This window comes from Myodes glareolus, chromosome 13 (assembly GCF_982192425.1).
Source record: "Myodes glareolus chromosome 13, mMyoGla1.1, whole genome shotgun sequence".
In the NCBI taxonomy this organism is placed as follows: Eukaryota; Metazoa; Chordata; class Mammalia; order Rodentia; family Cricetidae; genus Myodes; species Myodes glareolus.
This window is the reverse complement of record NC_142038.1, coordinates 10617071-10760609: the sequence shown is the minus strand read 5'-3', so window position 1 is coordinate 10760609 and position 143539 is coordinate 10617071. Positions and strand designations below refer to the sequence as shown.

Genomic DNA, 143539 nt, shown 5'->3' with positions numbered 1-143539 from the left:
CTCTTCTCCTCTCCTTCTCTTCCCTTCCTTCTCCTCTCCTCCCCTCCCTGCCCCTCTCGTCTCTTCCCCTTCATCCACAGAGACTGACTGACATCAGTCTTGTACTTCTTCTGCCTCTGCCTCCAGGATGCTGGGACTGCAGGTGTATATCACCACGTTTACCTTTGGGGGTTCTTATTAGGAAAGCTAAAACTTTCCCAGAACTCTCTTACCAATTTGCCAAATTGTGTCTTATTGTCCAGTATGGAATCATGGCCCCTGGAAGATGCAGGGACATTGGACTAGCGAACGACACCTTGTTTCAACTTCACAGTAGAGAACCTGAAAGAGAAAAGAGGCTGAAGATGGGTGCCATGTTGGCCAAGCAGCAGGTCTGACCTCGTGCCCTCCACATTCCCACCATCCCTGTTCAGCAGGGTCTCCAGCACCTACAGCTGTGGAAGGCAGGCAGCCGGCAAACCAGCTCCACCGGCTTCCTCAGTGTGGCCTGCCTTCTGAACTTCCCCATGACCCCAGCATGGCTTGGGGTGGCCCCTGGGGCAGGGACAGTGGGTCACTGCTCTAGGGGTGGGGGCGAATGTATCGATGGTCAGGTTCCCCTTTCCTCTTGGCAGACACTGCAGGTGGAATGGGAGGCTGCTCAACAAGGAAGCAATTAAAGGAAGCAGACAGTGCTGCCTGCCTTCTGAAATGCCACGGGTTTAACTAGGATTAGAAGTACTTGTGTGGTGTGGCATTACAAGCATGGCTCACCAGCAGGCAGAACTTGGCATTTATGGTGACTTTTGTCCAAGGGGCATTTGTTGGTCTGAAGGGGAGGCTGAGAAATGGGTTATTTCTGAAAATTACCAGTGGCTGGTATTCAGTGGTTGGAATCTATCGTTTACTTCTTTTGTGGTGTCGGGGTCTCTGAAAAACATCTTGGCACTGAGAATCAAGACCCTGCCAGGCTGTCCTGTAGATGTGACATAAACTCAGAGTAAACTGCGGTCAAAGGAAGCCTTAGTCCCTCAGCTTCCACTTAGCTGTCGAGGTGGACGGTAAGTCTGCAGCCTTGGACTTGGAGCAAGGGTATTGTAGATTGCAGTGCCCCTAGATGCCCTACCAGAGCAAATAAAGATCCTACCTTCTCAAGAAGATGCTATAAAAGTCTCAAATAGTTTCTATAGATACATTTTCAAATCTGATGAATCATACTAAAAGTAAACAAATGAGGCGAAGGGAGACACAGATAAACAAGAACCAGCATGGACAAGGGGCATGAGGGCGCTCCAGCTCTTCTTCCTCTTCTTCTTTTTCAAGTTTCTCTTTGAATTCATTGTTACATTTTTGAGTCATCTTTGTAACCCACTTTGTAGACCGGGCTGGCCTCGAATTCACAGAGATCTGCCTCTTCTGCTTCCGAGTGCTGGGATTAAAGGCTGCGCCACCACCACCTATCCCATTGTTAAATTTTCACACTGCGTATATTGCACATGGATTGTATTTCCTCCCTAAATCCATCCCCCCTCCCCCCCATTCCTATTAGCCCCTCACTCATCCTTCTAGTCAGCCTCACCTCTACGTAGCTATATAAACATCTAGGGACCAGAAATGATGGAACAAATATCATACGTGTCTCTCTGAGACTGGATTAATTCACTTGATGATCATCACCAGTTAACATCTATTTTCTAGTGAGACATTATTTCATTCTTTATGGCTGAAAATATGCATTGCGGTGGCTTGAGAGATACTCAGTGAGCAAAAGGGCTGGGCGCGCAAGCACGAGGACCTGGGTTCAGATCCCTGGCACCCATGTAAAAAGCCAAGAGTGGCCATATTCAACTGTTTAATGAAAGACGTTGTCCCAAGGGAATATGGTGGAGAGAAATAGAGGACGCCCAACGTCCTTTTCATTTCATTTTCATTCATTTCATACTCGCGCAAATGGGTGCTTGCATCCTCACACACCTGGACACACACATCTACATGTTTTTAAATAGCAAAAAAAGCAAAAAAAAAATATCCATTTTACACATGCCACATTTACCTTATTCATTCCTTTACTTTTGTGCACCAAGGGGTGGTACAGCTGCTTCATATAGTTGTTTTAATTTTAGTTTCTTCAGAAATCTCCATACTGATATCTGCAGTGACTGGACCAGTTTGCACTCCCATTAGTAGCAGATGAGTTGCGAGCTTCTTGGTCTGGGAGCACAGAGCCAAACTTAGGTCCAGTGCTAAAGTGTGCTCAGGCTATGCTTGCTATGCCATACTTGAAAGCAACTCTGCTTATCACATGTTTGAGGACATGAGAGGCCAAACAGAGTTCAGTAGTGACTATAAGTTACAAAAATAGTTGTTTAGCTTGAATAAACTCCAAAGGCTCTCTAATTAAAAGAAAAAGGATAATAACAGATATGAAGATCCCTGTGAATGTGCTTACCAGTAGACAATAGAACAGGTAGGTCAAGAAGTAACTATACAGACAGAGTCCAGAAAGAGGGCAAAGGATAAGACTGAGGTCAAAAGCTCCCGTAATGTGTATTATATGCGAATAGAGTCCCAAATGGAAGGAACAGAGGGGGGTGGGAGTTGGGTGGGTCATTTGAGGAAGGAAAATGGTTAAGAATTTCCCCCAAACTGATAAAAGTCCTATGAATCTCAAGCAGGATAAATTTAAGACACTCAAATCTAGACACACCATGGTTAAGTTTCAGAAGATCAAAAGCAAAGTGAGAAACCTTGAAAGCAGACTGGGGTGCAGAAGAAGAAAACAGAAAGAGGGCTGACCATTAAACACAAGAAGTGGAAATGGAAAGGCAGTAGACTGTTTTCGTTTGTTGAAAGAAATCCGTGGCCAGTGTAGAACTCTGCCCCTGTAGAAAGATCTCTCAGAAACAGTGGTAAATAAAGTCGTTCACATGCAAACAGGGAGAAGGGCTGCAGGAAAACCTGCATTAAAGAAAACTCTGCAAGATATTCTTTGGGTAGAGAGAAAGTGATCCCAGATGGAAGCTTGGAGCTGGAGGAAAATGAAGAGGGATGAAAATAGAAGCTGTCAAATGGCTACAGTGACGAAAACAGAAACAGTAATGTCCAGCACTGTTTTTTTATTTACCTTGGCCCCTTAAATGCTAGGCTGACAATTATGAGCCTTGCTTTCCAGTTAGGCTTAAAATGTAGACTCAGGCCAGAGCTGGTGGCTCATGCCTACCATGCCAGCATTGTGCAGGTTGAGGCAGGAAGGTCACAGGGTTGAGGACAGCCTGGGCTACATAGTGAAACATTGTCTCAGGAAAGAAAAAAATCTGATAACGTTAGTTTGTAAATCATGAGAGGGTAGGAGAGGGAAAAGTGCTCTAAAGACTTCACATTTGCTTGGAGAAAGGAAAAATTGACTTTAGTGTTTGGTAAATCATAGCCAGCTGGGTGTGGCGGTACAGGCTGTAACCAGCACCTAGGAGACCTAAGCAGGAGTGTGAGAACCCTGGGGCATAGTCAGAAGCTGTCTCTAATAATATCCCACTAACATGAATGTTTGATATACCAAGTAAATGTTGTGATATCAAGATAGTTCACTAAAGTATGCGGACTTGTGACATCCTCCCAAGGTCACTTTTAGTGGTAAATGTGGATCCCACCAAGACCCCAGCTACAGCTATGACGTCTTCCTCTCTCTGGTCGCTGTAAACTTCCTTGCTGTTCCTGGGAGATAATTCTCCCATGTCTATTTCAACGTGATTCTGAGCAGTTATGAAGCCTGCCTCTGCCACACTCACGCTCTCCTATCCTGCCCCCTGTGTCGACTTTCTTCGTGGATCTTCCAGAGCCTTAAGGGATTGACCTGCTCTGAATGGGAACGCTTGTTTTAACTTGGAATTGTACCACAAGTTCCTTTTCTGCCTTCCGTATGCTTATCCCACAGCCTCGCAGGATGAGACACTACACACTCTCTACAGAAGTTAGTAACTGTACAACACAAGGTAGTATCTGTGAGTTATTTCTCAGCTGGGAAATTGATTAACATGGTATCTACTCTAACGTAGCTCGTAGGACTGCAGAGAGGATCAGGTGGGCTAATGGGGATGAGAGAACGTGCATTATGCAATGCCCTATAAACAATTACTGGAAGCAATAAGCAGTGATGGATGAAGTAGTCAATGGGGACTTGTAATACGGAGAATATTAAGCCAATGATTTAGATTAAATAAAATTAAAGATTTCGAAAGTTACATTGGTTAACAAGAATGGTCAGTTACAGGGGCACCGGGTTACTGGGATTCCAGGGTGAACACTCTAATAAATGTCTACTCTTTCTTATGGATGCCTCAGGATTTTTTAGCCCAGTAGTTTGTAAACTTAAGCACAAATCAGAATCACCCGGAAGGCTGGTGTAACGACAGACTGCTCATCCAGCTATGGTGCCTATGAACCACATCAATGACCAGCAAAACAATAGCCCTGTGGGGTGCAGTAGTGGCACGCAGCTTGGTGGTAACCAAAGATCTCTAGTTTGACTTAAGACCTACTCAACAAGAGTGAAACCACGTCTGTTCCTGGAAACCTAGCTAAGTACTCAGTACTAGCAAAATCATGGTTATTGGAGAAAATCTAACAACCTCTAATTTACCAAACCAGCACGATCCCTAACAACAATCAATAAGCATTAGTTCTTTTTCCCATTGATAAGTGTAGTCTTCACCTCTCATCAAGGAAAGTTCTCTTTGCAACAAATGGAGACCATTACAGAAAACCACAACCAATCAAAATTCAGAGTCCTGGAGCCCAAGCCCGATGGATACACCTACAAAACACTCCCACACTTAAGACTCAGGAATCATTGCAGAAGACAGAACAGAAAGATTGTAACCCAATAGAATACTTCTGCAAGAGTAAAGTTTTCATTTTTTTTTGATTACTATTTTATGAGTTGGGGTGTATATCTGTACACTTCTTGGGTGCCTACTGTCCATGTAAGTCAGGAGAGGGTGTCAGATCTTCTGACCCCGGAGTTACAGATGGTTGTGAGCTACCATGCGTGTGCTGGGAATCTAACTCAGGTCTAGTGGAAGAGTAGTCAGTACTCTTAACCTGTGAGCCATCTGTTCAGCTCCTGTAAGAGTGACTTTTTAAAATTATCCTTCATCCTAAAAGAGTGAAGAATAAAAGTATTCTTTGATATATTCATAAATGTATACATAACCATCTCTCTTCTTCCCCTCATGCCCCTTCCCAGTTTGGGAACTAGGAAGAGCTGCTGTGTTTCCCCAGTGCACTGGCCTGCAGCCCCACCAACTGGGCGAGAGTCCTGGCTGGAAACAGCCACTCTGCCTGTGAGGCTTCCCGACACCCTCCCTAACCCGGCTGCTGTTCTGCAGCACCAACTTTGGGCCCCATCCCTGCCCCTGTGTCACTTGAGTCATTGCCTCAAAGGGGACTTTCCTGAGGGGGTAGGGTAGACAGAGGTGATGGCCCTATCACTAGGCATTTCGCTTCCGCTTCCGGTATCTCAGTGCCTCACCCCGCCTCTTCCCTACTTCACGCAAAGCCTTCTGGTTCGGCAGCTCCTGGCTCTACCTACTTGGAGGTTCTCAGGGAAGCTCAGGTCTGCCCAACTCACAAACAAGTATAATACTGATGAGGCGTGCTTTCTTAGGCTTATTGAGTTCTTTGAGGTTTTTGGCTTATGGGGTATCACCGTATCTCTCTAAAGCAAGCTTAATAATAGTGCGCTGGATAGTTTTATGTCAACTTGACAAGCCAAAGTTACCTCAGAGGAGGAGACTTCAATTGAGAAAACGCTCCCATAAGATTGGGCTGTAATCAAGCCTGTAGGGCATTTTCTTAATTAGTGATTGATAGGGGAGGGCCCAGCCCATTGTGGGTGGTGCCATGCCTGGGCTGGTGGTCCTGCGTTCTATAAGAAAGCAGACTGAGTAAGCCATGGGGAACAAGCCAGTAAGCAGCACCCCTCCATGGCCTCTGCTTCAGCTCTTACCTCCAGGTTCCTGCCCTGCTTGAGTTCCTGCCCTCACTGCTTTTGACGATGAACTGTTCTATGAACTGTGAGTGAAATAAACCCTTTCATCTCCAATTCGCTTTTTGGTCACGGTGTTTCATTACAATAGTAACCCAAATAAAAAATAGTAAGTAATATTATTACCATTAGAGATGAGGGAGTGATTGGGTTTCTTTCTCTCTTTGTTCATCAGCTGATAATCAAGAGTTTTCTGTCTACATTGCTCTTTAATAAGCATTGTGGCTCATCCAAACATGGACAGCATAGATTTTCTTCCCTCCGGGAACCTAAAGATGATGTGGGGAAGGCAAACAATGCAACAGAGTGCACAAGCCACTCCATGCCACCGTTTTGGGGGGGCATAGCTAGGAATGATGTAGACCTAATACATGCCGAGCTCTGAAGGTCTGAAGAAAAGTCATTCAAGTGGTCAGTGCTGACTTCAGAAAGGTGGTGTGGTAAGTAGGGAGGGCTGGGTAGCCATTAGCTCAGTGATCGGGGAGATAGGTCTGTCTAGATTGGCGGCAAACCAGAAGTGAGGTAAAGAAAGGTATAATCAAGGTGGTTGGAGAAAAGCTTCCTATGGGTGGGAAATGCGTGCCAACGTGCGACACCTCATCTCCACCAAAGTCCTAATTTTGTATGTTTGCTGACCAGTGACCTCGGTAAGGCCACAAGATAAAACCTTGCTTCCCTGTTGGGTGCCACCTGAAACCTAGAACAAAGACAGAGTATTGAAACCCAAGGACAAGGCTTTTCTACTTCCTCTGGAAACCGTGGGAAATGCCACACATCTGAGCAAGCACCTGAAGGCTTAACCAGGAAACAGGAAGTCATTTGGGATTTTTTTATAAACAGCCTCATAATAGTGGCATTTGTCTTCTTGAGATGGCCTTTTTAAATTATTATTAAGAATCTATTGGTACATGATTAATAGCTTAGTCAAACCCCAACTAGGCAGGGATGAAAAAAATCTTAGTTTTGATGGGTAAATTCTTTGTTAATAAGAATAGCAGGGCTGGGAGGGAGGTATGTATGTCTTGAGACCATCATGAGAAAACATTTCCAGGGGGACTGACGATTATGAGGCATTCTGAATAACACCTTGTTCAAATGTAGCCATTTCATTTATCAAGCAGCTTAGGAGACAAACTTAATACCACAGATGGATACTATGGCTACATCATGGCCAGGGAAAGTACTAGTTTAATAGAGGGTCTTAGTGGGAGGGAGATGTTTTAAACAAATACTTCAAAATTTTATGTGCATGAATGTTTGTCTGTCTAGGCTGCCTGAATCCTGAGGAGGCCAGAGGGGGGCAGTGGATCTCCTGGAATTGGAGTTACACACAGTTGTGAGCCACCAGGCGGGTACTGTGAATGGAATCAGGGCTGTCCTGCAAGAGCAGCAGGTGCTTTCAGTCACAGAGGCACCTCTCCAGCCCACATCCATTAGTCATTTTATTCATTACAATAGACTTTTGTCCCTGAAAGGTAATGAAATATGGAACGTCACGTCAAAGGATACATTTCAGTTATTATTGAATTCAGAAGGAATGGAGTATTAATGAAGGCCTTCTGCTGGGGGAGAGGAATGTGAATGGCTGTCTCACATGTGGTATAAAATCGGTGGTCATCTTTGGGCTTATATGCAAAGATATGAACTGAAGAGGGAGAAGAAATACCGGGGACAGCACTAACATGGCACTCTCTCAAATGTGATAGTCATTTCTCTCCTCATCTTCATCTCAGAGTGTAACAGGAGGAGGAGAGGGCCTGCTTTTTGTCCTGTCTGCCCAGCTAGCATACACCTGAATAACCACACAGAAATTTATTAATTAAAACACTGCTTGGCCATTAGCTCTAGCCTTCTATCAGCTAACTCTCACATCTTGATTTAACCCATTTCTATTAATCTGTATATAACCATGAGGTCGTGGCTTACCGGGAAAGATTTAGCATGTCTGACCTAGCAGCTCCATGGCGGCTCTCTGACTCTGCTTTCTTCCTCCCAGCATTCAGTTCTGTCTTCTCCGCCTACCTAAGTTCTGCCCTATCAGGCCAAGCAGTTTCTTTATTAATTAACCAGTGAAAGCAACAGACAAACAGAAGGACCTCCTACACCATCACAGGTTATCTGAAATTCCAAGTGTACCTTTGGGAAGACACAGATTGTTCCGGGAAGAAGGCAAGAATGACAGGAGAGAGAAAGAGAAAGGCAGATGGAGTCTGAGGTCGGGGGTGTGATGAGGGAGGGAATCTCAGAGGTGGCCCACATGAAGACACTTGACTATGGCAGGGGACTTTGAAGAGCCCTGGTAATTGGGGCGTGGCATCAATAAGGAGTATGCAGACTGTTCTAGAACAAGGGTGGTCTGGCTTTCTGTTGCAGCCTAACAAACCCCCAAACACTCAGTAACTTGAATCAACAACTTTTTTATTATATCTAAAGAGTTTGAGAGTTAGGCAAAACTGGGGGTCATTGGCATGAGTCTACTGTCTGCAGACCTGTGGATGTTATTTCATGATCTCCACCATCATTTTCAGAGGGGGAAGAAAAGACACTGTGTTGGTTGAAAGCACAGGCCCTGGAGTCTGAATGGTGCTGTGTTTTCCTACCTGTGTGACCTTGTAAGAGACACTTAACCTCTAAAGCTAATCCTGGTTGTCAACTTGATTATATCTGGAATCAATAAGTTTAAGCTGCTGGGCATGCGTTTGAGGGATATTTTTGGCTGGCCTATTTGAGGAGGAAGACCCACCCAGAATCAGGGCCCCACGTTCTCGTGGCAGCCCACATTAAAGAGCTTGGAGGAAAGGAACTTCTGATTTTTGCCCTTGCCCTCCCTCTCACTGGTGAGTTCATCTACCCTGCTGCGGAGGCAATTCTTCGCCTGTATGAGAACTCCTTCAGGATTCCAATGTAGACTGAAGATGAGCAGTTTTCCCAAAATCCTCCAGGGCTCCAGGGCCAAATCCAGATGACTGAGACATCCAGTAGAGTGACAATTCATGAATTCTCAGCGTTTCCATCAGGAGACAGACATAGTTGGGCTACCTGACCACAGCCTGTAAGTCTGTCTAACAAATTTCCCTTCCTCCAGAACCTCCAAGTGTATATGTGTATATATATTTATTTCATGCATATTTATTTCATATATTCTCATAGTTCTGCTCCTCTAGAGACCCGACAAATATTCTAGGCAAGCACATCTTTAAATGAGCAGAAGGGAATCCGGACTGTAGGGAGAACAGAGAGAAGAGGAAGATGAAGGGGTGCAGTAAGGTACTGAGTAGTTTCGGGGGGATGGCCATGAGCTGAGCCTGCAAGGTAAGCGGGGCAAATGAGAAGTTCTGAAATTCCACCCTAAGCCCTTTATCCTGTTTGCTCAATTCCTTTTATATTTCTCCACTGAAGCATTCTAAGCCACAGCTGGATGGAAATCTCAGGCTTATTTCCGAAATGTGTGTGTTTCTTGATAATGTCTCCATGTTGACTTTTAATGCAGAAATACCTTTGAGGACTTGCTATTTGGTAAAAGGGCAAGCCCATATGACTTGCATTTCCATGGTGGGACTTCTGAACCTGGCACAAGGTAGGGTGGGTAGGGTGCCATGTGGGACTTGAGGGGACACAAACTGGGCTGAGAGCCACAGCCAAATGTCAGAGGTAGGTATGGAGGGGAGGATCCAGCAGCTTGGAGTGAAGGGGGTCACTGAAAGTGACAGGAAGATGCCTCGGTGTTTGCAGATGCATGCTCAAAGCCAGACTGTGCCACCTTGTTAGCCTCACAGCCCTTCTTCACTGAGAGGATGACTCTATTCCATCACCCGCCTTGGGAGTCCATGGGATTTGGATAAAAGTGATAGAGTACAGAAACCATCTGAAAGCTATGGCACCTAACAGAGCCTGGAGATGCAGGGGTCTACCTTCCTTCTTTATTTCCACAATCCCCCCACCTTAGATCTCTAGCAAGATAGGATGGCCTTAAACATGGAGGAAGAAAATAAGGAAGGGAGGGAGGGAGGGAGGAAGGAAAGAAGGGAGTTTGAGTTCCCTCTTTAAACAACCAATTTCCCCTGTGTTCCAAGTCATTTAGCTTCAATTTAGTTTTTACACCTGTAGACTGGGAATACTTTCTTTATTGGTATTATGAGGGCCACATGTGATCACACATGAGCATGTAACAAGCCCAAGTCTTCTAAATGATCCCAAGGGTCTCTTAGTTCTAAAACAATCACCCTCTTATCCAGCCCTACTACACTTTCATTGCCCATTCGTTAGTCAGTCAGTGGCTATCTACGCCGATTCTACTTCCGACATACTGTGAATGACCACATCCATGGATGTGCAAGCGTCTCTATAGGAAGATGTGAGGACCTTTGGCATGCCCTAGAGTGGCCTAGGTGCGTCATTTGGTAGTTTTGTTTTTAGCTTTCAGAGAAAACTTGACACTAATTTCTGCAGTGGCCGTGACTGCACCAGCTCACACTCCCATCACCAAGGGGTAAGTTTTCCCCTTCCCTCCTCACCTGAACTGGCTGCTCTCTGTGTCCTGATAACAGCATTCTGCCTGGGATGAGGGGACTGGGATGATGTCAAACACTTTAAAAGCTGTTTATTAGCCATTTGGATTTCTGCTTTTGAGACCTTCGTTTTGTTTTATGACCCATATTTTGATGGATTTTTTTGTTATCTTGATGCTTAGCTTGTTGAATTCTCTGCATCGTCTAGAGAACAATCCCCGGTTGGATGTGTAACTGGTGGAGTTTTCACCCTTCTGCAGATTCCTCACTTGATTGACAGTTTCCTTTGCTTCAGCTCACAGTGTGACCTTTAACCTCCACGAGTTTGTGTGTGTTCTAGGGCTTCTCTTGCTGTTGATGTACAGTCTTATTCCACAGGGATCGGGTAGGATATGAGAAATTATTTCTACTTTCTCATATTTGTTGATTCATGTCTGTTTGTTTGTTTGTTTTTCTTTTGTTTTTGAGACAGGGTTTCTCTGTGTAGCTTTGGAGCCCATCCTGGAATGAGCTCTTTGGGCCAGGCACTCACAGAGATCCGCCTGCTTCTGCCTCCTGAGTGTTGGGATTAAAGGTGTGCACCACCACCACCCGGCTTTGATTCACGTCTTAATATATGATCTATCCCAGAGAAAGTTCATGGGCTGTTGAGGACCGTGTGTGTTCTATAGCATGTGGACGGATATCTATTATGTGCATTTGATCTGGGAAGGAAGGTAAAGCCGAAGGTCCCCCTGGCTCTAGCAGGCTCCGCGGTGTTGTGTGAGGGAGGGCTGAGAAGGAGTCTAGATTCTATGTTCTTGCGACTGCGGTGTGGGGGGATGGGAGGCTGTAAGTCCTGGTGGTTCAGGCTGGCCGGTGAGCAGGCAGGCAGGAGAGCGGGAGAGGGCCTCCAGCTGAACTGTGGCTCTCAGCTTTCCTGCCTGCTTCTCTTCAGAGATCTCCCCTGGCTTAATGTACTCATTTACATACAGGTCTTGTTTCTTGAATGAAAAGAGCCTACTGTGTATTATCGCTACTATTTTCTCCCCTTATTTTCAGTTTTAAAATCAGCATACAGACTATTAAATATCATGGCATTTTTGAACAGAGTGAACTTTAGGGCTTATCCTCCCCCTTGATCTCCCACCTCCCTGCTAACTTGACACCCCCACCCCACCTGGTAACCTTTAGTCTCTTTTTTTTCGTCCATACCTTATGTGTCCTTCTGCCCACTCCGTCCTTCATCATCACCTATCTTACCCTCTCTTGATGATCTCTTTTCTAGGTATTTGGGCTCTCCACATTCATATCCTTTTGTATACAAACATGTGTACTATATACATTAAATATTACAGACTAGGGTCTGCACATGTGAGAGAACATGCATTTTTTTTGTCTTTCTGAGTTTGGATCACCTTGCTTGATACTACACTTTCCAGACAAATCCACTGCAATTCTCATGATTTCACTTTTCTTTGCAGCTGACTGCAGTCCCCCTGTGAAATGGACCACGTCTTCATTACTCACTTGTATTTTGATGGACATCTAAATGGGCTCCATTCCCTAGCTTTTGTGCTAAGCAGGTGTGTGCAAGTATCTCTGTGGCAGAATCGAAGACCTTGGATATCCAAGAACAACATAGCTGGGCTCTATGGTAGTTCTGTCCTTCAGAGACCTCCATACTGAGCTCCATGCTAGTTCTGCACTCCCAGCTGCAATGAATTAGGGTCCCTTCCTTCCCCACATCCTCTTCAGCATTTGCTGCCGATCTTTCTGCTGCTAGCTAGTCTGACTGAGGTGAGCTGGGATCTCAAAGTTGTTTGAGTTTGCATCTCTCCAAATGACTAGGGATGTTGAAAATTAAAAACAAACAAACAGATAAACAACAGCAACAACCCCTACACCTATCAGCAAGTTGTGTTTCTTCTCTTGAGAACTCTCTGCTCATTTTACTAATCCATCTTTGAGTTTTGGTGGTTTTGTTGCTTGTCTTTTGCATACTTTTTAAGTTCTCTGTAAGTTCTGGTTCTTATCCTGTCATCTGGAGTGTAGATGGGAATGTCTCCCATTCCGTGGCTGACTGTTTGCTCTGCTGATAACTTCCCTCGCTTACAGAAACTTTAATAGTCATGTAGCATCGTTATTGACTGCTGGTGCTGGTGCCTGTGCTGTGGATGAGCTGTTTGGAGTGTTCTTGCCTGCACCCATCCCTGGAGGAGCACTCTCTATGCTTCCCTCTAGTAGTTTTAGTATTTATGGTTATAAATTAAGGGTTTGGTTCACTTTGAGTTGATTTTTGTATGGGGCAAAACTATGGATTTAGATTATTATTCTGTGTGCATGCACACATGCTTATAACCACAGTAAAAACAAATAAGGCAAAATTAAATTTATTTGGTTGGTATATATGTAAACAGAATGAGGGGGGCTGGAGAGATGACTTAGCAATTAAAAGTGTTGCTCTATTGTGAGGATCAAAGTTCAAATCCCAGCATCGTCACCAGGTGGCTCATAGATGCTGTGAGTCCAGCTCCAAAGATCAGACATGCTGTTCTGGCCTCTCCAGGCTCCCACATGTGCATGCCACCCTCCCCACTCCCCCACCACACTAACAAAAGAGGAAGCTTAGTTGATTGGTTTCAAGGCTCCTGTGTTTCACATTAGAAGTTCAATGTACATTAGCTTACAAGGAAAGGTGAGGCTGCTCAGATAGTCAAAGCAGACCTGCAGGAAGCAGTGACTCTCTGGGGACCCAGTCCACATGATCGCCCTCCACACACCAGGGAACAGAGTCACAGATAGCGCTAGGCTCAGGGTCTGACAGTTGCTCCATCAAGAAAGAAAATCTTTCCCAGCAGCTCCAGGCAGAGCAACAGATGTTACATTCCCATTCTTTTCTTCTCTTCTTCTTCTTCTTCTTCTTCTTCTTCTTCTTCTTCTTCTTCTTCTTCTTCTTCTTCTTCTTCTTCTTCTTCTTCTTCTTCTTCCTCCTCCTCCTCCTCCTCCTCCTCCTCTTCTTCTTCTTCTTCTTCTTCTCAGAAACAGGTTTCTCCATGTAGCTTTGATTGTCCTGGAACTCACTCTGTAGACCAGAATGGCCCAAACTCACAGAGATCCACCTACCTGCCTCTGCCTCCTGAGTACCTGGACTTAAGGTGTGCACATCACTGCCCGGCTACTTTCCCATTCTGAATCTATTGTTGTGGCTAAGACAAAGAGCAATGATTGCTCGACTAGCCCTGTGGGCCCCTCTCTGTAGTTAAGAGTTCAAAGTTTATGATGAGAAGGGTCAGGGTTGACATGAACACAGAGTGGCCAAAGACAATAGTTTCTTCTGCCTCATCCCCACAAACTCAGAGTGTTCCTGTTTATGATAATAACACATTGCTCACACCTCTTTCCCCATGGGAAACAACCCAAGTCTTCTGAATGTGACTTCCCTGTCTCTATCAGGGAAGATTCCCAGGCCCTGACAAAGGAATAGATGTGTCACCACAATGTGGCGGAACAACGGTTGAGACGCTCATCTCTAAAAGGTACAGGAGGTAGCGGAGGAGAATGTACCTGCCGGGAATGCAGAGAACTTGGGCAAATGTGTTTGTCAGCTCATAGCCCATAGCAGGAGTGAGGGGTCAGCCAGTGTGGTTTCCCTGCTCTCTGAAACCTTCCATCCATACTTCAGCAGTTCAGCTTATTCACCTCCGAGGAACACTAGGGAAGATTTTACTCCTGAGAGTGCCCTGCTTTGAGGCTTACTCTGCCCCAGCATGGGCTCTGGGACCCAGATGTCACTTCAGAATTGACAGCCACAAGTTCCTGTTTGCTCAGCCTAGGCTTTCCCAGGCCTCACACTCTCACTGACACCATTAGCGAGTTCAGTTGGTGGCTAAGTGAGCTCCACATAAAGCTCAGTGTGGCTCCATTCCTGCGTGTGGTGCATTTTGACATCTCCCGAGAGTTTAGTTAATACTTCTGTAGCCTTTTCTTTACACCCGGAGCCCAAGGTTGACTGTCCCCCCCCCCCCCCGCTAGGTTCTTCTGTGATGTGTGTGGGGGCGGGAGTCCCTGGCCCATCCTGCTTTGGCTTTCTGCAGATGCTTCCACGTGTGGAGGAGTGACACGAACGTGTGTGGAAAGACCAGCAGTTTCTTTTTCCTCTCCGTCTTCCAGCAGCTGTTGCTTATCAGCACGATGGGCTAAGAAAGCTGTAACGTGGAAGTTCGTGGTTCACTCAGAAGAGCCACGTAGGGAAGTGTCCTCTGGGACCCAGGAAGCCACCTTGGAGACATCTGGACAGGATGCTCTGTGATCTTTGGTGTTTGGGGCAAAGTCTAGGTGGGGGTCCCAGATTCCAGGTAGCTCCCCTTCCCATTGGCCACAGGGCCCCTTGTCCACGGAAAAAGTCAAGAGAAGTGGTCAGAAGCAGGTTGTATTAGGATATCTCTGGGGGTTGGGAAGAGGCCCTCTGCCGAAGAGGTCAGTACTCTGTTGCCAAGCTGCTCCCAGGTGAGTGTCATTTGATAATGATCAGGAATTGCTAAGCCCTGCATATTGCACATGCATATACATACATATACACATGAACACATACACATACACATGCACACATGTACACATTCACACATGTGGATACATGCTCATGCACACACACACACACAAGCACACACACACAAGCACACACACACACACACCACAAGGGGTGAATTTATGACAGAAGATGCTTGGAAGGGTCTCAGAGATCACACTTCCCTATTTTTCTTGGAACTTTAATTTTGGCACATGGACAAAACTCATCTGGGGTCACTGAAGGGGATATGATTACAGGTGATGGAGGAGTCAAACAAGAATGTGAGAACTGCCGCTGACGGTGACAAGCCCCCTCCCCTTGCCACCTCCCATGTACCTGTAGTTCTCCCTACAGCAGAGCTCCAGCCAGAGAGCCACTGACGGTACACAAGAGACTCTGGAGCTGGGATCCGGTAGCTTACCAGCCTGCAGAGGCAGAGATGGCAGCCGTCCGGGCCTTAGCACCTTGGAGCACGTGGAGAAAGAGGCTTCTGTAGGCCCATGGTTCTGCTTCACTGGAAGCAGACAGACAGAGCCCTCCAATACCAGGACGTTGAACTAGCAAGGATCTTCTAAAGCTTCAAGGCTCCTCCTTAGGTGCTGCCTTCAGAACAGCTGTACACCGCGCAGAGAATGTTTCTTCCCTTTGTAGCTGTATTGTGATTATTTTAAAAGATGCACTTCAGGACTGGAGAAATTGCTTAAGAGTGTGTACAGAGGACCCAAGTTTGGTTCCCAGGACCCATATCAGGTGGCCCACAACCACCTGTGACCTAGCAGCTCTCTTCTGGGCGTCATGGGCACCTGAATGCATGCATGTACACACACCCCACATGCACACACAGACACATATACACACATACTTTCTCTCTTTTTTACACCTATACATGTGCACACCCATACACACATATACACACAACATACACATATGCACACACACTCTCAAACACTCTTTAAATTTTTAGGGGCTGGGAAGGTAGCTTAGTTAGTAAGGTGCTTGTTTTACAAGTCTGAGGATCTAAGTTCAGATCCCCAGAACTCATGCTAGGAGAAATGAATAAATGAAAAGCCAGGCGAGCGGCGAGTTCCTGTGATTCCAGCACTGGGGAGGCAGAAGTGAGAGGATTCATAAGGCTTGCTGCTCAGCCAGTTTTGGGGAATTCAGCCAGGCTCCAGGGTCGGTGAGAGTTTCATGCACATCTGCACACATATGTGCCTACAGGCACACATGAACAGTTTGACACGCAAATGTTTCCAACGGTCACATTGAAATGCTCAAATGACAAATAAAGGCATCCTGTGGTGACAGAGTGTGGAGAAGTGGCAGAGAGGAGACTAGCAGGACACAGGTGATGTAAGGGAGGAAACAGAAAAATGGGGGAGGGACAGGGAGTGTGATGATTTGAATAAGAACGGGCCCCCAGAGGCTCACATAGTTGAGTGCTTAGCCATCAGGGAGTGATTCAAGAGAGAGGGATTCGGAGGTGTGTCTTTGTTGGAGTAAATGCGCCTCTGGGGGTTGGCTTTGGTGCTTTAAAAGCCCAAGCCAGGCCCCGTGTGTCTCTCTCTTCCTGCAGTGTACAGATCCAGATGTAGAACTCTCAGCAACTTCTCCAGCACCATGTGTGCCTCTATGCCACCATGCTTCCTCCCATGATGAGACTGGACTAGATCTCTGACACTGTAAGCCATCCACAATGAAATGTTTTTCTTTCATAAGAGTTGCCATGGTCATGGTATCTCTTTGCAGCAATGGAACTCTGAGTAAGACAGGGATGGAGGTCCATACAGAAGGAGAGAAAGAGGAGGGATGTTGTCTGAAAAAGACTGTAGGAATCATATTTTCTACTTACCCCAAATTACATATAAGTGTATGTATGTTTACATGTACATATATGGTTTATTTTTGCTTGTGAGCCTGTGCTTTAAAACTGAACCATCTCTTCAACCCTATATATAGTTTAAATAAAGTTAAACTACTTGAGCTGAAAATGCTTCCCCAAAGAGTCATAGAACATCTGAGAAAAACCAAAGTACCAGTTATGAGAAATCCCATTTCAAGTTGTTGGTCAGGGGAAGTCCAAGAGACTCCTAAAGCAATTATTGTTGCCCTTGGTTACACCCCAGAGGTTGAGGGTAAGCCCCTCTTGCTGAAGATACCATGCACTTCAGAGGCAGGACCCAGGGGATCCAAGCCGGATGTGAAAGCTTCCTCCTCCAGGACAGTCTTTCCTAGAACCAGATGATGCTATGCACGCTATCAAGAGAGGGAAGCAACAAATAGCTCTACCCAGTTGTGAAGCCTCTGAATCACAGCTGGCATGGCAAGACAGCCCCGAAGGTGAAATAGTGGCATTCATATCTTGTTAGTAGCCAGTGCTGTCTGACTGGACTTACCCTCTTCTCAGCAGAACGGAAATCATGCCCCATACTGAAAACCTAACCAACAACCCAGGCCGAGTGATACAATGGATCTTAAGGGAGAACCCTACCACCACTTTGCTAAAGCAGCACCGTTCCTGACTGCTATTCTAAATATTTATCTTTATACCCATAGAGAAGTGTGGCTCCCGAGCCCCACCACAAAGGCTTCTCTTTGCGACGGTCAGAGACTGCTAGAGAAAACCACATCATGCACTGCCTGGCCCTAGTGGATAGGACGACAACACAGCTCCTGTACCCAGAGCTCAGGGGACATTGAGGCAGAGGGGGCGGGAAGACTGCAAGAGCCTGAGGACCGGGAAGTCCACTGTGAGATCGTGTCTCCTAGAAAGCTCCACCCAGGCTGATGAAATAAAATGGCTGCCTGAAGAAGATGTGGATCTGGACAACACCCATAGACGCGCTAATAAGGAGAGGGGGGAGACTCGTGGGACTCCACCCCTCGAGAAAGAGCCCCAGGCAACTAAGGGGTGCTGAGAGTGCGAGAAGGGTCTTCCCTCATGGAAAGGCCCCCTCATTGATTATCTAACGCCAAGTGGTCGCCCTGAAATCGCATACACCCTGTGCTGAAGGACTCAGTAGGCTGCAGCTATGTATTTATATGCATACATTACATATATAAAACAAGGAATTTGGGAGGGAAAGGGGCATGAGAGGAGTTGGGGTAAGGAAAATGGAGGGAAATGATAGAATTCTATTTGAATAAAAACATTAATAAAAATTTGCTACTAGTTCCCCAAAGAGTACAAATGAAGTTAATTTAAATCATTTTATTTTATTTTATTTCAGCGAACCTAAAGTGTTATGTTAAACTTTAACATTTAATCAGCTCAAAACTTGTTGACATTTTAACCCCTCTTTTTCATTAAGTGTTTGAAATCCAATATGTTCTTTACATTTGAAGTAAATTTCTACTGGGACTAATTCCTCTTTCAGCTTATTCATATTGCTTGTTGCTCCCATGTTCTATTAGGTGGAGCACACTGTCACTGAGAGGCCAACACGAGGCGGGGATCTCAGAAGGAGAAAAGCCCCTTTGTTGAGCTGGCCAGGCCTGTGCATTGCGTTCTTATTGCTTCAAGATGCACTCGGCCTTTGGGACACTGACTCACGGCCTAGCTGCCACTATTTCCTCGGAGACTTAATTTTAGCCAGGTTTCCTGGAACGGTTCCAGCGTTCCTCTGTGCCTCATTTCTTCCCTTCCAAGCCCTCACATGTCACCGCCGTGTAATTCAAAGCTTTGTCAGGCTGGAATCCAATGGACCCAGCCCAAACAGGAAATGGGATTTCTCATTGTTTACTTGAGACCATGATCCAGAAAATGTTGGACACTTGTTTTCAGTGCCTCATTGAGCTCGAAATGAAATGCAGCCATCCCCAAAGGTTTCCTGATGTGGAATGATTTAAATGCTTCAACCGTTAGATCAAGATAGAGGGCCTGCTGAGAGACGGCTCCGCGGAGAGACGCTCTTGCCACCAGTCCTGAAGATCTGATCGGAGCCCACACGCTGGAAGGAGAAGACCGGCTACCCAAGAGTTGTCCTCTGACCCTCGCCTGCTCTGTGATGGTCTCCGTCTCTCCCCCGCCCCCAATCTCTTATTCACATAAATAAATGAACGCTATTTCTTAAATACAATGGTTTAGAGCATGGGTTGACTCTATGCTTTCCTTGTCTGAGTATTATCAAACCTCATCCTTTGCTGACATTTTGTTAGAAACAGGATATAGAACCTTTCTATGAGGCTGGAGTATCCCAATGTACTCTGGGAACATTCCAGCAAGTATTCCACAATTAATCTTTGTATAAACAGGTTTGTTGTAGGCCTCTGTCTCATATTTCCCTATAAACCCTGAAATAGACCATCTTGCCAATCGCCACATCGTCATGCCCAACATGGGCACATAGGTATCATATGATATATGGTGGGTGGTACTCTATGCCCTCTGACAGACATGTTGTCTGTTTGTTCAGTAATTTTTTTGTTTTGCTTTTTCTCAGTATGGTAGAGCTCACCCATTGTGTTGAATGCTGACAGTACCATACCCAGGCTTTCCCAAACTCTTGTAGCCAGGAGTAGGCAAAAGATATTCTAAATACACAGAAGTGAGAGCATTTGGGGGGAGGCACAAACCTCATCCTTTTGTTAAGAATTCACTCGTGCGGAAACTCACCCACTCCAGGACATGGATTCATTTGTGAAGGCAGACTCTTCATGACTAATCTCTTAAAGACTCCACTTCTCCACCCTGTTGAGCTGGGGATTAACTTCCCAACACACACAGTTTGGATGAGACACTTAAGCCATAGAAGTGGGTAACATGCAAATGGATACCCGTAGCTTGTAAAGTTTTACAGTGTCTGGAGCCTCAAAGTGTCTCATCTTTTCTCTTTCAGATGAAAGGGACATTGTATGACAATGTAGAAAAATGTGATACAAGTAGATAGAGATTTTGTTGCCGCAGAGGGCATTTTGATGGGGGCCACCCTACAGTGGCTCCTTTAGCTTTCTGATTGGCATTCTTTCAAAGTCGTCCTTGAGTCTTGTTGAGGTGCCTTTCTGTTCTCAACCTGTTTCTCAGATATGATAACCATGGCAACAGGAAGAGGGAGAGAAGTTCTTTCGGGAACAGAGGCAAGGCTGACAGGAACGTCTCCCTTTTCTGAGGAGTGGCTTTTTCAGAGGCCTGACTCTAGGGTTGGCACTGATGGGGGTACCCTGGATCTATGGCTTTCAGGATAGTGCCCTCACAGGGTTAGTTAGGAGGCTTTCCCAAACATTTGTAGCAGTCACTCATTCTCGTACCCGAGGTGGGGAAACAAGTAGTTGAGAAGATGGGATGGACCTGCCAATCTGGAACTGAGCAGAGTTTGATCAGCTACCCATCTGATTTTGTTATTTGCGTTTTAGGGTCAAGACTCAGACTCTGGCGGGCTCATCAAGCTAAGCATGCCCACCTACCCCCAATACGCCCACCAAAGAGACCAGTAAGATGGAGATCTGTTTAAAGTGGCCACACACAGGGAAGAGGAAGGAAGAGGTCCAACGGCCTCCAACTCCACCTCAGGGCATTGGCATGAGGTTTAGTTTAACCAGAAGGTAGAAAGTACATACAACTCAGCAATCTGGGGCAAGGTGTGGCTCTACCCATTGTTGCCTGGGCATCAGCCTGTCCCACAAAGTGGTTCAATAAGTTACTAGAACTGGCGCAGGGCGCGGGGGGCGGGGGGTTTCTCTTCTGCCGGGCACCATGCTTTGCCTTTTCCCTTTCTCCAGCGTCATACTGGGGAGGGGAAATTTTAACCCTTTGGAGCCCATAGTTTGCTAGCCAAAGGGAGGCCACACATGTCTCTCTTTAGAATATTTTCTTTCCCTTGTCTAGCCAGTTATAACTTTGGCTCAGAAATAGAAGTGACACACAATTATGTATGTGAATGCTCGTATCTATATAACAACATTACTAAGTATAAAGACACATGAGAGTGAACTGAGCCGTGAATATAATTTATTCATATGTTTACACAGGAGTCTGTTACACAGACAATAGCAAAAAAGGTACAAAGGAGCCCTAAGAGTTTTCGTATAACTTTAGGATAATACTTAGTAACAAAAATACTTTAAAGACATTAATATTATATAAATAAAATAATAGAGAAGACTTTAAGCTTGTTCCCATTTGAAGGTTTGAGACAGCACGGGCTTAGGTGAGTTAGAACTCTGTTTCTGAGGTGGGCTCAGGGGCATAGGGGAAAGCGCTCCAGTCTGTTCTGCTAGGTTGCAACTTCTTCACTTCTGGGGGGTTCTTTGCTTACCCTTCTCTTCCTGCTGTTCTCAACCCATATTTCACAAATTCCAAATAGGAAAATTTCAGTTCAAACTCTGGAAATTCGGATTTTCCATAGGACATCTCAGGAACCAGTGACAGTTGTAGATTCATGGCTTCAAAGGCTTTGGTCACAGGATGTAAAAATGGTCCCAGTTCTCAGGATTTGTTATCCTGAGGAGAGGGAGGGTGATGGGCTCCCTAAGGCGTTTGTCCAGGCTTTCCTACCACCTGACTTCAGCCCTTCAGCAAACTGTATTGTCTTCTCAGCGCTTACTATGTTTTTGCTTTTGTTTTTCCAGAAAGGGTGTCTTTGTGTAGCTCTGGCTGTCCTGGAACTCACTCTGTAGACCAGGCTGGCCTCAAACTCACAGATTCGCCTGCCTCTAATTAAATGATTGCCCCACCACTGCCTGGATAACACTGACTATTGAAAGGGGGGAAAGTGTTTCTTCTTGTTGTTGTTGTTGTTTGTTTGTTGAGATAGGGCCATTCAGTGTAGCCCACACTGCCTTCAATGTGTGGTCCTTCTGCCTCAGCTGCCTGAGTGCTAGGATTTCAGGCATGAACAACATACTCAACAGGAAAAATAAATCTTTAGGATTTAAGTTTTTACTTTCCCAAGCTTCAAACAATAAATTTCATTGGGCAGACGGCAGGCGGCAAGTGGAACTTTCTGCTGTCCTCTTTGGCGTGATTGGTCATAGAATTTTTACAGAAGCTACAACTTTTAAATTAAAAAAAAAATCTAAAGCGAAAACCTGGAGAATCCCCCTCCCTGTATTTCTTTCAGGTGGTTCCAATACCACTAGTTTCTCAAACAGAGCATAGTGTGCAGAAAAGAATGTCTTTTTTTTTTTTTTTAAGAAATTAAAGAACTCTTGAAGACTATGTGTGACTTGACAGCCAGGGCCTAGATGTCCTCAGATTCATTAAAGATGTGACTATAAAAGGCTCTTGAGGTTAATGAAATTGCCATGTATCTGAAACACTTAAAAAACTAACACATAGTCCCAGTGTTCAGGGAATGGAAGCAGAGGGGTGCTGCCTTCTAGGCTAGCCTGGGCTACATAGCAAGACACCCCCCAACTAAAAACTAATATAACAATTAAAGTAAAAGCAACTATGCTAAGTATTCCATACATACATATTTTATTTAATTTCTAGGAACTGGCTAGCTACAAACATATCAGTGAAAAAAAGGTGTTTTTTTTTTTTCATAAGAAGAATAAATAAACTCTCCCTGAAGTTTTGAAATGCCAAGAGCAGCAATTCAAAACTATTTTGACCAACAAAGTCCTCTCCACAGCTCTGGCAGCTTGAAAAAAAAACCTAATCATCCTCATTTAGTAAATGTCACACTTTACTATAGTGCGGAAGCCACTGCCCTACCGGCAACCTACTCACTGCAATGTTGGTCATGGCTGCTGCGAGTCACTTGGCTTGATTCTGAAAGCAAACTGTTTACCTGAGGACTTTTTGGGTTCGCTTTGTTTCTGTGCCCGTGAATTCTGTAAGGCTTAGATGGCTACAGAACTTAACGCTTAATACTGACATCAAAGGTAGTTTAAATAATAATTATTCTGCTTCCATTTCTTCTTTCTCTTGGACCATGTCGACTTTATAAATACATTACAATCTTCATGCTACCCCACCCCTAGCACACAGATGGGTTTAAATTCCATTCCAGAGAACATCACCTGGACAGGGTTTTCATGTGCTTGACAATATACAGTCAAAAAGAAAAACACAAAGCAAACAAACGAATGGGTCACTGATAGTCTGAAAGTTGTTCCCTGTGGTGAAAAGCAGTTACTGAGAATCTGGAAGCCTTCTGGAGCTGCACTTGGAAATGATTAATGACCACAGCTATCATGTGGAGTTCCTTTTACAGAGGGCTTTCAACCACCCTTTTCTTGTTTTGTAGGTAGAAGATGCGGTTCTCTTCAGAGTAGGTGACTTTGCTGAGAGGTATCCTGTAGATGTCGGGGTTTTTCGTGGTCAGCAAGAGAAACGGTAGCGTGGCCAAACAGAAGGCCCAAGTACCAGCAGGCAAACGTACCTGGAGAAAAAGAGAGGCCACACTTCTTTTGAGATTCCATTTAAAGTGAGTTCACACAATGAACCCCCTGAACTTTCAACCTAGGGTACAAATCAGTGGGGGGGGCTTGCTCTGGAATCTGCTGTGCCCCCTTGTAAAATCTTAATCATGTCTAAGATGTCAGGGAATCTGGATCTAGCAGTCATTGAAATGTTTTCACTTGTCTTTCTGTGGTGATCAGTTTTCTCCTTTCTGTATGTCTCTCCGGTTTTCTTGTTTATCCATACTTCTTCAGCATGGTGTACCAGGGTGACACTGGGCACATAGGATGCCAGCAAACAGCGAATATCCTGACCACTCATTACATCCAAAAGGGCTTCTCTGATTAGTCAATCATAGTGGCCTTTCTGACCCTGCCTTCGTTCCAGCACTGAACTCTTCTTGTTCTTCCTTTTTATTTTCTCTCCTAAACACACTTCCTAAATTTGGCGGGGGGAGGTGCCATGCTTCAACGCCACCACGTCAACTCACACATTTCTGAGTATTCTACATTGGTTAGCTGTCGTCTTTTGTATGAACCTCATAAGTGTGATGGGGAGTAGGGTACCAAAACCTACACTTTATCCTCAAATCAAGGGATGGGGCCTCAGGATCTGAAGTTCCCCTGCTCTCCCTAGCTAGTCCATTCATCCAGTTCTGATCCACAGACTGATGATGCCTATATATATATATATATATATATATATATATATATATATATATATATTATAACAGGTGTTATATATATATATAACAGGTGTTATTTTATATATATATCTGTTTCTCTAGTCAGTTATTCATAACTGATCTTCTCAGAGTTCTTAATAAGTAAACGATATTCTAAAGTCAACTTCTCAGCACCAGAGTTAGACTCTGAACGTGATAATGGGGTATTGAGCTATTGATAAGGTTGCTGTTAAAGTTATCCTTTAAACCAAGCAATCTGACATCCATGATAAGCCTGGCGATTGTAGTTTGGGCTAGAGTTTGCTGTGATGTTGGAGGGCGGGAGTGGCCGAGAGCCAGCACCTGCCAGAGCAATGGCAGCCACGCTCACGGCCCCTGTCACCAGATACTGCTCAGGTGGCATCAGTGGACTTCCACATCATTGACAAGTCATGCAGAGGACAAAATGGGATCAAAGAACTCACCACAGCCATCAGGTGTGTCATGCAGGCTCCGACGTAGGCGGTAAACAGGGCTGCGGAAAGAAGAAAGAACACTATTTGGTAGATGTAGTTTTCACCAGCATCCTAGACTGTTTACGTACACTTCTGGGTTCTACTAGCCAGCCCAGTTATAACCCCATTTATAAATGTGAATTTAGAGTCAGAAGCTATGAGTTCAGATCGTGGCCCATCCCTGCAGAACTCATTGGTCTCGTTTCTGTGCTCTGCCTCCTTGGCTGTACCACAGAAGCAACAGGACCAACTCTTTCACAGGGCTGGGTGAGCATGAAGAAAACAGTACACATTCGGCACACACCAAGTGCTCAACGAAAGTAGTCTTGCAGTGTGGTTTGCTCTTTTCACTGTCGCGGGGAAAGATTTTCTGTGGCAAATAAACTGTCATGTTGTTTTTCTACACACATGACCGAATTTAGACGAGACAGCCTTGGTTCTCTACAGTCTTACTGCACCCAGGATCCCCATATTAATGGTTTGAATTTTACAGCTACAAAAATTATGGAGTCTAAAAATAAGAAGGCAACAGCTTGGAACATGGCAAAAGCAGGACAGACTCCCGAGACTCTCTTCATGCAATGCCTTCTCAAGCACTAACGGTGGGCATACAACTTCATTAATAAGCATCTGATATTTTCATTTACTTTGAGCAAGAAAAGAGAAACAAACTCCTGCAAATGGCATGTTCTGATCACATGTGTAGCTTTTACATGTAAAGCAACAGGAGCAAAGGGCTCAACCAGCTAACCATCAATTTCTCTGTCTTGGCTGAGGAAGAGGCGAGGGGCCTGGGATGTCCTCAGGTTTCCCCAAACTGAAGAATGACTTTCCTATGTTGTTCACAAAGTCATTTAGGCCACTGTTAGACAGCCACCAATCAATCAATGGATCAGTGAATACCTATCACTCACGTGAGCTATCTTGGGAGCATGACAGAGATGATGAGAGATCTCTCTGATCATCATTTCCTTGTCCTTTTATTGATAATTTATCCCCAGCACCATGTTGCTTAAATAGTGCAATGAATCCTCTCATGTCTTAGTTTCTCACGCTAATGAGGCCTAATTCAGATACAGTTCTATTTTTGGATTCCGGCTTTTCCTTATATTTTCTGGATAATGAGTGAACTCAGATTTTTTTTTTGTTTTACCATTCAGAACTTAAAGTTCTGCTTTAGGGAGGCAGACAATGAAATCTCAAATGAAATTTCATATCCATTCAGAGCAACTGTGAACTCTTCCCTCTTGGCAGGGTAATAGGGTACCACTCTGAGAAGAAGGATGCTCATGACTTGGGTGGGGAGGATTCCCCTCTTTGCTTTCATCAATTTCATTCATTTTCAAGATCTAACTCGCTCGTTCGGCATCTATTCCTAGGTACTCTTCTAAGCACAAGCTACATCTGGCCTGCTCTCTTTAGCACCGTCTTTTCCTTTGAACACACCAGACATTATTGTCTCTTATCTCCTTCAAAGGCCCAACACTTCTAAGACATGCTTCTGACACTCTTGAGTCTTGTACTGTTATATGCTTTGGAATAATCTCTAAGTCCATGTTGTTCGTTTCTCTCCAGAGAAAGTCAGAGTAACAAACAACAGGCTGCCTGGCCGTGAAGACTTGCATGTAGTGCAGAGCTGGGACTGGCTGACACCAGGGAAACACATCTGTGATCACATTAGAAAAGCCCCCTAAAGCCCAAAGAGAGCCTGGATTTCATGGGCAAGGCCCCCTCTCAATGCACTGTCATGGGTGAGTGCTCCTATAGTAACCCAACTATTGATAAATGGTACAAAATAGGCTTATAACCTCTATAAAGGGCATAAAAACAAGGCCATTCCTTGGCCACCCAGCTCCTGATCTCCAGGCAAGGAAAGCAGCCCTGCCAGGTACCATTGCAGGTTCCTAAGTTCTCCCTGACAGAGACTTGTGGGATACAGAAAAGAACAGTTCTGTGATCAGTGTCTGCTGTTTATTTACCTTGGCAGATAAGGTGGGCCTTTTGTTTGTCAGTGACAGGGCAACGTGGGCAAGCTGAAACTTGCTGTGGCATTTTACACAAAAGGCTTGCCTTGCAAGAGGGGTTAGAGGTCTGTCCCAAGAGTTTATGTGTGGGTATTAGGAAGTCTGCTGGGGTGCAGTGGGGGTGGGGTTGATACTCTCCTACTGCCAGCCTCAGAAGGAACTGAGCTGGCTCTCTGGGAATGAGCTCCACATTTGTGGATACTGCAATTGCCATTCCCTTTGAACTATCAATTTCAATTGCAGAAACATGCTGCAGAAATATTAATATAATGCATATTTGGGTATTTATACCAAAAAGCTGAAATCACTTGAGCAATATCTTAAATGGCTCCAAACTAGAAGCTATGTAAAAACCCCCAGCAGGACAGTCTTGTCATAAAAGCCATGTAACTAGCCCCTGACATGACAATCTCATCATATCTAAAGCATCTGTATGACCCCAACCAACAGAGGCCCAACATTCTGGGAGGTAGAGCCATGATCTCCTGACTGCTCGTCTGTACTAAGAGAAAGGCCCTGGCTATTACTCCCCATTGAGAGCTGTCGCTCAAACAGCTGGGATCTCTTGGGAAACAAATTCTTAGAGCAAAGAAAGGGGACCTCTAAAGAGACCAAATGCTAAGAAAGACAGACACAATGGAGCAAACTCTTAGTCAAAGCCGGAAACAAAGAAGGCACTAGATGACAGGATGAAGCATGGCGGACAGAGCCGAAAACAGTTCAGTGGACTGACGAAACTGGAGGCTCTTGTGAAGGATGGGGAGGAAATAAAAGAAAAAGTTCATAGCAGTGGGAAAGCTCACATGGAATTAACCCCCGAGGAAAGGAATATTTGGAGAGACTTTTGAGAAACTGAAAGCAGACAAAATCCTAGAATTAAAGAAAGACAGGAGATCTCACACCACGCCGAAAGGATTTGAGTGTCTAATCACAGAGGGTATGAGGAACTCTCTCATCTAGACAGCTCCATCCTTTTCGCTCGCCTGCCAGAACCAAATCCACCTTTCATGTGGTCAAGGAAAATATGCGAAGATAAGGTTCCAAATGCCCAGAGAACAAAAATAAAATTACCTTTAACAAGAATAAGGTTTTTTTTTTTTTTTTTCAGAAGTCTATATGGCAGTTTGGGATGTAGAAAGGCAACAAGATCATCTTTGAGGACAACTTTCAAAAGGTTTGTTAGGAGAGAAAACAAAATCCTCAAATCTGGTGTTGTTTTCAGACGGCTGCCCTAACATGTAAGACAGGGAGAAAGGAAGCAGTTCTCCCCTCAACAAAACCAGCTCTGGAGAAAACATTGGCAGGGCAGTGTGAGCTGCAGGGCAGGGGTGGATACACACCCAAAGGCCGTAGTTACTAAACAAGGAAGCATGAAAATGCTTGTTTATATGGATCTAAAGTGAAAATTCTATATAATATCAGCGTCAGCGTGGTTTCAGTGGCTGTTGGGGGCGGGCCTCCCAGTGGGGGCTGATGCAGGCCAAGGTATTGTTCATATCTGGAGATAAGATAAAAGTATGGATAAAGTTAAGACTTTGATAAGGACTAGCAAACAAGGTTAATTCTTAATAAGTTAATAAATTAATGCAAAGCCACCAGAAAAAAAGTTCTCCATACCTTTAAATAGAACAAACAAGTACAGGATACTACTTATGTTTCATATGATTTATGCACACACTATTTAATCCTAGACAAATTCAATGGGGGCACCACAAACCCTCTTTTAAAGTGGGAAAACCTAGGCCCAACAGTGTTATGGACCCTGCTGTAATTAAGTTCCAGGTAGTCTGGCAACAAGGCCAGGGTTGGTTTTTGTTTTGGGTTTCTCTTTTTAAAAGTTTATTATTATTATTATTATTATTATTATTATTATTATTGCCAGGGTCTTACTGTGTAACTCCTAACTCACCTCACCTTCTAAAATTATATCAAAGGCAAAGTAAGTACGGCAGACAGAAAATACTCCCTAATGGGGTCCACATCCTGATGCCCAGAATCTGTGATTATGAAAAGGAATCTGCAGCCTTGGTTAAGTTAAAGATTGTGAGTGGGAAGATCATCCAGGATGGGGTCAGCAGACCATGGTCATCATGAGGAGCTGCGCAGAGGAGCTTACAAGGTTGCCTGAGGGAGAAGGATGGAGCAGCTTCCCTTTCTACTTTACACCTCTGTGTACTTTGTTCTGACTAAGCAATGAAACTGTTACAATACTATTACAATAAAAAATAATAATGAAAAGATTTCCCTTTGGGGGAAACATTTGCAAAAGTCTTAGGCTCCATCCTTCTCGCTAGCCTGTCAGAACCAAATCCACTTTTCACGTGGTCAGAAGGCTTTCTGCTTGGCTCAGGCTGTCCCCATGCCAACCAGCGCCATCTTCCCTACCGAACGGCCTCCACTCCTGGGCTAGGGCTCACAGAAAAGACACCATCTCCAGGCAGTACTCCCTGATAACTCTGACAGTAATTGCCCCACCCCAGATCCTATACTACAGATTTCTTCTTGTTCTGGTCCAAACCTTGAGAACCTCCCTCAGAACTCCCTGCCCCCCAAATCACCAGGTTCCCCTTCTAGTACAGCGCTCTCTGCTCAGGAATTACAGGGGACCCGAAGTTTCTAATTCAAAGTCTTCCCGGTATCCACCCAGGCTACAGTATGAATATCTAAACACATTAATGCATTTGTCGCTACTGCACACACAGAAACATAAAGTATGCACTCCCGATAAAGGTGTGAAAGCAATCTCGGAACAAAGCTGGGGCTGGAGGATGAGAGACTCTCTCCCAGTTAACCACAGAATCTGTCCCCTACTTTGCCTGCTTCACTTTGAACTTGAGAACAGAGGAAGAGCAGAGTAGCAAATACTGACAGAGCTCAACCAAGTGGTTACAAAGCAACAAAATAACACCTAGATCTGAACTCTGTTAGCTATGCCACTGTATAAACCCAAACTGAGCAGTGTCTACAAACCCTCCGTCTCCGCTCCCCTCCTCCACTCCAGATACTGCCTAGCACGAGGTCTACCATGACAATCAGTTAGATAGCTGAGGTTGAGCAGTCTGGAGATAAAATGACTTTAGACCTCTGTTACATCAGGTTAGAAAGAATTCCTCTACAACCCACGACCCCTCTACTTTTTCGTCTCCTAGGGTGTCATTCTTTCCACCCTAGAAATATCTTTCATGTTTTTACTTGTGCGGGACTAGAGATGACACAGGTTATGGGTGGATGTCTGCCCCTCATCAGCAGCTTGAGGGGACCCACCAGCATTCCAAGTCCAGAGTTCTTGAGGCCCACCTTACTTTATGGAGCTGACACACAGTCTGAAAGCTACAGCCAAGAAGCAGCCCAGGGTAGCAGAGCAGCTGTGGGGAAGACTGGTGGAAACAGCATCTAGGTTTGGATTTATTCCTCCTGGACTTAATGTGCTCCAGCACTTCCCTGACCCAAGGCCAATGAGGATGACTCTGAGGGAGCTGGGGCCTAGCCTAGCTCTGCAGGCAGGGTCTGCTGGGGATCATGAAGGCCTAACAAAGCGTTCTTAGCCTCCCTGTCAGAAGTACAGGTTTCTCCCTCTGGCCCCTAATTCTGTGTCAGAGGCCGATCTAGCAGTCTGTGTATTCACCAATATTTCAGGTGAGTTCAACACAGGCTCAAGTCTGAAAACAGTTGATTAAACCAGTCCTCAAAGGACTGCGTGAAACCCTACCTGGTTCACCAAATAACATAGCTTTAGTAGAACAAAGTATTTCTTTTTAGGTTTTGGGGGCATAACAACAAGTGTGCGTGCGTACTTTTTCGTTTGTCAGGGTCTTACTGTGTAGCTCCTACCTCACCTCACCTTCCGAAATTATATCAAAGGCAAAGTAAGTATACACACACACACACACAACCACAGTACAGGTCATGGATCTATTACCTCAAATATATCCCGACTAGATTGTCTTCTAGGATTTCACAGGCTCTTCCTTCACAATAACCAGTCTGACAGGTAAAGATGACTTTAACTCTCCCAGGGGAGGAGCATCACTTGCCCCCACTCACACAGTTAGCAGTAACCCAAACTCCAATCTCAGTCTCATATGATTCGTTAAATATATTCTTGTGTCATTGTGTACTGCTTGCCCATGGTTTGGATGGAGTCCTCAGGGGCACCCCCTACATATGTGCACCCACACCATATGTCGAATACTCACCACAGGCGAGAGCCAGGAGGTGGGTCTGCCAGGTGAGTGCCATGAACATGCCTCCAATTGCAATGCAGGCCAGAGAACTGTTGAAACCCCAGAGCCCAGCATAGATGTCTTCAAACGGAGCTGCGAGACTGAGTCCTGTAGGGAAAAACAAGAGTGGTCAGAGCTTGGGACAAAGAGCAGGATGCTATGCAGTGAGCTGTGGGGTCCTGGGAAATATCCTAAGGACTCCCCTTGCCCAGAGACCTTGGGGAAGCTCTGCAGTATAAAAGATGCCTGCGACAGGCACGGGATGGATAAGATGCTCATGTTAGGTTGCAAGTCTTATACTCACCTGCAATGACACCCAGCAGGGATCCGATAGCAGCATGCAGGCACATGAGTGGGGAGGAAAGGAGAATGGCACAGAGGAAAATGCCCCCCGTCCATGGGTTATCACAGCCGTATATCTGACCAACTCCCACTGGAAGGGACTTCAATAACTGCAATAGAAAGGACAGAATTGTAGCCACTCGAACAACGGATAAGAAGACCACAGCACACTTAATACACAACAACGTTACAGGTTGCAGTTTTTAGAATTAGCATGTTTTATCCTTCAAGATCAGTGCCAATATTTTACTAATACAGAAAAAAACCCTCTTGTCTCATCTTTTCTTTAGCTCTGTCTCTGGAGAGGTACACCGGTCCTGCTCGGGTGCCCGCCGAGGAGCACAGCTCTTCCAAGCCTCTTGTACTCGTTAACTTTCCCACTATCGTGAGGCTTCCAGTGTGGTCTCATGACCCCTGGCTCTGACAACCTGCTGTACCTTCCTTAGTGTGGCAGCGAATCCATGCTGTTCCACAGTCTGTAGAAATCCTTACAATGGAGTTGGCTGCCCAGATTAAGAGGCCGGAGAACGGAATAAGGTTAGCTCATTCGTAATTTAGAAGTAACTGCAGCCAGCTTGCTGAGCTGGGACCACACTGGCCCGGCTGATCCCGAATGGAACGTGCTCCATTTAATAAAAACACCTTTGGCTTATTTTAGTCACTAACATCTGTCTATCAGATCCCAAGGCACAAAAGCACGGACCTTCCAATTCTGTTTTCCGGCAGAAGCCTGAATCTACCTGAAATGTTTACAGAGCGACAGTTCTCAGGAAGGCAAAGGATTTGGCTCAAACAAATGATGTTTCCATATAATAAAACTTTTGGTTGGGCCAGGAAAATATAACAACACACAGCTTCTCCCTTTGAGCAAAAACATTTCCTGAAATATAATGGCCTCTCTACCTTCTCTCGGATCCGTTTGTAAGAATCTAGAAGCAATGACTCTCACTGGCAGAGGAAGCCCCAGCTTGGGCTTCCAAACACTGGCTTGGCCCTTGTTCAGTGCACTGGACCACACTGAGACTTGGTCTACCTCAACGTGGTCACTAAATGCTTTCTGCACCCAGTCTTATCTATAGATAGTCATCTCCCATCTCTTCTAGACCTGGGAACTTTGCACAGGTAGAGACTGAATAGGCTTTTTATCTCTGAACTTGGTATCCACGTATCTCTTGGGTAGACAGGGGTGGGAAGGTTTAGTGAGCTATCACATAAACAAGCTCAGAATATGGGGAGGTCAACTGACCTTCAGAACCGTCCTGTTGATAGTCCCTATCTGAGCTTTCCAGGGCAGCAGGCACTAGCCACGCAGTTACTGAGAATCTGAATTGTGACAGGTGAAGCTGAGAAACTGAGTTGTGAATGCATCTAGGTCTCACTTTAAACGGGGCTAGTGATTGTCTTCTGAGACAGTGTAGTCCCAGAGAGTGATACAGTTTGGCAGTCTTATTTTTAAACAGCAGGTGCTTTACATTTGGGGCTAGTTCCAAGCGCTGCCATTTGCTTACTGGGTCAAAGATAAAGCAAACGCTATGTAAACGCCTCCCGTGTTCTCCTCTCTCAGCAGAGAGGATGGCGAAAGGGCACATCTAATCTGACAGCTGGAGAGCGACTCTGCACTTTAAACTAAGACCCAAACCAGCAATACCTCTTTTATTTTCTTTGACTTCAATATCTTTTTAGTTTCAGAAATTAAGAAACATTAAGAAAGGTTCTAAGACGCAGCTCAGTAGCAGAGTATCTGGCATGTATGAAGCTCTATTGCAATCTGTACACACACACACACACACACACACACACACACTCACGCACACACACACACACACAGGAACGCATGCACTCACACATGCACACACATACACATGAAACCTTCTGCAGACTTCTTATAGAAACACATATGGAAAGAGCCGGAATTTGATTTGTGAGAAGCACTTTTTTTTTTTTTTTAAAACAAAACAAAACAAAACACAGCTCTCTGTGCCTGTCTGTAAGGAGGTGAACCATATCCACACTCTGTGACTCAGCGGATCTCAAGTTGTGTCCACCAGCACTATTTGGAGGAGCTTGTTGATACAGATTCCACGCCCCACTCTACCTTGAGAGCCCTTCGCATTCTGTAAGAAGACAGAACAGCCATACAGAACAGCCAGGTACTGCAGAGCCCAAAAAGTCGAACAGTTCCAAATAGGGTAAGCTGCTCACGAATGTTCTAACCCAATGAGAGATCACCTGCCTTGTCTCAGCCACGCAGATAAGGGCTAAACTCCACACAGCATCTGATTTCCAAAGAACTGTCCTCAGATTTTTAGGGAAAAAAAGTTGATATTTTACCTCAAGGGCATTCAGCTCAGTCCATGTGATATTGGTCACGGAGGTGACGGGTGTGATGAGTTTGCTCGGAAAGAATGCATTGTAATGTCCCGTGGCCGAAAGGTACATAGACAGCGCCATGTTGAAAGGGAGCGTGAAGACAGGGAGGTCCCATTTGCTGAACACGGAGTTCAGTGCACTTGAGAAGAGTGGGCTAAAGGAAGGTCACAGAGGAATGGGAATCAGTGCGAGCAGTCAGGATGAGCCCCCAGCCTCTCCGCGAGGCGGCCTCTCCGCTAGGTGGCCTGTTGCAGTTGCTAACAAACTTTGAAATAGTACGCTGATAAACCTTCCACAGGGCATATGAGGCTGGGGGCGGGCAGTGACTTGGGATGAGACTCATTGCAGAGACAACAACTTATCTAACACAACCACAAAATGAACTCTTGGCTGACTTTTTTGGGGAAAAAAATACCCCAAAAGTGGCTCAGAGTAAGTTATAATCAAGGTTTTAAAAACAAGTTTGGAGCTTGTAATAAAGAGAAATCTTATTTGCATAGTTAGTGCCCTGTGGTCCTGGGGTCCATCCTTCACCCCAGGGTTGCCACTGTCCTGAATCTGGAAGATAACACTCTGTCTGTCTTCTCTATAGGTTTCTATTTTGGAGAAAAGAAATGGCTAGGGTTTGGGGCGCTGAGGCTGGGGACTAAAGGGTTCTGTAGGAGTGGTCAGAGTGTCTGTCCTTGAGCTGCTATTGATCACCTTGAGACTTTCACTTCACACACACAGTCTTTTCCTCATTCCATGGTGTGCAAGCTTGGACTTGTTTTGGATGGTGGAGATCAGTGGTTCTCAACCTGTGGGTCATGCATAACTCCTCCAGGGGTTGAACAGCCTTTTTACAGGGGTCAAATATCAGATATTTGCAAACCAGATGTTTACATTATGATTCATAGCTGTAGCCAAATTACACATATGAAGTATCAATAAGATAATTTTATGGCTGGGACACAGAAGCCAGTTTTTAAAGATCCAGGTTGTGTAAAGATGGGGTTGAATTTAGAAAACAAAAGAGGAGGTGGGCAGCTTGGTTAAGCTGATGGGGTGGGCACCTTCGGCTCTACTTTAGAATCCCCTGGGGGATGTAAAAACCTCAGCATCTAGGCAACAGCACAGAGCAGGTGTATGCGCTAAGTGCGTAGTTATGGTTGAGAATGTCTGGATGAAGGGGCTGTGCAGCTGACAATAACTGGCTGTGAGAAAATCCACACCTTTTAAGATGATTGCTTTAGTTTCCATGACCAAAGGTATAATCTGTTTCTAATTTTTAAGTATTTTTTAAATTTGTGGCATTACCATTTATTATTACGTTGTTTTGCTTTTTTTTTTTTTTCCTTAGATAGCCTCTCTAGACAGATTAGCCTGGAACTCACTATTAGCCCAGGCTGACCTTACACTCAGCAGTCGGCTTCACTTAGCCTCCCAAATGCAGATATTACAGGCGTGTGCCACGGTGCCTGGCACCACTTAACGATTTTCCTTTTATTTTACATTTAACCTGTGTTTGTGTGGGTAAGTGTGCATGTGTGGGCGTGCATAGAGAGGCTTGTGTGGAGGTTAAAGGAACACTGGGAAGTCAGCTCCCTCCTACCATGTGGGTTCCTGGGATTAACCTCAGGTTGTTATCCTTGGCGACAAGTGTCTTTTTCTGATAAACCAACTTGGCGGCCCTATTTCACTACTTAAGGTGTAAAGGTCAATGATACATTGACGGTGGTGCACAGCTACTAGCATTGACTCACAGGGTAATTATCACCTTACAAACATGTGCTCCTTAACCACCAGCCCTTCATTCCTTCTACCCGCCACTGGCATTCTGAAGACCAAGCACAACTTACCAAGTCATAGACATTACAGATATAGGGAATATCAGCCACCAGAAATAGTCGCCCTTGTCCGAGAAGACAGCCATGAGGATTCCCACAAGGGTGGCGTTGTAGCCGTGGAGCCCGGCTGCTATCGCTGACCTGCAGGCATGGGGGAACAGCACAGACATTGCCTGAGTGGACATAGTCAGGGTCAGACATAGACAACAGGCATAACTTCTAGAGATCACATCCACTTTAGAAAACACAGTCATACCCAGGCATGTGTTCCAAAACCTTTTATGAATCATGCAAACACAACTAAATTGTATAGGGAAATCTACACAGATAAAACTCTGAAATGTGTACCTGGGACAAGGCCCCCCAGGGTACGCCACAAGACACAGTAAGGATGGCATCTGGTGGAGGAGAGGGGCCCTGGGTAGGGCAATTCGCTCTTGGCTCAGTCTTTCCCGAGGAAAGTCTTATTTATTTTAAATCACTGGGGACCTTGACTTGAATACGTCTTTCAAACAGTCTTAAGTCTGATTTCTCAGTGAGAAACACGTGATTCCTGGAAGACGAGTTCTTCCATAGAAACATCCAATGTCAACTTAGTGGACATTTTCGTCTTCTTGGGATTCTATTTTGCGGACTTTAAGTGTACATCTCCAGGTTATTGCAGATAAAAATGATGATTTTTACTTGTCCAGGCACCTATTTAATTATGTGCACACTTAGCCCCTCTTGTTGAGACCTCCCTGTGATGGTAAGATACTCAGTCTGTCTCCTCAGTTCCTCTAGAGAACCCTGACGAATATGCCTGCTTTGTGCTTACTATTTAACATCACTTTCTTTTTTTCTTTTGGTTTTGTAAGACAGTGTTTTTCTGTAGCTTTGGAACCTGTCCTGGAACTTGCTCTTGTAGACCAGGCTGGCCTCGAACTCACAGAGATCTGCCAGCCTCTGCCTCCCAAGTGCTTCAAGTGTTGGGATTAAAGGTGCGCGCCACCACCGCCTGGCCTTAACGTCACTTTCAAAGGCTGTTTTATAGGTCAGCCTCCACTCTGGCTGTAACGGAATCTATGGCACAATCAGGAACCAGAAGCCACAAGTAAGCAATGGGAATATTTCTGTATAATAAGACCCTAGTCTGGCAAGCTCCCTCCTTTTGGATTCTGAAAATTGGAGATGAAGGCATCATAAAGGACAATAAGGTCCATTTCCAGCCTGACACTCAGAGATAATGACTGTGGGGACCTAGGGGGTAAAGGTTGTGAAGTTCGGTCAGATGCAGGGCCTGTGGGGAGGAGCCACCCTGCAGTGGGTGTGAGAGTTCCCCGCTTTGATCTGACTGTGCACAAAGGTGCCAGTGCAACCAATAGGCTGGCGTCATATCTGCTCAGCACTGCGAGGACACCAGCGGTCGGCCTCTAGTTTCAAAGTCCTTTGTCTCTTTTCAGTAATCCTCCTGAAATTGGAGTTGTCCCTGAGCACAGTGGAGAACCCTTCAGACTGAACCTCCCTCAGCGTTGTCACTGGACAATGAATGGCAATATTTACAAGTCAGGAGAGGCCACAGTGCCAGCCACTGGACGAGTCAGTTACTTAAATGGAATTGTCGTTTTGACTCGGGATGAAATGCAGGGCTTTGTACATGCTTGGCAAGTGCTCTACCACCGAACTGCACAGCTAGCCCAGAATCGTGTTCCGTACATGCTCGGCAAGTGCTCTACCACCGAACTGCACAGCTAGCCCAGAATCGTGTTTCATTGCAGCAAAAACAATGAGGGATTACACCTGGGATAGAGCTTTGCATACGCCTGGGAACTGAACTGGCTTGCATTGCCCAGGAAAGGAGATAACTATGTTACACTAGTGAGGGATGCGAGATATAAAGGGGGTTGCTAAAGCCTCTTCTTTTCAGGAGCTCAGAAGCAGTTTGCTTCAAGTTGTAATAAATAATTGTATCACTAAAGGAGACTTCAGCAAGCTCTTTCCTGGTGTTAGATGAGTCCTGGCTTCCAGACACAGCCAGTAAGACTCCGACTGGTCCCTTATTCAGACGAGAAGGATAGAAGACTATCTGTGATCCTCTGGCCTCTGACGAAAGGCAAACAGAGTTCTGTGGAATAATTTTTTTTCCTTTTACCTGGAAAGGTGTGGCTTTATTATGACTGCCCATGGTAGCTGCCCAGCTAGTGGCTCAGAAAGATAAGGGAGCTAGCATATGCAGGCTTGCCTACCTGTCTTGGCTCAGCAAGAGGGCTGTCAGAGTGGAGACCACAGTTCCTACACAGCCACAGAGAGCCCACCAGGGGTTCTGGACCAGAAGTCCCACCAGAATCAGGATTCCACTGATGGGGTTGCTGACGAACACCACCTGGGATATGCCACGGAGAATCCAATCCATGAACTGGAGCACCACAGGCTTATCTGGAGAGACAAGGTGAGTAGAGGTAAGGAAGAAACAAGGTCACCCTGAACAAAGCCACCAGAACCTGCCGGAGCTGAAACCTTTGGGTATTTTTTGAAGCCTCCTTTTGACCCCTTGGCTTGTTTATAGTCTGTCCACCCGGCCCTACTGGAACTCAGGCTTCAGAAAGCAGCTAAGGCTCCCGTTTGCCGTGCCCAGAGGTACAAACTAAAGCCAAAGCAATGAATTATCAGTAGGGAAATTTCTTTGTTAAGTACTGAGATTGTAGGATGCATACTCCCCACTATACACACACACACACACACACACACACACACAAAGGTGTGAAAAGGTTAGCAAGTTAGAAGATGCAAAACAGGAAACTGTTTCCAGTGACGGCTTGAGAGCAGAGCTAAGACAGGGGCAGAAGCACAAGCAAAGGGTTTCCTCGAAGCTGCTTCTCCCATTTCTCACCAAACGAATGTGTAGATACCTTTAAGCCAGTTGGCAAATTCTTTCATATCACCAGTGACATAGCCAAACACTCTGAAGCCACAGCGTCTCCCCCGACATGATGAAACCTGGTTTTCACCCCGGTCTACTTTAACCATGGTGGGACTGTCTTCCAAGGCCATCTCTTCCTCTGGGTCCTTGAAGGAAGGAAGGAAGGAGAGAGCTTGTAAACATCCTGAATGAGAACCCTGTGGGTTGGCTAACTCAGGCTGTACAGTTGTTTGGAAGATGAGTCTGGGGGCGTTCGCCTAGACTGAGGCAGTGCTGTGGGCCTGAGAACTCGCTCTTTCCCCCTGGAGGATCATTGAGGAACTCATTATCCAAATCAAACATCAACCTTTGTCCTTGGTGTCTTTAATGCTACCATGAGAAGATTCTTTTCTGTACCCTCAGAAGGCTCGGGTTCTTAGCTTAACAAGTATTTGTTGAGCCCCCATTTCCTGCACTCAGGGGACTTAGCCGTATTGAGAAAAAAGAAAAACAGATAATGTCAACACAACAAGTTAAATAGTATAGAAAGAGCTAAAATAAGTAACTTTTTTTAAAAAAAAAGATTATTTATTAAGCATACAATGTATTGCTGGGGAGGAAGGCATCAGGTTTCATTACATCACAGATGGTTGTGAGCCACCATGTGGTTGCTGGGAATTGAACTCGGGACCTCAGGAAGAGCAGCCAGTGCTCTTACCCTCCGAGCTATCTCTCCAGCCCAAAATAAGTAACTTTAAAATTTGCATTTTTGTTTTTTACAAAATAGTAATTAGAAATCTGAGTGATAGCACACACCTGTCCCAGCACTTGAGAGCTAGAGGCAGGAGAATTGGGAGTTCAAAGCCAACCTCAGCAACATAATGGTTCAAGCACAGACTGGGTTGCATGAGATTCTATCCCAGAAAAACACCAATGTATGAATCATCCAAACTACTGATTTTATTTACGAATTCTTTGAAAAAGGAAAAAAAACAGTTTGTGTGTGTTGATACAACCTAAGGATCTCCTTCTCCAGTCTCTGAGAATAGGATTGGTTGAATGTGTTCTTATGTTAGGCGGTTGCCTCAGATAATCTGTAATTTGGACTCAGTCATATAAATGCATAAAAGTAAGAAAGATACACCATAAAGAACAGTAGTTCTCAACCTGTAGGTCGAGGCCCCTTTGAAGGTTGAGTGACCCTTTCACAGGTTGCCTAGGACTGTCAGAAGACACAGGTATTTACATTATGATTCATAGCAGTAGCAAAATTACGGTTATAAAGTAACAATGAAAACAACTTTGTGGTTGGGGGTCACCAGAACACAAGGACCTGTATTAAAGGGTTGCAGCATTAGGAGGGTTGAGAACTGCTGATCTAGAAACTTAGAGAGGTAGAAATGGACAAGGCTATCAAAAGCCAAAGATTGTGCTGAAATGGTTGCATGCTATAAGAATGCACGAAGTTTTATTATAGTCAGAATGTCTTACCAGAACCCAAACACTAGAGGCAGAATGTGTGTTGACTGTAGGGTTACCTAGTTCTCACAGCAAGGGTATAATAAGAGAGAGCCAACATCCTTGGGGTTGGTGCCCTGCAGACACAACATGAAGAATTCATGGTGCCAACCACAGATGCGAGGACTACCAACGATACACTGGTAGAGGTGGACACGGGGAGGACAACAGCCAGGTCACCCCGGTTGTATGAAGAAAGCACAGTGCACAGACAGGTAAGTAGGAAGTTGGCAGCCCCATCGTCAACCTTACAGGCCTTCAGTGGAGAATGTGTGGAAACCACAGGCGCAAAAGACAAGACCAAGGGAGTGCCCAGAGCTGCACCTATACTCCAGCCCACCTCTCCTCACGGCATGGACAAAGTTCCTCCAGCTCTTTCTGGTCCCTTCTATTTGCCACACTCATCAGCTAGTCATTGATAGCCAATAAAATGATGTCTTTTTTACAATTCTGGACTCTAGTTTTGACTTACATTAATCCCAGTACAGAATCAATGTTTCATTATTGACTTATTACTGCATAACAATTTTACTTCTCACTCTGGCTCTCTCTGGCCTTGGACTTGCTATGATCCTCCTGCCTCTGCAACTCAAGTACTGAGATGATAGGTATGTTCCACCACGCCTGGCTGTCTTCCTGTTTCTTAAACAATGGTGCACCATTGATCATCACACAAAGTTGGAGCCATTTCTACAATGCATTCCAGACCAAGGTCATTGTGCCTGGGCAACACTCAAGCTGACACCAACATTTGCGAGTCTTTCAGAGAATCTTTGTATTGAGATTTTCTTTTTTTCTTTTTCTTTTTTGCCCTGAAAAGTGTGGGAGTCATGGAACCTAAACCACACCCACATAACTCTGCTCTATGCCTAAAATTTACAAATTCATTTAAGTATCCAGCACTTATGAGAAAGGGTCTTCTATTTCATAACCTAAGCAGTGACTATCACTTATTTTAGACCTCTCCCTCCCTAAATCTCATAACTGAAAATATTGTGGGGTTAGACCCTTAGCAACAGCAACCCACTTTCAAAGTCACCCCCGGTTACAGGAGGCATCAGGCTTCAGTGTCGGCCATGACACGAAGAAGCTCGAAGGACAATTGTCCTGAGTTGCTGGAATTGAGCGTGCCAAGGCCTGAAATCGGCAGTTTCCACCCACCACAGAAATCAATTCCAGAAAACACAAGTGCCTGCTCTCAAAATGTCCAGCCTGTATTTATTTAAGAGAGTTTCAAATGCCACATCACCCTAGAGATTCGAAACCTGATAGTGTAACTGGCCAGACACGACTGGGAACCTGACTGGCCTGTGTCCCCTGCAGAACCACCCCAAGTGAAGACTAACCTATTTTCCTTCAAATCCACAGCCCAACCTAGAGCTGTGTCTTCAATACTTAATCGCTGGGGTGCACTGGAGGGCTGTAACTTGGTTCCCCACTGTCCCACACCACAGAGTAGGGCCCGTCCTAACTGTACAGGGTGGTTACCCCCCAGAAGCCCTGGAGCCAGTTATTCTAAACGGCTGATCTTCCTGCAGCGCCTGAGATCCCTGACACCTGTTCCAGATTGCCAGCGGGAGGGCCGGTTAGGAGAAATCAGTAGTTTAAATCTTGCTCACTCTAGAATGTTCTCATCCTACAAAATCTGTGTCTCTTTTGGGAACTTGGATACTGTGCCCAGGAGAGAAACGTTCTAGATGATGCTCACACATTGAATTTCCGTGGAGAGGAGAGGGCAATGAGGGGATCTTAAGCTAACACAAGCAGGAGAATCTTAACCTCTAGGCTGTGCTTTCCTGCGTTTTCCAAGGCCCTTTAAATGCCCTGGCTCAGGGGCAGAGCCTCTACCTGTCGGGGTAGCTAGGTCACGGCACTATGCCCAGCAGACCTTGCTGACTACCCACGCCCAGCCTGAGCTCATAAGAGACACCAAGCTGGAAACAGGCTCTAAGGTTCCCCAAGGGCCAAACTGCTGGAAGGGAGCCTACCTGTTCTTTCCACCTGAGTGCCAGAGCCAAGCTTAGTCGTCTGAAGCCTCCTGGTGTTGCCTCACGGGCTTTATTTCCAAAAGGGTCTATCCAAAGAGGACCGTGATGGACGTCATCAGTACCACCAAGCAAAGACTGTTCACTCATCCTTCCTTTTTTCCATATATGACAAAGGGCAAAGAGATGTCAATCAGCAGGAGATGTCCTGGCTCTGGGGAGCACAGGAAAAGCCAGACCAGGGGAGACAGACAGGCTCGTGGGAGTTTCTGATAAGGGAAAATATTCCCTGCCCTGGTGTCCTAGAGCAAAGGTCCCCACTTGTCAAGGAGCTTACAATGGGAGGGAGGAAAGAGGACACTGACTGTGTTCATTGCATTCACCCAGAAGTCCTAGAATGTTCTATGTGTGGCATTTGTCTCTTCCTCTATCAATCACTTTATTTTCAGATTCTTCTACTGACTTGGTCTGAAACCTGGAAACTTTACCAAAGCAACCTGAAGAATTTGCAGCTGTGGAAAATATTTCTGACCTATCTTAGGGGAAAAAAGGATGTGTGTGTGTGTGTGTGTGTGTGTGTGTGTGTGTGTGTGTGTGTGTGTGTGAGAGAGAGAGAGAGCGAGCGAGCTCATGGTAAGTTATCTGGCTAGTTCTGGTATTCCTGGCATTTGCAATATGAGCAATTTTGGTTGGTATGAAACAACACCAAGCAGTCCCAATGGCAGGAATCTTATACTTTGCTAAGGAGTGGGAGACAAGAAAGGAAGAATAAAAAACAAAATGATCGAAAGCAAAGAAAAGGAAAACACGAGGAAAGGGTCACGATTCCTCAGGATGAGCGCCCTACTGCCTCCTCTGCTCTCTGTCTGCCTTCCTCAGCACACACAGCCCACAGAACTATCGCCACAAGGTCAGCATCAACGTTTTCTTATGGACAGAACTGGACAAATACATGAATATTTGAGATCTCATGGTTTAGAGAGCGCATGGTTTCATGTTATAAAAATAAGACTCAGTGGTACCTCTCAAGTCTACCCAGTCCACAGCTGGCAGAATCAGCTTATGCAGGCATTAAGTCCTGTGCTTCTGTCTTCTGGTTTGGGGCCAGGCAAGTTAGTGTCACCCCGGGTTGTATTTAAGTCACAAATGGCAGTAGCAGCTTCTGCAAGGTAGGATCTGAAGTGGGTGTCAGTCCACTGCAGTCTGGGCTACCGGGTCAAACAATGACAAAGAAAGGGCTCCGTGCCCTCTCTGAGGTCAGTTACTGTCTGTTAAAAACAATACCAGTGGTTCCTCAAAGTCAGCCTCTCTCGTGCATTACTGACAAGGCTATCAATGAGCCTTCAGGAATATTCTGGAAGCTGTGTGTGGTGAACCTGCTGGTGGGAGTTGGAACGCATGTTTGAGAGGCCAAATCACCAGTGGAGTGAGGCAGTGCTCAGTATTTGCCCTGAGACAATGCGAAGGCCTCACGTCTACTGTCTTCCCTACTCTCTCACACACAGTGAACCCCATTGTTCTGAGGCAAGGATTAGTAATGGGCTCAGTTGGAGAGGCCTGAAAGCCCTCAATTTGCCATGCTTTGAGTATTGCTTCAAATAATACCAAGTGTTAGATCTGGGTTTCTTGAAACGTTTTTGTGTTCTGTCATAATAAAAAAAGACTCTCTGCGCGGACATTTATTTGCTACTTTGTCTAATCTTTATTTTAGGTCATTTTTGATCACAATGGCAGGAACTGCTCAGTTCTCCTCAGAGCTGTAATCAGAAACAAAGAAACCCTGTCAGGTATTTCTGCCTCCTGATTAAAACACTTCCCTCCACAGCAGACACCGCTCCTCAGAGCCTTGAACTGTGCAGGCATGGGGCACTGCAGGAAGCCACCAACTCTCTGGCTACGCTTCTGACTGATCGGAGTGCCCGATGGGCACACAAGCACACTCCCTTCGGCAGGACAGCACACGCACTGGAGCCCCAAGCCCCAAACTGGGAAGGGCTGTTCCCTGTACCCCACATCTTCTTGTGAGTCATAAAAATGCTGTCGCCAGTTTTGCTTCATGTTTTTCAAGAGTGCAGCCTGAAGAAACTTCTCATTGTGTCGATTAGGCCAGCCCATTTATTATACAGAGCGAATGCCCCGTGGGGAGGCTCGTCCACATCAGCCCAGTGCAGCTCCCGCTCTCCCCAGGAATCATAGCAGAAGCATTGCTTTTTAAGCTTCTGGGAAGAGGACTGTGGCTTTGTTGAATAGCCTTCTAGTCTACCAGAACTCCAACTATTCAGTTCCAATAATTAGAGACACAGTTCATCATTTAAAGGAGAGCAGAGTTGGCAATGGGAAGGCAAGAGGGTAAGAGAAGGCCAGAGAGGGCTGAAAGGAAAGCAAACACGATCAAGATACAGTCTGTGCATGTATATAAATGTTGCAGTGAAGTTCATTAACTTGTATCGTTAAAATATCTAATATAATAAATAATAATACAAAGTATAGTCTCTGGAGTTAGACACATCTATGCTCAAACCTGTGTTCTGTCTTTAAAAAGGAAAAGGGACAAGATTAAGGGGACAAAGACAAGCTCCAACGAGAATAACTGGAATCAACAGAGACGAGGGGGGTACTTACCCTGCGGCTGGCTCCCAGTGGCAGAAGGCAACGCCTGATAAAGAGTGGCCAGGCTCTCTCAGAAGGAAGAGGTGGTGCAGGAGAGGCACCTCACCCTTTTATACCCACAGTCTGCTCTTCAGGTCTGTGAACTGGCTTTCTCCTCCCATTTCATCAATGCCAGACAACACAGGGGGGTAGGGTGGGGCCTGACTGGCCTCAGTGTCTCAAGTGCCCTTGCTTTCTCTTCTTTTGACATGGTGCCAATGGTTCTGTGATGTCTCCACGGCATCCAGGGGTCTTTACTCAGTGATAAGCAAACTCAAATTCACTTTTCCTCTTCTATGCCATTTCCTACCCCCACCTTGAAATGTTTATTTTGGAAAGATTTGTAACCAAAAAGGATCCACAGAGTGCCATTTAAACAACAAATGACTTCTCTTGCAATGGGAATATGTTGGAGTTGACGCTTCTGCTCTGGTATGAGGACAAGGCTCAGGGCGGTGGGAGAGGGAGCAGAGACAAGGGGGACACAAGTTATTGCTATCTGTTGCCTGTGCAGGAAAACAAACAAACAAACAAACCCACAAATGCTTCCCTGGTTGTTCCTCTTTCAGGTAATAAGCCCAGGATGCACAGCCTTTAAAATGTTAGCAGACGGAGGTGCAGAGCAGAAACTAACACTGAAATGAAAAGTCCCTTTCTTCCCCATTCTTCTTCGACCTCAGTTTTGTGGCTTGTTCCACTATGGCAGAAATAAAGTAAAGTCGTGGGCACTATGTGAACAAAGAATTAGGAAAAAACAAAAAAGAAAAGAAGCCCTTCCCGCTCCTAGAGGGTCTCCTCTGCGCGCGCTGATGTGCAGTCTCCTTATCGGCCCTCCGCCAGGCAGCCCAGGACTCTCGGGCTCCACCCGCTGGACCGCTGGACGTGAGCCAGACCACTGGGCTCCTTCTCTGCAGGGGGGCCCCTCCAGTGCCTGGGGCTGATCCCAGGGGAGAGCGGGTGGGCTCAAGTTCACTATGAGCACTTTGAGATTCAGGCAAATCTCTCTTTACACCTTTTTTCCTGGTAAAACCTTGTCCCCCTGCTGCTCATGTGAGGCCAGCTTTGGGAATGAAAGGAATCGTTCTATTTTTTTTTTTCTTTTCTGGTGTTCGTTAAGATGATTAATGAACCACAATAAACGAAGCACAATTTCCCATAATAATGATGATAAACCATAGTGATAAAAAATGATAAGAATGACCTAAAAGGGGTTGAGTGTTTCCTCTGGGTGCCAGCATTGTTAAACACCTGGCAGGCATGAGCCATTTAATCACCTCAAATTCCATATGGAATGCTGGGTGGTAGCTCACTGGTAGAGAACTTGGCTTGCCTTCCAACCCTCAGGCGTTAGGTTCTTGTACTTCAAAAATCATCCCCCCTCCAAAAAAAAACCCAACCCAAACAACCTAAAGACCCAACAAAACAACAGAACACTAAGCAAAGCCCTATAGGGTGTCTTTATTCCTATTTTGCAAGTTAGGAAACCAAGACTTAGAGGGCCGAAGTAACTTGTGTGAAGTCTGGACGGTGGGCAACTCTAGCGCTGTCCACTACTGCCAACTTCTGTCTGTTAGGTTTGCTTAATTCACTCATGAATTCAGTTGTCATGATTGTCATGTAGTACAGACTGGAGCGGCGGCCTCCAGCACCGAGGCAGTCTTCTTTCTCCTGCTGCTATACGCTGGGTGAGTGAAATGAGCCAGTCTCAGGTCTTTTGGACAGAGCCACTTTCTCTGGCCAGCACTCTTCCTCCCTGGCCTCTGCTCCAGTCCTGTAAAGCCACACCTCAAGTGCAGGTCACAGAATGCAGCCCTGAGTCAGGCAAAACAAAAGGATATGTGTTTCCAAGGCAACCAAACCTGAGTTTGAATCCTGGTTTTGTCCCTATGTCACCTTAGAACTTCGGACTTCTCACTGTGAAGCGGGGGAGACTTACGCCCTGTAGGAACTGTCACGAAGGATGGTGTATGTATGTAAAACCTTGCCCCTGGTGCATGGAGTCCTCTGTTCTGCCCACCCATCTCTCAGCACTTGCTTGGCTCCCAGGATCTCTGCTCTTGTCCTCAGACTGGGTGCAGTTCTGAGAACAATGTCAGAAACTCCAGAGCTGCCAGGTGTGGTGGCTCACACCTTTAATCCCAGCACTCAGGAAGCGGAAGCAAATGAATCTCTGTGAGTTTGAGACCAGTCTGGTCTACATAGTGAGGGATACAGAGAGAGACCTTATCTCAAAAAAACAAAACAAAACAAAAAACAAAGCAAAACATCAAGCAAAGAAACACCCCAAACCAAAACCAAACAAAACTAAAGTTCTTGGGTAGCCAATTGGGGTTTGTTAACTTCTCGTCTGCAAGCTATCAAGACACCAGGGTCTGCTCTCTGCGGATGCTGTGGCTTTGGGGGAACCTATGGGAAAAAAAGAGAGACAACTGGAACCACTGGGAGCCTGGCTGTGCTCCTGGCATCTCAAGAGAGCCTTCCCATAGCACAGCTCAATGCCTTAAATCAGGGCTTCCTGCGGTGCCCAGCCGAGCGCCCTCCATAGAGTGCTATAGCCACTGCTGTCCTGGCCGTGCCTCCTCCGAAAGCTCCCTAACATCACTCCCGTCTCTTCCCGTCTTCTTCCAAGCAACACGGAGTTCTTCTGCTTTCCTCTCTCCTGGAATTTCTGTCCCAGAAAGTTCTCTCTAGTCTCTTCCTACGCAGACTCTGTCCAAAACTATTTGAATTTCTCATGAGCTTAAAACAACCTATTCCTTGCCGGCCAGGTGAAAAACAGCTGTCCGGCAGCTATTCCGGTATTGTCTTCCTGGGTGTGACCGCACACTCCCGGAACCTCAGGTTGGGACATTGAGACAGGAAGACAGTGAGCCTGAGCCCAGCCTGGGCTACAACAATGAGATCCTATCTCAAACACTCCCAGCCTTTAGAATGTTGCCCAGTTTCACCTGGGCTAGAAGGGTTCGGACAGCAAGATCAGGACCCGATAGTTCTTTTTATTCATGATGAATCTCTCTTTCCAGAGTGATTTTTAGGAAAGTTCATTAAATACATAACATGAGAGGAGATAAGGATTGGATGAAGAAATGGGAAGAGAGGAGGACAAAACTGGCCAGAGGCAGCTATGTTTTCCTATACACGATGTGTGTATGCACACTTCTAAGTACTCCTTTGGTTCAGAACCTGGTCCAACACTATTTTCCTTCAGTCGCTGCTTGATATTGATCTTTTCCACAGGCAGTTTAACGTTGTAAATGTTCTGCTTATGTAGTGGGGCAGTGGCCACGTGGGGCTTCTGTAGAGAACGCCTCCACCAGCACTTCTGCATCTAGACAGGGACAGGGACAAACATTCTTGTTTGTCCTCCACAACCCACAAGAGAAGCAAAGACTGCAATGGCATATTCCTACACAGCGTGTTTGGATCCAAGGATATTTGGGCTTGGTAAACAGCAGGCAAGAAGTCATCAGGCGAGAGTTAAATCAATCACTGACCCAGAACGCCACGTGGGCACCCATTGTGGAAGACGTTCTCGAGACATGGTATCTCGGGGACAGCAGCTTCACAGTGCAAAGGTCTCGCTGAAGCCTCTATTGCCTGCCCTTGCCCCTGCCAGAGGAGCATGCTGGTGGCAGGATCATTGATGTACCCGCAGTTTTTCCCTCTGCAATGCAGTGCAGGAGTTAGCTCCGATTAGCACAAATCGAAACAACCAGGGACCTCAGTTCTACCTTCAACTTTCCTCAGATATGCACAAGCAGCCTTTAATTTGGTTTCTAGTGTCTTTGGCAAGTGCTTAAAGCTGCCAAGACTGCACACCGTACAAATGTATGGCATCTAAGGGGCTATCACTAACATTTATGCATTTCCTGAAATACAAGCCATGCAGATGACACAAGAATATCTTGAGAGGTGTTGTGGCACCTGTGAGAAAGGGGAGGTGCTAACGAGCAATGTCCTGCTGATGCTTTTAGTTTATTATTTATTTTTTGCAGTTGTTTACAATGCTGTTTCTCAATGAGGAGCAAGAAGGGAGAGAATGCCTTCAATCTGGTTAGACAAGACTGAGAGGGGGATTAGGGCTTTGAGAAGTGAAGGTTGGGCGTGACAGCCCACAACTTCTCTGAGCCCCCTATCTTGAGGGCAACTCACGAGCCCCTGGGATGGATCCTTGTGAGAGACATGAGAACGGATATTGAACCCTCCACTGAGGAAGCTTTACTTGGCAATTGGTTTGGAAAAAGAAGATAGGAGATGAATGGGACTCTCTGGGCACCTGAGGTCCACTCACCAGAGTCTGGGCACCTGGGGTCCCACTCACCAGAGTCTGGGCACCTGGGGTCCCACTCACCAAAGTCTGGGCACCTGGAGTCCCACTCACCAAAGTCTGGGCACCTGGGGTCCCACTCACCAGAGTCTGGGCACCTGGGGTCCCACTCACCAGAGTCTGGGCACCTGGAGTCCCACTCACTGGAGTCTGGGCACCTGGGGTCCCACTCACCAGAGTCTGGGCACCTGGGGTCCACTCACCATAGTCTGGCTGGAGTGAGGAGGGTGTGGTCAGACTGAAGCCAGGGAGGTAGCTGCTGTCTTGGGCCCCTCCTGGTTGTTCCAGCTGTGGGTTTAATATCTGCTGGGTATACAGCCTGAGTTAAAGGACCTTTCATGGTTTTTGGAACTATCTTCCTTTCCTCTTCCTCATCTTCCTCCTCTTCTCTACTGTTGACGTTAGTCAATGCTGGTGTTAAGGCCAAAGCAAGCAGAACTTCTCAGCAACTGATTGTGGTATCACAATCCTTCCCATCAGCTTGAAACAGGAGCAATCATTACCTCATTAGTTCTTGGACTGAGCACTTATTTCTTTGGTGATCTGGTGTTTTTATAAAACATGCTGCCCCAGGTATTTTGTTATAGTCACGGAAAGCTTGGAATGCCCCACATCTTCTGACTCCTTTGACCACACATTTTTATAGAACTCTAGGCCTTTATAATCTTAGAGAGATTTTGCTACCATTTAAGCTCAACAAATTCTTGATAGTTTTTTTTTATCTCAAACATTTAAACAGGAAAAATACACTTTAAAACAATACTCATGACAGGCTATGAAGGGAGTGGAGAAGTGGGGCATGGGACCCTTCTCAGTTTCTATCTGAGGTTTCTATTGGAGAAGATGTTTGCAGACCCAGCTCCTCAACTTGGTTATGCAAGAGCTGATGCCCTGAGGTCCCTAGAGGAGATTCTCTTCTTCTTCTTCAAACACTTGTTTCATCTGTTCCCATACAGTTGGTCTAGTTCATCTTGTTAGCTGGAAACAATCCCAGTCTTAGGAATAAAATCTCAAAGTGTGGGTTTCTAACGGCGGCTCTTTGCTCTCCTCCTACTTTGATTAGGCTGTATGAAGCAAAGTCTCCTGCCGTTATCCCCTTGCTCAGCCCCAGAGTGACTTCTGTACTTGGTTTGTAAACTTTCTTGTCCATTAGACCCACACCACTTTTCTTGACCAGCGTAGTCTCCCATCAGCTGCTGTGTCCTGTGGGCTAAGTGCCAGAGATTTTATAGAGGAGTGGAGGGTTCTTAATTTTCACGATTTGGGCTTGGCCCGCTTTTCGGCTGCTCTGAATCTTGCAGCTCCTAAACGTGTGTTGCTCCTCATGTTGTCTTGAATTCTCAGTGCCTCTCTCCACAGTTTCCCTTGGTAACCCCGCTTCCATCCCCCTCCCATTCTGCTTCTTCCTGCAACATGACTTTGTTTGGCTAGTCCATTGGACGGAGTCCCAGGGTAGGCATGGAGATGTACTAGCTGGGACTCTGACAAGATTGTTACTTCACCCATCAGCATCTCAGCTGCCCCACTTAATAGATCCTGGCTAAATCAGGGCTTCTCAGGGGTGGCTGTGGGTTGGAATGACCCAGAGAGCTTTAACAATATTCCGCTCCCCCATCCGCACTGGGTGGGGGGTTTGGGTGGTAAGCACTCAGCAAATCTCGGTTATTCCAGTGTTAGGGCCAGGTGGAGAAGACGGGGCTGAAACTACCTAACCCGAATTTCTCACTTGGTGTAACAGGGAAGTAGGCTACAGGTTTGGAGTTTGACAAACCAAGTTCAAATTCCAGTCGGCAATAAAACTGCAGGGGAAGCTAGTTCACTGTTACGAACTCCAACTTTCCTACAAAATTAATGGAGACTAAGGATGTCCGCTTTCCCATATGCACAGATTTCAGGTGGCTAAAGCACACATACTAGGCATTTGAGCAAAGGTAACTTTTATCAGTTCTTCCTTAGACCAGTTCCTGTCTCTGGCTTCCTTATTTCTGCCAGTGGTGCCATCGTATGTCAATGCTGAGGCTCAAAAGAATGCTTGTTGCCAGGTGTGGTGGCACACACCTCATAATCCTAACACTTGGGAGGCCGAAGCCGGAGGACCACAGGTTTGAGATTAGCCTGGCCTTGGTGTGCACGTGGGGGTGGGGTGCATAATGGTAGATCAATGGATGAAGGCTTATGTTCACTCATCCTGGATAAGATTCTTCACAATTCGCTGTTGCAGAAGGCCTTCCAAAACAGAATCTGCATTTCAACTAGATTCCCAGGGAGCCTGAGTGCTTCTGAAAGTGGAATCTAGGGGGCGGTGGTGGTGCGTGTCTTTAATCCCACACTCGGGAGGCAGAAGGAGGCAGGCGGATCTCTGAGTTAAAGACCAGCCTGGGCTACAGAGTGAGTTCCAGAACAGCCAGGGCCATGCAGAGAATCCCTGTCGGGGGGGAGAAGTGAGAGAAAGAAAGTTGAAATCTGCTCTAAAGTCTCTCCCTTTCTTGAGACTTGGTAGGGAGCACTGGCAGAGGAAATTCAGGCTCCTGGGGTGGTAGCAGTTGACAAATTCCAAGGTCTCGCTTAGAGACACTCTGGTGAGTCAGAGCGGTTGGCAGTAGAAACATGTTGTCTTTGGTTGGGGCACGTCTGTGGAAGGCAGTGCTAAGGCAAAGCCCATCAGCCCCTCATCCCATTAGATGCCATCAAGTCTCCACGAAGCTCGCCCTTGCCTGGTTAGGCTTGGTGCGTGCATCAGGGCCATCAATCACCAAGAGAGATTACCACAGGTCACGGAAGCCGCCACTGACACGCAGAGGAGCAGGGCTGGCTTCAGCCCCAGGAGCCTGGCAGCAGCTCCTACTGTCTGCCCAGAGGCCTTTGTGCCATGCCCATGCATGGGGCTGACACTGCAGTGCATTAGAGTCCCCCAGAGACTCTGAGATTTCTTACAAATACATTCTGTGTGTGCTTCTATTCTTAGCTTATTTTTTCTGTCTTTTTTATTTTTATTTTTATTTTTATTTTTTTTTGACACAGGGTTTTTCTGTATAGCCCTAGCTGTCCTGGAACTCACTCTGTATACCAGACTGACCTCGAACTCAGGGATCCAGGGATCCACCTGCCTCTGCCTTCCAAGTGCTGGGACTGACATCATGTGCCACCTCTGCCTGGCCAATATTTTGTGTTTCTTGGCATCTCAATCCTGGGTCCCTGCAGTCGTTCCTACCTGATTTCAGTGTATCACCCATTTGACTAAAATCTCTTCCTAAACTTCACAGAACTCATTATCCACAGCTTTACATTCCAGCAATAGATTTATTGAATCCCCCTTGGCAAAGAACACCCGTTTTCCCAGTTGCTGCCTCTCACACCCAGGGCAGGGGTGGGCTCAGGGGTGGGCTCATCGCTCCCATTAAGACCGACTGATGGGAAAAGCTGAACCCTCAGGTCACAGCTGTAACCACTGTAACAACACTCAGTGTGTCTTGCTTTTCTGCCATAGTGTTTATCAGTATTTAGTAAGACAATTTTGCTTTATTATGCTTGCCTATTGGCCTGCAACCTTCCCAGAGGGCAGAGTCTCTACTGGTTTTACACATTGCTTCGTCCTGGTGTTAGGTGCAGTGTCTAGCCACTGACATTCTTAGGAGCTGATTCGCTGAGTCACGGGAATAAATGGTGAATGATTCTGGGGACTTGAAGGGCTAGAGTGAGATTTTGTGCTGTGCTGAGAGGAAGCAAAGCCTGGGGCCAGGCTTCTCCCAATCACAGGTCCAGGTAAGGGGCTTTCAGCATAACGTCAAGGACATGTAGTCTAGAGAAGCATGCCCCTGCCTCAGGTCAACCAGTCTAGGGCACAAGCAGCCAGTACTCTAGCCTCACGGTTCTCTGCTGTGCTTTTGGCTTTGGCTTGCCTTTAGGACAGCCCCACATCCGCAAAGGGCTGAGCCTCCAGCACCAGAGTAGACTGTGTAGCTTGGCCTGTCCTGGGGATACCTAGACCATTCTGAGGATGGCAGACAGAGAAGAAGCCTGGCTTAGCAGAGCCTCCTTGGTTAGATCAATGAGATGCTATAAAATAGTCTCAATCCCAGCTACTAAACACAGACCAAACCAAACACAGAACCCGGAGTCCCCAAGGCCTCACTGTGGGGGTCCTGCTGCCTCTCTTCCCTTTGTAGCCTAGCTGTGTCTTCCAATTCAGACTGCCCTGCCCTGCTCACTACCGCTTAGTGCCTGAAACTCAGCTTCCTGCAGGCTCCTCCGTCATCTGTCCTGTCCTGGTTTCCCATCCCACTGGCCCCTGGCAGATGAAGCGTGTAAGACAGCTCTTGTGTCTGGCAAAGCAAGGGGATACAGGTACACATGTGTCAAAGCCAAGGTCCCGTGATCAGTGTTTATTCTGTGCGTGGAACAGATCTGAGCAGGGTTTATAATATAATCGATCTAGGAGGAAGCCCATGCTCCAGGCTTCAGGCAAAGAGGGCCAGACATCTTAACCAATACCAACGAAGCACTGGTATGACTTCGGGTTAAAGAGTTCTTCATAAGGAATGCCTGGAGAGGTGGAGGGACCCCTAAAATGTCGACTTCACGTTTGAACTGCACTGAGTGAAGGGGGTAATACAGGGGATGACCTCCCAGTGCGAGCCCTGATGCCAGGTTAAGAGAAGCAGGGTGATGTGTGGTGATGCGGCGTCACTGACAGCCTGTAATCAAGTGTAGGGTGTGTGGGGTGAGTCATGGCCCACGAATCTTGTCCCTGCTGTGTCCATACGAAAGCAACACCCCTTTGTATTTACAGAAGGCATACGCCGGCCATTCACCCCGGGTGAGACAACTTCGTGACCAGGTATAGAGTGCCCCTCCCCCACTGCCCTGGAAAAACAGTGTCCAGTGAAAAGTGAACAGAACAAAACGCTGCATAGAAAAGAAAAGGCCCAAGTGTGAGCCTTGGTGGGCATTTAAGCCAGCGAAGCTTTGCTAAATTCTAAAACACGGGTAATATTAATGCCTAGGATCCCTTGTGCCATGTATGTGCCTATGTAATAACTGTAATAAACCATGAGCAAGTGTGAACCATGACAGTTTAATTTGCCTTCATAAAATGTGGCAAATTGTAGCAAAAGTTTGTTATCCACCCTCCCACCTCCACCCATCCACTCGTCCCCACCCCGGTCGCCCTTTCTGTGACTCTCCAACATTCTCTCTTGGAGGAAGCTGCTTAGCGGCTCTACCTGCCGAGGACCTTGCTCTCACGGAGAAGCAGTTTGGAAAGTAGGGAACTGGAATTTCTGTTACTGGCTCTTCCCTCACCCAGCTAATGCTCCCACTTCTGCTGGTTTCAGATCAAAACCTGGCCACCGCTAAAGAAGAAGGGGTTTACTTTAAAAAAAGTCACAGAGCGTTTGGTCAGATCATTAGGATTTTTAAAAAGCTCTTACAACTCGAGGCCTCTGCGAAAACATGAGTGTTGAGACAAGCTTTCACCTCCGAGAGCTGCTGCCACCGAGTCTCTTCTGTGGTCTGGAAGAGGGTGTTTCTGAAGGACTGTTAACAGAGAGGACTGTTTTCCTGCCAAGAAAGCTGGTATCCTAGACTCACCCAGAAGAGGGAATAAAGCATTGGGAAAATAAATTAAAGCGGACAGTCTCAAAGGAGAGGTGGGGGTCGGTTTGATTGCTGACCAGATTTGTGGGGGGAATGTCAACAGACCTGGATCTAAAGGACCAGGGGACCAGGAACTGTGGGGTTCTTTGTGCTGCTGTGTGGAGGGGATTATGTGGGAGTGGTCCACAGTCCCCGGGGCAGGACAGTACAGGGGAAGGGCTGAGAGCATGGGATAGCTGGGGAGAAAATGATCTATTGACAGACATGGGCTACAGGAAAGGGGAATCAAAATGGCATCGCATACTGGTGAAGGGTGGAGTTAGAAAGGGCATCTATGGGCTCTGTGGCCAGGCAGCTTCTTCCCAGAACTCTACACAGCAATGCTCAGTAGCAACATGCGTATAAGAGCCACAGAGGGAATGAGTGAAATGCCCCTCAACAGTGTAATGGGTAAACAATGACTGCAAGAGAAGCAGGGCTTGCGGCTCCACCCGGTAGTGTATGCGGCTCTCATGAAGCTGAAGGAAAACAGCAAGCAGCAGACGGGAGGAACCTGTACCAAGTTCAAAACCAGGCTTTAACTTGCTGGAGTCAAGGTTTAGATTCTACTGGAAGGGGCGCATGGGTGCTTGCCACGTTTGTTTCTTTATTCAGATGCTGCTTCCCTGGGCAAGTTGGTTCATGAATATTCATTAGCATGTCTATATGTGACATGTGTACTTCAGTTTAAGTCTATCATGCTTTATTAAAAAAGATAGAATGACAACACAGAGTATAGCAAAGGCAGCTGGGAGTCTATTTCGGGGTGATGATTTGAGATCCTGGACAGGCAGGTGTAAACCCAGGATGTGATTAGTGATGCATGATTTTGGTCTGGGTAAGACTCAGGGCTTCATACACTGAACTTGGGGACCATCTGCAGAGAAGGAGAGTGAAGAGGGGAGCAGGACACGAGAACAGTAGGAGAGCAGATGAAGGCAGGAGGAACCCCGAGTTCATGAGCCAATCCTTAGAGACCGTTTCAGCACCCATGACACAGTGGCTTGGGTGCTGTCCGCGTGGCTTATTTCTTGACAGGATGGGAGTAGACGCTCCTTTCTCTCTCAGGAGATAAAGCCCCTGTTCACACACCTATCCTTTGTGAAGATGCTGGAATCCAACCTTGGGCCTCACACCCACCAAGACAGCCTCTTTTCTCCAAAGTAAAGGAAACAAGCTAGGCTTGGTAATTCAGACTTAAATCTCAGCATTTAGGAGGTGGAGGCAGGAGGACCAGTAGTTCAAGGTCACAATCTTCTGCCTAGTGTGTTCAGGGCCAGTCTGGGCTGGTTGAGACCCCCCCCCCCAACAAAATAAACAATGAAACAAAGAAAAACTGAGGAAACAGTGAACACGGTGAACCTGTGAACCGTACAGTGTTAGTGAGGAGCGGAGTGAGGGGACCCCTCAGCCTTCCTCTTCCTGGTGTCGCTGATGTACAGCTCTAAACAGCAGGGGGCAGTGAGGCTCCTGGTTAGCTTGGTCAGCCCCACTAAAAAGCCTTGAATGCCAGCTCAAGGGGTGGGTGGGTAGTGTGCTGCCCGGTACACCTCCCTGAAGTACAGAGCCGCTTGAGACTGGCATAGAGGGAGTGGACACAGTCAGATAGCAATGCAAGCTTGCCCTACAGCTCTGTCGTGGGGGGGGGCCTGTACTTTATTTGTAAATACATCAGGTCAGAGCTCAGGGCATCATCCTAAACTTCCAGGAGATGCTGGACCAGGATTTAGGGCATCATCCTAAACACCTGTGTGATGCTGGACCAGGGCTCAGGGCATCATCCTAAACACCCGTATGATGCTGGACCAGGATTCAGGGCATCATTCTAAACACCTGTGTGATGCTGGGCCAGGTTCAGGGCATCATCCTAAACACCTGTGTGAAGCTGGACCAGGGCTCAGGGCATCATCCTAAACACTTGTGAGATGCTGGACCAGGGCTCAGGGCATCATCCTAAACACCTGTATGATGCTGGACCAGGGCTCAGGGCATCATCCTAAACACATATGTAATGCTGGAGGCTGAGATTATGTGTCAATGACAGAAACAGTACATTTCCTCTAATAGGAAACTCCAGGTGGGAGGACTATGGAGCACCAACACAGCATCAAGGCATCACATCTCGGAAATGCAGAAGAAACGTCTGTCATTTTTCCTCCCTGTACTCCATGGCGAATGCTTGCTACCATGCATAGAAGGATAAGAAAGGCAAAGAAGCTGCTTGGGGCAACTGGAAGACTGGAAGACGCACACCGCTGTAGTTTGCACTCTGCATGTGCCTCCAAAGCCCCAGAAGGTTTTGGTAAAGACTTGATGGAGCCATGGTGCTCCCAGAAGATGTGAAACCCTTAGACAGCGGGCCCAGGAGCAGGAGTTAGGTGATGCATGGTCTGCTCAGGCTGTTGGGAACTTAGTCCCTTCTCTTCCTCTGTCTCTGTTTTGTGGCTGCTGTGGGGTGAGCAGTTTGCTTTAACCCCTGCCCGGTGGTGATCTGCCTTGCTACAGGTCTTAAAGTTTTGTGACCAAGTGACTGTGCGCTGATATCTCTGGAATTATGAGTTAAAGCCAACCATTTTCTTATAAGTTGATTAACGCAGGTACTTTGCTGTAGATGGAAGGCTACCCCAGCTTTGACTTGTTTCCAGGACCTGCCCTCTACCCTACTCTTCCAATCTTATCTCTGTCACTTCTCAGTGAGACTTTACGTGGAAATGTCAAATTCCCTGGAGGGAAGAGCTCTAGGTCAGCTGTTCCCACCCTTACCTACATCTATGTTGCTGCTTCCAAGAAAACCACAGATGACTGAAGTCTTGGCATTGGGTCTTCTTAGCAAAACACGTCAGTTAGGATAAGTCCTACTTCCCTTGCTTTCCTTCGCTTTAAAATGAACAGCTCAAGAATTTGGGCTTTTTCCTTCCGCCAGGACCCTTTCTAGTTCACCTTTTCACATCTCTGCCACAATGCTGCCATCGTCACCACGAATACCACCGCTTCCTTCGCTGTCACCGCCCCCAGACTACCCTATTCTAATTGTCCTCATGGAATGAATTAATAATAAAAATGCTAAAAGCTGACTTTTTGATCCAAGGTTTCAGGTTTCTTAGCAATGTAAAGCACAGCCTTGTGTTAGGAGACTGGCTGGGAGCTGACCAAGGAGCTTAACCTCATTTCTCTGTGAAAATAACTTAGAGGTCTGTGAATTCCTTTTGGGAAGAGAAGTAAGGGATGAAGGCGGGGGGTAGGTTCTTTAGCTCCAGAATTAATAGGTGTGTTTCTTAGCTGCTGTGCACTTGCATGCATTCCAGTGTCCCCAGAAGAGTCACCGCATTGGGGGAAGTGGGGACGCTGAGAACAAGGAGGGGCCTTTAATGGCGTTTGGAGGTGCTTTGGTGCCCTCTAGTGCATGCCACACGCCTGGGCCCAGGGACTGTATGTAGCTTCCTAGGATGTTTCGACATAGAGAAATGGGCCGTGCAGAGGCAGGTCAGGGGAAATAAAGGGCCTTTCAGTCCCAGGCAGCTGTAACCCCGGTTCTCATCTTTCCACTGACGTGGGGAGGGGCTCTTTCTGAATGGAAGGGGTTTACCATTCTCAAACTTTGATGCACATAGCAATCATCAGGGGCTCGAGGGTGCAGCTTAGGGTGAGTTCTAGCCCTAGACTTTAGCTACTCAGTCTGAAGGCTCCCTGGGAATTTGTAGTTTTGATCATGCCTGAATGATTGCGATTCAGGTGGGTTTGGACTGCACTTTAAAATCAAACCAAAATAATACATGGAAATTATGATAGCTACAGGGAAATTGATGTAACTAGAGGAATTATGCTAAATGGAAGAAACAAACTACACTCAGAAAAACACATTTTCTCTCACATGTGGAGTGTGTGTGTGTGTGTGTGTGTGTGTGTGTGTGTGTGTGTGTGTGTGAAGAAGTGTAAAGGGTTGGGGGATGAGGGAACAACTTGTTTATCTGTGGAAACAGAAGGGAGAACTATTGGGCCTGGAGAGATGCCTATGTGGCTAAAAGTGCTTGTTGCTCTGCTAGAAGATTTGTTTGGTCTAGCACTCATGTTGGACAGCTCACAGTTCCCTATAACTTCCGTTCTATGGGATCCAGGGGCCCTCTTCTGGCCACCTGCACCCATGTGCATATACCCTCACCAAGCCATGCATGCTTACACATAAGTTAAAAATAAACCCTAAGAAGCCTTTAAAAGGGAAGAGAGGGCTATTTGTGGTGGGGGGGGAGGGTGGGGGAAGCCGGAGACGGATAGAGGAGAACAGTAAGAAGTCAGAGAAGAAAAAAATATGGAGCGATAATATAAAAACAGCAAGTATATGAAAATGTCACAATGAAACCCATGTGTTTGTTTGTGGATCAAAAATTTAACAACAGAAAAGAAAACATTAGCAAGACAGCACCACACACTGCCTACCATTTAGCCTCTCAAAATGATTTTTCAATAACCAATAAAAAACCAAACCCCTACAACCAGCTCTAAAAAACTACCTGTTTGCAGACAAAGTGTGCAACCCCAAAAGCTCCCCAACAGTGTCCTGAGACCCAATTCTCAAAGATCCAACAGCATTCATACCAGCAAGTACATCCTCATGAAACATGGGCCCATGGAATACGGAGATCTTTGGAGGTGTGTGTGTGTGTGTGTGTGAAAACAGCACACACTCCCTCTATGGCACACTCTGTCTATGGCACACTCTGTCGATGGCTGGCACACCCTCTTTTACTGTCTGTGGGAGCAGCACAAATAACCAGAACAGGTGAAACCCACTCCTGCCCACGCTGGTACTGTTCCAGTCTAAAGCCTGGGGCTGAGGTCAAAGAGCAAGGTTGATGTCAAGGAGGAGGAAGCCACCCCTATAAGCAGCTGGCAAATCCAGGAAGCGTGGTAGATGTGCTGGGCCAGCCTAGGATCCAGCTCTATCTTGTCCTGCTCTAGGCCAGAGTTACTAGAAGTGTGTCTGGGCACTGACATCTTTCAGGAGGTTTAAGAACAAATACGACCCACAGATGAGCAGAGTTGGATTCTATGATCTTTAATTTTTAATTTATTTTTTAAAGGTGCTCTCACTTTGTATCCTTGGTTGGCATTGAACTCACATGGGTCCGTTTGCCTCCTGAGTGCCATGTTCCTGAGGTTTAATCTCACTGGCTCTACAGTCTCTGTCTCTGACTCTCTCTCTCTTTTTATTTGACAAGGTCTTACTGTGTAGCCCTAATAGAACTGAAACTCTCTTTGTAGACCAGGCTGGACTCGAACTCACATAGATCCTCCTTCCTCTGCCTCCCAAGTGCTGGGTGGGATCAGAAGTGTGTGCCAACATTCTGGCTTTTCACCTGGTCTTTAGAGGATCCAGAAGCCTGGTTTCAATACCCAAACCAAGAACTTAAGAATCTCACAGTCACAAACCACCTTTGACCTCAGGGATAGGAACGACTTCTCCATGACAAAAATTATGTTGCTGGCACAGGGCCTGTACCAATCCAAGCCAGAATGGGTCCCAGCATTGAGAGGAGAAGTAGAGACAAGCTCTTATCCCTAACAAAGAATCTATCTCCAATTGACAACTTCTCGCAAGGAAAAAATTAATTTCTTCAAGAGAGTCTCCCTGTGTATACAAACCACACTTAGGGCAGGCCCCATGCCCAGCAGTAAATGGCCCACACATGATGACTCAATGGTGTTTTGTTTTTTTCTTTTCTGCTTCATAATGTTTTGTTTGGGCATATTTTCTTAACCTTACTGGTCTTTTGCTTCTACATTAAGGTGGGAAGGATCTGGAAGGAGATGAGGGAAGGGAAGCTATGATCAGAATATATTGTATGGAAATATTATTTTCAATTTTAAAAAAATCATGCTGCCTGGGATCCTTCTTCTGGAGGACTCCCTCCCAATGCTGATAACATGGAAATTCGTCCTCACCTTCTAAGAGTGTGTAGCAACCTTGATTGCCCATGGGCCTATTCTGGGAGTTTTGAAAACCATTTACGCCAGGACACACCCTAGAGATCCTGATGGGGCCAGGCTGGGACCTGAATGCCGGGGTTTTTTATGTGGTCCCCACGAGAGCTGCCTGCATCTTTGTCCCCTGACACCCCTTTCTGCATCTGCTCAGGCCAGTCAAAGAACGGCAAACTGTCCTGCAACATTGCGCCTCGTGGTTTGGTCAGACCCCTCAAGAAGTTAAGTGCTGGGGGAAGGATTGAGATCCACCCCCATATTCTGCTGGAGCTCAGTGAACCAGGCCGCTCTCAGGGGACTGGATCCCCCTCACTTTCCCATCCTAACGACATCCCCCCCTTCCTGTTCTGGTACCGCACACCCAGAGGCAAGCACTCTTGCTCTCCCTCCTGTCTCCCGTGTCCTGCTTTTCTCCATCTCATTGGCTTCTTATCTCAAACTACGTCCCTTGAGACTTCCTGCCTGCTTGTGTTCACGGGTCAAGCCCCTTTTGCTATAGTGGCTGCTATCACTGCCCCACAGCCCTCCCATCTTCTAGTCACATCCTTGGGACAATCTTCCCTTCCTACCTGCTCACAGGTGCACCTGCTGTGTCTCAGTGGCCGCCATGCCCTCTTCTTGCTCCCTCTGTGCCCCTGCAGTATGGCTGGAGGGACTGCTGACTCCCCGACTCTTGTGCTTTTCCTTTAGGGTCAATGGGCACACTCAGTGACTTCTGGGGCCAATGCAAAACCTCTTGAGCCGGATGTTTCTGGTTAGTGGTTTCATTCTTCTTTGGTTTCCGTTAGGGTGCAGAGCTAGCCCCCATCTCTTACTGAGAAAGAGACTTTATTTTGGAAGTTTCTCACTTCCTCCTGCCTGTTGGTACCCTGCGTTTCTCTTTCTCACTATGCCTCATGAGGATGGGGAATGAAGTTCTTAACAGTCTCCGGGAGTGATTGTTTTAGAAGTAGATTAGGACCCAGGAAACAGAACCCACAGTTGCTTTCCAGCACAGTGGGGCACACCCTGGGAGCGTTAGAAACACAACTGTGCCGATGCCTACTGCTGGCTTGCGTGGTCCAGGACAAGGCTTGTGCGTTAGAACTGGATGATGCTGATCTATTTGATAAACCCATTCAGTGATCTCAAAGGCTGGACCCTGATCCCGCACAATTAATATCATTCAAGAATTTATGGAAACATTCATATTCTTGGTTTTATCTGGATCGACTGAACCCAAATCTTCGGTTTCATATGTTTCGGAAGATCCGGAGATAGTTCCCATGTGTACAACAGTGTGCAGCCAGTGCATCACAGTGTGCACAGAAAGGGAAAGGGTTCACTGGAGGCGGTGTCTCACTTGTAAATCCATGTGAGAGTTTCTCAAAGTGTGGCTCCAGATCCACAGCATCCCTGACCTGGGAACTTAACAGAGGGACCAATTCCCACACCTCTACCACCCTCTCAAATCCTTGCAGGCTGCTGGGTCATCTCTGTTAAATACACAGTTCCAAACAATTCCAACATATGCTGAACTCCAACTGCCCTGATAAACCACCTACCTACCTGTCTCTCCTGAGACTCTCATATGACTTAGGGGGCCTAGGTGTGGGGACTGTAAGGGAAGCAGTGCTCGACCACCAAGTCACACCCTGTTTTGTGGCTTTGTAAGGAAAGGATGGCTGTGGATGGCTGTACAGGGGCTCACAGTTATTGCTCATGAATTGACAACAAGTTTGGGGTTAGCCGGTACGGACTGTTCTGCAGGTTGTTGCCTGAACACCACATGTAAGCGTTGGAAGGAAGATCAGGGCAGTCAGTTCTGGGAGTGAGACTCAATAGGCTAGGTTGCGGGAAAGTCTTGTGTGTGCACATTAGTGTTTGTTGTGTGTAGAATAGAGTTCAAATTCTCTCCAGGACAGGCAAGTGGATGCTGTCAAAGGCAAGGCAGTGGAGATACGTGTCAGTCAATGATCAATGACTAGGCTAGGACATAACACCAACAGGCTAGTTTAAAGGAATGACAGAGACAACAGCAAAAAGAACAACATCTGACCCAAGTAATTGTTTCCTAAGAGACTTGAGTTAATCATGTGGCTTAGCCTTGGGCAAATCAACCCCACTGTTCATGCAAGGACTCTCATGAAAGAACGAAAGCGTGAATATTTTTTATTTGTATACCTTACCCTGCTTTCTCTCCCATATCACAATATGCTGTTTTGTTTGTTATTGTGCTTACAAATGGTGTTGCTTTGTGTGTATGCTCAGATTTGTAGAGTTTGCCAGTTTTTTGTAGTATAAAACTTTTAACTTACAATACGAAGAACGTTTTGGAAGATAGTGTCAATTTTGCTTTAAAAATGAAAATCTGTTTTTTTCTGAATTTCATTCTTTTCTTTTCTTTTTTTAAAAAGTTTATTAAAATATAAAAGTTTCCATTTTTGCCCCTCCTCCCAACACCCTCCCACTCCCCCCACTCCCTCTCCTCTTCCCTCTCCATCCCTAAGAGCAGTCAGGGTTTCCTGCCCTGTGGGTAGTTCAAGTTCCTCCCCTCTCCCTCCAGGACCAGGAAGGTGAGTATCCAATCAGACTGGTTCCACAAAAATCCAGAATATGCAGAGGAAACAAGTCCCAGAGTCATTGTCAATGGCTTTTTAGAAAGACTTCGGGCCAGCCACATTCAGAGAATCCAGCCTCCTCCAGAGAATCTGGTTGGATCAAGCGCTCCTTCAGTCCCAGTCAACTGGCCTTGGTGAACTCTCATTAGATCAGTCCCCTTGTATCAGTGGGTGATCGCTCCCCTTGCGGTTCTGATTTCCTTTTTCATGTTCTTCCTCCTTCTGCTCCTCCTTTGGACCTTGGGGGGCTCAGTCCGGTGCTCCAATGTGGGTCTCCGTCTGCATCGCCATCCATTGCCGGATGAAGGTTCCCTCTGATCTTGCCCTCCCTGCTCACGTTCTTCTTCCTTCTGCTTCTCGGTTGGACCTAGGGAGTTAAGTCCAGTGTTCCAACGTGGGTCCCTGTCTCTAACTTCATCTATTGCCAGATGAAGGATCTATGGTGATAATCAAAATATTCATCAGTATGGTTATGGACCAAGGCCAGTTCAGGCACCCTCTCCTCTGTCCAGAGAACAATCTGGGGATCTCTCCTTGGACCTGGGATCCCATTTACAGTCAAGTCTCTAGTAAAGCCTAAACTGACTTCCATAGTTGAGATATATTCTTCCCTGAACCCATATCTATCCTTCCGCCCTCCCCCCCTTCCCAGTCCCCCGAGCATTTCCCATTCCTCCTCTGCTCCCTTCTCTCTAACCTCCTCCCCTTCCAACAACCCTCCCAACCCCCCATGCACCCTTGGTTACCTGGGACTCTTGTCTATTTCCAATCTCCAGGAGGAAAACTACCTGAATTTTCTTCAGGTTCACCTTCTTATTTAGCTTCTCTAGGATCACGAATAATAGGCTCAAAGGCCTTTAATTATGGCTAGAATTCACTTATGAGTGAATACATACCTTATTCCTCTTTTTGGGTCTGGCTTACCTGACTCAGTAAAGCGTTTTCTTTTTCTTTTTTTTTTCTTTTTCTATTTATTTATTTATTTATTTTTAATTTTTACTGGGAACCCCTCAAAAATCAAGTCTCCTGCAAACCCTAGAATGGCTCTCTTAGTTGCGATATAAACTTCCCTGCTCCCATAACCATCCTTCCTCCCTCCCCCCCTCCCATTTCCCCAAGCCATCCCCAATTCTTGCCCTCTCCCCTCTCCCTAACCATCTTCCCTTACTTCCACCCCCCCACCCCCCATGCACCCGACTTTGCTTGGCAATCTTGCCTAGTTCTATTATCCAGGAGGACTCAAGTGTTTTGAACTTAAAACCAGGACTGCTTCCACGTGCTCAGGATGATGCTGTTGAATGGCTTGGAGAAGGACGAGGTCACGTACACTGCTGTCTCCCTAGAGTTGGCAAAGCCGGCTCCAGCTCTCTACAGCTCATGCATTGATGTGCGAGACTTGACAGTCCACTTTGGGATCCCACAGACCTCGTATATTTTCACAGGAGTTCTTTCGCCCCAGCTGTTTCCGCCTTGCTTGGAATTCTGGGCCAGCTCAGCTTGCTTTATAGGTGAGGCTAGTGGAATACTCAGACCAGCTGAAGGATTTTATTAGTGATAGGTAATCAGGATGTCATACACGTGGAGGGGCTCATTAGAATTGGATTATAAGGCTTTGGTGGAAACACACGAGGACCCCTTCTTTAATGCTTAGACGTCATCACGTGGTGGTTGAGGAGCGGCTGTGTGAGCTTCGAGCATAAACAGCCTTTGGGTGAAATTCCTGAATGCTTGATCCTTAGAGAACCATAACTCCACAGTCATAAAATACAGCCTGGGACCTCCTTGACCTCAAGGTGTGATCACAAGCTCAGAGGTAGCTCCGGAGGGTGAGTCACTTCCTTTTCCTTTGTGCAGGACTTTTCTGTTTGGAGAAATGCTCTACTTTTCTGGAAAAGTCATAAAGGGTTGGATGGAGTCTGAAAGGGAAATACACATCTCTGAACTCTTGAGCTGGTGCTAAAAGATGGCTGGGATCTCTGGCATACAGCAAAATAAAATTATAAATGTAGAAACTCGCTCATTTTTAAAAATGAATTTTAGTAAAGGGCAATGCTCCCTTTATCCAGCATTTATAAGTCTGTTTTCTCATTGTCACCCCAACATATGCATGCATATTTACATGTGTGTGGGTGGGTACATAGGGAGGCCAGAGGTTGAAGTTGGGTGTCTTTATCATTCTATGGTGATTCTGGCATCCACCAATTTGGCAAAGTTAGCTGGACCTCCAGCTCTAGGAATCTGCCCGTCTCTGCCTCCCCAGAGCTGGGGTTGCAGGTGCGTGCCAGCACACCTAGCTTTTTAAACGGGAATCCAAGCTCAGACCCTCGTGTTTGTGCGGCAGGTACTTACTGACTGAGCCATCTCCCCAGCCCTGGCCCCTTGTGATCTCAGCGCCTCATCATGCTGAACTGGAAATGTGTGTGTGGAGGTCTCACCGCTGATGGAAGGGGTTCAGCTCCTCTGGAGAAGGCTGGAATGCTGGGCCAAATGGCTTCCTGTGAAGGATGACTGTGGCTTGGGAGCACAGGAGGGGCCACAAGGGTAACAAGGGACTGGCCACGCAGGAAGGGCTGGGCTACCAATCTTGGTGCATAAGGCTGAAGGACTGTATGCTGAAATGGATGGGAGCACTTGATCTCTACCAACACCGCAGGGAGCAATGTGCACGGCCTCTGCAAACCTCTCCACGGGAAAATCGACTTCTCGACTTCTCCTCTGACCGTTCCCCCCGCCCCGCCCCATTTCCTCTTTCCAGACACATGATTGAGTATGAACCCCCCCCACACACCTAGTGCACTCTTTCTGAGCAGATAGGTAAGTCCCAGTTTAAGAAAACCCAGATACCAACTTGCAAATTTCAAGTTTAATGAGAATATGATTTTGAATATTACACAAGTAAAGACATTTATTTATACAATGATTTGGATGTTGGAAAAATCAGTTTTTACCTTCTGATACTTCTGGAAATATTTCTTTGGTGCAAAGAAGGCACACTGGCATTTTCAATGAATTCAAGTTTCTAGCCCCACGTCTGGAGAGCATCTCCAATGATCAAGACCAAACTTCCATGACAAGAACACTCTCCTCTTTCTCCTCTGGGAGCCCTCCCAAAAGTAACTCAGCTCGAGACAATTCCTTGCTGCTCCTGCTTAGTTGATTAGTTTTCAGGAGATGGAAGAGAATAAACATTTTGTAGGTAGAAGGACTTTGGTGTCCTTCTTTGTCATAAAGAAATCTCTGGCAATGAGAAAACAGAGTGTGACTGGACAAGGCCTGGTTGAGGCAGTCGGACCCCGTTAGTAGCAGAGCAGGGACCAGGCCTCTTGCTTTGCAGGCTAATAAACATTTCCTGGCTTCATTCTTTGTTCCACTAAATAACTGAAGGGGGTGACTGTAAGTTCCCCCTAAAGAGAGTCCCCAAGGAGTCATCAGTGGGTGTTTAGTCTAAACTAACAAGGCTTTGATGAGTACTATGGATCTTAGTGAGGAGGGTGGGGGTGGGCAGTGTCCCGACTGGTGATCACATGCACATCAGATAGAAGGGAGGGTGCAGACTGTGTGCTGGAGGCTGCATTTATGTGGCATGCTTTCGAAAAAACAGCTTAAGAGACGTCGTAGGCCTGGTACTTTGTTATCGTTGATGCCCTTCTGTTTTTCTCCTGGGACAGGAAGTAGATGCGGTTGGCCTCTGGGTAGGTGACTTTGCTGAGCGGGAGCTTGTAGATGGCAGGGTTGTTGGTTGTCAGGAGAAGGAAGGTGAGCGCTGAGAGGCAGAAGGGCCAGGTGCAGGGTGGTAATCCAAACTAGAGGGGGTGGGGGATAAGAGAGATTTCTGTTACAGCAGATGTGAATGCTTGTTTATCAGGTAGAGGGAGGGCTGATCAATCGGTGAGGATGTTACTTAACTGATAGCCGGTATAAACAAAACCAGGCCGTTAGTTTATTCTGCGACAGGATAAGCACACACCTTCCAAAATACAGTCACTGGAACTCTAAAGGTGTTAAATGTGTTTTTACATACATGACTTGTTTTGTCTTGAGAAACCTGGCGAGTCTATGCTTACAGCTCCAGGAACTATGGACACTGTTCAACACTTCCTCAATCAGCCTCCTTTGAAGGGATGCGTTCGGTATCCATTTTGTAGCTAAAGACTTAGTTGTGGTTGATTGGCCTAGAGACAGGCACCCGGTTCAAAATAGGCACATGGCGTGAGAATCAAAAGAATCCCTCTTTTGAGAATGTGAATTGAAAGGTACAGAGACAGTGTCAACAGTGCTCTGGATCTGAAGGACTGGAGAGGAGCCGAGCAGTGGTAGCTGGGGATTCAGAAGCTGTGTGAACAGAAGTCCTTTGCAGAGAGACCTAGGAAGTGAGCATATAGGGAGAGCAGCCGAGGAGTGCTGGGTCTGTCCTTGGGGCTGAGGTGACGGTCAGCCACCTCTCCTCAAGGCTTCGCCTACCATCCCGTTCATTCTCACCACATTGACCTGGCCTTTACTCCTGGAGATGCCCTGCACCATTTTAACACTTTTCCCCATTCTTCCACGGAGATAACCGAGTGAATGTTTACAAAGAGCCTACAGATCCAGTTATGAGGCAGATCAAACCATCCTTCCAGCCTCTCAGCATTTTACTATAACCAATAGAGGGCTCAGCTGGTGCCATGGGGGTCTCACTGCTGGTCGTGTGGAAGGTCAAAGACCACACTGTTAGCAAGACGTGGAAGTGCCGGAATAATACCAGATCAAGGCTGGAAGGGATACATATTCATGAGTGACGGATTCCGCTCAGGATGTCTTCCCAAAGCTCCAATAAGACACAATAAAGTGTTTTGGGAAGCATTCATAGAAGCCCCATGGTAGAAAAACCTCAGTTTTGATTACCTCATTATAGTTTTTGAATCTTTCTGAGACCTTTTCCCTCAACAGTGTACTGCTGCCTACTCAGAGACTTGTTGCTTAGTGCATGCCAAGTACCCCATAAATGGTCCTCAGGGCACAGCCATTATTATCAAGCGGATAACAGCACTGTCGAAGGCCAGGACTTGCATACACATATTCTGGTTAGAAAGGCAAAGAATAACGGCTTCTAGGGCCTTTCCAAGGAGTCATTGAATGGCTTTATAAATGAAGTTCAATGCTTCATATTGTGATCCTCAATGAAGTTGGAAATTTCTCCTGGGTAAGTTGATAGCTTTTTTTTTTTTTTTAAATCCTTGACAATCATCGCCGTCACAAGTAATTTTATTTTGTTTGGAGAAATGTCTACATGGAATGGCCTAATCTATAAGTTTTCAGCACCTGGAGGAAGACCACTTAGCAATGTGCATACCTAGATCTGGGAACAAAAGCTTCCTGCATCTCTTCTAGTGCCTTGCCCAAGATAGGCACTTGGCATACTTATTGAATGACGGATCAGGTAAATTGTTGGTGCCAGAACTGATGACAGAAGCCTAGGACAGATGAGGCCCCGAGAGGTCATAATCCAGCTTCTTGCCTCCACCTGGTGTTTCTGAGGTCCTCCCTGCTTGGTTCTATCATTCCCTGCTGTGTGCTCACTCCTTCAGGGCTTCATCCCCTCATTACCTCCTTCTTTCTTCCACTTTCTCCTGTCATAAAACTCCAAGATTAAAATACGGCTGTGGAAGGGCCTGGCTCTCGTGTAGTCCCTGGGCTAAGCTGGAAGTGGACTGATGGGGATTGAGTGGTTGCAAATGCTGTGTCAAGTGTTGTAGTGAACAGGCAAATGGATGGGTGTGTGCTAAGTGTTGTAGTGAACAGGCAAACAGGTGAATGTGTGTCAAGTGTTGTAGTGAACAGGCAAATGGATGGAGCTAGAAAACATTATACTGAGTGAGGTAACCCAGACCCAGAAAGACAGTTATCATATGGACTCACTCATAAGTGGTTCTTAAACATAGAGCAAAGAAAACCAGCCTACAAATCACAATCCCAGAGAACCTAGACAACAATGAGGACCCTAAGAGAGACAGACATGGATCTAATCTACATGGGAAGTAGAAAAAGACAAGATCTCCTGAGTAAATTGGGAGTATGGGAACCATGGGAGAGGGTTAAAGGGGAGGGAGAGGAAGAGAGGGGAGCAGAGAAAAATGTAGAGCTCAATAAAATCAATTTTAAAAAATAAAAAAGTGTTGTAGTGAAGGCACACCTAGCATGTGATGAGGAGCAGAGGGGGACTCAGTCTGCTGGGAGAGACAGCACAGTGTCAGAAAAGGTCAGCTTGGCGGCTTAGCAAACAGTGTCCTATGCTAAGTGCCACCCTCTCTTTCACTGAAGGTGAAGAATGAATCCAGACAGGTATGTATGGAATATCTACTCCTCCTGCAGATGTTGGACCTATGACTTTTCCTGCTCACATAACCGGCCTGGCAGAACTGAATATATTCTAAAGAGACACTTATGTCTCCCATTTGCTGGGATATTAAAACAAAAAAGGACCTCAAGAAATGGAAATTTCCCTAGGAATCTCATGCTAAAAAATATGCCAGGTCTGGGGATGGGGGTGGTGCCTTGTCTTCAGGAAACAGATTCACAACTTGTTGGAGCACCTTCCAGGAGGGGGCCAGCGTTTACACAGTGACGGGTCAATAGTTGGGAGGAGTTCACCTTGCCTGGGACTGCGTGGATGTATGTACCCCTTGACCTCTATTGAAACTCCCGTCTCACCTCGGGACCCTTGAAAGATGAACCTGAGGGAGAGCCACTGAATCTTTTTTCCCCTCTCCCCATTATGGCTACATTGAACACATTTCCTTTCCCTGCCTTTTACTATTAATTTGATTGTTTTAAATTCACTTCTCAAGAATGGGTGGCTGAACTTGACTTCTTGGGATACAGACTGTGACCCCACGTTGAGCAACCCTTACCCATGAGCAGTTTCCCATGTATTCTTGGGTGGCGTTGGGTGCAGCAATTTGATCGGTAAGCCCTGGGCACTCTGTGGGTGGTCTGTTCCAGCGAAGTGGCAGCCCCTGCTTTGCACACAACCCTAAACTGGGCCCAAGGCAAAGAAGAGGTTCTGGGACAATGTGTGCCCATAAAATCTTGAGCTTAAGTCTCTTTGGATGAGGAGATCTCAGCTCTCTCTGTTCCCTGAAACCATTGCCAATATCCCTCGCCATGAATATACTAGTTGCTATGGGATAAAGGTGTACACTGTCCTCAATCCTGGTGGGCAGACAACTTACATACAGATGCAAGTTAAATGATAAAGATTTAAAAATCAGTTCTATAGGATGGTAGACTGGAATGGAGCTATACTTGAAAGATTTCTCTCTGAAGGGCTCTCCACTGGCTGCTGGTGATGGGCTTGGCCCACCCAAAGTGGACATATAAGGTTTTGAGACCTAGTTCCTTCTTGTCAGTATTAAGGTGGGTATCAGGATGTGAGCCAATGGGCAGAGGGATTTGATAGAGTGTTTGGGAAGTGGGGGCACGGCATGTGGCTTGTAGCCCACACAACTTACCACAGACAGCACGTTAGTCAGGGCGGCGCTGAGATAGGCTGAGAACAGCGCTGGAAAAAGAACCAACCGTAAACAGCTCAGTAAAGATCCAACGGCAGCTCAGCCTAGTGCACTTGCGCCCTCTTGGTTGATTCTATGTCTAAAATGCTATCTCTCGCCCGCACCGAGTTGCATTTCCTTTGCTTTGCAGCTTTGAAAGCGTGAAATTCCACGGAAATGCCAGTGCAGCTAAGAGAGCAGATGCTCTTCGTTAGAAAGGGCCAGCAGTCAGCTTTGACGGTTCCCTTGGGTCCCGCCAGCACGCCTTCCAGTAAAGGAACATTTAATAGCATAAACCATAAATGAAAGTTGTACAATAAAGCAAAAGCAAGTGAGCCTCAGAATTCCCTGTTGGACTATTCCATCAGGAGCTATTAGCATAACATGGGTTTCTAGGGAGAAACGGCATCCTGTAAGTTTGGGGGAAGATCAAACCTCCTACCGTCTTGTGTTTTAGTCTTGGTGGAGAAGGCCATGATCAAGTTGTAAGCTGGGAAGAACTAAGTACTGAGAGAAGATGGAAGGCATTAAAGTGGGCCAACAAAACTGGGCTTGGCTTTGGAGCCTATTTTCCAAAGAGGGTATTCTATTGTCCCTAAAATATTAGCGATAGGTTACTATATGTCTAGCCAGTGACGACACCAACCATATCCTTCAGCATTCCTTATAGGTAAGAAGTATTATTGTCTTGATTACATATACCATCACCACCACCGCCACCACCACCACCTCCACCATCACCACCACCAAATGATAAATCCTCTTAGAGGACTTGGAGTCCCCAGCATCTTTCCCTTGACTACAGATAAGCAGACCTGAACCTTCCAGGCTCTTCCTAGGTGTTAGTACTATTCTTGCATCAGTCATTCACCTGATTTCATTTTGACCACAGTCCTACAACTGCTTGTGTCAGACATCAAGATGTGAGGGGCCTTCCGGGGACTGTGTCTGACAGGGCAGAGCCCTGATCAGCTGGTCCCTAGGGTGCGCTCTTAACCGCTGTGAGCTGCAGCTCCTCAGGATATTATAAGGTTAGAAAGATGAGAGGAGAGGGGCCCACCCAGGTACCACAGACACCCCAGAATTTGGGGGGGGATATAAGATCCACAGGGCAGCTCTAGGCTTGGTCTGTGAAGAGCAGGGGCTCAGAGAGTGGCCTTTCCTGAACCCAGACCTACCCGACTGCCCCACTGTCCCTGGGGGCAACAGTCAAAGGATTAATTTCTGTGCTCCCTTGGCCTCACTGCTATCTTATTTTATAATCTTACTTGGTCTGTTGTATCAAGAAGACCTCCCCAAAGCCTTGCGTGTGCTCATGTGTAGTACCAGAATTGTAGAACAGCGGTGGTCATAAAATGGTTAGAAATGAATTTCCAAACCATCTGAAAACAACAAATACATGACTACGTATGATTCAGAAAAATTCTCTGTCCCAGAAAACATATTCTGGAATTTTTTTATTGTAAACTTATTTTTTATAACCTTATTTGCTAACATTTCAGCATCCATGGATGTACTGAAATAGAAACTCCATTTTAAATATTTTGGTCAAAAGGTTTTTTTTTTTTTTCATTCATAGAACATGAAAGATGCTCTAGGTTGAGAATATATAAATTCAGTGAGTTATGACTGTCATCCTAACTTCCTATGATGCTGAAGAAATAGGCAAGAGGCGCGTGGTCATCTGAATGGTTCACGGTTAGTGGCTGATATTTAGCTCTGGTTACTGTGTATGGTGTGCGTTGCCCAGTTCTGCATGGAACGGTTAACATCAGGGAGTTGCTCTCCCAGCTCCATCGCCAGCCAGGAGAGCCGCAGCCCCAGGAGACGACCCTGAGCAACAACGAAAACTATCACCTAAGAACACCTGCCTCCAAGTGGCCAAACATCATGTACCCAGTGAACACAGTTGAAGACGCAGACCACAGTGCCAACCAACAGCTTTTACAAAGCGAACAATTGCCCTGTCGTCTTCTGGGAGTGGCAGAACCGTCACGAGCGGTTTTCTTTCGCGGGGGTCCCCACGGGCCTTCCCTGTGCTCTGGAGGGTGTTCTGGGAACGGTACCTACCACAGGCTATGGCAAGCAGGTGGGTCTGCCAGGTAATGACGTAGAACATGCCTCCGATGGCGATGCAGGCCAGAGCACTGTTGAAGCCGCACAGGCCGAAGTAGATGGAGTCAAACGGTGTGGCGATGCTGAGTGCTGAGGGAAGGAGAGCATCGGAACTGAGTGAGGTCGTGGGGCGCTCACCGGCCTGCCTGAGACACGCCGGTCAGGTGTACTCACACCTAACCCAATCTTCAAGCCAGAATCAGCTACCAGGATCACAGGCAGGCATTCACCGAGAGGAATTTCAGCCTTTCAGTGAAAATACATGTAAAGGAAATAAATGGGCAGGGCCACAAGAACAGTAGTGGCTGGGCTGTTATGAGCTGAAGAGATTCTGGGAGTCAGGACTCTGAGTTCTGATTTAAACAGCACAGAGTACGTCCTTTGTCACACACATAAAAACCTTAGTTGGAAACAGAGTCCCAATCTTTCTCATTGGATATCCCTCAAATACTCTTGGAAAAATCTTTCCCAGACTTTAAATTTATGCTGAGGGTTAAATATCTGATGACAAAGTCCTTTTTTGTGGATAGCTTTTGCTTATAGGAACATGAGGGCACTAGCCCCAAAATGCGGGAAACAGGAGCAAGGGGAAGAGGAGACTTCCAGAATCAGCAGGATGGTGATAAAGACACATCAGAGACTTTCTCTGAAGCCGGCCCCGGCACCGACCCCCTACCACTCACCAAGTAGGATGGTATCCCAAGCAGTGACACAGACCTGCGAGCATCCCGATGGTGGATCCGATGGCTGCATGCAAGCAAATGAGAGGTGAAGCTATGAACAGCGCCACGAGGACGATTCCTCCGGTCCAGGGATCGTCACAGCCATACACTTGACCGATCCCCACCGGGATGGCTCTCAGGAGCTGGACAACGACAGGGTCACGCGTTGGTTACGGAAGTAAACAGGCAGCTCACACCTCCACACCAAAGTCCCACGCGAGTGCTTTTTGGACAGGGCCTTACTGTATTTCTTGAGCTGGCCTTGGAGTTTCAATCCTCCTGCCTCAGTCCCTTGAGTGTACACTAACGCTTTACAACAGGACTCCTGGAAGACATTACTGCTCAAGTAGGTTAATGCCAAAGGGAGCAGAAGCTTTGTCCTCTCAATTTTGAGTTCTTGGAGCATTAAGTAGTTAGAATGTTGAGTTTCTTTCATTCAGAGACATCAATGTGGGGGATTTATTCTCTTATAAAGTGAAATGGAAGCATTTTCAGAAGGGCATTTACTATTTATTAGAAATATAATACATATCTGATAAAAACTTTCATATTTTTAAAAACAAAATGATAAAAGCCTTTCGGGAGGAAAATGGTCCTCTATACTTCCAAGACGCTCATGTCTGGCTGTGGCGATAGTCCTGTCTGGCCGAGGAGCTGGAGTCTGGGGTCTACAGAAGGGCCTTGCAGGGGCAGTATGGCCTGGAAACCGCCTCAGGTCTTCCTGCAAGTACCCCAAGGTCCTGGGTAGACTGACAGCAAGGGAAAGAGCTGCTACACAGACGGGACGACAGGCCAGGGGGTTAACCTCAGAGGGTTAGCCCAATCTCCCGCCCACCAGGATAGAGAACAGAACGGGGCTCAGCGGTGGCCTGCCAGGACGAGGTGACAGGCAGGAGAGAATACACAGACAACGACTCATGGCTGCTTATTCCCCCACACACCAGTTGTGCCCTCTGGGCATCTCCTTTGTGATCACCCAGCACCACTGGAATCTCTAGACCCTCTTTCTGACATTTATTGCTCATTTTCTTGAAATGTAAAGTACACATTTTAATTGGAAGAAGACCCAACACATGAATCCTGATCATAGTACAGAGAGTTATTCTTCAAGAATGACTGCCCAAAATTGATTTTTTTCCCCCTGAATCTTTGGGCGGTGGTTTAAACTATTTGTATAGGATAATTAAAGATATTTCTTTTCTAGAAAAGTCTGAACTATCTTTAATTGAGAATATAATGAGATTTATCTTATGATTTCTAACATCATCTTCGCATAGCACATAGAGCAGAACAATTTTGCCTCCAAAAGATAGGGACTGGGTAAACGCCATGAGCAGGAAAATGCCGAGAGTTTCCCCCAAATCAGCCCCTCTTCTCACCTCTCGCCCATGAATGTCCTTCCTCCACCTGACAAGAACCAAGGGTGAGGCTGACAGAATAATGTCTTTCCTGAATAACGATGCCTCTCAGTGTGTTTGCACGACTCTGTCAGCGACACCATGGAATGCTGAGAGGCACTGGGCGTCATTATTTCTGAAACTTCGTTTAACAAGCCCAATGACTCTGGAGCAAGGGATCGCCAATAATGACGCTCCAGGTTGAGCTATAGATTGGGCCGGAAAGTCCTTTAGTGTAGTGGAAAGTGGGAGGTCTTAGGAAAAGAAAAAGTGCCTCGTTAGTTAAGATGCCTAACGGCCACATTTCCCATCTTGTTTAATACTTTTAATATTGCTTCTTATTCACTATCTTGGCAGGCTTCCAGAGGTCAGTGTCATACATAAAATGCTTTAAAAAGATGAAAATCTCTGCTACCTCTGTTTCTTAATGGAGGTTAAACTGGTGTTTCAAAACACGAGCAAGGCTCGCGCAGAGAACGGAATAGGCTACCATGACATCTTAAGCTGGTGGGTAGCAGTGTGGTGTGTATACTTTAATGGTTCAGGGCTGTGAATGAAAAAAATACACAGTTTGAGTATGTTTAAATGGGGCTTAAGGACCAAAAAGGCTTCCAAATGAAGGAAAGCAGCCAAGAGTCCAGACTACATATCAGGGGGTCAGAGTTCTAGCCTGGACTTGGCTCTCTGTTAATCCACTGTGGAACCTTGGGTGGGTCTTTTAATTTGGCTTTGGTTTCTTCCTCTGTGTTATCATAGGGTGGGACCAGAAACAACTTTTAGCTCCGAGGAGACAAGGATGGGATCTCACAGGATACGTACATAGAATATCTCATACTGTGTACTTGTGAAGAGTCATCCTTTGCTTGTGTTTCTGATGTGCAAAATGAGCATATTCAGTCTGACATTGAATTTGTACAAACGCCATCCTTCCTTCTTTTTTTTAAATATGTATTTATTTATTATGTATACAATATTCTGTCTGTGTGTATGTCAGCCATCTCTCCAGCCCCGCCATCCTTCCTTTTTCATGACACCTACCAAAGGCACTTGGACGCTTGACCAGGTGATGTTGGGTGTGGCGGCTGCAGGCTGCAAGAGTGTCGTGGGGAAGAAGAGGTTGTAGTGGCCTGTGGCTGCTAGGTACAGGGTCACGGCGATGTTGAAGGGCAGCGTGAAGACTGGGAGGTCCCACTTGCTGAAGATGGTGCTCAGGGCACTGGACAGGATGGGGCTGGTGGAAGAGACATGGGAAACCTATCAGCTCTTGTCTGCTTTGGCACTAGAGCACACGGCGGCAGAGAACCCTGGTTCTCCCAAAGACAAGCAGCTTCCTGGCTGTCTTTTCTGGGACTTTCTTCTTTGAGTGGGACACAGAGGCTGGGGAAGGACACTCAGCCTCAGAAGGATGGTTTTAGGAGAGCCTTGGGGTTTCCTCAGAGAGTCATCAGACTCCATTACCTAGGCAGGAGGAGTGAGGTGTGTGGGGGGGAGTCTGGAGAAGACTGGGCAGGGATTACAGTCGTTAGTATATTTTGAGTGGCCAAGAATTCTGCCTTCATTGACAGAGTACCCTCCATTTTCTGGAGATGAAGGAGAAGTCTGGTACTTGGAGGTCTCTGCCTCGTGGTTGGCCTTCAGTCAACCCTGAGAGGGCGTCTCAATCTGGTCAGTAGTCTAAAGGAAGGAGAAAATCTAGTGGGAACAGGAGGGGTGAGATTTCAGACCCTAGGAGGGCTCTGTAGCTTTTAACTTATGTGGCCAGCAGTTTCTTGCTTTGTACTCAGCCAGGGCAGGACCGGAAGCCCTTTGAGAGCTTAGAGAAAGGGTGGTAGCTGGTGAGGCCCTGTCCACAGAGAATCTGGCATGATGGTGATGCTCTCAGGTTATTAGGAACTGCCTCCGGTGGGTGCTTCTCGCATTCAAGCTAAACGACAAATACTTGAAAATGGAAGTAAAAAAGGCGCTCCAAGGTTTGGTTTAAGAAGAATGCTAATTGGGATGGGGAGATGACTCAGCGGGCGAAGTGCGAGGCCAACATTAGGACTCGAGTTTGGATTCCCAGCACCCATGTAAAACGCTGGGCATGGCAACGTGTGTCTATAACCCTAGTTCTGAGGGTGGAGACAGGCAAAATTCTGGATCTGGCAGGCCAACTAGCCCCACCGCAGCAGTGGCCAGGGTCAGTGAGAAACCTTTTCTCAGAAAATGACGTTGAGAGCAATAGAGGGGCAGCTGAAGTCAACCCCTGACTTCCTTTGTGACCATATAGAAGAACACACCTGAATGCATGTGCACACACACACACACACACACACACACACACACACACACACACCATGTGTGCATGTGCACACGTGTGCTCACGGGCATTTTAGAAGCAAACTTACCAAGTCATGGACATAAGGATGACAGGGAGAAGCAGCCACCAGTAATAGTTGCCCTTGTCTGAGAACACGGCCATCAGGAGTCCCACAAGCACCCCATTGTAGCCATGGAGTCCTGCTGCAATGGCCGACCTGGGGGCACAAGGATAAGCTGATGGAGTGGAGGCCCCCCCTGTGATTTTAACTGTTTTCAGAATCACAGCTTCCTAACTCGGGGCCTGACAACCCATCCTCAAACAAGCTACCCTTTGGGGAGCAGGGAACAAGAAGCAGAGATAACCTGTCTAGCCTTTGCAGGTCAACGCTGGGCCTTGGGGACGTACTTATCCTGGCTCAGGATGAGGGCAGTCAAGGTGGACGCAACAATGCCCACGCAACCCGAGATGGCCCACCAGGGATTCTGCACGAAGAGGCCCAGGGCGATGAGGAGGCCGCTGAGAGGGTTGTTCACAAACATCACCTGGGACATGCCTCGGAGCACCCAGTCAAGAAACTGGAACACTGGAGATTTGTCTGAAATGATAGGGCAAAGTCGGTGGACACTCAGAGCAGGTTAGGCCTGGGCTGGGCCTCAGGTGGCAGCAGGAGCGGGGGGGGGGGGTGTCATCAGGGCCCCAGCCTGCATTTTCATCAGTCAGGGCCAAGGCTAAACAAAGAGCACAGGGATGCATTTGAATGCCCAGAGCATTTGCCAGCCATTGCTAGGCCAATGCAGTCTCTACTCGTCTCTAGGCTGCTTTTCCCATGGGGGGAATCAGGTACCTACCTTGAGCATAATTCTGCTTCCCATGAGAGTGGCATAAAATTTCCAGAAAACTCGCTTGCCGCAGAGAGGGTATGAAACCCATGAGCCAGGCAATGTGGAGGTTTCTAGAGAGAACCCCCTGCCCCAGTAGACACAGTTCCCCTAAGCCATCCAGCATGTGTTTGTCTAGGATGCCGGATTCAGAATCCCAGTCTTGTCTGAAACATTCGGTGGTATATTTGGGTCAGCAGAACTTTGCTATTGACAAACAAGAATGCACACAACTATCCATCCTCATAGCACAATTACAAATATGGGTGTTTATGTCGCAAGAGACCCTCCGTGTTAATGGAAGAAGGAGCATCTCTGAGAGGCCCCCAAAAGAGATCTCCAGCTGGCCCACAGAGCATTCCTGCAGCGTGTTTCCACGGGACAAGCAAGGCTTTGGGGGTTGTCAAGGGCTTATGCCACAGACTGTACCTTTAAGTCTCTCTCCGCATTCCTTCATCTCTCCAGTGATGTAGCTCAAGGATTTGCTAACTCGCTTCCCTGCAGCAGCCATGAAGCTCTGGATCCAGGAAGTCCTGGCCGTGTTGGCTTCTACCTTTATCTCAGAGCTCTCCTCCATGGTGTCCATATCCTGTCCAGGGACCAGAAATAGGGAAGAATCGTCCACAGTGCTGTGGTTTTCACCCCGGGTGACATTTGGAGTCTCTTGGAGGCCAAACTAAGGTTTGCATTTGAGATTTTGTTAAACTGCTGTTTAGCCAGCTCCCTGCCTCGTTAGGTTTTTTTGTTGGACACGTCATCATCTTTGATACATTCAACCTCAATGACGTAGAATGGGATGGTACTGTCACCCTGGTGCTGTGGATGGGGACTCGGGCATACAGGAGTTCTTGTTGCAAGGTTCAACGTCAAACGGCAGGATGAAGAGACAGCCACACCTGTCTCGATTTTCTTAAAAACGACGCCTTACATTCAACCTAAAAGAAATTATTTCCCCTCCTGTCAACCTAGTTTTTGAATTTTAAATGCAAAGGTCTGAGATTAAACACACAAAGACTCTTAAAAAAAAACAACCAAAAACCACCCTGGTACGATCTTATTTCCTAAATGCAAACTGATGGTCAATAACAGAGCGGAAGGGACACCAGCTCCCAAAGCGGAAGGGAAGCCAGCTCCCAAAGCGGACTGCGAGAGAGAGCTATTTCTATCCATGTACTGCATCCATCAGAGCATCCCCGATGGATGGCATCTCCCCACCCTGCTGTGGGCTGCAGGCTGCCGCCTCGGGTCTGGGGCCACCACACTCACGAGCAGCTCCACCGCAGGCTTCCGATATGGGTAGGGAAGCGGCTCTTTGGTTTGTTTCTCTTGGTGTTCACCTTTTCCAAACACTGGAGTTGGGAGGAAAGAGAGAATCATCAGTTCAGACACCTGAACTTTGGCACTTTTACAGTAATTTCTGCGAAGACTCGAGTTGTACCACGTGTTGTCTTATTCCACAGAGGAAGCTACAGTCTACAGACAAGAGTCCTTCTTTTCCTTTATGGGTCAGGCCCATTTAGGGCCTCTCTTTGTGGACGGGGGTGCATACCGTCATGTTTGAACTTGGAAATGATTCTCTGCATGCAGAGGATTTTAAAATCACCCCTCCCCGCCTCCCTCTTTTGATTTTGGCATTTGTTCTTAATTTTGAGATGAGGTCTCACTATGTAGCCTGCCTGACTGGCCTTGAACTCCTAGAGATCTATCTACTCTGCCTCCCAAGTGCAGGGATTAAAGGGGACTGCCACCATGCCTGGCGGAGGTGACATTTGATTTTAACCTAATGGTGGTCACACGTTTGCTCTGTGGTCTAAGACTGACACATTTCTGTTCCTCTGGTAAATAACCTCACACCATACTTGGGTAAGAAACACTAATTACATTCAGAAAATAAGGAAAATGCTTTAACAACCTTTTGTCTGAATTTTGGCATTTTAATAGGTTGGATCAGGGCACATGACATTCATGCAGTCACTTTCAGTAGGTTTTGAGATGTCTTTATGTCCTTGTAATTCTGCAGAGCTCTTGTAACTGTGACTCTAAAGCTCGTTCATTGGTAGGCTGGCTCGTTTTTAAGGATGATCCTTTTCCGTTAAGTCCTCTTGGGAAAGAGCAGGCCCTTTTGAAGCTTTGGACTTGGTACTCTGGTGCCCTCCTGTGGTCAAGTGTGAGAATGGCAGGCTGGACTCTGCCTTCCTGTTTGCAGCCCGTGTTTCCCCTTTGGGTATCTAAGCATTGGAAGGGATGTACCTAAGGCACCCTGTTCCCACTTGTGAAGAAGCAGGGGCTACAAACACCAGTGTGGTTTGGAATCACATATTTGGAGGCGAGTTAATTTTAAAAGCTTTGGAAAAGGAGTAGGAAACAGAGAAAATGCCCCTGAACTTGAGGCTCTGACCCTCTGCTTCTGTCTGGAGCAGCCTGCCAGGCTTCAGCATTTCCCAGGGACTCCCCCATCCCAGGCCTCTTTCTTTGCACAGGGCTGCACTCCCCTGGGCCCCTATGGACAGGGCCTCTTCTCAGAGACCTGCACAAGTCTCTCTACGTGCAGGATTTCCCATAACCAGTCTAGGCTGCTTGCTCTAACCTGGCTGAATTAGTTATGCATGGATGGGATTGGAGAAAGGACAGAAAGACAGCCAGACACTGAGGTAGCTTCTGGGAGGCACGTGATACAAGGGTCACCAACCCAGGGGTCAGTTCTCTACTTTGCAGTGTCCTACACTGGGTACTGTCAGTGTGTGTCGGGTACTGTCACTGTGTGGCGGGTACTGTCACTGTGTAGTGGGTACTGTCACTGTGCGTCGGGTACCGTCACCGCCACTGTGCGGCGGGTACTGTCACTGTGTGTGTGTGGCGGGTACCGTCACTGTGTGTGTGTGGCGGGTACTGTCACTGTGCGGCGGGTACTGTCACTGTGCGGCGGGTACTGTCACTGTTTAGTGGCTGCCTGGTTGTCTGTTTTGAGATGGGGAGCTGGGGCCTGTGTGTGAGGCAGACAATGTACACACCTTTGCTCCTCCTCCGGATGGATGACCACTCGATGTGGAACACACTCCTCCGTCTCAGGAGCACAGTTTCGGAGCCCTCCTCTGCCTTCCACTGGCCTGATCTGGGGGACTGCTCTCCCCTGCCACCTAGCCAGGGGCGAGAAGAGACAAGTCAGGATGCCACCTGATCTGCATCTCTAAGAGCCAAGCTGTGGAGGCGAGGAGAACACAGGAGCTAGGGAGGTGTGAGCGATGCAGCTTGATGCTGGAGGAGCAACTGCTTCTGTATTTGTGCAAAGCATCCCACGGCCCTGCACCTCCCTTTACAATGTCCACTTCCTTTCTCCACAGAAACTTAAGCTATATCTGGTCAAGGGATGAACGAACCAGGAGTTGGCCCATTTAACCACACTAGAGGGAGTAAGGTAGACCCTGGGCTGACTCGCCAGTCACTCACTATGCTTCAGCCAATGACTTGGACCTTTCTGACAGAGTTCCAAAACTGGCTGTATATTAGACCACCTGGGGGCTCAAAAAACATCTGAGCCTACCCCACCTCAGACCAGTGTAAAAGGTAAAAGATGGCCACCATGTGCAGCTTGGGCTGAGAACCGTTGATAGTGATTCTTGCTGCTCAGTCCTTGCCGCAGCCCGAGCATCAGTCAAGAGCTATTAGAAGGTGACACTGAAGGAGCATCCTGGGGTCCACATCCCTTAGCGGTGCCAGCCAAGAGTTGAGAGAGAGAGGTGGAAAGGGGTGAAGCCTGAAAATGAACCAACCAACTTCCAATGGCTTGAGAACACTCAGAGCAAAAGTGAGAACAAATTACTCTGGGCACCTAGGAAACACTCTCAGAACCCTCCGGGCAGAAAACAGTAACTTCAAGAGCGTCGAGAACACGGGCCCACTGCTGTAGAAATGAGGTGTACCATCCGTGCAGTGTGAGAGAAAGCATAGAAGCACTGGCTTGGGTGCAGAAGCCATTACCTTCTGCTTGGCATTTTGCAACTCGTTTGTAACCTCGTTGACACTTTCCTTAATTGCAGGATGTAATTCTTCCAGAAAGAAATATACAGCCCCTGTAGGGCCGACCTTCTCAACCCCACCTGTAAACGATGACAGATTTCTGGAAACCTAATCTGTAACCAGAAAACGCTTAGGAAACACCCTGGAAGGAATTATAGCCGTTCACACCCCAGATACATCCTCAGGGAGGACACTTCCCGCTGATGGCACCGGCTCCTCTGCTCCAGGCAGGATGGTCCCTTCTCCTTGGTGAACGGTCTCGGTTTTCCACCTGCCTGCACAGACTCTTACCTAACTTGATTTTTCTCCAGCACCGCCACCATCTAGCACACAACCAGTAGACAGATGATAAGTGCTGAGGATGCTGTTGAATAAATTAACGAGGGACGATCATCCTTTGCGTTCTAATTTCTGAATGACATAACAGAGAACAAATGGCTATACCGCAGCATGGAACATGTTTGTATGTATTGATGTGTGTGTGTATCCATGTATATGTTCATAGTATATGTTCATGTGTGTGTGAGTGTGTGTGCGCACATGCCCCTGTGTGTAGACACCAGAGGTTGACATTGGGTGCCTTTCTCATTCCTTAGGTGTCGTGGTGTAGCCAGCAGAGACTGGCCCCAGGGCTCTCGTCACCATGTCCCTGTTTGTGTGGAGGTGCAGGTGTTGCCCCGTCAGCACAGCTGCAAACACTCTGGGGCGTGTGGCTGGGCAGCTCTGTCCTTGGCAATCCGTGTTTCACTGGCAGCAGGTGAGTAGCTTGGGGTATGCAGCCCAGTCAGGAGCTGTTGCTCTTCCTCCCCCACCAGTTTTATCAAACACTCCGATGCACGCAGGCTCATTCCAGGGCAGCTTAGGACCATCCCAGGGGCACGGTCCGTATCCTCAGGGATGGCTACCATCTCGTGTTTTAGAAGGCAAAACTTTAGCGGCACTTTCTGGTGGCTTAGAAGAAAAACAGTTTTTAGCTCTTATTGTTTGAGCTCTTTTTGGGGCAGTAGTGAGCTCAGAGCTCTCCTGCCTCTAAAGACATCTAATGCACAGAAATGCCAGCCGTTAAAATGACCAGGGAACAAAGACTTTGTAGAGCGCTTGCTTGTGAAATAAATCTTTTCACGTATTGAAATTTCTTTGAGGAAGCCGGCCCCCTCCCCTCAAAAAACTCAAGCAAAATTTGATTGATATTTTTTTCAGAAGGGAAAATTCAGCTAGTGTGTCTTTTAAAAATTAGCCCATCGAGGCCCATGCCTGTTGATGCTCACAATGTCTGTCATGGGGAGCATCTGACCGTCCACCATCGTGAACTGCTTGTTCTTCCCAGCTTCCTGGTTCTCATGTTCTTAGGACACAGCCAATACATTAGAGCAATTTCCTAGCATTGCCAGAATGGCTTTTTCTGAGGTACCATATCATACACAACTTGACTGTTACTGTTTACCCTTTGGTGATAGTTTGGGCAGATGTTTCCCTAAGGCGAGCTTCGTGCTATGACTTTTCATTGCCAGAGAGAGAGAGAGTGAGAGAAAGAGAGAGAGAGAGAGAGAGAGAGAGGAGAGGAAGGCAGGGGAAGGCTTCTGAGTGCTAAATGAGATGATTTATTTCTTTTCTTTTTAAAATTATTTCTCTGTATAGTTAGTGTTTGCCACTGTGTATGCCATGGAGGTCAGAGGAGGGCATTAGAAACCCTGGACCTGGAGTTATGGGCAGTTGACAGTCACCTCACACGAGTGCAGGGAATCAAACCCAAGTCTTCTGGGAGAGCAGAAAGTGGTCTTATTGTTGACCCTTATCTCCCCCTCCCTTTTATCCTAAACATTTTTTATTATACTGGGTTATACAAGGTCATTATATGCATGTAACGTATTCTTAACACATCGTCTTCCCATACACTGCTGCCTTCCATAACCACTTTGTCTTTCTAGATGCATTCTTTTCTATTTTCACATCATCTACATATATAGGATACTTGTGGATTTATAAAGTTCAGGAACAAATGAGAAAAAATTTGTACTATTTATCTTTCTGAAAGGATGCAACTTTCTTAATATGATTATGTGTAGTTGCATCTATTTTTCTATAAACAGGATAACCTTATTCTCCATTATGACTATCTATCTATCTATCTATCTATCTATATGTATATATATATGTATATATCTCACATTTTTTTTTATCCATTCCCTTGCTGAGAGATACAGCATACCCATTGTGAACAGTGCCGCAATGAGCGCTGATGTGTGAACATTGCTATGATACGGTGACTTGGAGTCCTTGGGTAGGTACCCAGGGCTGGTGTAGCTGGTGGCTCTTGTTTTTTACTTTTGAAGCTGTGTAAACTGAAGTTAATGTTTTCAAAGATTATTCTATACACTATAGAGGCCTTGAATCTTAGAATTGGAAAAGAAAAAGTAGAATTTTGAGATTAGTTGGTCAGGTCCTCTCATGTTACAGATTTTCTGGACTGGGAATTTCGCTCTACCAGTTCTCCCCTGCTTCCAAATGTGGTGGCCTACAGCTGCTCTAAAACCCATTATTCTTTTACCTGTTTCTTCCCTATTCTCAAGAAAACACATTCCTAAACCTTCCTAACGCTGATGGACTGGGCAGTAACCTGAAAGGCAGATTGGATGAGGAGGATTTGGTTCACGAGGGCACTTTGTTATCTGGGATACCAGTCTCTTAACACATGACCGACAGTCCAGTTTTTATGAATATGGGATATGTATGACTCTTTGTAGTCATGAGGTAAGTAATACTCGTATTAACAGTTGAGACTTTGAACTCCTCTCTTTCCCCCACATAGCTCACTAGTTGGCCAATGGACATGCCAAAAGTTTGATTTCTTTTGCTGCTTTTGTCTCGCTCCATGGAAGACATCAATACGTATAAATGAGCTGACACCTCATTAAACTCATGAAATCTTATGAGAATCTCGTAAATGAGATTAGAGAGTCAAAGGCCAACTATAACATAGGTAATTCTTGGCTCATTTTCCCTCAGAATGACATTGCTCTCTCTTCCCATCTGATCTACACCCTCAGAACCGTGTGTTAGCACAGCCAGTCTTCCTGAGTTTGATCTGTGTTCTTCTAATCCATTCTGTACTCCAACTAAAGCTGTATTTTAAATTCCATTTTCTTACTCAATAATCTACATAGTGCCCCAATGCCCCAGCTCCTCCGCGTTTCTAGATATTCTTTAATAGGACAAGCATCGCTAGCCAACCTCATATTTTTGCTTCTAACAGAGATTCTGCTATGACATGCTAGATTTTCATGGCTTCTCAATGTTTCCTCCACCCCACACCTAAGCTGTACCCCCACTTCTGTCTTGTTTGGGTTCTACATGTTCCCTGGAACTCCCCTCGGCTTATTTTTGTGACGTGGGTCCATCCCTCCTCTGAATTCTCACTGCGTCTTCACAAAAGGTTCTAGGTCATGCCTTTTGGAGTTTAGGCTGTGGCAGAGGGGTTTTTTTTTCCTTAATTTTTATGTAGCTCAGGTGGAGCCTAAATGTACAGCCCTCCTGCGTTAGTCTTCCGTACACCGAGATTATCAACACACACCAATCACATCAGCTCATGGTAGAATTTGACACCCACAGTTGCAACACATGTGAAATGTATTTGATAAATATTTTTCAACCTTTTTAACACACTTGGAGTGACCAGTTCTTTCACAACTAAGTGACCTTTGAGTCTAGGCATTGGTAGAAAGAAACTGAGGCCCAGAGAGAAGCGTCTCATCTGGCCCACATAGCTGGTCAGTTATAAAGCCAGGTATGACCACGTTTTGAATTTTATTCCAGCAATGTAGGGGTCTTATAGTTATCTGGAGCCTTTTGCATGAAATCAATCGGCTTGTGACTTTTTTTAAAAAAGAAAAAATTATTTCATCTTTCAGAAAGAATAACAAAAAACTACAAAAATAAGCATCACCATTGGGAACAAATCGTCCTGGGTCATTGTCATAGGTTCTTCTCTAGGCAAAGCTTCCATATTCTCTTTCCATACACCACCTTTTGTGCCTTTTCCCCTTTCCCTAGGAAGACCTAGCTAATCGATTGCAGACCTTTGCCGGTAAGTTTAGATACATCCTCAGAATCCTTAACACGATGACTCAAATATCTAATGCTAATCAGAGTTGGCCCTTGAGGGTAAAATTGTTTTTCCTTCCAACATTATGGAAGGGTATCGGTGGGGTACATACTTGACAGGAGGGGTACATCTGGGTGTGGTGTTGACAGTAGGCAGAGGCCACATGTAGAGATATCTAAGGGTCACAGAGTGTCATTTCACAGTAGAGAGATCAAAAAGCCAAAAATAAAAGGCCGAAAAAAAGCAAAATCCTCTACTGTCTATTAATAAGACTCTAACTACTTGAACCAGACCCAGCAGACTTGTGACATTTTATATAAACAATTACAACCCCTCTATAACGATTCTTGGATCTTCTCCATAAATGGCCAGGAAGGACGAATGGGGTTCTAGAATTTACTACCTAACAGGATGACGGGCTGCCCACCTCTTATCTACTCAGATAGGACTCGTGAGACAAATGGCCCATGAGAAAAGGCCAAATAACTTCTCTTAACTGCCATTAAAGTGCCCCGTTGTCCCTCAGGGGAGCGAGTCTGTCTCTCGGAATTTGGCTGCTGCATTCCAGTCTACAGCATAAACTCTTCATTGAAACTTTTTGGTGGGTTCTGGTCTGGTAAATGCTGTCCCTCCGAGCCTTGGGCTTCCTTTTCTGGCAGGATACTTCGGTGACTCAACCCGGGGAATCTTCCCTTCCCTTCTGCTGCCCTTCACTGCGAGGCTTATGGTGACTGGCAGCGTGCTCCATGGGCACCTGAGAATCATCTATAACTTTAAAAACCTTCCCTGCCATCACCACCCAGCAAGTCCCTTGTAAACTGTGGAATACTTCCATTCCTGGGCACCCATTAACAACCACTCTAGTCGCAGAGTTCTGAAAGACCCTGACAGTTTTTATGGTCAGAAATCGGAGGAAATAGCGGCACAGATTTGGCCTGTTCTTATGATGTGACCCACACCCATGCAGCCATCAGGAAACAAAGAGGTATCCTCACTGTTGATGATACCTGATTAAACATGCCTCTGACGTCACGGGCCTTCTAGGAGCTACCTGGCCTTGAACTCAGGTGGCCTTTCTGTATACTACATTGCAAGATTCACCTAAAGCAGCCCTTTGACACTTCTCTGGGTATAAGCTGAGCTGATTAACAAGACAAACAGGAATCTTAGCTTCCACTCAAGCCTACTTGGGCCTCAGTGTCTCCTCCCCACTTTCAACATACCAAGAGACTCAACAGACTTCAGACCAGGGCTTTATAGCCACCCCAGAGGGATGGTCACAGAGCCCAGAAAATAAGCTAATGCTCCCCAATCCTCCTAACGGAAAAGACTTAACAATCTTCCTCAGACTGCACATCTGAGGGCTAAAGCTCTCCAAATCCTAATCAGGCCTCTGCTCACAGACTCAGACATTCTTCACACAGTCTGTTTCCAAAGTCTGTCCCACTCGTCAGGGCAATCCCAGAGGAACAGTTAGACTCTGTCTCCTTTTATAGCCTGTCCAGAGTCGGGGACTGTGCTGGTAGACTGGCAAACAGATTCCACTGACATCCTTCCTCGTGCAAGGATGAAAATATCTGCCAGCTCCAGGGCATACCTTAGCTGGGCGATGGAGCACTCCTCACAAAAATAGAAAGGGCCTCGGAGGTAGCCAGCCACCACAGAACACAGTATTTCCACTCTGGGTTCCCTGGGTCCCTGCAGTCTGGCCTGCATTTCCAATACCATTAGGAAATGAACAAGGCTCTCAGAATTAAGTACTGTTTTATGCAGCCTGGTGACCCCCATCTTCTGGGAAGGTCAAAAGGGCGAATCGAAACTTTGTGACAGGCTCCTCCCCTCATTGTGTTAATATCACTAAGACGGACCATCACGGCGGTCACCTCAAACGAAGACAAGCCTCACTTCAAGCATCTTTCCAGGATCACGTCACATGAACCTGGGAGATGGAGTCCATCTTCTAACCCACCCACAGGACAGAAAGTCATCTGAAGCTGTCTGAACCTGACTCCTCGGTCATGTCCTCAGCTGGAACCAAGTTCCAAGCCTGCCATTCTGGATCCAACCATCCAGCGTTAAGAAGGTTTTGTCCCCTAAAATCCACCACTTCCTGTGAGCCACCTGGGAATCTCCATCTTGTGTGCATCCAGCTCCAGGTGAAATCTACGTTCAGATTCCTCCAGAGCCCAGTTTATTAACTGGCCCGGCTCGTGACTTGAACGGTCACTACTGCCTTTATCTGTTACCCCAACATCACTGGTCTCTAGACTGGGCACAGGGCTCCTTTTCATGATCGTAGTCACTCTCGAACTTCCTGTCTGTCTCCCTCACACTCTGTGAGCCACTTTCAAGCCCCGTAGGTTTCCCTTCTCTTTTATTCCTGCTCGTAGACCCTTTCCTAGTGTCTTAATTCTACTCTGTGTCTTCCATCCCTTCTCCCTTCACTTTCTGGTAGATTTGGTATCTTCCTGATCGTGGGTCATTAAGCACCAGACAACACTGCCTCTGGCGTAGCAACCACTGCCGTTTACATCGGTCCCCACCTTCTATCACTGGAACCCTCTTGACCCCCAAATGACGTCACAGTCTAGCTTTCAAAACAAGGCTCAAACCTTTTACATCATGTGGCCTATGAATATGCGGCAGACCAGCAATGTCAGCTGGGTTCCCCGGCTGCCCTTTTGCAGCTCCCAAATAATTCCAGATGAAAGGAGACTCCCTCCCCCCTTTGTTAATGATTTGACCGTGTTGATCTGCCAGGGCAAATATAGAAATAAAAAGGCCAAAAGTAAACCCTCCCCCCAATAAAACTAAAAATTCTTTACTCTTATGGTCAGATCCCAACTGCTTAGCGCTTGACCCAGTGAACTGTATTATAAAAACAATGATAGCCTAGCTCCCAGTGGTCCCCCCATCCTAAATGAACAGTTGTAGGAAGGGCAAAAGGAGTCATAAAATTTATTATCTATCCTGAGAGTGGGCTTCCTATCCACTCACATGTGACCCCTTACAAATGGCCCAGGAGGGGTGTCCTGGTCATTTTTCTTACCCGGTATTACTGTACCCTGTTCTCTCCCAGGGAGGTGATTCTCTTCCTCTGAGAATTTACTCACTGTGTATTAAAACCTTTAGAACTCTGTATTAAAACTTTTGTGTTGGCCCTGGGAAGCTGGCCCAGCATATTCAGCACTTACAGTACAGCACGAAGATTGGAATTCGGATCCCTAGATCCACAGAAAGCCAGAGGGTGTAGGAATTCTAGCACCTGGGAGGCAGGAAAGGGGACCAGGTCAAGCTGGCTAGCCAGACTGGCTAAAATTGGTGATTTCTGGGATCGGTGAGAAATCCAGCCTCAGTAAATATAGAATGATTGTCACCCAGTGTCAACATTAGCTCTCTACACACATGTATACATGTACAACTGCATACATGCTTGCACACAAACACACTTTTATCTCAATTCATATCAGATAAATACTTTTACCCCATGCTTTGGTCTTGAGACAAATCACATATTTTGTAAAATTGTTCCTGTTTCAATCAGATAGCTTCAACATCCTGGAATAATGCTTCTTATGGTCTGGCCTCCTTTCTCTAGCCATGTGGAATAAGTCTATGCTATTGAAATTGGTATATATGAGGGCACCAAGGAAATAGCTTGTTGAGGAGCTGGAATGTGTAGACACACCCGGGCTAGGATGACCCAGTTCTACTGGCGTGTCTATGAAAAGGAACCGGACACAAAGAGGTAGGTGAAGCCTGGAACAGGTGACTGGTCTCTGCAAACAGCAGGCAATGACTCCCTAGAGGAGGGTACTCGAGACCATCTCATTAGCCAGAGGTTTCAACACAGTGCGTCCTTGGGGACCCTATGACGTCACAGCTATAAGGTTTGAAAACTTGTGGATTGGATGACAAAAAGCACATGGCTCACTCATGGGAAAGGGGATCCGCTGGCTTATTAGTGTCCCTGGCTCTATCACGAGGTGCATGAGACAGGCAGCTCAGGTTGCCAATTCACACACCTGAAGTTTGGCCCTCGCTCACTCATAACTCAGGTAAGTCTCTGGACTAGCCATGGTTTCTCCATCTATAAAACAAGAGGTTAGCACTGCAAATATTTAAGAGCCTTTTAAATGTTAAGTTTCCAAGACCTGGATTTTTTTTTTTTGTCCAAATTCTTAATAGATTTCCTATCCCATGACTGCGTCCCCAGATACAGTTCAACAGAAGAAAGGACAGCTTCCTTTTGCAAAGCCAGGTGGTTCTGCAGGTTGGCATCTACCTGGCTCACTTCTGCCCCAGCGTCTCTTACCTGGGCTTCTTTTGATTCCTAGACAGGGCTGGAGGAGCTTCTTTCCAATGGCTTTGGTCCTCAGCTCCGGGCGCTGCACTGTCTCCTACACCTGAACCCCCTCACTTCCCTGCTTCTCTCAGCCCATCCTCTTGACAATTTCCTGTAAATCCCGTCATTCTGATCCCCGAACCCATGCCTGGCACAGGTCTGCCAACTGAGGAGGAAGAAAGACAAATGCCCCTCAGCAGCCCTCTTGCACCCTGGCCTTCTTGACTAAAGCTGCTTCCTAAACGCCCCAGGGAAGATGTATTCTAGCTGCCATGGTCTCCACGCCAGCTGGGTCAGGCAGCTTCACTTTCCTTAAAGCGCAGCCCTGGCAACTGTCTTGTTGCTTCTTTGTTTTTTTTCCTCAGGCGTTACCCCTCTCATTAGAACTCTGGCTCCAGCATTTTTCTTTAAGCAGTTACCTAAGTGTTTTCTCCTTGGGGGGCAATTTGCCTTCCAAGCCCAATAAGTGCACTTAATTCCCCAACAGGCAGGACACAGGCTGGGGACTAGGTGCCTGCACCTGTGTCTCAATGGAAAGTTTTGCCTAGTACTAAATGTCTTTCTGTGGAAAATTTCAGAGCTTTCCTCCTGACACCTGTTGACTGGGGTCTCCTGGTCACTCACCAGGACCCTCTCAGATTAAGAAGGGCATGACCTAACCACTGTGGCCAGAATATACCCTGAGGTCTATATATCAGAGAGGCTGGCTCTCGAAAGTCCCATGAAGCCATAGATCTGATGGGATGACTTGGCAGGGGCGGGCTATCAAAACATGTTTTGCTTGGCCTCAGTGTGATGGGTCAGCAAGCCACACTCACACGCTTAGGGGTGGAAGGTGGCATCCTCCCCAGGATCGGGACCATACCTCACACCAAGGACATTAGCTCCACATGAGTAGACAAACTTTCCTGCTGACGTCAAAGGGTCCCTTCCTACCCCAGGTGTTTGGGGTTCCCAAAGACGGATCTTGATCAAGGAGGGTGAAAAGCAAACAGAAGGGGTGGGAGGCTCCCAGGTGCCCCCACATTCCAGGGACAGGAAGGGAGCTGGTAGAGACTAGGCCAGTTCCAGGCTTACATGGCAGGCTACTAAGCCTGCTCTTTCTTCCCCCTGCCTGTCTGTCTCTCAGCTCTATCTTAGACGTTCGCCCTTTGTGTTCCTGCCCTGGCCTCTTTGAAGGGCTCCTGATCTTTCCATAGTGAGCTCAGTCCTGCTTTTCCAGCATCCATCCTGGTTAACTCAGACACAATATGGAGGTGCTGCTAATAAACAAGGATAGGCCAGCTACACTGGAAAGAGAAGAAGCCACCCATGAAGAAGCTGTCCAGGAAGGTCACACAGGGTTCATGAGATAACAGAACCATGGCGTAGCCCTGCATCTCTCAGTCACACATGTTATACACACGGTCCATGTAGGGTGAGGCATTCAGCTGTCCTAGAAAGCAGAATGAGCTGGGGACTCTTGTGTCTGGCAGGTCCCAGCATTACCAAGGGCACTTGGAGCGCTTTAGACTAGACCATCTCTTAACCGGAAGTCACTTCAGAATGAAGATTTCTTCAGAATGCTCCAGCTTCCTGCAATTCTGCATTTCCATATTTTAAGTAGGATAGTAAAGTTAATACCAGGACCTAAGTGGTAAGCAGATTCTTCTGCGGAAAGGGCCATGCTCCTTGTGGAGTGAATTAAAGTTCAAGTTCTCTGGGCTACAAAGGCATGGCCTCTTTTGCTTTACTGTTCCACATTCCAGCAGCCCCTACCCCCGACTGTAAGAACAGGCTGGGGAATCTGAGTTATCCCTCATAAAGGGTGGGTTCAAGGGGACTTGCTATCCTCCCTTCCACTTCAGTCCTTGAGGTTTCAGAACTTTTAGTTCCTCTTGAGAATTTCTATGGATTCTTCTATCTTCTTGCAATGGCTAGAGGCAGAAGAAATACAAGTAGAACACACACATACATGCATGCACACACGCACACACGCACACACACGCACACATGTACGTGAACAAGCACACATAGACACATGCATGTGCACACACATATGCCTGAGCACACATGCATGTGAACATGTACACACATATGAGCCCGTACACAAAATGTAGATTCTTTTCTTTTAAAGAAGTTTCCAGATAAGACTGCGTATGATTTTGTTGGGTGGAAATCCTGACTACAGTGAAAACGCCACTCCCACCTGGCTTTGGATGCAAATGATTCCAGTCCCTCACAAGGTTTGAGGTCGGAGGGAGCAAAGGCTCAGAGCCATACAGGAAGCACACTGGCATATGGGGAAACACTGGCTTGATGCAGTCACAAATGCAGTTTGAGAGGGCCAAGTGGTGGTTGGGTCTCAGAGTTCAGAGGGAAATGGTACGGGGAGGGGCAGAGTGAGGGAAAGCTCAAGTGAGCGATGCTCACCCTTCCACCTGTCCTCTCAAGTAACCAGGGTGAGGATTTTGGGGACCTGACCAGATGACTGATTGGTCAAACTCTAGAAAAATCTAGAAAGCAATAATGGCATATGTTGGTAACTCTTATCTCTGTGTTCTGATGTTTCTGCCGCATTAGTGATATTTCATCTTTATTCTTCAGTGCGAACTCAGGATCCCAGAATCATGGATACTGGCAGTTGAAAGAGGAACACTGCAATGGTCACCTGGTCCAGCCCTCTGCCCACTGGACAGTGACTCTGCAGGCCTCCAGTTGCTTCTACATTGCCTGGGTGGTAAACTGAGTCTAAGCAGACACCATAGCTTAGGCGAGTTGCCTTGTGACAAAGAGACTTCCTTCACTGACTCATTGCGCTGTCTGTTACCCCTGCGCTGTGCTTCAGAGTCTCCCACTGCAGACAGCTAATGCTCTGCCTGCTTTTCTTCGCAGGCACGCTATCGCCATGCCCAGCGGGGTACGGATGCTTTGGCCCCTCTTCGCCCCACTTGGCCTCCTCTCAGCGTGCCCCTTTCTGTCACAGACAGATGCCGCTTGTGTTTTCATGGTAGTCTCCCCTCCCTTGTAATCAAACCTATTCTCAGAAATGACACCAACCACCTAAGATGCGAGTGACCGACCATGCTTACGCCATCACTAGCCCAGGGCTGTTTATATTTGAACAGGCTCCAAACCTTAGGGATGACTGGGAATGCTTGGGTAGCAGCTACAGGAAACACTGGGGGCAGGAGGAGAAGAGGCATAGAAATTTTCCTGGAGTCCTTACCGATCACGTAAATGCCTCGCTATAAAAACAGGTGTTGTGAACTTAAATGCCCTCAGGCTGTCTGGTCAGCATCCTTGTCCCAGGTGATGCTCTTCAGCTGGCCAGGCAAATCCCCATAACACAAATGCCTTGAAGGCAGGGATGGGGCTGATTCTCTCCCGGTTTATTGTCAAGCCCAGGGTTGAGTAACATATTAATAATTCCGTATTAAAAAAATCTTCTGGGTGAATGAGCAAATATGGTCAGACCACAAGGCAGAATTCGCAGGCTCTGAGCATTGGCAGATAGTAGCACATGGTCACCAACATGAAAGCCCAATTGGAATGGAATTAGGGGGAATGGGATGAAGTTGGGGGTCACATAGATTTCAAAGGCAAGAGGAAACAGATAACCAAAAATTCTGAACACACATGGGGGTTTGAGTGCATCTCCAACTCCAAAGGTTTCATAGAACCCAAACTTTGATTTCTGAACCCCAAGTTCAGTGCATCTGCTAAGTTGCAGGAATGAACCCATGACTGACAGCTGATGGGGAAGAAATACCTCAGAACAGAGCAAAAGGCCAATGGTGAAAACTGTGAAGGGGAGGTAAGTGACTTGGAACAGCCGTCACGGAGGATTAACAGTGGGGTGGGGAAAAACACAAGTCAGAGCTAGAAAGGGGAGACCAGCAACCACCACACCAATGGTCTGAGCAATCCTCTGAGGGGAAGAGAGACTTGGGTTTGCAGGCTGAAAGGCAGAAGATGCGAAAGAACATGTAGACTCAACTTTATAAACAGGGTGAACAAGTAAGAAGGAAGCAACCATGTTTCTAATTTGGAATAGAGATAGGAAATGAAATGACATTTATGGACAACTGGGGATCCCATGTCCAGATGTGGTCATGTAAAGAGTTGGAGAACCTATCACCCGTCTTCTTTTGGGTCTTATTTGAAGAAGATCCCTAAGGAAACCTTCCAAAGAAGTAACACATGGACGAGCACATGTCTGCAAGGATGGTGAAAATAGGCACAAGGAATGATCAGAAGTCAACGTTTGGGATTGGCAGGGAACTCAAAGGGACAGGCATGACATGGGCCTGACTAGGATTCTAGCCAAAAAAAGAGGCATGTTATTAAAAATGATAAATAGCCCCAAACACCAGTATTTCAGAAGTGAGCATTAGGTAGGGGGAGAGAGAAGGGCTCTACAGGCTTTAGGGTCTCAGGCTGGGAAAGGTGGAGCATTTAGGATTAGTTATTAGGTATTCTGGTTTTACATGGTGAAGAAATAGGCTTATATCTCAAGTGCCAGGGAAACTGTCTAACTGCTAGCGGCTGGGAAAACTTGGAGGTTCAAGATGCCTTATACATATTACCAGGGCTCCAGCTTTCCATGTTTTGACTATTTTATGACCACGAAAGTCCTCTTCTGTGGGAAGCTCTTTGTGCCCATCAACCCCAACTCTAAACTAAGGCACCTTTACTTCTTGCCACATGTCCTCACGTGTCTCTGCTCTGCCTGTCTAGGAACCACTCCGCAGGGCCAGTTCTATAACATCTATTGTTTCAGACATGCCAGCATTCTCTCCCACCTCTCCTCTCCAAAGACTAAGCAATGTTTTTGTTTTATGCCAACAACATGTAAACCAGACTCCTCACTTCCAACTCCAGCAAGGGCATCCCAGCTCCCTTTAAGGCTGCACCATGGGTAGTTATAAAGATCTGGGCAGAGGGAGCAAATCAGCTTCAGGGTTACTGAGGGCCAGGTGTGTTTGATTTGCTGCAGGTGCAAGGAGAGGCAAAGAAAGTGGGCTAAGTTGATTGGCCCAGAGTTGAGAGCACAGCGAAGCAGGCAAGCGTGTTTTCGCTTGGAGCTGGGCTAGTCACCATTGGGGGACTTCTCTTCTTCATTGCTCTTTAGGGTCAGGAAGTAGATGCGGTTGGCCTCTGGGTAGGTGACTTTGCTGAGCGGGAGCTTGTAGATGCCAGGGTTGTTGCTCGTCAGGAGAAGGAAGATGAGTGTGGAGAGACAGAAGGCCCAGGTACCTGGGGGCACACCAACCTGCAAATTGAAACAGGAGATAGAAGAATGTTTCCAGGCTCCTGTGTTGGGCCAGAAACCTGGGGAGATGGATATGAGCATGGGGAGCCCTGCCTTCTGGCTCGTGAAGCATTAGTGTTTCTGGACTCAGTGGTAGAGGAGCTGGTCAAAGAATTTGAGGTGTTGCTCTCTTTGGGTAAACTCAGAATCTTTTAATGCTGGGCCTGAATGGTTCTGACTCCCAGCCTTAGAGTGCTGTCTGTCTGTCCCTGTTCTCCATTGCACTTTCAACACATAAACATAGACACACACACACACACACACACACACACACACACACACACACACAAACTGTAGAACTACATGTAAAGAGTTCTCTTTTGGATGCATCATGGATAAACCTTGACACACACACCGGGTAAAGGACCAGATTCTATTAACCCTATACCATTCCAGTCTTCTCTAAGCCCCCAAGTGCCCAGAAGTTCTGACGGGGAGGAAAACTTTAGGCAGGTATCCAGCTAGCCCAGACTTACCACTGCCATCATGTTGGAGATGGCCGCCCCCATATATGCGCAGAACAGGGCTGTGGAGGAACAAGACCAGCAGAGTCAGCATCCTTATCTTTCAGTCACTGCCTAGTAAACCAGGATGGTCCAGATGCAGAGCTGGCTTTGCTACAACCCTGGCGGCCAATGCCAGCATTTACTGGATGCTAGTCTTTACTTTGCAGCTATTTCTCCCGACTATGCATTCTCTGAGGTTAGAAGTTGGAGCTTACATATCCTTTGATCCTCTCTCCACTTTCATCATGACTTTTCATAGGGTTGATAGTCCCTTCTCATCTTGTCTCCACCAATTCTAACAAGTTAGCACAGACATACAACCAATAGAAGACCAGACAGAGGGGCTTGGTTGTCACTTCCTTAAAAACCTACCACAGACAAGTGCCAGCACGTGTGTCTGCCAGGTGAGGGCGTAGAACATGCCTCCGATAGCGATACAGGAGAGGACACAGTTGTAGCTCCAAAGGCCCATGTAGATCGTCTCAAAGGGTGTGGCCACAGTCAGCGCTATGAAAGAAGGTGTGGTATTTCTGGGTAACTTTGGGCCACAGAAGAAAGGTCTTCCCATGGCTGCTGCCAGGCCTCCAGATGGCCTCTCCTGTCATTCACCATAGACCTACAGCTCTGCTTATCAAAGGGGTCTCTGTAAATGGCCGGTAATCACAGGCAATCAAACAGTAAGGGAGTCCTGGGTTCACACAGTGGTGTGCAGAAGTGTGCCTGTGTGCATGTATATGCATATGTACACACAGGTGTGTTTGTGCATGCATGCATGTATGTGTGTGGGTATGCATGCATGCATTAGTGCATGCGCGCGCGCGCGTGTGTGTGTGTGTGTGTGTGTGAGAGAGAGAGAGAGAGAGAGAGAGTGCCTGTGTGTGCACGTGTGTGTGATGGCATCGGGGATAAGGAGCAGCCTAGGAAGGGACATTAGTGCCCACCTTCAGTCCAAGCAGCTGCATCATCAGCAGTTTCAATTCAATTTCAGAGGGTTTGGAATAAGTTCAGAGACACATAGATGGCCATAGACAGAGCTCTGCATGTCAGAGCCTCAGGGGCCGGTGGGAACAGCAGGGAAATCTGGGTAAAGAGTGAGGCTTCTTGCGTTGCCGCTTTGCAATTTTGATGAATTTAAAATGATTTCCAATTACAATTCTTTTTTGGAAAGTTCTGTTCCCAAAGGTCTTGGCAAAACATTAGAATAATTCAAAAATAGTCCTTTACTCCCAGGGTCCCCTACCCCATTTTCTGACTCTATTGTGGGAAAGAGCATATCCATATTTAAATGTGTGTGCATACATACACATATGTGTAGGAATATGGAATTACACTTCAGAAATGCCAGTCCAATTTTAGGGACGCTTTCCTTTTAGCTTGCCCGAAACTTCCAAGTGCTGGACCACGCGCATCCCAGCTTGGGCCACCACTGCTCCCCTCCTCCAGCTCCCTCAGCAGCTGGACTCTATACTGAGGGCCTTTGCATTTCTCCACATGTTCTGTTAACTTTAATCTGCTCTCTCTGGAGGAGGCTCAAGGAAGAGAAAAATAGACACCCTACCCCCGACAGTGTTTAAACTCAAGTGAAGACAAGTCTGGGATGGTTGCTGTGTGCTGAGGAAAGTGGGCGAGGGTAACAACCCTAGAGATCTCCCTACAGAATTGGGGTTCTGTCTTACCTGCTAGCAGCCCCACGATGGACCCTATGGCTGCGTGCAAGCAGATGAGTGGGGAGGAGATAAACAGGGCCACCAGGATCATGCCACCTGTCCATGGGTTGTCACAGCCGTAGACCTGGCCGACCCCAACAGGGATGGTTTGTAACAGCTGCAAAGTCAACAGAACACAGGTCACTGAAGAGGGGGGCAGATAATGCAAAATCCAGGCATCAGGGCCCAAACCAGGCTGGTGGGTAGTGAAGGGGAACAGAAGGATGGCTGGGCCCTCCAGCGTGAGAGAGAATGGGGGAAGGAAGGCACAAGCTGGAACGAATACTTCCTCACTCCACCACCTACCAGGCATTCAGCATCCATCATGCAGTCAGGTGGAGCCCCTAACAGTGTTGGGCATGACTGCTTCTGTGCAACACATGGCTTTTACTCTGAGGGGAGGAACTTGGAGGGGGCCAGAATGCACTTTCTTCCTAGATTGCCACCAGGGTATAAGGCACCAGGGTATTTCCTATAGACTTCTGGAAGTCCTAGAAATATTCTGGAAATTTTGCAAGTATTCTAGGCTGTTCTCACAGATGATTTGAGAAATGAGTGTGGGTGCAGAGCCTCTGGAGCTGACTCCTAGTCTAAGGCCTTTTTAAGACACTATTGGCTTGTCTTGTTTGAGGGAGCTTGGCCTAGCTAGTGACCTTGCAAATTTAAAATCCTAGGGTGCCGGAGAGATGGCTCAGTAGCTAAGAGTATTTGTTGCTCTTGTAGAGGACCTGAGTTTTGTTTTCAGGACACACATAATGTTCACTGCTGTCTATAATTCCTATTCCATGGGATCCAGTACCCTCTTTTGAACTCCATAGACACTAGACATGCTTGTGGTTCATACACATATATGCAGGTAAAACACTCACACATATAAGATGAATACATCTAAATAATTAGAATAATTCTGTAGTTTTAGTGACAGCTCATGCTGGTGAAGGTGTGGAATAAGGGGACACTCATCTATTGCTGGTGGGAATGCTAACTTGTACAGCCCTACCAAAATCAGTGTAGTGATTGATCAGGAAGATGGGAATGGATCTACCTCAAGATCCAGCTGCACCACTCTTGGGCATATTCCCAAAGGATGCTTCATCCTACCACAGAGAAGCTTGCTTGACTATGTTCATTGCTACTCTATTTATAATAGCCAAAAATGGAAACAACTTAGATGTCCCTCAACAGAAGACCGGATAAAAAAATGTGGTACATTTACACAATGGAGTATTGCTTAGCCATTAAAAAAACTGAAACCATTAAATTCTCAGGTAAATGGGTGAAAATAGAAAAAAATCATCCTGAGCGAAGTATCTCAGACCCAGAAAGACAAATACGGCATGTATTTGTTTATATGTGGCTATTAGCTGTTAAGTCAATAACCAAGCTGTAGTCCACAGAACCACGGAGCTCGTATGAACTCACAGAGTCTGAGGCAGCACGCCAAGGGCCTGTAGGGTCTGCCTCAGGTCCTCTGTGCACATATTATGACTTCCACATTAGTGTATTTATGGGATTCCTAAGTGGGTCCAATTCTTGTGCCTCTTCTTGAGTTCTTTCCTTCTGTTTGTTTTGTTCCATTTGGATGTGTTTGTTTTATCTAATATTTTATTTATTATTATCTCCTAAGAGCCTGCTTGTTTTCTAATGAGAGACAGAAATGGAATGGATCAGGATAGAAGGGGAGGTGGGGGGGGACTGGGAGGAGCAGAGGAAGCAGAAACCATAATAAGGATATAGTATGTGAGGAAAAAAAATTCCTATTTTCGATAGGAAAGAGAAGAAAAAAGATTCTATAGTTCTTTTCTGTATTAGGTTGTATGAGTCCAAGAGACCAGAGCCCTTTGTGGCTGAGCATACAACAGGTGTTTAATAACCATACACTGATTGCCTAGTGATTCTCAAACTTTGTGTCCATTGGCACCCGGGGGAGCTTTAAGCAATAAAGCTAGCCTAGGGCATCCAACAACATGTTAGTGGGCTTCCCTGGCTGCAAGCGAATATCCCAAGCAGCAGTTTGGTTTCTACTGGATTCATAGATCACCCGCTGCAGATGTGGGCAATTGCTTTGTCCTTCTTGGGGATTTGTCATCAGCTACAGGATTTGGTTTTAGAACATCTGATTTCTTTAGGGAGTAAAAAAGGTTCTCATAGAGAACTTTCAAGTGTTGGAATCTCTTGTTTCCTAATGAGAGGCTTTTCACAACTGCACTTTGTCACAAGCATCTGGAAGGGATGGTGGGGTGGGCCTGGGGTCCAGTCTTATTTCCAAGGACCCGGAAGATGTGAACTGGAAGTGTCAGCGGATGTCTGATGACATAGCCGCATCTGAAGAAGGTGGACTGCTGAGCCCAGCTTCCACGTTTCTGTCTGGGAACACAGGTTGTAAGCCTACGCAGTCAAGAATGAGAGGGCTGAGGGAATGGTGTCCTGGGACAGAGCCTGGGTTCGGAACGAAGCACCTCAGCTGCGGGGATCCGTGTTTTGGCCTGGGAACTGCACACTGCTACCACTCCCTGCGGCCCCATGCCGCTCCCTGCTACAGCAGACACCCGAGGTAAAGGGCAGTCAGGTGGACAGTGGAAATTTACCGAGCACCCACCTTCCTCTTGTGGTTCCACGGGCTGCTTAGCCAAAGAGGAAGCTCGTCCTCTTTGCAGGGTCAAAGCAAAATGGAATTGACTTTTCAAGATGGTGTGTGTGTGTGTGTGTGTGTGTGTGTGTGTGTGTAGGGGGGATTTGCTGGTTGTCAAGAGTAGATTTTGGCAGGTGAGAGGGTGAACTTGGACGTCGAGATACCCAGATTTGTGTTCAATCGTTTGCTGTGTGCAGGCAGGCTTCTTTTCTCTGTGACCCATACCACACTGGCTACCACAGCACTGAGGTGTCTGGCTTTGCATGTGGGCTGAGGCCTTCCTTGGTTATCATTACTCTCTAGCTTGTGCCACCATGAGCCTGGGGCTAACAGACATGTGTGTGTACACTCACGTGTGTGTGAGTGTGTGTGTGTTCCCCTTGCCGGTCAGATGGCTGAACATTGACAATGGGTCTAGTTTTTCTTCCTGCTCCTTTTCCTTTTCCTTTTGCCTCTGGAGCTGGGCCTTTCTGTAAAGGCAGGGTTTTGTGTGACGGTCCCTGGAAGACCCAGGAGTGATGGAGCTGAGCACCAGCAGAAAACCACAGCAGCTGTGGCTGGATGGCGAGGACCCAGAAGTCAAACCTGCTTCTATCTGAGGGCTTGGGTTATTTTCAGACCCTGAAAAAACTATGACAGAGGCAAATCTGAGGTACCCTAGGAAGCAGAGCTAGAAGTGTGGGTCATATATAAAGGGAGATGGATTTTCAAGGCCAGGGTGGAGCAAGTCTATACCTAAAGGGATCTGGTGCTAGGCAGACCCTTCTGGGAAGCAGTGAATTTTATCATATGATTGCCCCAACTTGTGGCACATTGGGAAGCAGGAAGTTTTGGCATATGATTGCCCCAGGCCAAGGACACACATCCAGCCTGGAGTATGGGCTGGTGGTTCAAAGTTAGGATTGTGCAACACCTGCCTAGGTATTATGCTAGGTGCTAGTTGCAGGTCGACCTTGGACAGCTGCCTCTGTGCCTCAGTAAATTTGAAGTAATTTACTTCCATTTGTAAATTGGAAGTAATGGTAAAATACTTGATCAGGTATCACCCTGTAATTCCTGTAGGGTAGAATGAGTTAATATAATAAGGGTTTAGGATAGTGTTGATACATAATTATAATCAGCTTGTATTTATTCAACATTAAAGTATTATACATGATACAAAAGTACTAGCTGGTGCCTATTTCTATGTTTGGTGACAAGGCTAAGGTTTTATAATTTTAAATACTTTTAGACTCTTACGGTAGATTTTTATCATGTTCTTATGTCCTTATGTGCAGACATCAGGAAAGTCAATGAGCATGCACATTTGTAAGCTGGTTATAAAGAAAACCCTCTGGCTCTACTGACATCCCAGTTTATCTAATTCTTTGTTGGGGGAGCGGCGACTGTTCTGTGCACTGTAGGATCTTTAATAGTATCCCTGGATTCTACTCACTGGATGCCAGTAGCATTCTCTATTCTATTGTTATCATTGTGTGTGTGTGTGTGTGTGCGCACGCCACAGCACATGTGTGAAGGTCAGAGGAAAGCAAGCATTGGAATTTGGTTATTTCCTCCCAGTATGTGTTTTGAGGGCTGAACTCATAGGAGCTTAGATTATCAGATGTGCATGACAACCATTTTCCCCTGCTAAACTAGCTCACTGGTCTAGTATTCACTTCTTAGTCTCCCTCCTTCTCTCCTTCTTCCCTTCCATCCTCTTTTTAAAAACATGGAATCCAGGCTGGCCTCAAGGTTGATATGGTGTTGAGGATGACCTGCTCATTTTGCCTCCATCTTCAAGTGTTGGATTACAACCATGTGCCTCTGCACTAGCTTTATATGGTGCCGAGGACTGAACCCAGGGCTTCATATACGCTTGTCATGTATTCTACAAACCAAGCCAAACTAACCACTGGTCATGCTTGACAGTGAAACACATTTCTAGACATTGACTAAGGTTCCCGAGGAGTAAAATTACCCTTTGCTTGAGAATCATTGATACAGAGAGTAAGGTTAAAAAAAAAAATCCATCCTGTCTTCTACAGGTAATAACTAATTAAATACTATTTAAAAGTATTTGTGTTAGTCTTATTTCTTTATCAAATTGGCTGTCTCATCTAATGCTTTTCATTCAGCCACAGCAACCTTACATTGCCAACTTCACACAGTTCATGGCTAAGTTGTCTCTTTTCTTGTCTAGAATGTAGGTCTCATAATTGGGTTCTTTCAGGTATGTTCTTGGAATCTGAAAATTTCAGGCATGAGCTAGATGTCTAGTAGAGACTTGCTAAATGTATGGACGTGGCTGCAGGGCATTCCTGTCTATGCTGAGGCCATCATCTGGTTTCTTTCTTTCCTTCCTTCCTTCCTTCCCTTCCTTCTTTCCTTTCTTCCTTCTTCTTCCTTGCTTCCTCTTTTTTTTTTTGAGACAGGTTCTCATTATGTAGTCCTAATTGGCCTAGAGAGCCCTATGTAGACTCAAACTCATAGAGACCCACCTGCCTCTCCCCCCTCTGAATGCTAGAATTAAAAATATGCATCATCATGACCAACCCCATTTGCTTTCTAATAAAGGATGGAACTTGGCTAACACATCACCTGGCAACTGAAAGGGTCCACGGTACAGCCCAGTGTTTTAGACTCATTGTTTTAGACAGACATGGCTCTCATCAGGTTCATCAAATGACATCTCACTTGGCGTAACTTACCAAAGGCATTTCAATCTCTGTCCAGGAGATATTGGGAACGGAAGACACAGGCTCGACAAGCGTTGTGGGGAAGAAGAGGTTGTAGTGGCCTGTAGCTGCCAGGTACAGAGTTAAGACAATATTGAAGGGCAGCGTGAAGACTGGCACATCCCACTTGGTGAAGATGCTACTCAAGGCACTGGAAATAACTGGGCTGCAGGGAGAAGAGAGAAAGCATTCATCACCCTGATTACCCTTAATCTGACTCTGTCTTACCTCTGGCCATTGGACCATCTAACATCTCCATCTTCGAGCTTCCTTTGGGATTCTGGTGGTTCGCTGAGCTAGGATTGGGAATAAGGTTCTCAGTTTGAGAAAGCAAGATAAAAACACAATACTTTGAATGGAATACCTTGGGAAGTGGTTTAAATACGTCTTTGTTTCCTCAACTGAGGAAACCAAATGAAACATGACCTCTGTAAAATGCCATTATTGCCTCTGGCTCATCCAGATGTGTACCAGCTGTTGCCTGGGGCGGTGACAGCATTTTTTGGGTCTGTCCTTGTAGATGGACGATACTAGGACATGTAGGCAATGAGCAGGATTGGACTCCGGGAGCCGCTCTGGGGACTGCTAGACAAAACAAAATCTTGAGTTGTTTGCTTACTCTGCCTTCTTGGCCTCTGGCCTATTCCTGGGAAAGAGCATGGATCTTGGACACGGATGGAGCTGAATGCAAATCCAGGCTCTTATAAAGCAGAGACTAAGTAAGCAATGCTCAGAAATGAATTTCTCCCAGCTTCAGCCTTGCCTGGAAGGGATTAGCCACTGCTGATACCCTACACATCTCTCAGCTCAGAGGCAGCTGGAAAAGACAGCTCTGTGACCTGGTTGTACCGCCTGTCTTTAATTAGAGGCACGGCTCTCACGTGGGCAGTCGGGCCTGCCTGAACTAACTCGAACACACTGAGAGCTGCCTCGTGTTTGCTTTTCTCTTTGAATTCTTACTGTCTGCATCCCTTTCTGTCTGGGTCAACCGCAAAGTTTTATTTACTTCATAAAAAAGAGATGGGATGGGAAATAGTTCATTTTCTCGACCATAGAAACCCACGCCCTGCCAGCTTTGCCCCACATTGCCTCTCTGCCTCCCACATCTGATGGAAGTGTCCCTACTCCTTCGTCAGATTAGCCCCTTCCCCTGCTCTTTGGTTTGGATTTGTCTCAAGGGCTTCACTCTTGTGACAGTTTCTGTAACATTCTGTCAGGCTATGGTAGGTACAGTTAAGTGGTGTCTCCTCCAAATGTTCTCTTCCTTTAACTCGGCACCCACTCCTTCCCAAGCCTGTTGTTCCACAGCAGCGTTCCTCAGACCGGCTGCCCTGTTATCCAAGCTGCCCTGCTCCTATTGTCCCTGCACCCCATCCAGTCAGGTGTGTGTTCTCAATTACAGCACAGACATGGCTCTCATCAGGTTCATCAAATGACATCTCACTTGGCGAGTTCACCATCCCCTCCTTTCTCTTAATTTGAAGTTGGAATCTTGCGCTGTATGGAAATACTTTCTGTGTGGGCTACCACGGCATTGAGCTCTCTTAGACTGCTGCCTGCTTACTCCTTCTCAAGTTCCCTTCCATGACATTCCCTCTTTCCTGCCAGGCAGCCAATTATCGGAAGATTCCTTGGTTCTGACTCGGATCCTTTCTTTCTCCCATCTTCTCCTTTGGGTGGTATTCTTTAGTCCCCTAGATGAAACACCTTCTATGTGCTTCTGCCTTTCAAATTTGACTTTGTTATTAGCATCTAGATTTGTATGTCTAGTTGGTGTCTCAACACCTCTGCTTGGAAGTCGAACACACTCTGTGTCCAGAAAGAAGTTTGCTTCTGTCTCCCTGTTTTGCTCTTAGACATTTCCATGACCCATATAGTCAAGCAAATTACAATTGTGTATTGGATATTCTCCCCTGAATTTTTTCCTATTACCATCTTCTTTGGAAGTCTTGTTGCCTTTGTCTTCCTTAAAGAAACCAGAAACCCAGTCTTTTCTGACAATATTCATGGACCTCACTCTAGTTCAAGCATTCCTGTCTCTGCGGATCTTTTTAGCAAATTATTATGATTATGAAACCATTCTTGCTCTGTCTAAATCCATTCTCCACTTTGTAGGTGGTGAAGCTTATTTAGCTTTGAGTTTGCATCATTGCTCTAATTCAGACCTTGTAACTGTTCCATTTTTATCACAGATGTAATAAAAGCCGGAATATTTATTGGATGCATATTGTGCTAGGGACCCACGTAATCTACTCTCCTTTTACCCCCTGCCACATCTCCATTCCTCTCAGGGCCTCAGTCTCTCTGGTCTTGCCTCTATTTCTTGGAAGTAACCCATTCTCCATTTGGAGTCTTTTATCTGAGGCATCCTTGACCTAGACCTTTAGTTGGTATGTGCCTTCCTGTCATATAAGCGGTGAGCCAAACTTCCCATCTGCAATGTGTCTTTCCCTGACTGTCCGTGTCTGGGGTCACTCTTGCTTTTCTCAAAGCACTAAACACATCATGAATGAGTTTTATTTGCTAGTTTATAGGTTTTCCTCCTATAAACTAGTTAATAAAGAAAAAAACATAAACCCAAGAGAGTAGAGGGTCCTCCTTATTCAAACTCATCAATAGTCCCTGTGCTCAGTGAATAGTCTCAGGCACTCAGATTATTGGATGAATCTTGAAAATAGCGCTATGATCCCCAGGCTAAAAGAACTGAATTCCAAGGGCTGCATGAATGGATTAATGAACACACCAGAGTAGAAGGTGGTTCAGAGTTCCACCCAGAGCAGGAGTCAGTGTTTTCTGCCTTTTAATTTGGGAAATGGGGGTTGGGGGCATTGAAGTCTAAGCAGCTACCCAGTGCCATATGGTGGAGGGGCTGTATTGAGGGCTTGAATCTATGTAGTTTTAAAACAAATGCATGCAAATGAATGTGAGCTCTGCTCCTCACTGGAGAACATGTGGGGAGCATTAAGAAAACCCCCTACAGAAATGACCATCTTATCTTTTGTTCTAGTGCATCAAGGAAGATAGAAACCCCAAGAAGAAAAATAAATCCCCCAGAATGCCTAATGCAGTAATTTATTTGCGAGCGCCACTGAAAAGCAATGAAACAGTACTTAAGCTAAATTGAACTAACTGGTTTTAGTAACTCCAGACTTTGAAACCTAAGAAAGACATTTACTTCTTGGAGATGTTAAAAATAAATCACTACATCTGATTTATTGCTGCGACCAGGAATAAATCACCATGTCTGAGAGGGGTTGAGAGCAGGGCGGTATAGACGTGTCACATGAAAAGTTGGAGACATAGGCTCACGCAGCCGCCGCCTGCTTTCGGGCCATTTGGACACATTTCTGACCCTCTTCAAATTCAGACGGAATTAAGATCGTCTGTGTGAATGGCTAAGCAGCCTCTGCGTTCACCTCTTCACCTCTGCTCCTACCCTCTTGAGGAAGCTCTCAACTGAAGGTTCCAGCTCAAAGACTGCGCTTTGCAGCCTGACCTTCTTTTCCAAGAAGGCATTCTGATTCTATCACGGGTGTGTTTTCAGATTTGAGAGCTTAGTTAGGCCCCACAGTGGGTGGTTCCCATGTAGGCTGGAGTTTAATAATGCAGATTCTAGATTCAGAAAGCCAGCCTCAAAACCTCTGACTGTCTGACCTGGAATGAGGCACTTACTTTCTCTATGTCTTAGTCTTCTCTATGCAAGCTGGGAACAAGTATAACCCCACCTTGCTTAGCACTGTGCCTGGTACTTACAAACTATTCAATAAATGTCAGCCTGTATTACTTTTGAAGGAAGATTAACAACTCAATAAAACATGTGGCCTTTTATTGCTTTACAGGGTCTCCGGTAATCCATATCTCCACTTAACCCCATTGCATTGCTTCTGAAATCATGAATTTATTATGAATTATCGTGGTGTCTTGCTAGACAAAGCCGTCTGCTTATGGAGAGACACTGTGTCCCATCCCTGCCGTGTGAGCATCTCTCTGAGCAGAAATAGGGAGGGGCCTCACCAGGCCATGGAGGCGAAGGTCACAGGAAGCAGAAGCCACCAGTAGAAGTCTGACTTCTCTGAGTACACGGCCACCAGCAGTCCCACCAGCATCCCATTGTAGCCATGGAGTCCAGAGGCGATGGTGGACCTGGGTGGGGTGGAAGTTATTTTGATTAGCATTTGGTGGTGCATGTTCACTTTCACCGAAACTCTAGCGTCTGCATAACTTAGATGATTCCTTTAATCACAGATGGAAAGTGAGACTCTGGGGGACTAGAAGTGTAGATGGCCCAGTGAAGGAGACTTGGCAGCGTAACGTAGAAAATAAAACAAAATTAACTAAAAAAATCAGTAGCCCTCCTTTACACACATGATAAATGGGCTGAGAAAGAAATCAGAGAAGCATCACCCTTCACAATAGCCACAAATAGCAGAAAATATCTCAGAGTAACTCTAACCAAACAAGTGGAAGACCTGTATGACAAGAACTTTAAATCTTTGAAGAAAGAAATTGAAGAAGACCCTAGGAAATGAAAAGATCTCCCATGCTCTTGGGTAGGCAGAATTAACATTATAAAAATGGCAATCTTATCAAAAGCAATCTACAGATTCAATATAATGCTCATCAAAACCCCAGCAAAATTCTTCACAGACCTCAAAAGAATGGTTCTCAACTATGTCATATGGAAAGGCAAAAAACCCAGGATAGCCAAAAAAAAAAAAAAAATCCTGTCCAATAAAGGAGCTTCTGGAGGCATCGCAATTCCTGATTTCAAACTCTACTACAGAGCTACAGTGCTGGTATTGGCATTAAAAACAGACAGGAGGACCAATAGAACCAAATCGAAGACCCAGGTATCAATCCACACACCTACAAACACTTGATTTTTGACAAAGAAGCAAAAAATATCAAATGGCTAAAAGAAAGCATATTCAGTAAATGGTGCTGGCACAACTGGATATCAACATGTAGAAGAATGAAAATGGATTCATATCTTCACCATGCACAAAACTCAATTCCAAATGGGTAAAGACCTCAACATAAAGCCAACCACCCTGAGCCTCATAGAAGAGAAAGTGGGAAATAAACTAGAACGCATTGGCACAGGAGACCACTTCCTAAATATAACCCCAGCAGCACAGACCCTGAGATAAACAATTGATGAATGGAACCTCCTGAAACTGAAAAACTTCTGTAAAGCAAAGGACACTTCAACAAGACAAAACGGCAGCCTACAGAATGGGAAAAGAATTTCACCCACCCCACATTGGACAGAGGGCTGATCTCCAAAATAAACAAAGAACTCAAGAAATGGTTATCAAAAGAACATATTGTCCAGAGAGAGAAAACTCAGAAATGAAACAACCAAAGACCAATCCAGCGTAGTATTTGCATATGCTGTGTATTGTTCAGAGAGGAAGGGTTCATAGTTCATGGAGACTAATTGGGAAGTCATCCCGGAGGAGGAAGACTTGGAGGAATGATGGAAGGAGACAGGGAAATGAGAGTTGGTAGAAATTACAGAGACAAACTGGTGCTAAGCAAACTCTTGGTAGGAAAGGGACATTAAATAAGGTTTTAGAAGTCACGTTCAGGGCTTGGGTTTCTGTTTGATGATTCCTAATCATAGTGTTTTGGGGGATGAGGTGGCCCAGTGTGCACCTCCTCTGGTGGAAGTAGTGATAAATGAAGTGACTCTTTGACCAGTTCGGGAGTTTACCAATGGATTATTGTTGAGAGAAGAATCTGGGAATATGACTGGGACTTGGGCTCATTTACCATAAGCCATAGGTTCTTACAGGCAAGAGTGATGGCGCTAAGCTGGACATGCTTGTCTGAGGTTACAAAGTGAGGACAGCAATGGGCTGAATGGCCTCAAGGTCAATTTCAGCAAATTTTGGTAAAACAATATCTTCGTTAGGGTTTCTATTGCTGTGATGAATACCATGACCAAAAAGCAAGTTGGAAAGAACGGGTTTATTCAACTTACTCTTCTGTATCACAGCTCATCATCAGAGGAAGTCAGGGCAGGTCCTCAAACAGGGCAGGAACCTGGAGGCAGGAGCTGATGCTGAGGCCATGGGAGGGGCTACTTTCTGGCTTGCTTTCCATGGATTGCTCAGCCTGCTTTCTGATAGAACCCAGGACCACCAGCCCAGGGATGACACGACCCACCCTGGGCTGGACCTTGCTAAGTCAATTACTAATTAAGAAAATGCCTTACAGGCCTGCTACAACTTGATTTTATGGAGGCATTTTCTCAACTGAGGCTCCCCCCTCTCCGATGATGTTAGCTTAAGTCAAGTTGACATAAAACTAGGCAGCACAGTCAGTAAGAAGGGGTTCTATGCCAGCCACCCATAGAGTGGTGGGTGCATTGGAAAGAGAACTGAGGCCCACTGGCTGAAGCAGACACTCAACCTTAATAGGAGTATATTATCAAGTAGCTCACCAGACCTACACACTCAAGAATACAACTTCTAGTGGCCTCACTGCTGTTAGGATTGGAGCTGTCCTTCAAGGTCACTTGGAGGTGTGGGGACAGACTCTTGGAGACAAGCTGATCGATGTATTTACCTCAGTGGACTATATGAAAGGTTAGCAGGGTCTAGAGAAAGCAGGATCTGCTGATGGCTTAATGCTCTCTGGCCACCGCTCTTCTGGGCCTTCCTTCTAAGCCTAGGGCCACACTGTACAGGTGTGATGACAACAGCCCCATGGCTTGGAGCCTAAGCGAACTTTATAGTGTGGGCAAGTCTGTGTCCTATCAGTCCCACACAGTAACTTAGGCAGGACCCTGCATCTGCTCTTCTTTTGTCCCTCAATTATAAAATACAGACTCTGTTTCATTCATTGGCTACTTCTGGTTGTGATGTTGAGAGTCACAAATATCCATGCAGGCTGGTAAAAATTGTTCTTGAGAAACCCACTGTAAAGAAATCTATTTTATAGTATGATCTTGTTTTCGTACCACAGATACAACAAAAAATTCATATTTACTTCTACTCTGCACCAATAACTTTAATCTGTTGTATTTTACTGAGTGGTTTAATTAAAAAAAATTACTGATGGCTCAAGATCTGCAGATCCCAAATTGAAAAGCATGAGATATGGGAAAATCTAGTATTAGCCAGATTTCTTAAATCATAAGAAGTTCCTGGGAGACTGAAAAGTCTCTTCCCCAAACAGAGCAAATGTGCACCAAAATCCGTGCACAAAAGGCTCCCAGTCAAACTATTTGTGATAGATTAAACATTTCAAGGCATGTTGTAGCCAGAGCAAGAGAGGATAAAGAGATGCAGAGGGATGGTCCCGGTGACTGTCACCAGCGGAATACGGTGCTGTTGTGATGGGTATAGACACATCAGGGGTTTCCTCTGTGAAGGATATGCTATTTCTTGGTACACATATTCCTTGCATAGATCTTAATAAAGCTGAACAGACCAATGCTTCTTGCTAGTCATTCCTGCTAGTTATATGCCTATCCTGGAAGAACACAAATTGTAAGTGTTCAAATAATAGATCTAAATGTAATAAAATATGTGCTTAGCACACAGTAAGTGTGCAATAAAAAATTAGTCATTGCAGCAGCAAAAGAATGCCTTTCATCAGATCCACTGAATGAGAATATTTACAGGTTGGAGGAAAGTGGGTGGGGTTGAAGTGTGTTTCTTCAAGTCATGGCCCAGGTGGTTCTGAACATCAGGAAAGTTTGGGGGAATGAATGTCAGAGAAATATCTAACAAAGTCCTAAGAGAGTCAAATTCTACAAGATGCTATTTGTTAGTGTTACTTGGTTTCCCACCTGCCAGGCTGCCTCCATGCATGTTCCCTTCCTATTGCTTCTGTCTCTCCAAATCCTTGATGCCCCCCCATACCATCCTCCCTTTCCCCTCCCATCCCCCCACACAAACCATGCATCTCTCCACTCCTCCCAGTACTCGGAGATGTCAGTTTTCTTCAAGCTCTCCACCATATGCTATCTTGTTATTACTTACTAATCTTGCCTCCTAAAAGCAGTTTGTGAACCTCCCTGAGAGACAATAGGTTAAGTATTCCCTTATATCTCCTTCAGAAGGAGTATTTCCAGAAAGTTCCATAGCCAAGCTCAATGTGATGCTATTGCTGTCCTGGGCTAGGACAGTGGATTCCATAGCAATCTCTAGTGACCTGCTCAAAGTTGACATTAGAGCAGTTGCCAGGGTTGTTTATTTATTTATTTGTCAACTTTATACAAGTTAAACTTTCCCAAGAAGAAGGAATTATACTTGAGAAAATGCCTCTATAAGATTGGACTTTAGGCAGGCCTGTAGGGTTCAGCTCACTGGAGGCACTGCTAGCCCTGGGCAGGAGATCCTGGATAGTTTAAGAAATCAGGTTGAACCCACCATGAGAACAAGCCAGGAAGCAGTGTTTCTCCATGGCTTCTGCTTCAGCAGCTGCCTCCAGGTTCTTGCCCTGACTTCCCTAGATAGTTGACTACACATATCCTTTCTTCCCTAAGTTGCTTTTGGTCATGCATGTAGAAAAGTAACTAAGAGAGGTTTTAGGTGGCTGATCACCCTTTGAACTTTGCCAGTATAAGGTAGAATAGATTTTCAAATTTCCTGCTTCATTGAAAAGTCTGCCAGATACTATGGGCCTATAGGTTGAAGATGGATGCCCCAAAATTAAAAAGAACTTTGGGTAACTGTCCAGGCAGCAAGATGTCTCTGTCATTTCTAGAGCTTTGGAAGTCACCTACAACGCACTTCCTGTTTACTTAGGTAATATTATATCCTTCTGGAGTCTTTGATGGAGTTGAAGACAGACAGTTATAGTTTTCCCTAGTTATGATAAAAGATAAATTAGATGTGAAACTTTCCAGATACAAATAGACTAAATATTGTAAGTGTAATTCTTGCTTGACACCTGTTTTGTTATATGTAATTTTACTATATTAAAGTTAAAACCGTTCTTTTTGTTTAGACAGAAAAGGGAGATGATGTTGGATTCTATCTGTATGCTGTGAATATGTTTTACTAGTATTGGTTAATAAAGAAGCTACTTTGGCCTATGGCAGGGCAGAATATAGATAGGAAGGAAAATTAACTGAATGCAGGGAGAAAGAAGGCAGAGTCAGGCAGACCCCATGTAGCTGCTGAAGAAGCAAGATGCAAGCCGGCCGCCAAGGAAACAAGACATGTAGAAAACGAGGTAATACCATGCCACATGGGAATACATAGACTAATTGAAATGGGTTAATTTAAGATGTGAGAATTAGCTAGAAATATGCCTGAGCCATCAACCAAACTGTTGTAATTACTATAGTTTCTATGTGATTATTCAGGTCTGGGCGGCCAGAAAATGCATTTCGCCCGTCTGCCATGCACCATGCACTAGGTCCATAGAGAGCACTTACCTGTCCTGGCTTAAGGCAAGGGCAGTTAAGGTTGAGACCACTGTCCCCAGGGCCCCAGCAATTGTCCACCAGGGATTCTGGATCAGGAGCCCTATGAAGATGATGAGTCCACTAAGGGGGTTGTTGACAAACATCACCTGAGCTGCTCCCCGCAAGACCCAGTCTAGGAACTGGAGGACCAGGGGCTTATCTGCAAGAGATAGACAGTGTCACCAGCGGGGTACAGCCTGTGTATCAGACTACTGGTTGGCATGGGAACTGAGGTGCACAGCGATGCACAAGTCAGGGTATTTCTCCTCTTTCAGCCTGGCTTGTGGTGGGAGAGTGAAGGAGTTGGGAGTGGGTTTTGGCACTCAGCCCAAGGCTCTGAGTGGCCCAGCAATTGGTCTCCAGCGGGTGGTAGTTTTTGCCATACAAACCGAGGGAACACGCTGAGACCAATTTAAAGGAGTTCCAGCCATTGGCTTGGTTGGCAAGGAGCCCCAGGAGCATTCCATGGGAAATTTATTGGTCCAAGGGAAGCGGTGGGGAGGGAAGCAAGGTCCCACATTGTGTAGTGCTGTGTGACTCAGTTGAGGGCTGGTATCTGAGCAGCAGAGAAGGTCGCTTCAAGAAAGGATGTTGGAAAAAGAAATTGTTAAAGCCCAGCTGTGAAAATCATTATTGAATTGGGGCCTAGACGAAGCCAGGTGTAGGAGAGGGGACATGCGTTCTGCCTCCTCTGGTGTGGTTTCCAGGGCAACCACGCTGGTGGGGGGCAGGTAGGGACTGATGGGGAGAGTGTGGTGTTTACTAAAGCATTAAAGTTCAGAAAGAGGTGAAAAGGAAAGAATCCTGGAGCTGGGAGAGGGAGATGCCGATCTTTTCTTGGCACATAATAGGCATCATGAATGGCTGTGGGAGAAGTGGAGGAATGGCCAGGCAGTTTATTCGGGCAATGGCTCGTATGTCACTAATTTGTTTGCTCTATCAGTTCTGCACAAGGATGAATGACTGGCAAAGGACTGAAATCAATGAAAAGTATTAATTCCAAAAGGGAAGGACAGGCTAATTGGGTTCATGGCCACCTGGGGTCAACTCAGCTTTTCCTCTCTGTGTCAGCCCCTGCTGTGTGAGAGAGAGAGGGAACAGCTTCGTTGGCCAGGCTGGAGGAGAGGCTGTCTGTGAACTGCCCCTTGCTCTCCCTTGGACACTGGCTTACCTTTCAGCCAGCTCTGGCATTCCTTCATGTCACCAGTGAGATAGCCCACAGTTTGGAAGAAGCTGAAGCCTCCCTGGGCCGCAGAAGCCCTGCGGGGCACCTCACTTTCTCTCCTTTTGCTCCTTTCACTGGGTCTTTGGATTTTCACTATGTGGCTGTCTTCATCAGGTGATCGGAGATCCTTCATGGAAACGGGAGGAGAAACTATTAAGTGGCATGCCTTTCGTGTATTGATCTTTCTTTGAGACAGGGTCTCATTGGTAGCCCAGGCTGTCCTTGAACTCACTGTAAGGCTCTGGTAAGCTGCCTTGTGCTCTCAACCCTCTCCACTCTGTCTCCTGAGTGCTGGGATTGTGAGCACGTGCTAGCAAACACCGTTTTAAATGATGTCTTTTTGAAGGTAGGGAACTTGGGAACAGAGGGCACTGTCAGGGATTCTGATCGAGATGTGGGGTCATGAGAAAAGATGAGACTTACAGTTGTGTCTAAAGCTGTACCCAGTGTGAACCTGCCCATCCCAGGACTATTTCAGGCTCTGCTGTACCCAGTGTGAACCTGCCCATCCCAGGACTATTTCAGGCTCTGCTGTACCCAGTGTGAACCTGCCCATCCCAGGGCTATTTCAGGCTCTGCACAAGAGGTTTGCTGAATGATTTGTGACAAGGGGTTCCTCTTGGCAGTTTAATGATGCCTATAGACCTCTTTCCATAATAAATAGTTAGAAATGTTTAAAACTAAATAAGTACAAAAAATTATATTGAAATGCAGTGATTATAGTATTTAAAATACTTGTGATCCATAGGTAAACATTCTATCTAATGGCTATAAAGTTTAAAATCAGTGATGTGTGGGTATGTGGGACCTTCTCCCTCCAGCTCAGGGCAGTTCTGTAGCTCAGGCTGTCTCAGGCTATCTCAGATCCAAAGCCCATCACAAGAGCAACCATGGTCTTTATTATGGCCATTGCATAGCTCAGTTTCTCCTGTGGCCTAGTCCTGCTGCCCTTCCTCATCTGTAAGTGTGGCTCCCCAAGGCACAGCCCAGGAAACTTCTTTCTTGTAAATCTTTATGTCAAAGTCCAGCTCCTGGGGAATCTGGCCTGTGACAGCTTGAATCGAAGTCTCAGGCACTACTAATGTGACTACCACTCATGGCTTATATTGTTTGTAATTGAGGTAAATGCTAAAGTCCATTGGGGACTGGTAGATATAATGATGGATTATTTCCCTCGGCCCAGTTCATCTGCTCCTCAATTGCACCTGTGGAGAGCTTGGCCAAGACTTCTTTCTTTAAAGTCGTGTTTTTCGATAAGGTAGTTCTTAAGACAAGCACCTAGTGAGCATTTGAAATGTGGCTGGTTCTCAATGAACTAGGAATAGATTAAAAGTTTCTAAGTTTGATGAAGGACATCTACTAAAGACCCGGAGTAATAGAAATCTCTCTCTTTCTCTCTAAGATCAAGCACAAAACAAAGACGTCTGCTCTTGCCGTGACTATTCAACATTGTGTTCTAGCACAAGCAAACCAGAAAGAAAAGGGGACAAACGGAACAGATCATAAAGAAAAAGGTTAAACATAGATTGTATCTCTACCTGCATTTTGTATAGAAAATTCTTAAGGTACCTGCAAAGGTCTTATTAGAAGTCTGAATAAGTTTAGCAAAGTTACAGAATAGAGCTACAAATCAAATTTATCTTTATGCCCTGACATTTAAAAATCTAAAATTAAAATTAATAAAATAATTTTATTCATGATAGAATAAAAAGTAGAATATATTTGTGAATAAATTAAAAAATGTGCAAATGCTACCCATTGAAAACTCCATAAAAGAAAATAAACCTCAAAATAGACAGAAAGATAGCCCATGTTCATGGATTGGAAAATTTAGTCTTATTACAATGGAAATAGTTCTCAAATTTATCTATAGATTTAATATAATTCCCATCAAAGCTTGTCATCTTTTCTTTTCCTTTAGAAATGGAAACTACGATCCTAAAATCCATATGGAAATATACCAGAATTGAAATCATCTTTTACCCCCTTGCTCTCTGATTGACTGCTCAAGAACCATCTTAGCGGGGGGATGGGGTCACTCTCACCTTTTCCTCAGGCATTTCCAGCAAGGGAAGGGCTGGGTGTGGATCCTGGGGGCTGGAAGGCCAGGTAGGGCTGCTTAGTTCTGACTCATACAGTTTGTATCTGCTGGAAAGCGGCCCTGGCAGGAGAGGGCTCCTGTTGCTTTCAGACATCTCCTTCAGTGGATGGTCACTCATCTTCCTGGAAAGAGAGCATGAGAAAGGACAGATGGATGAGGATGGGCACAGGGGATTTGGCTGAGGTCAGGCAGTCACATGAGGAGGCTTTGCATTTGACCTAGAGGGGTGAGCAGCGACATAAATGGAATATAAATAAATTTTGAGATGGCTTTGAACTTGGCCAAGGGTCAAATCTTCCTGAGTCTACCCTTTGAGCTGTGAGATGGTAGGATTATGATCCAATGTTTTGAGGGTGCTAGTAAAACACTCTATCAATTGAGTTAGATCCGCAGACCCAGGTAGGGCTTCGTGTGCCTATAGCCAGTGCTTCCAGAAGATTCTGAGGCTAACCCTCCATCCACAACATTGTTACCTTAAAAATACTCCTATTCTTCCATGTCCAGAACAAAGTCCTTTTGTGTTGTAAAGGTTTACCCGAATGTAGGCCATGTCTCTTTTCTTTTTATCATTTATATATATATTATATATATGTCTCTATATAAATATATATTTATATATATTTCCCCAGCATTCATGCTGTCCATTGTGCTATCTCTATGTGGTAGTCAGCTGGCGATTTCTGTTTACCCTGGCAGAATCCAGCAGTGGGGTCTAAAAGGAACTCATTTTCTGTGTTGCCAGGGAAACCATGTTGGTTCAGTTGGCCTCTAATTCCCCTTCTTTCCCCCGTGTCCCCTGTGACTGTTCTTGTCTCTTTCTTTTTGTCCTTCCTCGGAGCGACACAGAGACAAAGCCCTGGCATGCTCTATCGGAAGCTGTGGACAGCCTAGAGGAAGGTCTTTCCCTCCCATGTGGGCCTCCTTTCTCCTTCTCTGCTAAGGCCAGGGCTGTGCTGTGGTTTGCTCCAGGAACGCCCTTTGCTGGAGCCCTCCAGTTTCTTGTTTTATCGTGCTGCCTCTGGTAATGGCACACATAACATCTCTCTCTCCCATTCAATTATTCTATCTATTCTTATTTGACATCCTCAACCTTCTGCACGTCTTTATTACTTTCCTGTATTCTGAGAGTGGCTAACCTGTACACAGTCGCCTCTCGGTATTTTTTAGCTTTTCCCCATTGCTCTTCATTGCCTCATCCGAGTTTTAGGACATCTTCTCAGGACACAGACTGCAGATCTCTAACACGTGTGCTACCACCCTCCACACACTTGCTATCACAGGTGCACAGTTTGCACAAGTCCCTTCTGGAAGGGATCAAGACATGTCTGTCCTTGCATCAGCATCATTTCCCTGGTTATTTTCATCCTCACCCTCTACAGTTGCTTCCAGACGACCGTTCCCCTTGTGTGCACCGTAGCCATCTTCCCTGTGGCTCACACTGCGCATCTCCTCTCTAGCTGCTCACTGCTCTTACTAACTTCCTGGCACCTAAAGCCTTCCTCAGCAAAACCATCTTCCTCCTGACGCTAATTCGATGCCCGTTGCTCCTTCTCTGGCTGCTCATCTTTGGCAGTTCTTTCCATTTATTCTCTCCAGTCACAGTCGCCACAGTCAAAGCGTGGATTTGCAATTATTGCCATGTGAACTCTCAAAGTCGTACCTCTCTTCTGGCGCCTCTCTCTTGTTCTTTCAACTCACTTGCCCAAGTTCCCCTTATGACCCAGCCCTCTGACTTTCTAGAGACCTCTGACCCACTGGCTCCACCAGCCAGCTGTCATCCCTTTCCTTAGTGACCAAGTTAGGTGTCATGGCCGGTCACTTACCTCTTTGACTCTCTTGTTCCTCTCTCATGCTTGTGTAGCGAAACCCCAGCTTTTCCAGACCCTACTTTCCTTCTCAAGGGCCCCCATTGAAAGATTTCTCATTTTCAGTCATCTCATAGAAAAGCCTGGAGTCGGACTTACTGGTCCCTCCTCTGTCACTCTCCAAACTTAGCAATTCTGTCCTCCAAAAAAATAGTATTATGGTGACAGCCACTATCAGCTTGCCCTCATCGTCTTCTGCCTCTTCTCTGGTTGTAACCACCTGGACATGTCTGCTAGCCTCTTGATTCTCCAAGTCATGGTCTATACGGTTTCATAAGAAAGTGCCAACCCACCAAAGATGGTTCCATACTTAAAGCCTCAATGAAGCTGGGCATGGTGATGCACTCTTGCAATCCTGGCACGTGCGAGATTGAGGCAGAAGGAGCCCCGCAGCTTTGACCTTGGGTTATATTATCAGGATCAGGCCAGCTGGAGGTCATTCTCAATAACAAAATCTGAGCAAGTGAACCTATGGCCCTCCTCCCTCAAAACAACTTCAGATGCCTTCAGAACAAAACTCACATCTTTAGCGCACAAGCAGGGCTCTATGCTATGCTATGAATTCCCACAGATTGAGCTGTTCCAAGCATCTCTGGCCCGTGGCTCTAGGCTCCACATAGGCTTTTGTTGGTTAGTGGATGGTGTTGCTTTCCTTCTGTTGTGGCGGCATTGAGAAGGCAGGCCTGGGGTTTGGAAGCTCGGTCCTTCAGTTTTGGGTGGGGTTTGTTTCAGTTACCTTGCTAGAGAAGCCTTCCCGGATACAGCCCCTGGTTGTGACAAGGAGGATCTACCTCCTGAAGGCACAGCTGGGAGTGGCCACTCTAAGTCTGTTGGGGATCTCTGAGACCCAAGAGGATCTGCAAAGTTTTATATAGAAACAGGCACTGCTAGGAAGCCACTATTTTTCCTTGCAGCTGATCTGTAGATTTTGTCTAAATCTCCCAGAACCAAGATTCATAAAGACAGTGATTGGTTCTCCTTACTTTGACCTCTCTGCTCCTGGCATGGTTCTTCGCATATAGTGAGTATTCAATAATTCCCACTAAGTGTAGAGAGGAAAAGAAGAAGGGCAGGGGGAATGGACAGAGGGAAGGAAAGAAGAAAGAGGAAGGGATTTTAAGGAAGGCTCCAGGTGACAGCAAAAGTGAATACATTTCTTTAGAAAGCTTCACAAATCCTTGTGGATCCTGGGAGTCTCCGAATGGCTGATGAATAAGGTGGCCGGCCACCCCTCAGCTCTGCCTTTGTAGCACGCAGAGCCCTAGCCATGACTAGTACCTTTTTCTGCTCGCGAGATCAGCTCATTAAGCTAGGGCTGAGTTTTATATGACTCTGCAAATGTAGAATTCAGCCCACGTCGACCGTGTTGTCCATGTGGAATGGGGTCCCTCTCCTGATCTGACCCTGCAGGCGGGGTTCCAGTGAGGGGTGGACAGGCTGTTGTAGAGGGGCATACTGGAAAGATTTAGGAGACAGCAGAAGCCACAGCGCTAGGAGACTGGGCATCTGTCCCCCAATGTTCTCGCCCCCTCTAGTGGCCCAAAGTTGATACTGCATCTCTGGGCCCTCGGTAAACTTTTCAAGGGAAACAATAGCAAGGGAGACAGATATCCAGACATGAGAACCATCCATGCATCTGGGTGGACTAAGGATGTTTTGAAAAGATCCATGCAAAGTCCACCAATGGTCTCATTGAAGAATAATGACGATGCTTGTTTTTTAAAACCTTATATCTTATTGACTCTAAGATGCTATCAACTATAAGGTATGTATTGTTCATTTTGTATACCACCAAGAGAAAAAAAAATTCTGCCAATCAAACTTTTTATATACATCTTGATTGATGGTCATGTAAGGGAAGCTCTACTCTCCAAAGACGCTGCTTTCTTTTCTGCCCCAAACCCTGCAGAATGCCGACAGGGTTCTAGAAAGTCAAGGTGCAGAACACCAGAGAGCAATGCTTCCTCAGGCACCTTCAGTAGCGCCCTCTGTACTTGCCAGAGAAGTTCCCCCTTCACTGTGGTATCTAACGGAGACGAGACCCACAGCACTAGCGGTATGCAATGTCAGGATTCCACCCAGCCCTCAACCTGGGACCCAGCTGAGGTCTGCAGAGCTGGTGCTGAGCCCTAGGCTCCTGTCCAGGACCTCGGCTCAGCACTCGGTTTCATAAGCCCACACGGCCTCTGCGGGAACGAGGTGCTTGCATCTCCTCTAGGGAACACAGTGTTCCTCTGCCATGGGAATGTTTATCCTGTGAAAATAAGGGGAATTTTGGCTTGAGGGCGGTGGTGAGATGTGTGGCAAAAAAAAAAAAAAAAAAAAGCCTCGTAAAGAGAAGGTCTCTATGCTTGGAAAGTGCCCCAGCTGCTTATGCAGTGCAGGCCTCCATGTCCCCCTCTTCAAAGGGTAACCTAGGAGTCCTAGGACGATAGAAGCGCTGACTTCGTTCCTGGCACACAGTAGTCAGTTTGTGCCTTTTAATTTTCCTTCTAGTGCTTCCAAATCGATGAGAAAAATGGCTAGAATAATCAGGGACAAGCATTCTGATCTCAAACAGAACCAACCTCTTTCTTCTTCCCCTCCTCTCCTCCCTTCCTCTTTTCTCTCACATTTTTAGTACATAAAATCATTTCATTAGGACCTTTTCATACATATGTATCGTAGTATTTGGCTTATATTTTCACCACCCCAATATTCTCCCCTACCCCTGTTCCTTGCCCCTTGCCAGTCCCATCCTGCCCACAAATAGTTCACCTTCTGCTTTCCTGTTTTACATGTGTGTGTGTGTGCGCGCGCGCGCACACACACACACACACACACACCCCCTTAGGTTTCATATGAAGGAAAAATGTCACATTGTCTTCTTTCCCCCATTACCCTTTCTTCCTCTCCCATCACAGTCTCCCTTCTATTTTTCACGGATATATTTAAATCAAGACTCTGCATCCGAGAGAAAACACGTGATATTTGTGCTTCTGAGTCTCAAAGAGCAAAGTTTCCACAAGGCGTCTCCGTTTGGTAGAAGTGATTGTGGCTCTCTGCCCCAGCCACGTCCTGACTGAGGGCCTCAGAGCCCGTTCCCAGCCCTGCTTTGAGCCAGTCCATTAAACTGGCTTCCAAGAACACATAATGATCTGTTTGGCGTGTTCTCTTTCTCTTTGGCTGCCCCTCACCTTCTCTTCTCCCTCAGAAGTACCGACAGAAAGGCTATTTGGACCAGCCCCACATCTCTCCATAAAGCCAGGCATCCCAAACAGACTGGCTTCTCCATTCTGCTTGCAAGAGCCCTTTTTATTGGGCACCTACTGTGACTCATAGCCCTCCCTTAAGTGGAAAGGCCCCGGGTCTTGTCTAAGCACAGCTGGGTTTGGATGACAGGGACAGGACAATGGGTAGTGGACACTGAGGGGAAACATGGCGACACAAGGTACGCCTGGCCAGTTTGTCCTTCCCATGCTGGAGGAACTGAGATCCACTGTTCATGTCAGGTCTCAGATCCGTGGGCAAGTAAGAGAAATCACACTCCAGGTCAAAGAGCTTGAGATACAACCCTGAATGGCGCCAGAATTCCCACTGTGGATCCTGGTGGCACATAGGGAGGGTGTCCCCATCAAAGGCACGATAGAGACCCCAGTGCTTTCTCCACTGTTTGAAAAATGTGATTCTGCTCTGCTGTTCTCATTTTGAATTTTATTTTGTCTCCTTTCTCTAAACGATAGTTCATTCCTCGCAGAACTACAAACACCCATGGCCAAGGGGGAAAGGCTAGCTTCCACCCAGCGTACTCCTGTTGCCCTGGGTGGGACTGGACTTGGCCTTGGACGATTACTGTGGAGTCAAGGTTCTTCTAGCATCATGGTCTCTTAGTTTAAGTGTAGATATGGGCTGAATCTCAAATAGCCCATTTATGCTGTTCTGAGGTTGCTGCTGCTCTTGTGAAGGAAGAATGATCCATGGGTTCTTAAGGATATGTGTTGGATTGATTGGTTTCACAACTAATACAGGGAAGAGTTTCATAGAGTTTTACAACCTTAGTTAGGATCCAAGGCTGGGGCTTACTGTTGCCCTGCCATGCCCTAGCACTTCGGATAGGTGAGCCACTCCTCCTGGCGAAGATTCCACAGGTCTCATGAGGCTGATTTTTTTTTTTAAGTGAACAGGCCGCATTAGTAAAAGTCCTTGGATCTATGAGGCTAACACAGTCTCCCCCCCACCCCCGCCGCCCCGCCACCCCCAATGCTTTCATTCTTTCTGGTTCAAATTCTGTCTACCATGTCAACACACAAACATTTCTACTTAAAGGTAAGTTAAAGGTTGATTGATCCTTAGCCTTACTCTCTCTTGGGCAGCCCTCTTGGTTTTCCTTTGATTTGGTTCTCTAGACAAGGCCCCAGACCCTGCTATTCTGGTCAGTCATGAGGCAGATAGAGTAAGTGAACATTTTAGTAACTGGGCCAGGGTGAGCTGTACCTTTGTCAGCGGGGGTTGTGTAAGAGGCTGGCTAGGGCCCATCATTTATAGGGATGCTCAGTTTTTCTTGGCAGCTCCAGTTCACCAAATCTAATCTGGACAGAAAGGCTAACTCACTGGCCAGAGGTTCAGGCTGGGAGGGACAGGGTCAGAGGCAGCATAGTCTTTCTGGGCCAGCTGCAGACTGTCTAGACCTAGAGGCAGCTGGTGACCAGTGGGTCTGTGGCTGTACCTTTCGGGTTCTTCCACAGGGCCTGACTTCCTATAGGCACTCCTAATTCTCCCCTGGCCTGGGTGGTACTTAGGGCATATTTGAAAGAATCTCTCTCTCTTCTCTCTCTCTCTCTCTCTCTCTCTCTCTCTCTCTCTCTCTCTCTCTCTCTCCTTTATTTCTCCTTCCCTTCCTCCCGCTCTTTCCTTCCCCCTTCCCTCATTCCATTACTTGAATGAAACTGTACTCTGGTGGCATTGGGTAGCTGATGTTATTGAATAGGGAGTGTATAGAGCCAGACTTACTGGTTCAGGTCTTGGGAACGCTCCCAATCTTCTGTCTCTGTTTGGTCATTTCATCCAGGAGACATAGACAAAACCAGTGACTATGCCATGGGTTATCCTTCCTGCCATTGCTGTTTATATGCCGTCTCTTAGAGATAGATAGGAAACGGTGAAGGGCAGTTTCTTTGTAGTCCAGCCAGCATTGTCTACATAGCAGGTATTCATTAAATAGTTTTTACTGGCTGAACGAATGAAGTAATCCCTGGAGGTAGGAGATCGTGACTCCAAACTCTGGAATGTCTTAGATGTTCTACTCCCCCGCCCCCACAGCAGCTTCCTAAGGTTATCCCCATGTTGGCAGAGGCGGCGGTGAGGGGGAGACACTGGTCTTTTCAGTTGACAGGCCTGGAGAAATGAGAGTGCTTGCTTGAAGTCACATAGAAAGCGGACCCAGGACCTGAGCTGACATCACCCTGCACAACCTGGACCCCATTTTACAATGCCGCCATCAACTCCTTTCCTGAAGATGTCTCTCTTTCACACAGGGACAATGGGCTGCTGAGTCTTTAAGGCTCTCTGGAGTCCAGCCTTGTGTAGCTGAAGCTGGTGACCCTGGATTCCACGTGGAAGAGCACATCTCCTCACTATGGGCAGAAGATGGCTTGCTGTGTTCAGGTCCATGGCCCCTTACCTCACTCAGGTAAGGATCAGCCTTTCTATGCTCGACCCAAGAACTTTGTTCATCCTTGAGTACTTGTACGGTCTAGGGGGGTGGGGTGAGGGTTCTGAGACTCAGGAGGTAATCAAAGGTGTTCTGTCTGCAAGAATAGACACTCGCAAGATTCTGGAGGGCAATTCCCCAGCAGTATAAAGAGTAGCAAGCCGCTGTTGGGGAGGAGATTCTGGGCAGCCAAACGATAAGAAGCAGAGGCGCCCTAGACTGTTGAGCGCCTGCAAACAGTGCAGAGTCTGCAGGGGCAGCTCCCAGAGCCATGGTGTTGGATGAGCCTCCCAGTGACATCGCTGCTTTTGAGTCACGGCAGATTGTAAGCAACGCCTTACTCATACTCCCGTTAATAACGCCAATAAGGAGTCACTGGCTCACTGCATTGAAACTTGTTGAAACCAGGACTTGATCTGTCAAGGGCTCCCTTTCTCGGGTGAGGAGACTGTGTGTGTTACAGCCTCTCTAGGAGAAACATCTGTCACAAAACAGTGCCACCTTTACTTCCCCAAAACCAAATGCTGATGCTGATCTTTTCTTCTGCACATAGGACATAGGTTTGTTTTTTTTTTTTTTTGCATCACCAAGGCAGAGTGGAAAGGCAGGATGATGGAGCCTGGGTGGGTGGGGCCTGAGACAATGCTCAGCAGGTGCCATTCCAGGACCCTCTTGTTCAGAGAACACCAAAGAGAAGACTATTGACGGTTGCCTTGCAGGTAGCACGCGGTGCTTATAATGGCATTCGAGTCACATTAGGTGAGCTAGGAGAGGCAGTCAATGGTTTCTTTTAAGTACTAGCAGAAGGAACCCCAGGGCTTGATTAACTTAGCACTGCATCCAGGGATTGAGCCTCTTCCTTGCCTGTGTATGGCATGTCTCAGCATGATACAACCTCGGCAGGAGTCCTAAGCAGGGAATTTTCCCACAAAACCCACAGCTCTTGGAAATTGGCTTCAGGTGGCATTTTCTATGATGATGCTCTTGAATTGTCGCTTAGCCTGACCTGGTGGCAAGCACAGTAGGTGACTAGAAGGAGAGGCTGTGACTCTAATGATGATCTGAAGGTGTTGAGAAGTCAGAGGCAGAAAAAATTAGACCTGCGGGGAAAGATACCAGCTGTGCATGGCCACCCAAGGCCAGCCTGCAGCACAAGGGAGGGAGAACCACAGGACTTCACAGAGGCCACCATTCCCAACTGGCTTTTGCTGGCCCATGAAGGAGAGTGGAAGTTCACCAGCTCCATGTGACTACTCCTTATTTCTGGTTCTCAGAGCAGAATCCCAGAGGCAGAGGCAGGCGGATCTCTGAGTTTGAGGCCAGCCTGGTCTACAGAGTGAGTTCCAGGACAGCCAGGGCTACACAGAGAATGTCTGTCTTGAAAAGTAAAATAAAGCAAAACAAAACAACCCCCCTTACTGTGATCAGGTCTTCTGCTCCACAGATCTTGACTTAATGTGTCTTCCCACATGAGCAGGCACTAGGAGTTTTAAAAGCATCACAGGTAATGCTGATGTGCAATCAAGTCTGAAGAGTTTGCCCTAGGTCTGGCTTTGTTCTGGCCACGTACATTTTGGTGCCTGCCCACTCCAGGTGAGTGCTGAGCACCAGCTTCACCTGGGAGGGTAGGCAGGCAGGCAGGCAGGCTCTCAGGGTTACCTGGGAAGCAGGGTCTGTATGCGAAGGAGTCAGACCATCCCTCAGCTCATTCACACAGGTGTGGAGGTGAAACCTGGGATCCTCGCCACCGAAAGCCACCAAGCAAGAGGAAGTGGGGTGAAGGGAGAGGCATGGAAGCAATCTTCATGGATTCCACAATTTATGCTTAGCGGTCAAATCATTCAGAAAATAAGCAAAACCAGATTTCATTTAGCAACAACAAAACCAAAACACAACAAAAGCTCGGCCCGTGGCTGTAAAGACTATTTGCATCCTCCATCTCCAGATGAGACGAGATGCCAACACCCCAGCAATTTCAGAGTGTGCCATGGCCCGTGGAAGTTCAATTGTGCTTCCCTCACAGCCTTCTCGGAGTTGCACCCGAACAGCGTGCTCCCGAGGAAGCCAGTTGCAGGTGGTATGCAATCTCAGACGTAAGAGTGTGTGGCTTATGGAAATGGAACTCTTTCAGTAATTCACATCTTCCATAACAGACCGCCCTTTGCTCTGCAAGCCAGATACAATCATGGAGAGGAGACAGATGGTTTGTTGACACTCTTAGCCTCGAGGAAGACAGATGCACAGGACCTAAGTTGAGGTGAATCAAGATTGGGGAGTTTACTGGTGGGGCTGTCTACTTAGTGATGTTTCCAAAGCAGCTTGGGGGAAAGAAAGGATGTGTTTGGCTTACAGGTTACAGTCCATTAGGAAAGAAGTCACGGCAGGAACTCGGAGCTGGAACCTTGAGGCAGGAGCTGAAGCAGAGACCGTGGGAGAATGCTTCCTGACTTGCTCACATGGCTGGCTCAGCCTGCTTGCTTTAACACACAACCCAGGACCACTGTTCAAGGGGTGCATCATCTACAGTGGGCTGGGCCTCTACCACATCAATCATTAATCAAGAAAATGCACACTTAACCAGCCTTCGGACCAATCTTAGCAGACATTTTTTTTTTCAACTGAGGAGTTTTCTGCCCAAATGACCCTCGTTTGTGTCAAGTTGACAAGAAGCTAACCAGCACAGAGATTTTATGAAGTATAGCTATCAAGTTCGGTGGGGTGCTGGGAGTTTGGATGGAGAACATTAGTCAAGATCATTAGTAATCAAACAGAGTGTGTGTAATATCAAAGAGAGAAGAAAGGAAGCCCACTCGGAACGGAAATGGGTGTTGTGCACAGGTGAGAAGTTAAAACTGACAGAAAGGAGGGATGGGAGATGCAGAAAGTTTCAGTAAGGAAAGGAAGAAGAATAAAGAGAAAAGACTATAAAGGACAGGAGAGAAAAGGCAGTGGAGAGGCGCTGCATCAGAGAAGTTGGAAGGCTGTTACTGAAGGACAGGCTGAGAAGGGATGCAGAGGGACACAGGAGACTGTCCCTAAGCCCTGCATCCTGCTGTGTGGGCAGCAGCATTCAAGCTTAGACTCCCTGGGCAGTTGCCCCTTCTCTTCTCCCCTTTTCTCTAGGAATCTTGTTAAGGACAAAGCAAAAGTCAGTCCTTGTTCCCACTGCCCCATGGTTCCCGGAAAACCGGCTGGGTTCTAAAACAGAGAATCTGGACCAGTTTACCCAAGAGGTAAACTCAAAGACTAGGCGCGGAGCTGAGGACCTAACAATTCCAGTTTTATCAGTTCTTTCTCCTTTATGCCTAACTAACCAGGTTTGCAAAGTGTGCTTCCTTCAGATTTTCAAAAGAGTCATTTAGGGTTGGGCTGCAGTAGTTGTGTTTGAAGGGTTGTTTATGTTCTGGAGGTCCCTAAAGACATTTGCCAATGTGTTTGTCATCTAGCCTCTCAAACATGACCTGTAAGTTGTCTGTATTTAAATATCAAAGACTCTGAAAAGATGGAGTTGTTCTGGATATCACTGGAAAATAAATCGAGTGTTAAAAGTCTTCAAACAGGTTTGTTAAGATCAGGATGAGTTCTGATGAACAAAACCCACTGGGATAGTCATGGTAGTGAGACAAAAAGACATGGGACCAAGAGACCAGTCAAACTCAACCCTATTACTTGCTATGGAGTAATATTGGGCTCAGATCCCTCTTCACATGGGATGCTGAAAACTGCCTCATAAGGAAGTATGTGGAGGACCGGCACACTGGTATCTCGCAACTGTCAGCACATGGCAGCTCTGGCCACTCTCCTCTCATCCTTTTCTGGGGTTGTTCACCAGCTCTAAAGACTCTAACTACAGAGATTTAATGAGAGGATTTGCTAGAATAAATATTTAGGAAGGCTAATCTTTTTAAAGCACCGATTTCTCCACAATAAATCCTGTGTTGGATACTAGTCATTGAAGAGGGTTTGATGAATACCTATTAAGTGTACCAATCACAAGAAATTAAAAAATGAGCAAGGAAAAAAAATCGCCTTTGCTGCAATGGTTCCCACAGGTGGATGGAAGCGGGTAGGAGATTGGGGGTAGGATATTTTAATCGTTGCCATGCCCAGGAGATAATCACTTGGATTGGTAGAACATAGAGAGGCCAAATATCTTGTAATGTGTAGGTTATGTCTGTGCAACAAAAGATTGTCCCACTAAAATGCTGAATGAGTGTGTTAGTCAGACCTTGTGTCACAGCAACAAAATCTGTGACAGAAACAAGGCCAAGCAGGAAGGCTGCATCTTGCTCTCACTGTCCAGGGTTGCAGTGCATTGTGACGGGAAAGGGGCCATAGACATCACGGCATGGAAGGCAGCAGCAGAGGGGAGGGCTAGGGGACAATGCAGCTCCTAGGGACACGCTCCTGCAGCTCCCTTCTTCCAACCAGACCCCACCTTCCACATTTCCACAGCCTCCCACTAGACTTGTAAGATTTTGAACCCATCAGAGGGTAACACCATTCTTTATGCCAGAGTCCTCAAGATCTGACGGTCCCTGGAAATGCCCTTGCAGATACATTGAAGGTGTGCTTCATTTGTCTCCTAGGTACTTTTCAAAGCAATCAACTTGGTAAGATTAATGGATGAATAAACAACAGTCATGAAGACATCTGTTAAAAAGACGTTTAATATCATTCCCTAAGATCAACTTTTAAGAGAGCTTTGGATGGCCTAGAAAATGTGCTTGCATTCTATTTCTTTATAGTTTCTGACTGGCACATTCTTCTTGGGTGTTTTCTCCTAAGGGTTGACTTTGTTGCCATTTCAGTAATGTTCTTAATTCCTTCACACTTAAGGCTGAGGCAGTTGGCTCTGAACTAATGAGAGCAAAAATCTGATCAGGAGTTTGGAGGGAACCCCACTGATGCACGAGTTTCCTCTGAGATCACTCCATGTATGGCCAAGAGTAAGGACGGGGGTGGAGGAGGCTCACAGAAATGGTGGAGACATGAAAGCAATTCACTTAGATATAAACCTGCCATCTTTGGCTTCAGGGAGACCTCTCCTTCAGCAGGGCATGCAGTATTCCACTCAGTCCCAATGATTCACCTATGACATCTCTGCCGACACTTGTGGCTTTAGATATAGACATTCTAAGGGTTGCACATGGAAGGTAAGCTGAGAATACAGCCCACCAAGGGACCGTATTCTTATTCTTCTGTGTAGATATAAGAGTACACAAAGAGAACAAAACCCATCACTGTTTTCCGATTCAGAATTGACCGCTATGGACACGGGGAGAGCATAGATAGTGCTCTGCTCAGAATCCATGCAGCAGGACAGGTGGATGGCTGGCAATAGTCTTCCAGGCAGGGGATCGCACCTTATGAACAGTTTTAATTTAATTTTAATTTTTGAGACAGAGTAGCCTGTCTGGTTTTGAATTTGCTACATAGCTAAAGATGACTTGAACGCTTGATCTTCCTGCTTCAACGACCACACCCAGCTTTCATATGAACTATATGGAATATATGAATTATTACATTTAATTTTACATGACTTTATCTAAAGAAGGCTGAATTAATATGACGCTAAAGAAATTGCAAAACTTTAGAGAAATTTCTATTTCTTCATAGCAGTATTTTTAGTTTTTATAACCCTATAAAAAGATAAGAAAGCAGAAAAAATTTTTGAAAAACACTAAGAACTTGATACTTGTATAAAACATTCAATTTCTATATTTAAAAAAGTATGATAATTTCTATACTAAGAAAAACAAATTATTTTCTTATATTTTAAATTTTTATTAATTTATTATCTATCAATTTTGTTTATCAAAACAAAATGATTCATTACTTTTTAATTATTAAGAAATTATTTAGTAATTTATTATTTAATCATGGTCATTTGAAAGTTACATTTGAGAAATGTAACACCTTCAGTTCTATTATTATTTTAAATTTTGAAAAGTATTATATAATTTTCTTGTAGCATTATAATTCACAGGTCTCTTTCTCTTTCACACACATAGTGTACATGTGTAGATTTACATGTGTCTGTAAAACAATTCAGTGATCATCCTTACAGTTCTTTTTTTATCAGACCTTACATATACCTACATAATTTTATTTTATACATGACAAAATTTTATTACACATATTATACATAACACATTCCCCATATATGTCTATCATTGAAAGAACTGATCCTAGGCACTTTATCCTTTAATTAGGACCATGTCTGGAAATAGTATGAGTTACTTTAAAGATAAAATTATTTAGTATTTATAGTTTTTTGGATGAGTCATGTGCTCCAGAGCTGAACTACTGACAAAGATAAAAGCATCTCCAGTGATGCTTCACACTGTTGAATTAAGTTACTTAAAGCCAGAGTCTATCATGGTGGCATACACCTGCGATCCCAGTAACTTAGGATCCTGAGGCAGGAGGATAACAAATTCGAGAACCATCTGAAAAATAACTGAAAAAAAATTTCAAATTCTCTCCCACTTCATACCTGGAAGAGTCAGTTTAGGCTGTTTTTAGACACAACAGCCAGCCAACAAGGTGACCGTCCCTCCATTTGCCTTCTGGTATTCATAGAGTTGAATTCTGTAGCTAGCCGGAGACTGTGGGAAGGATGTACTGTGACTTTGACTTAAATTATGAAAGACATTTCCACTTTAGCATTGTGTTCCGGTCACTAGGTTTGGCAGAGGCTGCTTCCAGGGCATGACCACAGTCAAGATTCTTGAGTTCATGAAGAGAAGCTGGGGACTTTACTGGGGCCCATGACAGCCTGTCAGTCCCGTGTGAGCCACTTTGACAGCGAATGCCTAAGTGGCAAGCAGCAGCATCCCTGCCATCATGTTCATTGCAGTTACACTGCGGATCCTAAACCCTGGTAATCTCACCATGCTACTGCTGGATTCCCATCCAGGCACAGTGAGACATGAGTGTTTGCTCCTTTAAACTATTAAGAGGGGTAATCTGTCACACGTAGAGGACAACAGAGAAGCTGCTGTTACCCCCTCAAGGATTAGATGGGAGGATCTCTAAGCAGGAACCCAGATATGTCTATTTTTTAGTGATGTATTTATGTGCAATGGTGTGAAGGTGTCAGATAGTCCTGGAACTGGATTTACAATCACTTATGAGCTGCCATGTGGGTGCTGGGAATTGAACCTGGGTCCTCTGAAAGAGCAGTCAGTGCTTTTAACCACCCAGCCATCTCTCCAGCCCGTCTATTTTTTAATGAAAGGGGAGAGTTTGGGGGAGAAGAAAATGACTATTATTTGTTGAATACCTACTATGAGGTAGATATGGCCACTTACACCATCTTCTTGAATATTAATAATATTAGTCAATTAATTGCCAATATTCAATTATTATTAATCAATATTGTTGATTAGTTAATCAATATTGATTAATAATAATTGAAAATGGTACAAAAACATTTGCCCAGTGGAGACATTATAAAGCTAAAATAGTATGATAAAGTAAGAAAAAACTGTTGTCCTCTCAATTTTGAAGTTAGTTGCCTATTCGTTGGATCTCATGGGATAGAGATACCATTTGGGAGGAGAAAACCTATTGGTGATTAGTTTGGAATATAAAGTCAATTCTCTAATTAAGGGACATAAGTTTATACCCACCCCATAGCTCCCCTTTGGGGACATTGCCAAGTAATATTAACGTGCAATGCCTTCAAGGAGGTCAAATGTATAGGACATAATTAAATGCATGAAAAAAATCCAAAGGAAAATAAGACAAAACTGAAAGCGAAGTGCTTTGCCATTTAATTGTTTGTTTATCTTTAGTGAGGCTCTTTCATCTGTAAGGCTTGTAGTGGAAAGATGTGAAGTCCCTGTTTCTTGGCTTTTGGGTATTGAGTGTTAGTTAGGTACATGGGCATGGCATAGCATGTGGCAGAAAGAGTCTTTGGTTACCTAGCCACAAACCCAGCCATACACAAGGTACTAGAAGGAAAACACCAACCCAAGGAAGTTAGCTACACCCACAAAAGCACAGACAATATATGATCTCACAGCAGCAAATCCCAAAGAAAGGAAAAAAACCACACAATAACATCACCAACAATGAAAACTAAAATAATAGGAACTAGCAATCACTGGTCATTAATATCCCTTAATATAAATGGACTCAACTAACCTATATAAAGATACAGGCTAATATAATTGGATACAAAAACAGAATCCATCCTTCTTCTGCATTCAAGAAACAAATCTCAACCTCAAAGACAGACATCATCTCAGAGTAGAGGGTTGGGAAAAAATTTTCAATCAAATGGACCTAAAAAACAAGTTGGTGTAGCTATCCCAAGATCTAACAAAATAGACTTCAAACTAAAATCAACCAAAAGGGACAAAGAAAGACATTTCATATTAGTCACAGAAAAATGCATCAAGAGGAAATCTCAACACTGAACATCTATGCCCCAAATACAAGGTCACCGTCATATGTAAAAGAAACACTTCTAAAGCTTAAATCACACATTAAACCACACACATTAATAGTGGGAGACTTCAACATGCCACTCTCACCACTGGACAGGTCAGTCAGACAAAAAATGAACAGAGAAATAAAAAACTAACAGATGTTCTGACTCAAGTGGACTTAACAGACATCTACAGAACATTCCATCCAAACATAAAAGAATATACCTTCTTCTCAACACCTTATGAAACCTTCTCAAAAATTGACCACATACTAGGTCAAAAAAACCTCAACAGATACAAAAAAAGTTTGAAATCACCTCATGTATCATTGGATCACCATGGCTTAAAACTAGAAGTCAACAGCAACACTAATTCCAGAAAACCTACAAACACTTGGAAATAAACAATTCTCACCTGAATCATCAGTGGGTCAAAGAAATAAAGAAAGAAATTAAAGACTTTCTAAAATCAATGAAAATGACCACACAACATTCCCAAATTTATGGAATACAATGAAAGTAGTGTGAAAAGGAAAGTTCATAGCACTAAATGCCTACATAAAGAAGCTGGAAAAAAATCCCATACTAGTGAGACAACAGGACACCTGAAAACTCTAGAACAAAAAGAAGCAAACTCACCCAGGAGAACTATTCAGCAGGAAATAATCAAATTGAGAGCTGAAATCAACAAAATAGAAACAAAGAAAACAATACAAAGTATCAATGAGACAAAGAATTGGTTCTTTGAGAAAATCAACAAAATAGACAAACCTTTATCCAAACTAGCCAAAAGGCAGAGAGAAAATATCCAAATTAACAAAATCAGAAATGAAAAGGGAGACATAACAACAGGCATGGATGAAATTCAGAGAATTGTCAGATCATATTCCAAAAACCTGTACTCCACAAAATTGGAAAACTTAAAAGAAATGGACAACTTTATGGATAAATATCACTTGCTAAAATTAAATCAAGACCAGATAGGCAAATTAAATAGACCTATAACTGTTAAAGAAATAGATACAGTCATCAAACATATCCCAACCAAAAAAAAAAGCCCAGGACCAGATGGTTTCAGCTCAAAATTCTACAAGATTTTCAAAGAACTAATACAAATACTTCTCAAATTGTTCCACACAATAGAAACAGATGAAACATTGTCAAACTCTTTTTATAAGGCTACAATTACTCTAATACCCAAACCTTATAAAGACATTACTAAGAAAGAGAACTACAGAGCAATCTCACTCATGAACATTGATGCAAAAATACTAAATAAAACACTGGCAAATCGAATCCAAGAACACATCAGAATCATCATCCACCATGATCAAGTAGGCTTCATCCCAGAGATGCAGGGATAGTTCAACATATGAAAATCTGTCAACGTAATCCACCATATAAACAAACTGAAAAATAAAAAACACATGATCATCTCATTAGATGCCAAAAAATCCTTTGAAAAAATACAATTCATGATATAGGTCTTGGAGAGAGCAGGGATACGAAGAACATACCTAAACATAATAAAGCAATCTACAACAAGCCAACAGCAAACATCAAACTAAGTTGGAGAGAAACTCCCAGTGATCCCACTGAAATCAGGAACAAGATAAGGTTGTCCACTCTTTCCATATCTATTCAATATAGTTCTTGAGGTCCTAGCTAGAGCAATAAGACAACAAAAGGAGATCAAAGGGATACAAATCAGAAAAGAAGAAGTCAAACTCTCACTGTTTGCTGATGATATGGTAGTTTACATAAGCGATCCCAAAAATTCTACCAAGGAACTTCTACAACTCATAAACACTTTCAGTAATGTAGCAGGATACAAGATTAACTCAAAAAATCAGTAACCCTCCTGTACACAGATGATAAAAGGGCTGGGAAATAATTAGAGAAACAACAGCCTTCACAATTGCCACAAATAGCATAAACTATCTCGGAGTAACTCTAACCAAACAAGTGGAAGACTTGTATGACAAGAACGTTACATCTTTGAAGAAAGAAATTGAAGAAGACACCAGGAAATGGAAAGAGCTCCCATGCTCTTGGGTAGGCAGAATTAACATAGTAAAAATGGCAATCTTACCAAAAACAATCTGCAGATTCAATGCAATGCCCACTAAAATCCCAGCAAAATTCTTCACATACCTTGAAAGAATGGTACTCAACTTTATATGGAAAAGCAAAAAACCCAGGATAGCCAAAACAATCCTGTACAGTAAAGGAACTTCTGGAGGCATCACAATTCCTGACTTCAAACTCTACTACAGAGCTACAGTACTGAAAACAGCCTGGTATTGGCATAAAAACAAACAGAAGAACCAATGGAACCGAATCAAAGACCCAGGTATTAATCCACACACCTTCAAACACCTGACTTTTGACAAAGAAGCAAAAATATCAAATGGCAAAAAGAAAGCATGTTCAGTAAATGGTACTGGCACAACCGGATATCAACATGTGGAAGAATCAAAATAGATCCATATCTATGTTGTGCAAAACTCAAGTCCAAATGGATCAAAGCCTCAACATAAAGCCAACCACACTGAACCTCATAGAAGAGAAAGTGTGAAGTACACTTGAACGCATTGACACAGGAGATCATTTCCTAAATATAACCTCAGTAGCACAGACACTGAGAAAAACAATTAATGCATGGGACCTCCTGAAATTGGGAAGCTTGTGTAAAGCAAGGGATACTTCATCAAGACAAGATGACAGCCTACAGAATGGTAAAAGATCTTCTCCCACCCAACACTGGACAGAGGGCTGATATTTAAAATATATAAAGAACTCAAGAAATTAGACATCAAAAAAAAAAAAACTCCAAATAATCCAATAGAAAATGGGGTACAGACCTAAACAGAGAACTCTCAACATAGGAATCTAAAATGGTTGAAAGACACTTAAGGAAATGCTCAACATGCTTAGCCATTAGCGAAATGCGAATCAAAACAACTTTGAGATTTCATCTTATACCTGTAAGAATAGCCAAGCTCAAAAATACTGATGGAAACCTATGCTGGAGAGGATGTGGAGTAAAGGGAACACTCTTTCACTGCTGGTGGGAGTGCAAACTGGTACAGTCACCTTGGATATCAGTATGGTGATTTCTCAGAAAATTAGGAAACAACCTTCCTTAAGTCCCAGCAATACCACTTGGGTATGTATTCAAAAGATGCTCAATTGTGCCACAAGGACACGTACTCAACTATGTTCATAGCAGCTTTGTTTGTCATAGCCAGAACCTGGAAACAAGCTAAATGCCCCTCAACCAAGGAATGGATAAGAAAAATGTGGTACATTTACAAAATGAAGTACTACACAGCAGCAGCAGCAGAAAAAAAAGGATCTTGAAATTTGCAGGCAAATAGATGGATCTAGAAAACATCATATTGAGTGAGGTAACTCAGATCTTAGACCCAGAAAGACAGATATCATATGTACTCACTCATAAGTGGCTTTTAGACATAAAACAAAGAAAAACTAGCCTACAATTCACAACCCCAGAGAACTTAGACAACAAAGAGGACCCTCAGAGAGACCTACATGGATCCAACCAACATGGGAAGTAGAAAAAGACAAGCTCTTCTGAGTAAATTGGGAGCATGGGGACCGTGAAGAGGGTAGAATGAGGAGGGGGAGGAAGAGAGGGGAGCAGAGAAAAATATATAGCTCAATAAAAACTATAAAAAAGAGAGTCTTGATTAACTCAGACCTCCTTTTAGGATATATTGCAATGCTCTGGTATTGGGCATCTGAAGTTCATTTCTTAGCTTCTTTTTAGGTAGCTTTTAAGAAGAAAATCAGGCTGTGTTAATATAGGTATGTAAAGATTTTCTTCTGTGTGTGTGTGTGTGTGTGTGTGTGTGTGTGTGAGTGTGTGTGCATGTGCTTTCAGAGGCCAGTGGAGAGTATTGGATTCTTTGGAGCTGAGTTATAGGCACCAGCACCTACTGGTGTGTGTGTGTGCTGGGAACCAAATTCTGGTCCTCTCTGCAGCAAGTTCTTTTAATGGCTGAGAATCTCTCCAGCCCTGAATGTAGACACTTAGGCAACACTTGAGAAAGTGATGGTGAAGCAGAAGGCTTCTTCCTGTGCTGTCTGTTTTCCTAGGAAACGAGGTCCATGGATCCATGACCTTTCCCTGCATCTCTGCATCTCAGTACGGCCATCGGGTCCACGGGGCTGAGGGAAAGTGAATCTACTTTCCAGTCTCTAACACACTGGCTGGACATAAAGTACAATAGTTCAGTGCTGGCTTCCTGCAACCCTGTTCCAAATCTTCAAAGCCCTTAAATACCCAGAGTCCATTTCTGCTTATAATATCTAGAAGCTTCTCTTTTGTATGCTGAATCCTGATTGGTCAGTTTCAAGGAAGGAACCAGAAAGTGTTTTGTGGGATGAATGGGAGGAAGGGGTAATTAGAAAGGCACCTGGGAATTTTGTGGACTATTAGTTCATGATGTGTTACATTTGTTTATGCTGTGGAAAATTTGTTTAATGATGCAAAGATGTGCTGCATTCTTTTATGTTGCTTTTGTTTAGGTCTGTAAAGCTGTGTTCTTTTGCCTGTCTAAAGCACCTGACTGGTCTGATAAAGAACTGAATGGCCAATAACTAGGCAGGAGAGAGAAACAGGCGGGGCTGGAGGCAGAGAGAATAAATAGGAGGGAGAATCTAGAGCAAACTAAGAGGAAGAAAAAGAGGAGAGGAGGATGCCAGGGGCCAGCCCCCAGCCGGCCACAGAGTAAGAAGGAGAGAAAGATATATAGAATAAGGAAAGGTAAAAAGTCCAGTGGCAAAATGCAATTAAAGAGAAATGGAAAAATTGAAGTTAGAAAAGCTGACTAGAAAGGAGTCAAGCTAAGGCCAAGCATTCATAAATAAGAATAAGTCTCCGTGTATTTATTTGGGTGCCGGGTAACTGACTCCCAAAGAGTGAAAAACAAAACAACCAACCAACCAACCAACCAAACAACTATGTGGAGAGGAGAGCACTTTTTAGGATGAAGGAATATAGATTTCAAGCATCGCAGAAGGACAGATGAGAATCCCAAGTGGGAATGAGTAGACGAGCATTTCTCCACACTTGGTACTTCCTTCTCGGCTCCCACGCTCTCCAGCTGACTGGGATATGGTTTTAATTAAGACTTGGACTTGAATGAAAATATACTCAAATCTCCACTTGTTGTCACTGGGAAACAAGTTATCTCAGGGCTGAGAAGGTGGATTGTCATGGAGCCTGTGTGTGGATCCTGCCAAGACAGATGCATCTGGAAAGGCAGTGCCATTTCCTTCCCAATTGCTGTCCTTCGTCACCCTGCTGGAGGCCTCAGGCTGCCGTCCTCTGCTGACTTCTCCATCACCTACCTCCCTGGGGGAAAGCAAACCAGAGGGACCAGGTGTTCCTTGACAGAGCAAACCAGAAGAAAAATGACTTCGCGGGGAGTGAGGAGACACGAGATCTATCTATAGCTCTGCTGCCTATTAGGCAGATGACCTTGGGAAGTTTAATTAATGAGCAATGTAGTGATCTGTGGCTCTGCCTGCTTCTTTCCACTCTAAAGGTTGCAACCTCAACTCTGACTTTAGTCATTTCTGCTGCGGAGACTTCTGTTCTCTGTGAGTCCTCTGCCATCCAGTCTTAGGGCGTCTGGAATATTCTTGAGAAAATACACGTCTCGAGAAAATAATACATGTTATCTCTTCTTCCAGACTCTTCAGTGCTTCCCAGGGACCCCAGGATGTCAAACCTCCGGAGCAGAGTGTGAAGTCTGGTCTGCTTCAGTCACGTTCCCCTTTTTCTCACAGAGGGCTTATCCACCCCAAATCAGAGAGTTCATCCTGAGATGTACTTTAGTCCATCTTGCCGCGTGTGGGTGAAAACTACTGCTTCTTCAACCATAAGAAGTAAATCATGCCTTACTAGCATTTAATAGAAGGTGTCCTGACTTCGAGTATCTCTTAGATTGTCATCTGTCGTACATGGTTCTTGTCTATCATGTGTTGAGATCACCATTGTAAAGTCAAAAGGATGGTGGTAGCTAATGCACGCTCTGGATAAATACTTTTCCATTGGTTAATAACCTTACCTTCTTATGATGACTGTGTGGGAGTTTCATAGTGCCAAAGGATTTACCTAACGTGGACAGTCAGGAGTATTCTAAGAAGACAAATCTGAGTCCCAAAACTTTGAAAGAAATTTGTGGGGCTCTTGTTATTAGTTTTGGTCATGAGCTCATCACAGCCATCTTACGAAACAAAGCTACAGTGAAAACTATAATTCCCCAAATGTCAAAATTGTGACGTCTACCTTAAACAAGTCACAGTGTAAGCAACAGAAGTAAACCGGAAAAGTGAACTGTAGGTGGCAAGGGACTAGCAATGAATGATCAGCCTATTCCCAATTTAGAAATGTCTAGGGCCAGTGGAGATGTCTAACCAGTTAGCTGCCTGACATGTGAACTTATGCCACCAGTGGTTCACCGCTTTGGGCTAGCATCAACCTCTCAGGGAACTATCCTCTTTTGAATTGACACACTTTAACTACATTATTTACTTATGTTTGAGTGCTTGAGCAAGCCTGTGCCACAGCCCTCCGGTGGAGGTCAGAGGTCAGCTTTCTGGAGTTGGCTCTCCTGCCATGTGGGTCCCAGGGATTGAACTCAGGTTATCAGGCTTGGTGGTAAGCATTTTCACCTGCCAAGATGTCTAGCTGGCCCTCTATTCTCTTAAAAAAGCATGCATCCTGGAAAGAACCCACCAAGTGCATGATAGTTTAATGCTACTGCCTATTAAATGATCCCCCCTGGCAGAGCTCTGGGTCAGGATTAGGGTCCATGACAGATAAATTTCTTAAAAGAATAGAAAATTACTCTTTAACACAAAAAACAATGATTGGAGATTCCCTGCTGTGCATTTCCCAAGATCCTAGCTTTTACTGCTCTTGTGGAGGGCTGAGCAGTTGCCATGCTGGCAGTTACTTTCATTGGATGCAGCGCGCCTCGTCATTATGCAGGCCAGGTAGGCCTGGAGTTCACTGTCTGCCCCCCTTCCTCCGCCCACACCCCCTTCCCGGTCTTCGTTTTCTGAGGACCCAGACTGAAGAGTGCAGTACCATGCCTAGCTCCCAGGGGATGTTTGGATGACTCACTTCTAATGCTTGCTTCCTTGCTTATTAGCAAGCAGATGCAACCATTGAGTGCCACCGCTCCCAGCAGCTGATGGTTTCAGGAGATTCAGGAAAGAAAAGAATCAAAGCTGTTTGACAAAATGTACTTTTTGGATAGAATTTATCCGTCACTTGCTAACTAAATTGAAGGGTTATTTTTGTCTTGATGTTGTATTTTTTCTTTTCTGTTTTGTTTTCGGAAATAACAAGTTGAGTACCTCGAAAGACCAGGTGTCTAATCGACTTGGCTGGTGGTACTGATGGGGATTTGATACGACACCAGTTGCCTAAACTGATGGGAATTTGAATGAGTTCAGTCAAAATGCTTAAGGCTCTCAGCAGGGAGTACCAACCAAGTTTTGCTCCTGAGAAGTAAATGGATGCCTTAGGATGAGGAAACACAGATCTTTTGGCAGCGAGGCACACATGGAAGGGAAGCTTTGCAAGAAGAGAGCTCTTTGAAACAACCCGAATGAGTTTTTCTGTCTTCCAATCGTTTGCATCATGTTTGCCTGTTTCAAGTCTCCCAGGAAAAGATCTTCACTAACCCCATATCAGACAGAGGTCAGATCTCCAAAATATACAAAGAACTCAAGAAATTGGTCACCAAAAGAACACATTATCCAATAAAAAAAATGGAGTATAGACCTAAACAGAGAACTCTCAACAGAGGAATCTAAAATGGCTGAAAGACACTTAAGGAAATGTTCAACATCCTTAGTCATCAGAGAAATGCAAATCAAAACAACTCTGAGATTGCATCTTACACCTGTAAGAATGGCCAAGATCAAAAACACTGATGACAGCTTATGCTGGAGAGGTTGTGGGGAAAAGGGAACACTTCTGCATTGCTGGTGGGAATGCAAACTGGTATAACCCCTTTGGACGTCAGTGTGGTGATTTCTTAGAAAATTAGGAAACAACCTTCCTCAGGTCTCCCAGGAAGAGAGAATTAGCAGACCACACCGTGGGGGTGGATGAGGGTAACCGTAGTTTTCACAACACACCGCTAACTCAACATGAGTCTCGCGCTTGAGGTAAGGCTGGAGTCAGCCCAGGGATGCCGCAGGCAGTAGACAAAGGTGGTTCCAGTTCTCTATAGGCCTTGTTTCTGACACCTCGCCTTGTCTCAGTTTCCCTTTCCTCTTTCTCCACCTTCTCTAAGATATATAGCACCCCATGACACCTCATCTCCGGAGACAATGCTATTATTCCTGCCATGGAACACAGGACAAATCACTCTCCTCTCGCTTTCCAATCAGGATCACACTCACATTAAAGACTGGCATCAGTTGAACCCCCTGCTCCAGGCTCTGTGCTCCACACTGTCACAGTTCCCCACTTAGCATCTGTAACCACCAAGGGTCAGATGGCCTTTTGATGTTTCATGAATTAAGTGTCCTTGGCTGACATTTAGAGCTGAAGTTCTAGGACACTTTTGGGCTTGAGCTGGTGAACTGGAATATCTGGAGCCGGTCCTGGGTTCCAGGAAGGAGGAGATGCTTAGGCATCGTGAAGAACTGAAATCACGAGAATGGCTGGCACCAAAGGCTCTGACTGCTTGGCTCTTTCGGGCAGTTCTGTCCAAGTTTCTTCCATAAAACCAGTGAAGATGCTCCTTACCTGCTCAGGAAGTGTGAGCCACAGGAAAGCCTTACGGGCTCAGAGTCACCCCATTCCGTGGTCCAACGTTAGACCTCAGCTCAGCACCTACTAATTGGCCAGTCTGATCCACTGATTTGAGAACAGAGCCTGTGCAGGAGATTCCCAGGTGGCACTGATGTGGCAAGTCTCCGCTTAGGGAGTACAGGGGGCACTTTCTGGGTCTCTTCTGGAGAAAGCTAGCCTGTTAGACAGAGGGGAAACACCTCTAGAATGAAGACAATGAAACCCAAAGGGTTACACAAAGGCATGGAAAACACAGCTCCAAGACATTTGAGTGGTAAACGGGTCCAACTCATTTCTCTCTTACTGGGTGATCACAGGGAGGGGTTCTTCTATGGCACAGTGTGTCCACTGTCCTTTCTAGACAACGAAGACAAGGGCCAACTCCTTGGAGGTTGGCAGGAAAGATCTGGGAAGATGTCTGACAGGTCTGAATTCTGGGTAGGGACCTTCAGACGATAACCGGATGCTTTTACCATAAATGTTCCTTTACGAGCCTGTGAGATTTTTACCCATCCTTCCTCCACGTGGCAAGCGGAGATAAAGCTCAGAGAGGTTAAGTAACTTGCCACAGGTGACCAGCGGTGGCTGGGTCAGCACAGTGGAACAGGCTGGCAGGATATGGTTTGGCTTTGGCACAGGGCCTTGTGGTGAAGTGCTTGGGAGGGCTGACAACCGACTCATGTTGAGATATTTTCCTCCTATCTCAACCTCACCTCACCTCATAATCTTGGGCAGATTGCAGGGCCTGTGTTCTACCATTTGTCAAATGAAGATGGTAAAAAAAAAATGACCTAAGGTTAGCTTCATGAGCATGTAGCCAGTATGATTGCATATGGCCCTGTCTGTAAGTCACTACCAATTCGGAAGTACTCAAAATCTCCAATTATCCAAAAATCTTGAATTTCTATAGAACGTGAGTCATGGAACCCTGGGTTCTGCCGCGTCTGCTATTCCTAGCTCTCCATTACTTCTCTATTTATGGTCCCCAGGAGCCAGTCCAGTCTCTGTTTCTTGTTTCCCAAACAGATGGCTGTTCTTCTCCATGCAAAAGTGTGCCTAGGCATCAGGGATAGTCAAGATGGGACACACGTACCCTGAAACATCTTAGTCCAGAGTTTGTTCCCAGTGCATCCTAGGATTCCTCTGGATATTGTCTCCTTCTCCAAGGGGACCAAGGTGCATCCATCTGGTGACTGTGGAGGAAAGCCTGGTAGACTTTGCCTCGTTGCAGATCTACTGAGTGGAGCCTTGGGAGCCTGTGTGGGGTTGGACTAAGGAAGCATTTCTGTGCTCCAGGCATGCAACATTAACTAAGAAGTAAGACTACCATGGCAGAGTGAGAAAAGGAAGAAGGAATGAGGGAGAGGGAGAGGAAGAGAGAGAGAGAGAGAGAGAGAGAGAGAGAGAGAGAGAGAGAGAATAATCTGTATAAAATTTTATCCTTTAGCATTTTTTAAATTTTCTTCTATTCATCCCAGCCGTAATTCCCCCTTCCATCCCTCCTTGCCCCCTGCCTCATCCCCTGCCCTCCACTCCTCCAAAAGGGAGTCTGAAAAGCCTGGTATATTCAATTGAGGCAGGACCAAGGCCCTCCCCACTGCATCAAGGCTGAGCAAGGCATGCCACCATAGGGAATGTGCTCCAAAAAGCCAGTTCATGCACCAGGGATAGATCCTCATCCCACCACCAGGGGCCCTCAAACAGACCAAGCCACACAACTGTCTCCTACATGCAGAGGGCCTAGTTTGGTCCCATGCAGGCTCTGTTTTTTGAACAGTGCCTCAGGCTTTCATTTTGCGTCACTCCTCACCAGTTCTGTAGCTGTCTGTGTGTCCTCTTCATGAAATGTCTTGGGGATTAGATCCAAAGTCCTTAGAAGTCTCCATACAGGATGGGAGCTTCTGCTGGAGCCAGAGCTGCCTGGCCTGCTTCCTTCACTGTACAGAGGGAGGGCTATCCCATGGCATGAGGAATACATCCCTCAGTCCATACAACCCAGGATTATCTGCCACCTTCCTCAGCATGTCCGGCATCTCTCTGCCCAGTAAGAGAAGAAATAACTGCTGCCCTGTTCAGAGCATGTCAGAAGAGGCCTGTGTTAGGTACGTATCTGAACCCAATGGCCGCACAGACATACCCACTGTGCTCTCTGCCTCATTGCCAGCACAATTATGAATTCAAGAAGAAGCTTCTTCTATGAGCCCCTCGACTGGGAGAGGCAGTAACGGCCCCGGTTATTAGTGATTCTTCCTGGATGGGTTAGGATGTGAGCAATAGAATTAAATGAATTTCCTTTGAAAGATCGGCTGTGCCAAGGAAGAGATATAAATGCCACATTACGCATTGGAAATTCCTCCAGGGTTTCATTTATAGACTTGTTTATATTTATATATTTATTCAAATGTTTATGACGTTCTGTCATTTTCATGTTGGTGTCTCCCTGCTCATTATGGCTTTATGGCTGCCGTTTGAGAGCACACCATCCCCTGATTTGATGAGGAGAAAGCATCCAAGAGAGGAAAATAAGTTTAATTTGATAAGTGGAAGAAAAGCCTTCCCTGGGAGGGGAAGTTGAAAAATGAGGTGAGGGGTCTATGTGCTTTAGAGGGGGGCCCTAAAGAGAGTGCCTGCTAGGAGGTTTCTGGGGACATCATTCTTGTCACACTAGAGCTGGGACTCTATGGCTTTGGGGTGGAGGCTGTGCAGAGGTCTCAGAGCAAATG

At 45.9% G+C, this 143539-nt stretch overlaps 2 protein-coding genes and 1 long non-coding RNA gene across 7 annotated transcripts in view; 1 reads left to right on the top strand and 2 right to left on the bottom strand.

Annotated features, from left to right (window-relative positions):
• Positions 1–19158, top strand: part of LOC146891865 (uncharacterized) — a 27249-nt gene extending 8091 nt beyond the window's left edge. Inside the window, exons 2-5 of one of the 2 annotated variants that reach the window (XR_014996895.2) lie at positions 11994–12095; positions 13966–14048; positions 16656–16761; positions 18494–19158. This is a non-coding gene — a long non-coding RNA (uncharacterized LOC146891865). The remainder of the gene's footprint in view (positions 1–11993; positions 12096–13965; positions 14049–16655; positions 16762–18493) is intronic. The other variant, XR_014996894.2, reaches the window with a different exon arrangement.
• A 1851-nt stretch (positions 19159–21009) lies between these two features.
• Slc14a1 (solute carrier family 14 member 1 (Kidd blood group)) lies at positions 21010–61070 on the bottom strand. 3 transcript variants are annotated; one of them, XM_048418988.3, is made up of 10 exons: positions 44394–44668; positions 41775–41926; positions 38279–38435; positions 37616–37805; positions 35403–35531; positions 33526–33718; positions 31157–31304; positions 30826–30960; positions 24576–24625; positions 21010–23406 (listed from the first exon to the last, which is right to left on the bottom strand). In XM_048418988.3, exons 2-10 carry the CDS (start codon positions 41919–41921, stop codon positions 23233–23235), a joined length of 1323 nt encoding a protein of 440 aa, XP_048274945.1. In that variant the 5' UTR covers positions 41922–41926; positions 44394–44668; the 3' UTR covers positions 21010–23232. The 3 variants fall into 3 exon arrangements, with proteins under 3 accessions (XP_048274945.1, XP_048274949.1, XP_048274948.1); XM_048418992.3 differs by lacking the exons at positions 41775–41926; positions 44394–44668 and adding an exon at positions 60930–61070; XM_048418991.3 differs by lacking the exon at positions 41775–41926 and having other exon boundaries at positions 44394–44552.
• A 4762-nt stretch (positions 61071–65832) lies between these two features.
• Slc14a2 (solute carrier family 14 member 2) lies at positions 65833–116092 on the bottom strand. 2 transcript variants are annotated; one of them, XM_085676390.2, is made up of 19 exons: positions 115919–116092; positions 113820–114000; positions 112619–112808; positions 107236–107364; positions 103195–103387; positions 97843–97990; positions 96539–96673; positions 96137–96186; positions 95447–95621; positions 80915–81040; positions 79170–79252; positions 78333–78492; positions 77431–77620; positions 77111–77239; positions 75762–75954; positions 73322–73469; positions 72560–72694; positions 70451–70500; positions 65833–66763 (listed from the first exon to the last, which is right to left on the bottom strand). In XM_085676390.2, the coding sequence occupies exons 1-19, from the start codon at positions 116090–116092 to the stop codon at positions 66563–66565; spliced, it is 2790 nt and encodes a 929-aa protein (XP_085532516.2). In that variant the 3' UTR covers positions 65833–66562. The 2 variants fall into 2 exon arrangements, with proteins under 2 accessions (XP_085532516.2, XP_048275611.3); XM_048419654.3 differs by lacking the exons at positions 95447–95621; positions 96137–96186; positions 96539–96673; ... (4 more) ...; positions 113820–114000; positions 115919–116092 and adding an exon at positions 90338–91167.
• Positions 116093–143539: the final 27447 nt, after the last annotated feature.

Bases quoted from the DNA above. Each gene is read 5' to 3' on its own strand.
- Slc14a1 (XM_048418988.3), bottom strand. From the start codon at position 41,921: ATGAGTGAACAGTCTTTGCTTGGTGGTACTGATGACGTCCATCACGGT. The intron at 35,532-37,615 runs GTAGGCAAGCCT...CCATGCCTGCAG, and splicing joins CTCTTGCTGAGCCAAGACAG to GTCAGCGATAGCAGCCGGGC. The intron at 31,305-33,525 runs GTAAAATATCAA...TTTCTATTGCAG, and splicing joins CTGAGCTGAATGCCCTTGAG to TTATTGAAGTCCCTTCCAGT.
- Slc14a2 (XM_085676390.2), bottom strand. From the start codon at position 116,092: ATGAGTGACCATCCACTGAAGGAGATGTCTGAAAGCAACAGGAGCCCT. The intron at 107,365-112,618 runs GTAAGTGCTCTC...CACCCCACCCAG, and splicing joins CTTGCCTTAAGCCAGGACAG to GTCCACCATCGCCTCTGGAC. The intron at 72,695-73,321 runs GTCTGTGTCACT...TCCTTCCCTCAG, and splicing joins CACCATCGGGATGCTCGCAG to CACTCAGCATCGCCACACCG.